The sequence below is a fragment of the Colossoma macropomum genome, unplaced genomic scaffold, assembly GCF_904425465.1.
Source record: "Colossoma macropomum unplaced genomic scaffold, Colossoma_macropomum, whole genome shotgun sequence".
Classification (NCBI taxonomy): Eukaryota; Metazoa; Chordata; class Actinopteri; order Characiformes; family Serrasalmidae; genus Colossoma; species Colossoma macropomum.
The window spans coordinates 6,083,098-6,224,899 of record NW_023494806.1 but is presented as its reverse complement, the minus strand read 5'-3'; the positions used below and the strand labels follow the sequence as shown (position 1 = coordinate 6,224,899).

The window sequence follows — 141,802 nt, the reverse complement described above, 5'->3', positions numbered from 1 at the left end:
GCTCCGGCTGCTATAGAGGGAGTTCCAAGAGGAGCTGCGGCTGTAACTGCGGTATGAAGAGCGGCTCCGGCTCCGGCTGCGGCTGCGGTTGGGACTCCTGCTGCGGCTGCGGGTCGGGCTGCGGGTCGGGCTGCGCGTTGGGCTGCGGTTCAGTGAGAACAGGCTCCAGGAGGACAGGCTGCTGCAGGACGAGGAGGAGGAGGGACTGGGCCGGTAGTAAGGAATCGGCCTCTTCCTCGCACTGCATGTAAAGAAGATATGGAGAGAGAATATGGAAGACAGCGTTAAAAAGAAAAGCTAAAAGAAAGCGGTAAATGCATTCATCCTGGCATATTATGGGTCTTATAAAAATAACTGGAGTTGTAATTTCTAACTAGGGGTGTAATGATGCAGATTTTCAGACTAAATACATTTTTTTATTCTGAGGATTCATTTTTCGATGTTGTTTTTTTATGTGCTTAAAGATTTGGATTCAACAGAGCTCTAATTCTGTGCTGCATAGATTGGCTTGGCTCAGAAAAATGTAAGTTTATTTCGAAGCCCAAAAAATATCAATCTTTTTACAAATTTCAAATAAAAAAAATAAATAATCCATTGTTTCAAGCATTTTTTTTTTCCTTTTCAATAATGTATTGGAATTCTTATATTGGTGCAATAATACCTACAGAGGGCAGTGCTGAGTAATATTTTTCTTTATTTATAATTTGAGCTTTTGCTGCGTTTACATTATTTGGCCAAAAGTTCTCCTAATTCCTATTCTAACTCCTAATTACTGAGTTTAGGTGTTTCAGCCACACCCACTGCTAACAGGTGTATGAAATCAAGCACACAGCCATGCATTCTCCTTAGACAAACACTGGCAGTAGAATGGGTTGTACTGAAGACTTTAAATGTGACACTGTCATAAGATGCCACCATTGCCACAAGTCAGTCCATGAACTTTTTGCTATGCTAGATCTGCCCTGGTCAACTGTAGGTGTGGTTATTAAAAAATTATAAACTTGAGATAAACTGTGTTGTTAATTGTAAAATGTTTTTGAAGCTTAAAAATCACTGCATCATTACCTAAGTTTGGCCTGCAGTGTCATATGTCATTTCTTAACATGCAGACGGTCAGTGTCATACTGAATCCCGAAGCCAGTCGTCATGGAAAAGACATCCTGAATGATCTTATTATCAGCTTCTATATATTCAGTACTGTACTTTCAATAGATGTGTGAAGCTGATGCTGCTATGCAGCTGCTGAAAAGACCTTGTGATTCTGCGGGCCTCGAGATGGCTGGGCGAATCTCTTCTCCTTTTCCTCATGGGTGAACAGGCTCTCCTCCTGCTACGCTTCCTGCCTCGCTTTGATTGCTTCTCGCAGGAGCTGGAGCCTCTTTTTCTCTCCCGGGTCCTTTCAGAAAGACATGAATACCACACGTGTCTCCTGTGAGATTGAGTTTAATAACTGCTTCTAATACACACTGTGTGGAAGAAGTGGAGTTTTGAATGGTTCAGTACCTGTCTGGTGTGTATCTCGAGTGTTTTGCACTCCGCCGGCTGCTCACACTACATACACTCCCCCTCCTTGAGTCCAACGAGTAACTGGATGAACGGGAGTATGACCTTCGAGCAAGTGCATAGGAATTACTGGCATGTACAACACATGTAAACAACCAGTATATCGCTGCTGACAGAGCAAAACTTTGCATCTATCAGTTTTTGTCTTAAAATATATATATATATATATATATATATATATATATATATATATATATATATATATATATATATATATATATATTTATTTATATATATATGAACAATGAAATAAATGGACAATGGATAAAGTGGAGCTGTACATATATTTGGCTCCACTTTATCCATTGTCCATTTATTTCACTGTCCACTCCAAATTATTTTGCATCTTGAGAATGTGCACATTTTCATACTGGGCTCGTGCACAGTGATATACACACTGCTACACTTGGGGATCAGTTCATTTTAAGTTTATCTTATCTTTTATCATTTTATTCTATCTTTAAGTGGGACACATTTGAATGAGTTACATCTTACAGTATAATCTACCAACCTGCGGCTGGAGGATAAGGACCTGCTCCTGGAGTAGCGCCCATAGTGGCGAGAACTTCGGGATGATCTACTTCGGCTGCGGGACCTCGTTTCCGATCGATGTCTGTTGTGAGAAGGAATCAGACTTCTAGCAGTTTGGCTTCCCAAGGGCTGCGTCCTCCGGCTTGGTTCTTCACTGCAATTACAGCAGTGAAGTTACATGATGTGTGATAAGATCACTAGATTCTTCCATGAAATAGACACATTTACACCAGCATTTGTTTTGATGATATATATATATATATATATATATATATATATATATATATATATATGTTCCAGAGCACCTCTGCTATAACAACAGAAGGAAGGCTTTTTTTTTAATACGCAAAGCAGGTGGACGTTTGGAACTCAATCCTAGCAGTCTGAAGTTTAATCCAGTAGGGGGCACTATAAGCACGCTTTAATGTTCAACCTTTGAAGAAGAAACAGCCACAGAGCTCAGCAGTATCTAACAAACACATGTTTTCATTAAGAACTTTTAAAACCAAACATGATAACGTTTATTACCAAAGGATACTGAGTTACTAAGTATCCATTAAAGATTTCAGTCTCCTTTAAAGATTTTCATTAAATCAGTTAATGCTAAAAAGCATGTAAGTTAAAGAACATGTGACACACAGCAGCAATGCCTCTAAAAGGTACATCTCAGAAAGATATTGCATGAAATTGTTGCATGTTCATGGTCTGATGTCTGAGACGTTGTTTCACAAAATGCATTTGTCCTGTAGACTTAATTACCCCTGGTTTCTATAACCACCTTTATAGAGAAATCAGAGTCAGTAAATTTCTCTACAATAAATGATTTCACATTAAACCACTCTGAATAACTTCATGTACACCCCAACCTTTGAATTACTCACAAATTTCAGTGGAACTGCTGTGCTGCAGTAACAGCCTCTACTCTTCTGGGAAGGCTTTACACAAGATGCTTGATTTGATTGCATTCTGCCACAAGAGGTCAGGTACTGATGTTGGATGATCAGCTCTAGATCACTCCAGTTCATCCCAAATGTATTGGATGGAGCTCAATCACTCCAGAGAACACTGCTCCACTGCTCCACAGCCCAATGCTGGGGGACTTTATACCCCTCTGGCCAAGGCTTGGCATTGGGCATGGTGACCTTAGGCTTCTGTGCCACTGCTCCAGAGTGTCCTCTTTTATTGGTTAATGGTTTTACAGGGAAATTATTTAAGCTGTGTACACACCTTAAAATAGGTACATTCAGTCATTAACAGGACAATCTGGATACTTTTGGACAGAGAGTGACTTCATATGACCTTCAGATCTGGAAAAATCTCAAAATTGGCTCTCACCTTTTGACCTTGTTGAAAATGGAGCTGGACAGGTTACTCTCGCTGTGTGCAGCTTTACCCAGAGAGTCATAGCTGGTCAGAGAGTTTCCAGAATCAGAAGCATTGTCCCTGTCCGTAAACCTGAGCTTCTCCGGAGACGTGATCTTTCCGTCTCCCGCAACCTTTGCTCTTGAGATGCCAGTTTTGGTAGACGGCGGAGAGGACGTGTCATTTCCTGAATCGTAATCTGCGTGTCCTTTGCCCTGATTGGACAGTGAGTCCTGGACGATGGCTGTTTTGCTTAAAGCTTCAAGCCCAGGACGCGAATGTTTGACCTGCAAGCAGACAAAGCAACGCTGTTGTTTTTCTACAGGAAAAAAAATAATTAAAAAAAATCACAGCACTCCTAATCTTCTACCTGCACGGATGCAGTGAGAGTAGTCTACAAAAAGTCACGTTATGTCCCTACGAAACACAGAGAGAAAATTAAGAAGAGCTTTTTTCAGGACAGATAACTGTGAGAGATTAAAAAATGTCATGCAAATTTGTCACATGCGAGTAATTTCAAAAGAAAAGAAGAAAAAAAGGAAGAGCAGAACTCATAAGAGAAGGGAAATTAATGGAAATACACTAAAAAAGAGGGTAAAATAAACGACTTTCCTCGATGTAATAACCATATGAAAGAAAGAAGATCAAAAAGAGGAGGAGAAAATTATAATAAATAATAAACTACTTCAAAGTCAATGAAAAGAGAACAGAAAACAGAAAGCAAAGCCCAGTTTGAAAGTTCTGTCTATTAAAGAACATTGAACAAACATCACAAAATGGGCGTGAATATATAAATATATATATATAATATATAATAAAATAAAAAGGATTGCAGACAAAGAACTACTTCCATCACTCTAACTAAAGTAAAAGCCTTCAGGAAAAAAAAAAAGAACATTTCTTTTGTGCTTAGGTCCCCTGTAGGAAGAGGTTTAAAAGTCCACCAGCGACCTATATTAAGTCCCTAAGTCTGCGGATAGCATCGACTTACCAATCAAGACTTCCTCCTTAAGTAGGTAAGGTGTAAGAAAAAGGGAAGAGCGGGTAACGTAAGTGAATCATTAGAGTGGTAAAATGCAAGAAAAAAGAACAATAACCCTCTCTTCTTCAAACCCAAACTCTATTTTTTATGCTTCCTTTGCCTTTTTTTAATGCTTTCTCCTGTGTGCTGATTGTGTGATGAGCCTGGTCTTAAACCAGTTTCCCAAATAAAACATCAGAAGTGTCAAATTATTGAGAAAATCTCTTATGTTTTATGGAAAACTACAAATCATAAAGTTTTGCTCACTTTTTGTCATTTTACAGTGATAATGATTTCTTCATCTGTCTACAGCTGACCTGTGATGCACTCATGTACGTATCTTTCTAAATGTGGGGGCGAATAGCTATCTGTATCACTGATTTGAGCACCTCCTGGGCAGTCAAACCTCTCTTAAATGGCCCATATTCAGCTGTTTATTTCTTCCCTGAGGTTCATTTAAAGCCATATTTGAGCCGGATTAGTTTTACCAGAGAAGGTCCAGTAATGAAGTTTGTGCGTGATTTGACTGGCCGAGTTGTACGGGATTAAGGATCGGTGTAATTTCTCCAAATTACCCCAAACAGCCTGGATCAAAACATCATCATACAGACATTTGCATCAGCATTATACAACAAGCTTCACACTTGCAAACAAAAACACATTGTGCGGCTAAAAGTTTAATATGGTGCCAAAAATGAATGAATAAATAAAAAGAATTAACCGCCAAATTGCAAAGCTGGATGAGGGGGGAGACTTTTACGGCTCAATCCTATTTCACACCTTGCCTCTTTCCGGTTAGCCGGTTAGAGTGTTAGGGCTACATGCCCCCCAAACTGTAAATTACAATAACCATTGTACTGTCTTCATAACAAGCTAATAGTATACTAATGTCTCGGTAGCTAGCTAGTTAAATTTCCTGTTCCACCTTAAATAGTCCAGCAGTTCTGACGCCTGAAGTGCCACAATGTAACTGCTGCTGCATTTAAGGTGGAACGGGAAAATTAGAACACAAAGCTGGCCAATGGCCACTAACTAACTTCAGCTTCATATCACTGAAGAATTAGGGGTGGGCAATAATAAATAATAATCGCAAGCCCCCTCTTTGAAGCCCAGCAGTGAGGTTGCTGAACTTTACCCTCCTCTGCCATCTCTGCAGACTGGCAGGGTCGCCTACAGAGCAGTGCTAGTACCTGTTAATGAAGTAATGCTCTTCTTTATTTGAGGGTCCCATTTCATAGGGGAAGATGTCAACCACTACCCCTTGTAACTCAGTTCCAAGGGGCAAGATGACACTCCAAAACAAGGGACAAGGGTAAAAATAAGAAATGGGACTGGACCTACATCTCATTTCAGTGTGGGGTTATCAATGGCAATTCCAAATGGAAGGGAATATGCAGTGAATTGCTGTGGATTTCAGAAGTTTTGTCACGAATTTGAAGTTAAAGTTATTTGAATTTGGTCAAATCAAGATCCATTTTAGATGTTAGCCTTGACTTCAGGTCACAAAAAAGAAAGAAAAAAAAAAACAATCTAGTTCATACTGGATTAAAATTACTGATCTTGTCGGTAATCACTCAAATTACAGCACCGCCCCAGACAAAACTAATCCAGCTCAATAGGCCTTAAGACATTTGTGTTTTTATGTACCAAAAACAGGCATAATTCATAATTCTCTAGGATTAGAATTAAGGACAAACTGAACAATAGCTCAACTGAACATCCTCTGGTTGGTTGGGGTGGGAGGGATAAAGCTATGTGATGCACTGTAACAGTCCTCATCTCAGTCAAACATGAAAAAATACCTGGGGAAAACATAGGAAACCATCACATTTCACTTGCCATTCTTTTAGTCGAGGAAAAACAGTATCAACTCAAGATGAATACCCACCTCCATCACCAAGGCCTTGTGTGAAAACAGCCATGAAAAAAACACCAAGTTTGAGCTTTATCAAATCAGAGCTGTGATCTGAGCTGTCATTTGCATGTGTTTCAAGGTCATTAACAAATCAAAAAGTGAGCTAGTTGGACACGCCATTGTATAATGATGTCCCCTTAAATGTCCCCTTAGTTTATCTTTTAGGTCTGGTCTTAGGTCTCTCACAACTCGAGATCCCCTAACACTGAGCTCATTTAAATGTTCTTATACCTTCGCTTTGCTTAAAGAAAAGTCCTGTGTCAAAGGGGAATTGCAATTTCTTTTTAATTTTTAGTTATTAATTCAAAGTTATTCATTGTTTTGATATGAAATGGTTCGGATGTCTTTATAGTGGTGGTGATAGGTACCAGAAGTCATGATGTCTACAACACAAATATGTTATTTACTCTCTAAAACCACCAGTGAACCTACACATGTCTTCTGAGTTTTATATGTAATGTTAATGGTGGTAAAATAGTGATGAATCTGAAAAAATAAGTATTTTCCAGGGACTATTTTGCTTCACAACACCTTACAGGTACTTTTTCTGTATAAAACAATGTCAGGAAACATGTTTTTGCTGTTTGAACAACAATATATCCAAACTATAACTTTACAGGAACAGAAAAAAAAAACTTTACTTTTAATAAAATTGAATGCAAAAAAAAGATGCATTCAATTCTTTGGACGTCTGGTTCCTATCACCACCACTGTGAAGAATTCTAACCTGGTAAGTTTTGCTAGAATGAAGCATTTCAAGTCAAACCACTCTGAAAGACTTTGTTTACATCTTAACTATGTAATTATGGCAAAATTTTGAAAGATCAGTGGAATTTCCCTTTAACAACTATTACATACTGATTACATGCTTGGCTCGTCATTGTTGCAACCTTAAACTACATTTGCTTTCATTTCAGTCGCAAACTCAGAGCTACAATGAAAAAAAAATGATTTACAAAATTTAAATTTAAAATTTAATGGCCAGGGAGAATTTACAGGTATTTAATGCTTCAGTACGCACATCTGGTGTTGCTGTGCATACAGAATCTGTGAATGTATGATGCAAGTTAACCCTCAGATTGTTGGAATACCATACATGGCATCCTAGTGTTTATCGCACTTGCATGGTAGTTTAACACTGTTGCAGGAGGTCACATTAGAGCTGAACGCATCATATTCTATGGAATAATTGTTGTAATAAATATAATATATTGATGATGCCAAGACTATTGTTTTTAGCAGCTTCTCTCAACATCTAAAAATACTTCTTATAAAAGCAGCCTAGTAATCTTACAACAAATTATGCAAAAGCAAAGATATTATATAAACTGGAATTCGAGTAATGGGTGTTTTCTCCCCCAGGATAAGCGCTGAGAGGGATGAAAGGTTAGATGAGAGTTAGGCCATGTATAATTATTCGAGCTGGAAAACACTTGAAAGCCACTCTCATTTAAAAGTTAATTAATGCAAATCTAAGCAGGGTGTCAAGCGTATGTGCAACATGCAGATCCGATGCAGGCCCCTCTCTAAAAAGTATCCTCACTGAAGGGCTTAATGAAATATTGGTCAGTTTCTCATGTATTCAGGGATTAAAAATATAGGACCACAAAAACACAGAGGGGTGGTCGTGTTTCTAAGTCTGCTTTGGATGAATTTTGTCCTTTTAGACTGACCAAGGGCCAGCTTTCCCAACCCAAACCCAGATTAAAGCAATAGCTCATTGGAAATCAATCATTTTTATGCAATTTTGTGGTTATGGTCTCAAATACATTGACCATAAAGGGGAATTCCACCAATTTTTCCAATTTTTCCACTAAAGATGTCTGCATAATTTAAATGTTTAGATGTAAACAATGTTGTCATTCAGAGTGGTTTGATGCGAAATGGTTAATTGTGGAGAAACTTATTGACTTAGACTTCTTTACAGTGGTGGTGATAGGAACCAGGGGTCACCATGTCTACAACACAAATACAGCCATTTTATTTACTATCCAAAACCACCAGTGAACCTACATGCATTTTTAGAGTATTTACAGTTTATGTAATGTCGATAATGGTAAAATAGTGGTAAATCTGAATTAAAAGGTCTTTAGGGCCTATTGTGCCATACAACCCCCTGCGTGTGTTTCAAAAGATACATTTTAGTTCAAACCTTATCTCAAAACTATCATAAATCAATGTCTCTGGCCTCAGGCAGAGCATTTATACCCATTTCATGTAAGAACTTTCTGTGAGGGAGCTTTTAAAGTCATTCATCCCCACCACTGTGAACGACTCTAACTCCATACGTTTCTGTAGAACTGGGTATTTCACGCCAAACCACTCCGAATGATTTCACATCCTAATGATTAAGTTATGCAGACATTGGGAGAACTCTGTGAAGTTCCCCTTTAAACCAGGTCAAGTTGACCGGATGCATTTGGGGAAAGAGTGAAATTGTGTAAATGTGATTTTGCAGGGCTGAAACTTTAACTATTACAAGACAAATCACAAAATCAACCTTGAATCAGTGTAAAAAGGCAACGTCTCCCTGATCTAGCTTGCAGTAAACGTCTCTCAGGAAGTTGATTGTGTGTATTAGTGCGGTCTGAAGTGTTCGGGACGCGTTGATGGGTGTAGAATGGCATCGGCCCTCTCTCTGCTTCCCATTAAACGGCAAAAAAGAAATCAATGGTTTTACACGGCCTTTAACAGAGTAGCAGCCTAGCGCTATTAGCGCGCCGGGCAGCAATCGGAGACACTTACTGAGCATTCAGGCAGCATAGTGCAGCACTTAGAGGGGATTTTTTTGGCTAGCTTGACTGCTGACCCCCATTCAAAACTTCTGTGGTCCCCTGAAGGACGAGTGCCATCTCCAAAGCCAGATTTGCCATGATCTTCAGATCTATTGAGACAAGACAAACACATTTTAGATTTATAGACCTGGAACAGTGTTTGTAGAGCAGTACACCACAGGTTTTTGCATTTTCCTTGATTTAACTCATGATGAACTTTGTTATTAATGAAAAGAAGGCATGGCTGAAAATAATATAGATATTATCGATTACATATTTTTGGACAGCTCAGTAGCCTGTATGCAGTGTGTTTTTTCAGATAAATAGTTTTGGGTTCATTGCAGATTCACCTCCCTCAGTCTTCACCACCACTGCTACGATATCATGTTGTCATTTTAAGCTACAACATGCAAAAATAGCCTCGGTGCCTGGAATGGTCGCAAACAATGTGCAGCAGCACTTAACCTAGCAGCTAAGTTCGCTCCTTTTCACATCATTACTAGCCAACTAAGCTTGGAACTAAGCTTGGAACTTGCTAAGGGGTGGGGGGGTCTTCTGGTTCTTTGTGAAGGAGGGAAAACTGTGCAGTCCTTCTTTTCTTAAGGGTTCACACTGTCTTTTTTTGAATGCTGCTTCTGTAGAGACATTAACATCGTAACCATTTATAAGCTATGCTAACTAGCTATCATGTCAATATTTACAGGCAGAAAGTTCCGTCGCTCACCCTTCTAGAAAGTAATCTATTGGTAACTAGCAACTGTAATGCTGTTAGTAAATGAAGCTTAACTGAAAGAGCAGTTTTGTTTATGTTGTGCAGATTATAATCCATGCAATCGTACAGTCCAGGGTACTCAGCAGCTGCAACCGTCACCAAATGCCCGGCTCCTTTTTGATCCGTAAAGCCAGTCTTTCAGTTTTATGAAGCCCACAGTGCACAGTATGAAGAAATTTAGAGTCTTTTAGAGCAGAGAACACACATTTTTGGAAGGTCATGGCTAAAAAAGGTTGGGAATCATAATATTAGAGTAGGGAAAACACACAAAAAAAAACCCAAGATGGGAGCTGAGAGGATCACTCTGGGTAAAAATACTGATCTGGTATGATAAATTCTACTAAAAAGCAAATAAAATCTATTTATCTCACTCTGCTGAATAGTTTCAGCACTCTAGCTCTGAATCCTGGGCTTGATGACTTTTCATACTCTCTAGAAATAGAGAGAATCACATCATATGACGCTAATAACTTTGCATCAGAACTGAAATAAAACCAGAGTTTGGATACAATTTCACATTATTTCCTCCTCACTTCAAATCAAAACAGCCGGGAAAGTTTCAACCAGGAAAAGTTTTTGTCTGAAGTTTGCTTTCTGGCACTACATAGCATATTGTATAAAATATAAAAAAAATAAAATAATAATAAAATAATAAAATCTATTAAAATGAAGCTAAACCAGTAATAGCAGCTATTCTGAAGCCTGAACCCCCTTTTTTGTCTATTTATATAGATTTTTACATGTTATTTAAGGTATATGTTGTCTTTGTATGTAACTGTTAGCTAGCTAATTTAGCTAATGCATGCTAACATTCAAGGTATATGATTTTTATGATTTTTTTTTCTGTTTATATGTTATACAGCGTCAGAAAACAAATCTATTTCAGATTATTTAACAAAGCAACATAGTTTGAGGCAAGTGTGTGATGATCTTAGTGAGTGAAGCTAAATAGTCCACTATAAGAATTCATTATCTGCTAGCTACATTAGTTTCTTAGCTCCAGTGCTAACGCTCAGCTGCATTTGGGGTAAACAACAAATAGTGAAAACTTGCCAAACTCTCACTTTAACTTTGCACAGCGAGACCAGCAGTAATAAAACTTTCTTGACTCATTGCTGTGAATGTAAAATTGCACAGAAATGGAAAAACAATGAACCCTGAGAGGATCTAGGCAGCTCTGTCTGCCCACGTGTGCTTCCGTAGGTCAGTGGGCCAAAAGCTGGACCTCTCTGCATGCTGGCGCACAGGAAAATGTCACCAGCTCAGAGCTAAATCTGAAAAGTGCTCCCGCTGTGCGCGTGGTTGAGGCCACGGCCCGTGGGAGAGAGTGGACTGTGTATAGGGCTCGGGCGGTCTCTAAGGAAAGCAGAATCGCAGCAGCCTTCACTTTTTTTGCTTTTTGAAGAAAGAAAAAGGCTCCAGAAGTCAAGATCAAGTGCTGAACAAGTGCCATAAGCTGAGGAGATATTCGGCTCAACGCCCGGCCTTTTATGCTCAGCATTTTGATTTATTTATACATTTTTTCCTTTTGAGAAGGTTGCTGTTGTCTGTGCACTCAAAGGCAGCCACAACACTTTTTGAACAGGTCAAAACTTTTGCTCAGACGACAGCAGTACAGACTAAACAATCTGGGAACAATGCAGCTGAAACCTCAGTCTGGAGCCTAAACCGTGCAACAGTGCATTTATTATTGTCTTTCTTTTTCAGAGGTGGAAAGTAATGAATTCCTGCTGTTCTTATAGCATATTTCTCCAGTAAAAGTACATTTTGAGTAGAGATATTGAATCATTGTTATTTTACTTAAGCATTTTATGGGGTTGTTTAAATAATTAATCACAATTAACCACAATTTTCTTTGTAGTTAATCGCAATTAATCACATTTGTCTTACTTACTGAAATGTGTTCTTAATAAAAAAAGATTTGGTTCCATTTAAAAAGTAATGCATGTAGTTACAGCTATATGAGTGGACAAATAACCGTCATTAGAATGTATTTATTACTTTCAATAATTCAATAACATTAATTTTATCAATCTAAACATGAAACATGAAAATCATAGAGTAAATCTAATTTCTAATTTTTAATCAGTGAGTGTTTGTATCATTCATATAATTTATGGGTCATTTTGTCAAATTGGTTAAAAGTCAGAGCTGAAAATGCATTTCAGACTTTTAACTGACTTGGCCTTTATACTAAAATCATTTGCTCTGAGTGACCCTATACCTTAATTATGATTACTTTTATTAAAATGAATGATTAAACAATCTATTTTGTCATTACCAAAATCATGATACTACTGAAACCTAACCAAATGTTTCAGTAGTGACTGTTTCGGTAGTGCCAATTTTAGCTAATTATGAGCAAAAATCAGAAATGCTATCTAGTACATGACTAGCAAACGCAGCTTTGTACACACATAAAGTGATGATGTTTTTCATTAAAGCCCAAAATGTTCATTTTTATGTGTTATATGTGTTTCAGAAGTGACCATTTTTAATATTCCACATTGATTTTCAGACTTTGGGACACATTTATTTAAAAATAGTGGGATCTAACTGCTCACCATGTGACCATAAGGGACAGGGATACAGTCTCACTTCCTGCTCTAAAATGCAGGGGTGGTGCTAAAATAAGGCTCCACCTATGAACTAAAACTCTGTGTTTCGAACATGAAAACGTAGGACAGCATTTTTTGAATAAAGTTTTTTCATTTTAAAAATAAAACTCATGATGAATCTAAATGTTTCCTTTACTTTAAAGCAAATCAAAATAACTTAAAAAATGTACAAAAAATGCAAAAAAATTTGGGAAGTACCTCATAAATGATGAATTTACATATATTTAGCTTATTACTATCTCTATTAATTACTTGGATTTAAATAAATAGTTACATATTCCTTGCAATTTCTATGTCAGAATACTTAATTGTTTTGTTTGTTTTTATTATTATTTTTTTTTACTGTGGGACCACAGTTTGAACTAATTCAGTAGAACAGCCCATATACAATCAATGGTTTCAACTCCTCTGTGAATGTATTCTTATATAAATAGGAATCCTTAGTATCCTTTCCACACCTGCTCTTGTTGCAGATCTAATCCAAATCAGGAATTGCTTGAGTTTTCAGAACTATAAAAGAGGCTTTCATAACATGGACAAAACACTGCTGTGATTCGTTGATAAATTAACTTGTTACTTGTACTTGAATTTATTGCACTGTTGCAAAGCAGAACATGCACTTTGTGCCTCTGTATACAGTACTTGGAAGTATAAGTTTGAGTTTCCAGCATGAAAATAAATGTAAAATTCCCTCATCACAAGTAGTTCACTGCAGCCAAAAGATCTCAGCAGTTGTGTAACTTCTTCAAGCCTCATTTCATGTGCTTTTCCAACACCCAGGATGCTCCTCTCTGGGGCGGCTGTTATAAATGGGCTAGTGCGGCTAAGTCTTCTCTCTTTTTTTTTTTAGAAAGAAGAGGCATCAAAATAAAGTTTCATTGTTGGCATCCACGTTGTTTTACTTGCTTTAAACAAATGACTAAAAGCTGATTATTTTGGACTCAGGAACAATAGCACCACCAAACAGTTGTACAAAAAAATAGAAATGGGCTATGACGGGGCTGATTTACATCTAGTCCAAGCTACAGATTCACACAGCCAACCTAAGATTCTGTGTCAAATGCATTGTGAGGTATTACATTATCAATTTGGGCTCATTTTTAAGCCCACAATGCCCAGCTCCCTCTGCTTGCAGTCTGCAGTCAGTACTATTTGTCTGCTTCATAAGATATATTAATCTGCTTTACACCACAGCAATGATGCTAATTTCCATAAAAGCATGCTATTGAATTCATAGTACTATGTAGGTGCCATGCTAACAGGGGTTCGATATCAGCAGTGCACAGACATTTGGAGCTTGTAACATGGACACTTAGACAACAACAACAGACATTCAGGAAAGACATACAACCTTGTTTCCGCTACTTACCACTAAATGTGGTTTGGCACTGTCTTGCTGAAATAAGCAAGGCCTCCCTGAAAAAGATGTAGTCTAAATGGCAGCATTTGTTGCCAAAACCTGTATATATCACTCAGCGTTAATGGTGCCTTCACAGATGCTATGTGTACTACTGCACCCCATACCGTCAAGGATTCTGCCTTTTGAATTGTGCACTGATAACAAGCCAGATGGTCTTTAGCACAGAGGACGCAGCGTGCATGATTTCCAAAAAGAATTAAAAATTTTGACTCAGTGGACCACAGGACACTTTTCCACTTCGTCTCAGTCTATCTTAAATGAGCTCGGGCCCAAAGAAGGCGGCGGTGTTTCTGGATCCTGTTTATACATGGTTTCTTCTTTGTATGTTAGAGTTTTAACTTGCTTTTGTGGATGCAGTCATGAACTGTGCTCACAGACAGTGGTTCTCAGAAGTTCCTGAGCCCATGCAGTGATTTCCACTACAGAATTGTGCCTGTTTTTTATGTAGTGCTGCTTAAGGGCCCAAAGATTACAGCCAGCCAATATTGGTTTTCAGCCTGGTCCCTTGTATACAGAGACTTCTCTGGATTTTCTGAATTTTTTATGTTATTATGTACCACAGATGATAAAATCTCCAAGATCTTTGTTACTTTATGTTCTTCTAGGTTTCTTCTGAGAACTACTGTCTGTGAAAACAGTTCGTCGCTACATCCACAAATGCAATTTAAAGCTCTAAAATGCAAAGAAGAAACCATATATAAAGAGGATCCCGGAATGCTGCCATCCAGACGACGTCTTTTTCAGGGAAGGCATTGATTATTTCAGCAAGACAATGTCAAACCACATTCTGCACATATTACAACAGCTATGCTCCATATTACAAGAGTCCGAGTGCTAGACTGACCTGCCTCCAATCCAGATCCATGATTTGCAAATCATTGCATTCTATTGTTATTTACATTCCTCACAATGTCCCACATTTTTTGGAAATGGTGTTGTACTATTGCACAACTTCACCAGTCTTTTGTTGCCTCATACCAACTTTTTTGGAACCAAGGTTGTATTTTATAATTTGTATGTTGTTGTTGAGTCCAGTAATGATTTGAACTTGTTCTGCTCATGTTGTAGTTGATAAAAAGTGCAATGCTGCTGTGAAATATGCTATGATTGTTCTGTTTACATGCTATAGCATTAGTTTTGGTACAACATCAACATTTGAACATTTAGGTGCGACCTGTAGTTAGACAGCTCATTTCATTGTTCTAGAATAGAAAGGGCTCTCAAATCTGAAGCTACAGTATGTGATCTATCGATAGGTGTTATTTTTTCAGCCCTCCCATCCAATGTTATGACCAGCCATCATTGCTTTTGAAAATAATCAAAAATGCATAAAGGCTGAGGCAAAGGGAGGCTAGTTTGCAAATCTAAATAGTAGATTTATGTGTAATTTCATAGATGGATTCACTGTTATTCTGTAATGTTTAAAATAATAGAAACTAATGCATACTACATAATACACTGTATGTGAGTGGAAGGATAAGAAAACAGCTGTCCATTTTCACTGAGCTTCTCTTTTTAACCTCAAAACTACTTTGGGAACACCATGGGCTTCAAACCAAAACCCATTATTTGATGCAGAAATGCCACAATAACAGCGTCCCAGTAGGCAGATCTTTGTAAGCATGCGTGGAGCGAATGGAGCCACCTGGGTTTTTAGGAAAGAAGCTCGCTTCTCCTGCACATCTCTCTTCAGGCCTTTTCAACACTCTGCATTCGACTTCACACTTGTCTGTTTCTATAATGATTCCTCCCTTTCAACATCCCTTTGGAAATAGCAAATAATGGAGAGATCGAGAGGGGATTTATAAGCAATCATCTCCAGCTTAAGATCATTTCAATTGGAAACCAGAGCTCTATTCTGCTGCTTTTATGAAGGAAAAGTTTGAGGCTAAAATGATGGAATGACTTTCTGAAGGGGCCGATGAAGCAATTAGTGTGTAGTGACACAGGGTTACAGGAATGTGGGTCAGAGAGCCGGCTTAAAGTAAGAATCCAAAACTCTCTGTTCTTTACAGCTGCAACTTCACAGTGTTTAGCACTTCATATCTAGACTTCAGGACAACTAACTGTCCTCACTTTACAAAGTCGCAATTATCTACATGCATTTGCCAAGTAATAGATCAATTTTAATTGCGTAGTTACAGTGTAAAGTGCCTCTTAGCATAATGAGTCGCTGTATGTGGAGCTACAGAATAGGTTAATTTGTTGTTGTGCACAATACGCAGCTGTCAAACTCGTGTGCTTTATGGATCTGGAGTGGCTACTGGACTCTATGCACTGCACATTTTTGCATTTTCCATATTTTAACTAATGAAAGGCTTAATTTTTAAGGATAATAAGTTGTATTAGAGCGAGGAAAACACAAACATTCCTGGGACTGAAACTGAGAGGATCACTCGGAGTGAAAATGCTGATCTGGGATGATGACAAGTGAGGCTTTCAGTAAGAATATTTTAAGAAATGGTATTGAAAAAGACATGATGTGCATTTTTGTATCTGTAAGAATCTATTCAACATATTGATATTTACTTCATTGCTTTTAAAATAGCAAATTCTTTTTAAACAGGATCAATTTTCAAAATTTCATATGGTGCAACCATACATTAGTTAAAATACTGCATTACAAAATATTGAGTTATGTATGTCTACTGAAAATCTGTTAACTAGCCTTTGTACTTGGACCCCCATATAAACCTGTGTCCTTGAACTCAAGTTTATACACTTATTCCCCCCAAATGAATTAATAGTATCAAAAATAGCAACAGTTTCCTGGCTTTCCTGATGTGACACTACCTGACTTGATAAAGCCATGACTCAAAAAAGAGTCAGTTTTTTAAATATTTGTCAAATAGCTACTGGACTTGGCACTGCACCATGAAGGTCATCTGGGGTCTTTTTCATGATGCAATAATCTGCCCAATTCTATAGGCGTGTTAGAATAAAATCCCTTTGGTGTTGGTTGTGCAGCATGACATTTGAGGAAATCAGAATTTATGGACAAAAGTATTTGAATACTTTTAAAGCTCTATTTTGCAACATAGTTTCAAGAAAAAAATGTCAATCATAAAATCATGGCAAAATATTTTGCTTAATTTTAATCTAAATTAGCCTTTTCATTGTTTACTTAAACTAAATATAGGACATTCTTAGACTTTGAGTGTATTGTATTTTCTTTTGCCGCACTGACAATATTTTCATATTTATGAAGGTATTGTAGAATAACGTGAATTATGTATTCATTAAATCATTTAATAGAACAATAATGGACTTGGACACAAAAAATAGCCTAAATACATCAGACAGATTACATCTAGTGGCATTACACTGTTACATATTACATAAGACTTTTGGGGAGACAATATGAAAATGTAAAATTAAGTCCTTAAATTTGTTCAGTGAACTTTATGACACTGTAAGGACCTGCAGATTCGCTGATTAAGCATTCAGTATTTTATGGTTTGGAAATTCTTGCAATTTTCCATCATAAGACTCAGCTCCCTAAAATCCACTTAGAGGGGGAGAAAAAAATACCCAGCACAGTCTTCAGCGGGTGTGGGATCTCATATTTCATTCGCAGCCGGTTCCCATTGATCCGCAGACCAAATGTTTGGCATCAGCTGTGAGGCTCTGATAAAAGCATTTCCTGTGCTCCACAGATCACACAGTCACCTCTGCCTCTATCAGTCATCTCCTCGCCAGCGCTGGACGCTCCCCATTGATAAGATAAAACGCCTGCCCAAGCAACACCAGCCACGGCTAGGCAAGAAAACACCAACATCTGAAAGTTGCCACTTGACTTTAGAGGGCTCAATGTTTTACTCTCTAAAATACAGGAAACGAATGGCAGAGTGCTGAGAATAGTCATACCTAACTGCCACAAACGATGTCACAAAGGACACCTCTCACACTGACTCTCATAGACATTACATACAAAGGCTACTAACACATACAGGCATAACATTATGACCATCTCCTTGTTTCTACGCTCATTGTCCATTTTATCAGCTCCACTTACTATATAGGTGCACTTCGTAGTTCTACAGTTACAGACTGTAGTCCATCTGTTTCTCTGCATACTTTGTTAGCCCCCTTTTACCCTGTTCTTCAGTGGTCAGGACCCCCATGGACCCTCACAGAGCAGGTACTATTTGGGTGGTGGATCATTCTCAGCACTGCAGTAACACTGACGTGGTGGTGGTGTGTTAGTGTGTGTTGCGCTGGTCTGAGTGGATCAGACACAGCAGTGCTGCTGGAGTTTTTAAACACCTTAGTGTCACTGCTGGACTGAGAATAGTCCACCAACCAAAAATATCCAGCCAACAGCGTCCTGTGACCACGGATGAAGGTCTGGAGGATGACCAACACAGACTATGCTGACACACATGAGCTGCTGTCTCTGACTTTACATCTACAAGGTGGACCAACAGGGTAAAGGAGTGGACAGTAAGTGGACACAGTGTTTAAAACCTCCAGCAGCACTGCTGTATCTGATCCACTCAGACCAGCACAACACACAGTAACACAGCACCACCACGTCAGTGTTACTGCAGTGCTGAGAATGATCCACCACCCAAATAGTTCCTGTTCTGTTGAGGGTCCATGGGGATCCTGACCACTGAAGAACAGGGTAAAAGGGGGCTAACAAAGTATGCAGAGAAACAGATGGACTACAGTCTGTAACTGTAGAACTACAAAGTGCACCTATATAGTAAGTGGAGCTGATAAAATGGACAATGAGCGTAGAAACAAGGAGGTGGTCATAATGTTATGCCTGATCGATGTATACGTGCACATATTAGCAACCACCTGCGAAATCGTAGCGATGGCTTAGCAACACCGTAGCAACCACTTGGGAGATCCTAACAATGTCCTAGCACACCTTAGCCACCACATGGTCTAGTAACACCTTAGAAACCACCTGGGAAACCATAGCATTTGCCTAGCAACACCTTAGCAACCACCTAGGATCCCATAGTTTGGGATTTTGGGGGAATGTTGAATCCATGCAGGATTGGATTAACTAGCTGTCACACTGGCTGCACTGTTGCAATAGTAGTCACAGTTTTTCATTGAAAAAAAAAAAAACAGGCCCCTAATAGGGTGAACATATCTCACCCTACTGCCATCTGTGTGTCCATACCTGTTCTCTGTGCTTGTAGATGTCCAGTCAGGACTTGGAGGCTCCACCCTCTGCAGACGCCGTCTATGGTGAGAGTCACTCCGAGACCTACAGCAAAGACAGACAACACAGTTACTTTATTTTCCCTCACTACAACAGAGAGAGAGAGAGAGAGAGAGAGAGGGAGAGGGAGAGGGAGAGAGAGAGAGAGAGAGAGAGAGAGAGAGAGAGAGAGAGAGAGAGAGAGAGAGGGAGGGAGAGAGAGAGAAAGACAGAGAGAGAGAGAGAGAGAGAGAGAGAGGGAGAGGGAGAGAGAGAGAGCAAGAGAGAGAGAAAGAGAGAGAGAATGCTTTTCTTTTGGCATGTAGTTGATCAGTGAAGTATTTGGTGGCTGATGTTTGCTTCTTCAGTTTTGCACTGGAGCTGCAAGGCTATTGTAGCTAACAAGTATTGTAAACGTATAGCCCCCAACAATCATGCTTATCACGTAGCTTAAATCAGTTGTAGCATTCGCCTTGAAGCCTGAATTTTGTCTGTACTTTTGTCCATGTTTATAGATTACAGTGTGTCATACAATGCCAGAAACCGATCTATTGAAGATTACATAACAACTGAACTATCACAAGGCTTAAAGCTACAGAACAGATCAATGTCTAAAACACTAGGAAAGAATTAAAGCAGTAGTTTCGAGATCTAGACTAATGAGCTTTTCCTCAATACCACAGAAAACATCCCTTTGTAGTATGAATATATTTGGAAGTGATGTGAAAAATTAATAGAATCATGAGTGGATAAGAAAATAAATTCCTCTTGGTGATTTACGCCCAGTGCTTACTTCTTAAACAGTCCTTGAAGAATGAATATACATCTAGAAACAAACAATTCTTCTCACATACCAGAAGACAGCTCCAGAAAATGTGATTTAAATTGAAAAAAAATGATCACATGTGGAACTGGAATGATTCTGAAATGATGTGTGGTCCATGGCTCTGTGATGTTTCACACAGGAAGGACACCCAAGCTCATTTGAGCACTGCTGAACTCTCAATAGCAGAAATGCGTTAAAATGCATGGAAGAAACTGCTGAAACATAATGAAATATACATTAAATTATATACTCACTAAAGGTGAATCCCACCAAGTTGTCACAACTTGTGCATAATAAAATTAAACATTATTACAATTTATACAAAGGTGTGATGTAAGATTCTCCGTTGTAAATTTACCAAGTCAGAATTGTTAAAAGTGGTGACACACTGACGTGGTGGTGGTGTGTTAGTGTGTGTTGTGCTGGCACGAGTGGATCAGACACAGCAGTGCTGCTGGAGTTTTTAAACACTGTGTCCACTCACTGTCCACTCTATTAGACACTCCTACCTTGACAGTCCACCTTGTAGATGTAAAGTCAGAGACGATAGCTCATCTGCTGCTGCACAGTTTGTGTTGGTCATCCTCTAGTCCTTCATCAGTGGTCACAGGACGCTGCCCACAGGACGCTGTTGGCTGGATATTTTTGGTTGGTGGACTATTCTCAGTCCAGCAGTGACACTGAGGTGTTTAAAAACTCCAGCAGCACTGCTGTGTCTGTTCCACTCGTACCAGCACAACACACACTAACACACCACCACCACATCAGTGCTGAGAATGATCCACCACTCAAATAGTACCTACTCTGTGAGGGTACATGGGGATCCTGACCACTGAAGAACAGGGTAAAAGGGGGCTAACAAAGTATGCAGAGAAACAGATGGACTACAGTCTGTAACTGTAGAACTACACAGTGCATCTATATAGTAAGTGGAGCTGATAAAATGGACAATGAGCGTAGAAACAAGGTGGTCATAATGTGATGCCTGATCGATGTATATGTATAATATACACACCCACACACATTACTGTGAGACTAGTTTAAACTAATTCTGTAGAATGGTCTATATATACATATAATGAATCTATATTCATTTAATTATGTTTTACAGCAGCTACAAGAAAATATATGCCTACAATGAAAGATGTCCAATTTTTGGCAGCCATCATCTGTCACTAGGCAGCCATATGGGGCTGAAGCAAGGAAAAAAAAAGAACAATCTAATTTCTGTCTCATGCACACAGCCCTGCTGAACCTGTGGAAGGTCAGCAGCACAGCATGCTCTCCTCCGCGAGGTTGGGATGTGTGCGGAGCGGTGCCGTGAAATTGGTTTATGTTTCTGCCTCCTAGGCTGTTTCGCTGTTTCAGACACTGCTGCTCTCTCTCACTCACTGCGGCCAGAGTTCCGTCGGTTCCCACTGAGAGAGCAGCGGGACTAACGGCCGCCGAGACTGATCTGAAAACGCCGTTCCATGCGGCCAGTGCACTGTGGCTAATCTGAGTAATGACACACTAAACCTGGCTGCTCAGAAAGGTCCAGCCTGGCTGGGTCTATATTTATTATTCCTGATCTGCTCATATGCACCGTGTAATAATCACAAGTACGCTTCCCATCAAAAGTCTGGGGACACCTTGTCTTCTTTTGAGTTTTCTTTTAATTTACCAGCAGCATTAGAATTAGCTATGCGCTTATTGTTTGGGTATATTTAGCTTTAATACTCAGCTTCATGTTCATCTAAGTGTCTTTCTTGGTATGAAGAGCAGCTTTCGCCTAATTCTGATTTGATAGTTTTACAAATTATTGTGAAACTTGAAATTATTTTTTAATTTTTTTTTGTTGTAAATTTTTTATTTTGCCTTTATTTAACTAGACATGTCATTATGATCAACTTCTTCTTAACAATGGTGGCCTGGCAAAAGACAAAGCCTCTTGAGGACGAGCAAGATTTGAGGGCTGTCATTACAGCAAGGGGGAAAAAATATGGCCTTTGGCATTTTTACAAAATGAGGACTTGACCTTCAGTCAAATGGCAGGGAAATTCCACCAAATTTTCTACATTATTCATTCACTGAGATGAAAGCAAAGTCATTCAGAGTGGTTTAATGTGCACCATTGTAAACAAACAACAACACAGATTTCTGCACAATGGTGGTGAGAGGAACCAGTGGTCACAACACAACTCTAATGTATATATTTTATTTACTATCCAAGAAACCAGTGAACCTACGTGTGTCTTCTGACTTCTCATATGTAATGTTGATGTTGGTAAATCTGCAGATCACGTTGCTTTACAACACCCTGCATGTGCCTCTCCACCATGACCAGATTTTTTAATCTCAAAACTATTGTAAAACAGTGAGCATGTTTACATGCACTTAATAATCCGATCATAATTGGATTTCTGCAGTTATCTGATTATTCAAATGGTCATGTAAACAGCATACTCCGATTTCTAGAAATCCAATTAGGAAATCTGATAAAAAGAGCTGGATTTTAGCTCAGTTGTCAGATTTCTTAGCGCATGTATACCCTTACTCTGATTTCTTTCATTTTTCTCAGTCTGCGCATGTGTGAAAATAGACCACTGTATCGGTAAATAGGTAATACAGCACCCACAAGATGCCAACAAAACACTTTTCGAGCAACACTGTAACCAAATACATGCTTGATGAAATGAAGGATTCATCTTCTAGTTGATGTATGTTCATATTTTCAGGTAAAGTGGCTCAATGTTTAAAAAAAAAAACTGGACGTTTGAGTTTTACATCACATTTACATCACACCTTCTTCTGTTAGTTTATTGGCTGGTTGTAAAGCAGAAATCCGATTACCGCCTGTCTCATGTAGACCCGGAGATTTCCTCTTTTCTGATTGCTCAAGTGCATATAAATGTATTGATTGAATTACTGACTAAATCAGATTTTCTGCAGTTATCGGATTCTTAAGTGCATGTAAATGCACTCACTGTTCAGGCGTCAGGCAGTGTATTCATCATGTAATATCTTGTTGTGACGTAGTCTCGCAGTGCCAGACAGGATCTCATAACGAGAACAAACATCTGGTGAATAAACTTCTGCACTAGATCACCAGGAAATCTTTCCCAAACAAGTGTACGCTGCCTCTAAAACCCACCCCCAAATTCCTCTAATGTGTCTACTTTTAATATATGGAGCACAATCAATAAAACAAGCAAAACAAGCTTCTGTTGGCTAATGGAACTGTTTTTCCCCCGTAAGAGACCTTGTTTACTTTTACTGCATGTAATATGTTCTCTGCACATGCCACACACATCCACAAGCCTTTGCTGAGTTTTTCCAGCTATGCTAACTTATGTTACATCCACGGGTTAACAACAGGCTTGTTGCCATTGGACAATGTTGATAGGTGCACCATCACCCCCTACTCCATCTTCATGAGGCATTGGATTGGTTTGGAAATTTCACTACCAGTTTGTTTCCACCCTAATATGTCTAAGTTTCCACCCACATCTAGCCTCAAATCTCTCATGTTTGTCCCCAGACATTATGAGATCACATGTGGCCCTCCAAGACTAACAGTGAGGGAGCTTTTAGAGACATTAACCTTTTCAACTCCTTGAGACCACCGGTGGTTCCAAAACGCACTTCGTCATATTCTTTATAACTTTCATATTTCATAAGCTACATTCAAAAGGTGGGGGTCGTATGAGAGCTGTAACTGTCTTCTTTCCAGTCAAATAGACGGGTAATGTAATTTTAAACCCTTATAATAAAAGAAGCTGAACTCACATTTGTTTTTCTACTGAAAGTCGACCCATTTTTCCACAAAGCTGGGCTATAAACTATAAACAGATAGCGTCTCTTCAGTGATCTGCACTGTAAAAATTATTTTTATAAAATAATACAAAGAGCGTCTAAGATTTTTGGCTTTCAGCAGTAAATTGTAAGCATATAGCAATATGTTTATGATCATAAAACATGTTCTGTTAATTTGAGGGGAGCTTTTACAAAAAATAAATAAACAAATAAAATAAAAATTTACATTTATTCCATGCAGTTACTGAATAATTTGCCTTACGATTTGGTCATGTAAATTCAGGTGGACAAACCAAAATATACCCTGGTCAGTAAGAGGTTAAATAATTCAGATGTCTGATTCCCATCACCACCACTGTGAACAATTTTCTCACTTCACAACAAACCTCTCTAACCATTTAATAATGCAGAAATTTTGAGAATTCCCCTTTAAACAGCTGTTGGTTTTTTATGTCGGGACAAAACCTCGTATCCCCATTTTTGGCCTTTTTCAGTTTTTGACGGAATTTGAAAATGCCTGCGGCCCTTTACGTTGTTTATGAATTTCACGATGAATTGACCAAAAGAAATGGCCAAAAATGACTTGGGAAAAAGTCTGGTTCCATTGACTAACATTAAAAGTAAAGAAGTAAAGAGGTTTTTTTCCTCTCCTGTAAAGTTGCCATTTTGGAGATACAAGGTTTTGCTCTGACAACAGCGATATGCTCTTTTATTAAGCACATTTTTCCCATACTTTTGACAGACAGTGTAAATGAAAGGAAAACTATTTGTACAGTACTTACACTTAGGAGTTATGTGTTTGCATGTGTGTTTTCAGAGCATAAATCTGAACGACCAACCTCTTTTTGTGTTTTCTGTCATCCTTCCTTTTGCGTCTGGTGCTTAAAGAGCTAAACAATGAGAAAGACATTGATTATATTATATAAAATATAAATAAATACTGAGCATTAGTTGAATAAATGATTTAGTAAGTGAAGTTTGATGCATATTAAATCAAATAATTGCTCATATTTTTTAAACAGCCAGTCCAAATAACCAGTAATCAACAATATGCACTGAAGTCCTTCTATAGATTCAAAAGGGATTTATTAGGTGTATCAAAAAAGCAGGAATTCCTGCAACTTTTGGCTCAATTTTTAATCTTTTGTGATTGAAAACCAAACACAAACGCACCTGTGTCTTCTCTTCTTGGAAGCAGACCTGAGAGAGAGACGGAGTAGAGTTTGCTTTAACAGAAGCGCTGACACGCAAGCCCTTTCTCACCGATATGATCTAGACACACAAACGTGATACGCTACCTGTGTTGCTTCCTTTTCTTCGAGCTCTTCTTCTTCTTCTTCTTCTTCCTCACGGGTGACGGACTGAAGGAGGGGGACCTGCCAGATCAAACAGCGTAGCAGCTGAGAAAACGCACCCTCAACTCTGCCGCTGACAGCTTCCAACAGCACACAGCACCAGTCAAAACTCTGGAAACACTTCACTGAATGCAGTTTTCTCATAATCCTAAAACCATTTGGATTTACAGTCTTATACAATACTTAAAGCTGCACTATGTAAGATTATTTTTGTGGAAATTAAGAGGATCTAAAAGAAGATCCAGCTCAATGTTTAGATCTCAAATGCAAAAACAACATTATACTGATGAAGATATGATGACAGTAGTAGATAATTCACTCACATCTTCATAAGACACGCCCTTTTAAGTTTTGACTGAGTTCTCTTTGAATTATCTTTCAAAGCATCAAATTATCACGTTTTTTTGGAATCCAAAACAAAAACCACATCACAAAATGTTTATCCGCATGTTGCATGCAATTACATGGTTCCACCTGAGAGGTCTCCAAATCCCCAAATCTTACATAGTGCAGCTTTAAATGCTAAGACAAATATACAGTGCTGTGCAAAATTGAATTAAAAAAATGTAATTCCTAGTCAAAATGGTCAAAAAGTTGAAATTATTCAGACATTTCTGAGGAGATTAGATATAAGATAATCCACTTGAATGAGGAAGGAGAAAGTCAAAGGAAAAAAAACTGAAACTCAGGAAAAAAATCAATCATTAAAAAATGACTATATATATATATATATATATATATATATATATATATATATATATATACGCTCTTGCATGATTTAAGTGTTCTTTGCATTGTGAAAAGATTCTTCAGATGCTGTAGATGGTTCTTTATAGAACCTTTTTGAAAAGGGTTCTTCTATAGTTACATGCTTGACATCCTAACAATAGAATAATGCTTTTGGGTGCTATATGGAACCATTTTCAAAAAGGTTCTATAAATGTGAAAAGTATCAAACTTGTTGCAATAAACAACCCTTTTGGGTTCAAAAAGGTTCTATATAGAACCATCTGTGGCACATTCATGCACATTTTGCATCAATCTGAAGAACGCTTTCATGATGCAAAGAACCCTATAGTCATGCAAAAGGTTCTTTGAGTGTTAATAATTCTATATGGAACCATTTTCTTTACTAAAGAACCCTTGAAGGATCTTCTTTTTTAAAAGTGTATATAGCACCAAAAAGGGTTCTTCTATTGTAACACGTTTAACATTGTTATCCTTTATAGAACCTTTTTGAAAATGGTTAACTTTTAGTCTAATCTAATCTAATCTAATCTAATCTAATCTAATCTAATCTAATCTAAATAGAGTCTTCTTGAAAAGGTTCTATATTGCACCAAAAAGAGTTCTGCCATTGTTATGATGCCAAGTTTGTAATAATAACCCTATTTGGTGCTATACACTCTCAAAAAAGAGGTTCTTCAAGGGTTCTTTAGTAAAGAAAATGGTTCTATACTGAACCTTGAACACTCAAGAAACCTTTTGCATGACTAAAGAGTTCTTTGCTTCATGAAAGGGTTCTATAGGTCGATGCAAAATGTGCATGGATGTACTACAAATGGTTGTATATAGAACCCTTTTTGAAAAGTGTAAAGTCTAAAAAAACAATAAATTATGAATCAATGAATCAATGAATCATCAGACTTTATGACATTCACTCCTCCGTCCCCTTAAATGCTATTACAAGCCATTCAAACACGTGAGCAATGCTTTGTTCAGTCACATTCATCTCGTCCCTTTGTTTGCAGTGCGTCATTAAATGCATTGAAAAGATCCTCAGCATGTTTTAAAAGGTTATACTGCTCATCCCTTGTGGTGTATTAAAGTCTAAAAGCTGTGTTCCAGCACTAAGTGTGTTATGAAAGAAGGCTATTATACCACTTGATTAAACGGCTTATGATGTATCAATTATTAAAGGTACTTGAGATTATAAAGCATTGTAGATAAAACTGTTCCAGAAAAATATGACCTTGACCTTTTCGGCCCAAAGCGACTTTAACAATCTTCATTTTTTCATTTTTATTTGCCTTCACCCGCACACTCATTCCTCTCATCCCTGCCTTTTCCAGTAGAAAACCTCATGAAGCTTCAGAAACCTTGCTGGAGCTTCAAGCTGAGTGTCATTTGTTTCCTCAACTGACCTTTCTCTTCTCCTCTTCCTCTCTTTCTTCTTCTTTTTCTTCCCTTTGGGTGCTGGCCGGGTAGAAAAATCAGCATCAAAAGACACACTGAAACAGAGACAAAGAAGCAGAAACAGGTTTTACATTTTTAAACACATTCTTATTATGTTATTTTGTGTTGCTGCTCATATCTCCATTTTTGTCATTTTTCAGTTTTTGACATAATTTGAAAATGCCTGCTGCTCTTTATATTGTGTGTCAATTTCACAATGAATGAACCAAAAATAACGGCTCAAAATTACTTGTAAAAAATTCTGGTTCCATTGACTTGCATTAAAAATAGAATATGTTTTTTCCTTCTCCTGTAAAGTTACCATTTTGGAGATGCGAGGTTTTGTTCTGAAAGCAGCGATATGTAATAATGAAAATGAAATAATACTTCACTCATTTTAATCACAAACAAGTTTAATAAATGCTAACGTAGACAAAATAGAGCAATACTTAACTATATATATATATATATATATATATATATATATTAAAGGGGGTTATAACATGGAAAAACATTTTAAATTGAATTGAATGTAGTACACTTTGATGGTTCTTCAAGGGTTCTTTAGTAAGAAAAATGGTTCCATATAGAACCATGAACACTCAAAGAATCCTGTGCGTGATTAAATGGTTCATGATTAAACATTCTTCAGATTGATGGAGAATGTGCTATAGATGGTTCTATATAGAAAGTTCTTGAAAATGGTTCTATATAGCACCAAAAAGCCTTCTGCTATTGTTACAATGTCAAGTTTGTAATAATAGAAGAACCCTTTTTTGTGCTAGATACACTCTTTAAAAGATGGCCCTTCATAGGTTCTTTAGTAAAAAAATGGTTCTATATAAAACCCTGAACACTCATAGAACCCTTTGCATCATGAAAGGGTTCTTTAGATTGACACAAAATGTGCATGAATGTGCTACAGATGATTCTATATAGAACCTTTTGGAAAAGTGTTCTATACAGCACCCAAAAGGGTTCTTCTATTTTTACAAGTTTGACATTGTTGTCATTTATAGAACATTTTTGAAAGTAGTTCTATGTAGCACCCAAAAGCATTTTTCAATTATTACGATGTCAAGCATGTAACAATAGAAGAACGCTTTTGGGTGCTATATAAAACCATTTTCAAAAAGGTTCTATAAAGACCCATCTACAACACATTCTCCATCAATGTAAACAACACTTTCATGATTCAACAAACCCTTCAGTCATACATGAGGTTCTTTGAGTGTCCCAGGTTCTATAACGGACCATTTTCTTTACCAAGTAACCCTTGAAGAACCATATTTTTTAAGAGTGTGGAACACTTTTTAAAAAAGTTCTATATAGAAGCATCTACAGCACATTCTCTATCCATCTGAAGGACCCTTTTACAATGCAAAGAACCCTTTAATCATGCAAAGGGTTCTTTGAGTGTTCATGGGACTACATAGAACCATTTTCTTTACTAAAGAACCCTTGAAGAACCATCATGTTTAAGTGTGTATTTAAACATTGTTAAAGTTTCCCTCAAAATGACAAACATTACTGCATAGAGATACAACTTTGCTGAAATTCCCATTTTGCCACCTCCAGTTTGAGGACTGCTGCTGTACAGAGTGGGGTTCAGACCCACTTTTGGATAGTAGTTTTAAAGGGGAATTCCACCAATTTTTCAAAATTTATGAATAAATTCATTCCTTACGATGTAAACAGTCATTCAAAGTCGTTCGATGTGAAGTGATTCATTACAGACTCTGATTTATTCACAGTGGTGGAAGTCACAATGTCCACAACACAAATATAGTCATTTCATTTACTATCCAAAACCAAGAGTGAGCCTACATGTGTCTCCTGAGTTTTTATTTGCAGTGTTCATAATGGTAAAATAGTCATAAATCTGAAAAAAAAAGAGTTTTTTGGGGGGGGAATATTTTACCTTACAACCCCTTCACCATGAATGGATTAAAATAAATGGACTAAAATACACTTTAAGCTTAAACTTAGAATAAAACTATCATAAAACAATGTGTCAAAGGCATCAGGCAGCATATATCTGACCATTTAATCATTTTTTTTCTGTTGTAGCTTTCAGAGGCATTAAACTCTTCAGATGTCTGGTTCCTATCACCACCCTCTGAGAACAATTCTGACTTTTAAGGTTTCTCAAGAACAGCATTTCACACCAAACCACTCTGAATGACTTTAATTACATCTTAACAAGGTAATAATGCGATATTTTGGAAAATCGGTGGAGTTCCCCTTTAACATTTTAGGCTGCTGTGGAAAAAACTCAACACTTTGCTTCTCTCTGAAACACAATGACACTCTGTTTCACTTGTTGTTGCAATATGCTGGAAATTAAATTTACATTGTTAAATCATGTTGTCCTGTTTTCCCCTCAAGCCCCTGCCCTCCCAAATTGTCTGTGACCAGGCCTGACATAAGCCTCTATTACTTGTTAGCTACATTAGCTTCATAGCTCTAGTGCACATCTTGCCTGATTGACCACAATCAAAAAACTGTAAATATGATTTTGTGCTGAATTATTGCTTTAATGATGGAGCTACATGGTCAACAGTATAGCCAGGCTGGGAATGAGGGTTTTTGAAGCGCTTGGAGACTTATTAACCTTTTCAGGATTGCGGTCAACTCTGTGGAAAGTCACATAATAGAGTTATTGATGATAACATCTGGTCATCATAATAGGAGACCGAAGAATTTGAGAATGTGGTGATGCTTGTGTGGGCAGGTAGACAGCTGTTTACATTAACTGACTGACTTCACTTCAGCCGTAACCCAGTGAAAATGTAAGGGATGCCCTGGGCATGTTGTATAAGGTGGGCATGTAAAGAGCATTGCTGCGGCATTGCATTAAAAGCAGTGGCTTGGTGCGGGGGTCCACAGACAGGTCAGGATTAAGGGCTTAGCTGAGACATTCGCTGCTGTACCACTAGCTGACAGACGTACACTCAGGTGGACAGAACCGGCCAGAGACTGCAAATTTATATCGTACCAGCAAGTAAATACTTGCAATTTAAAAACGTTATTAAATTCCATGATATTAAAAACCACTTTAATAGATAGACTGTATACAGTAAAACTGTAAATATGAGCTTTTAAAACAAGCTGAATGATAACTATATACACTAGCAGTAGAAGGTTTGGACAATCTTGCCTGAATGTAATATTTTTCTGATTTTAAGCCAAATGAAAGCATTAATGTTGACAACTATTGATGCCTATTTGGAATATATTTCCAAATATTTATTTATTTATTTATTTATTTAGCAGTGGCTCCCCAAATAAATAGCTTTCAGTTAGAGCTGTAGTGATATTCTGAGTTGCTTGTTGAACCACAATCATTTTGTCATTGTAACTGCTATATGTGCCTCATTGAAAGTTAATTAGTGAAATATCTGTCCTCGTTAATTTGTTTCAGCCGATCAGCTGTGCTGGTACTTCCCTCTTGAGCTCCTGCTGTAATCTGTATTTAGTCGATCATTGCCAGCCCTTCACAAACTTCACTTTAGTGGACACATGACAGCGCTGAAGATATCAGTAGCTAGCCATGTATTAATCATGAGGTCATTCAATAATTAGCAGTAATGTCTTCGTTTTACTTCGAAGGGCACATGATGGAATAATTAATTGCTAAGTAATAAGAAATAACCAAAAGGGGAAAGTTTGTGAGTGAACTTTGAGTTGGTTTGATAAAACTGTTGCTGTGAAATTCCAGGTGATTGCTAAGGTCTTGCTAAGCTATTAATATGGTATCCATGGAGATTTCTAAGGTGTTGCTATGTTGTCCCAGGTGGTTGCTAATATGTTTTTTGGCCACTAATATGGAATCTCAGGTGTTTGTTTAGGTGTTGCTAGGTTGTTGTTATAGTATCCCAGGTGGTTGCTAAGGTTTTGCTTGGCCATTGCTGTGGTATCCCAGGTGGTTTCTAAGGCCTTGCTAAGCCATTACTATGGTATCCATGGAGGTTACTAAGGTGTTGCTATGTTGCCCCAGGTGGTTGCAATATGTTCCTAGGCCATTGCTATGGAATGTCAGATGTTTGTTTAGGTGTTGCTACGCTGTTGTTGTAGTATCCCAGGTGGTTGCTAAGGTGTTGCTAGGCCATTGCTGTGTTATCCTAGATTGTTGCTAAGGTTTTGCTTGGCCATTGCTGTGTTATCCCAGGTGGTTGCTAATGTATGTTTGTTTATGTGCTAGTATGTGAGCCTGTATACAATGTATATGAGTGTCAGTGTGAGAGAAGTCATGTGTGAGATCATTTGTGGCAGTTAGAGCTGAATTTTCTCAACCTTTCACATTCATTTCCTATGGGAAAAAAATGTTGTTTGAGCGAATACTGGATGAAAACGATACATACAAGATACAAGATCACATAAGTACAATTGCACAAGCTCATATTCCATATAGGCTCTACAGTCCTGCAAAGTTTCCATGGTTCTAGCTTGAAGACTGCCACCCATCCAAAAACATGCAGTCAGGCTGATTGGACGTGCTAAATTGCCCCTAGGTGTGAGTGTTTGTGTGACTCTGTCTGTCTGTCTGCCCTGTGATGGACTGGCGACCTGTCCAGGGTGTATCCTGCCTTCCGCCCAATAGGCTCCAGCACCCCACCGCGACCCAGAAGGATAAGCGGTTTAGATGATGTATGTATGAATGGGACGAACACTTAAGTACTACTAAGATCTCATGTTACTTTGTCATATGAGTAAACACTCTTATTAGTTCAATAGCAGTGTAATAAGCATCAATTAGTACACAGTTAATGAGTAAAGTACAGTGTACGCAATTACTAATTGCAAAGTGCTAAATGAATTACTAAGTAGTAACTACTGCTTAACAAATGGTCAACTAATACATCAACAATGGGTAATCAATGACTTTATAAAGACATAATGAACTTAACTTGCCATGCTTAATGTGAAGTGTTACCAACATGACTACAATCACTTCATTCCACTTCACAGCACCAACACAGTGATGGTAATTCAGACACATTCAAAAATCATTCTCGTGCAATTCAGATGTTTTAAACGCTCAGGCGCCGATATATCAAACAAAGCAGTGAGATGAACCCAAACTCTGAAGTTAATAACCTCCTCTGAGCTAATTCAGAAGTTTAAAATCTCTAGCAGCGGAGAGAGGCGGGTTTATCTTCCATGAAAACAGAGGAATGTGAAGAAGGAAACGCTGGTCTCTCTTATTTAGGCACATCGAATAACCTCTCCATTTCCCCTTTTAATCCTCTCAACCTTAAAGAAGCTCCGCAGTGCCCATGTCTCTGTCACTCACACGCAGATAACAGCAGCAGAACGCAAACGCTGACCTCTACGCTACATCAGTCAAAGGCATATTTCTCTTTCCTGATGTTTCTGCTTATATCAAAGGGGTTATTTTTTGGCTTGCTGTATGAAGAGCTGCAGGTCATTTAAAGCAATAGTTCAAAGCAAATTTGCATCTTTTTACATTCATGCTAAATGTTGTCAGTTAGCCAAAACATGGTTGGTGTTTAGTAGGAAGCTTATTACCAGTTAACTGCTTAACTGACTCACGACTCAACTTAGACACAAGCTTAACTGACTCATGACTCAACTTAGACACACGCATAACTGACTCGCGACTCGGCCCAGACACAAGCTTAACTGACTCATAACACAACATGGACACAAGCTTAACTGACTCATGACTCAACTAAGACACGCACATAACCGATTCACAACTTGACCTAGATACAAGCTTAACTGACTCATAACACAACATGGACACAAGCTTAACTGACTCACAACTCAACTTAGACACAAGCTTAACTGACTCATGACTCAACTTAGACACAAGCTTAACTGACTCATGACTCAACTAAGACACGCACATAACCGATTCACAACTTGACCTAGATACAAGCTTAACTGACTCATAACACAACATGGACACAAGCTTAACTGACTCACAACTCAACTTAGACACAAGCTTAACTGACTCATAACTCAACTTAGACACAAGCTTAACTGACTCATGACTCAACTAAGACACGCACATAACCGATTCACAACTTGACCTAGATACAAGCTTAACTGACTCATAACACAACATGGACATGAGCTTAACTGACTCATGACTCAAATTGAACACAAGCTTAACTGACTCATGACTCAACTTAGACACAAGATTAACTGACTCCTGACTCAACTAAGACACACGCATAACCGACTCACAACTTGACCTAGATACAAGCTTGAGCTTAACTTGACATGAGCTTAACTGACTCATGACTCAACTTGGACACAAGCTTAACTGACTCATGACTCAACTTAGACACAAGCTTAACTGACTCATGACTCAACTAAGACACACGCATAACCGACTCACAACTTGACCTAGATACAAGCTTAACTGACTCATAACACAACATGGACATGATCTTAACTGACTCATGACTCAACCCAGACACAAGCTTAACTGATTAACGACTCGACCCAGACGTGAGATTAACTGACTCAAGACTCAACCCAGACACAAGCTTAACTGATTAACGACTCGACCCGGACATGAGTTTAACTAACTCACTCCTTGAATCAGACATGTGCTTTACTGACTCACGACTCGACCAGGACACAATCTGAACTGACACACAACTCAACCTGGATATGTGCCTTACGACTCAAACCAACAGCTTAAGTGATTCACTTAACTGATTCACCACTCAATTTGGACACAAGCTTAACTGATTTGACCCGGACATGAGCTTAACTGACTCACAACTGGACCCAGACGCAAGCTTAACTGACTCACGACTCGACCTGGATATGGGCTTAACTGACTCGCAAGTCAACCCAGACATGAGCTTAACTGACTCACAACTTGACCCGGATATGAGCTTAACTGACTCACTTCTCAAGCTAGACACAAGCTTAACTGACTCATAAGTTAACCTGAACACATGCTTTACTGATTCATGACTCGACCCGGACGCAAGCTTAACTGATTTATGACTGGACTTTGATACATGGTTAACTGATTCAAGCCTCAACCCAAACGTGCTTAACTGACTCACAACTCATCCCTGATACGAGCTTAACCAGCTCATGATTTGACCCGGACATGAGCTTCACCGACTCACAACTCGACTCGGACATGAGCTTAACTAATACATGACTTGACCCGGACATGTGCTTGACTGATTCATGACTCGACCTGGACACATGCTTAACTGATTCACGACTCAACTCTGACACAAATTTAACTAACTCATGACTTGACTTGGACACAAGCTTAACTGTCTGACAACTCGACCCGGACATGTGCTTAACTGATTCAGGACTTGACCCGGACATGTGCTTAAGTGATTCATGACTTGACTAAGACACAAGCATAACTGACTCATGACTCGACCTGGACACAAGCCTAACTGATTCACGACTCAACTCTGACACAAATTTAACTAACTCACAACTCAACTTGGACACAAGCTTAACTGACTGACGACTCGACTCGGACATGAGCTTAAATGACCCACGACTGAAATCATGACTTAACTCTGTACTCCACCAGGGGCAGTGTAGAGTCTGTGCCTGATGTTTTGGTCAGAGATTCTTAGCTGTTGACTCCAAAGGAAGAAGCATAGAAAGGCTACTGCAGCCGGCTAAAGGCTAACATACACCAGAGAAAGAGGCAGCTGTAGCACATGTGAAGCTTCGCAGAAAAGAACAGATAAACAAGAACCTCAATCTCTTGTTTTTTGTTTTCCATCTAAAAGGTATGAGGTGAAATGTGATGTGACTAGGCTAGTAATACTAGCTAAGTTTAGTGTTTGTTGTTGTATACTTCAAGCCACATGTTATCTGTGGATGGATTGTGATCTGGGTTTAATATAGAACAGCCAGCAATGCTGTGCACTGAATTTTTTTGCATCTATTGTGCTGTAGGTGTAACGCTCGGACAGAAAACCAGACGTGTGCGGATGTTGAACAAAGTTTTAATATACACAAAGCTGCCGTAGTCAAAAAGGGGAAAACAGAGCTCGTAGTCAAAAAACAGTCCGGAAGTCAAAACACAGATCATACACACCAGCGAAAGTACCAAAGGAATAGGCAAGAGGCAAAAACGAAATCAAACAAAGCAGAGGGTCAAAAAAACATGGTAAGCAAACAGAACAGGAAGAAAACGCTCAGTAGTCCCAGAGAAACAACACCTCGCAGTGAGTCTAACTAAAGCCCGGGCTGTTCTACTCCAAACTACCTGTCACATGATCATCAACACAGGTGAAAGCAGTCAAAACTCATGTGATTGTGAGTGCTGATAGGAGCGCCTGTGAGAGTCCGAAGTCACGTGAGATACCATGGTATCCTGGGAAATGGAGTTCTCGTCGGGGTCGGATTCCGAGTGCGGCTTCTCAGTCAGAGAATTCTGGGAGATGAAGTCCGTTTCCTCCATAGAGGGAGCCGAATGCATGACAGTAGGCTTACGATAGCCTTACAAATTCGAATATCGAAACGGCCTAAAGTGCCCATCTCTTACATGGACGCCATTCATCGCTGGTGATGATTTCACCCACGGAGTGTCAGTGTAAACATATCACTTTTGTAAGCGACATTGACAGACAGAGTGACGTCTCTTGAAGTCAAAACTAATTAAAAGCCGACAAGTACAAATTAACACACGAAGAAGCCACATTGTGCGTAATACATCCACTCTGTAACAAATGGAGAGGACAGACGAAGGCCAGAGACAGTGCAGCCAGAGTCTGCTGGAGAAACGCTGGATTTCCATCATGCCTCGGCAGACTGATAATGTTTCCCGGACTCGGGGGGGACGCTGTCCGTGACAGACGATGAATTACAGCCCGCTAAAGCTTAGCTTCAGCTACGGCCATGATTGATTCCATACCAACAGCGATAGCAGGCCTTTAGAGGGGCTCCAAACAGACAGTGGGAATGAATCTGATGTGCTAGAGGGGAGGCTGATTGGAGAAAGGCCGTTTCGGTTGATATAGGGAAGCACATGCTGCTGCCTCCTCCACATTAGCCGAGCTGGAACGCATTAGAAGCTGATTAGAGACAAAGCAAGCGCCTTTTCTGCTTAATTAGAAAGCTTTGTCACTCATTACGCTCATCGTGCAGAGACATGCACACACACTCAAGGATCCTCAGTATGGTTGGGAGACAAAGAAAGTTCATTTGCATTTTGTCACGATGGCAAATCGAGATGAATTGGCACAAAGAACTTTGCGTGAAAAGTTGCAGACAGAAGAAGTTAGTCTTGGCAGTTCTACATCTCAGAAATTATTTATTTTTTCCTCTATTTTTGCCCCATATGTTTAAAAATAAAGGTGCCAGAAAGGATTCTTTGAAGTGATGCTGTACAAGAACCACTTTTCGTTGTTGTCGGAACAAGACGTTGTATCTCCTTTTTTGTCGTTTTTCAGTTTGTGACATAATTTGAAAATGCCTGTTGCTCTTTACATTGTCTGTAAATTTAATGACGAATGGACCAACAGAAATGGCCCAGAATTACTTTGAAAAAAGTCTGGTTCCATTGACTTACATTAAAAGTAAAGTATGTTTTTTCCTTCTCCTGTAAAGTTATCATTTTGGAGATACAAGGTTTTGTTCCAACAGCAGCGTTTTGCTTCTCTAAAGAACCTTTTAATGTATGGTTTGGTAAAGAACTATATTTGTAAATGATGTGAATAATATTTTTCAAGTGGCATTCCAGCCTAAAACTAGACTTCTATATGTGTTTTGTCATGTTTTGCATTTTTCTATAGCGCAGCATTATATCGCTCATTAGACAGAATTCACAATTTTATATTGTTTTCATGTTTTCGTTCATCAGTGTTCTCTCACTACAACCCAGCATACTTTATACAAATATTCTATATAGCCAAAGGTATGTGGACATCTGACCATCACACCTGTATGAGCTTGTTGGACATCCCATTCCAAAACTATGGACATTCCAAGAGCTTCCACTCTGCTGAGAAGGCTTTCCACGGAATTTCTGGAGTGCCCTTACCCTACCCCTAAGGAGACCGCATGGCTATGTGCTTGATGTTCTGCATATGTTAGCAATGAATGTGGTTTAAACACCTGAACTCAAAAATTAAAAAGAGTGTCCGCAACTTTTGGCCATATAATGCATATCATACTGCATACTTGAAAAAGACGGTTCTTCAAGGGTTCTTTAGTTTCTCTCTGACCTATTTATAACTAGCAACAATACTTTCTCTGAGAAGACAACAAAGCACTTTTTGTAAGCCGCTCTGCATAAGAGCATCTGCTTAACGCTGTGAATGTAAATGTATAGAACCATAAACACTCAAAGAACCCTTTGCATGATTAAAAGGTTCTTTGCATCATTGAATGGTTCTTCTGAATGATGGAGAATGTGCTTTAGATGGTTCTATATTGACAAGGGTTCTAGCACCAAAACAGGTTCTTCTATTGTAACAAGCTTGACATCATAACAATAGAAGAACCATTTTTGGTGATATATAGAACTGTTTTTAAAAAGGTTCTATACGGAACCATCTATAGCACAGTCTCCATCAATCTGAAGAACGCTTTCACAATGCAAAGAACCCTTTAATCACGCAAAGGGTTCTTTGAGTGTTCATGGTTCTAAATAGAACCTTTGTCTTTGCTAAAGAACCCTTGAAGAACCAGCTTTTTTAAAAGTGTAGGCCTGGGCAATAGGACGATATAACCAGATATCGTAGCTGGTGAACGAATAACCTGATGCCGATGTGTAAAAGACGATTATCGGCATTTTGGTAAAAGAACTGAGAGAGTTTTAGTGAGGACTAATTTACCGTTAAACAGCTTGTAAATACGTTAGTGAGTTGATAGAGATGACACAAGTTTAGCACACAAGTTGCCATGAATCTATACCAGAAGAAGCTCAGGAATGGTTGATGGACCATTCACAGTCCAGCAGTGACACTTAAGTATTTAAAAATTCCAGCAGCACTGCTGTGTCGGATCCACTCGTACCAGTGCAACACACTAACACACCACCACCACAACGTCAGTCTCACTGCATTGCTGAGAATGACCCACCACCCCAATAATACCTGCTCTGTGGGGGTCCTGACCACTGAAGAACAGGGTAACAAAGTATGCAGAGAAACAGATGGACTACAGTTTGTAACTGTAAAACTACCTGTATGTTAAGTAGAGCTGAAAAAATGGGCAATAAGCGTAGAAACAAGGGGGCTTACTTAATGAAGTGGTTGGTCAGTATTTCAGTGTTTCATTTAGCCTTTCGCTTGTCGTCCTCCTCGTCTCACAAGTCATTTCTGTCGTTTGAGTAACACAATCTTTCCATTATAGCGTTGATTTGAAGATAGTTAATACAGTCATATGGCTGCAATAAGGCATTAAGCTTCTTTAAGGTAAGATTAGCTATCTGCAGACCAGTTGTAGTTCCTTCCACCTTCAAGACACATCATCCGAAGGGGTTTTCCTAGTCTTTAAACAGGAACATTTCACTCTAGACTACTGTGGCACCCACATAGAAGACACGTAAACAGAGGAAGTGATGTTTTTTTTTGGCCTGAGTGTCTTTCTAAAGTTTAAAGATTTAATACTAAATCAAGTTTTTTTTTCTAACCACATGTCCAAAAAATAACCATTTGGAAACCTTTATTTTTAAGAGTATTATGCTATTATTATGTCATTTGAAAATGCCAGCTGCCTTTTATGGAAAGTGAACATTTCATTATGAATGGACCAAAATAAATGGTGCAAAACAGCTTCTAATAATGTCTTGTTATATTAACAAACCTTAAGGTTAAGAATGTTTTTTTGCTTCTACTTTAAAGAGATGCAAGATTTTCTTAAGGCAGTAGCAATATGATCATCTTGTCTTTCCACTTATTATTTTCAGATTGCACAACTCGTAGAAATCTAATAAACTGTTATTTACACAGTCTTTTATAAATGGCACTAATTCCAACCATATGCACTTCCAAAACACCCCAAAGCTGGCTGGGATGACGGCATTGCAGGTCTTTGTCTGACATCACATTCTGCAGCTGCCTCTGAACCCACAGTGTTTAGAATCTTCAGCTTTTCAGTTTTGTGCGGAGGCTGGTTTTCTCCTATCACAACCGGCCTGCACTCTGACCTTGAGGGCATGCAGGTGACAAATGGCTCTGGAGAATAGTGAAGGTTATGGAGCTAAAAGCCTGTCAGGACCAATAATGGACGTCTAGCGGGGAGATTTAACCAGCTGTTAGGAAGTGATGGCTGTTAAGTGGCTGATGCTTTCGCAGTTTGACTCAAGGCCTTTTGCGAAACAATATAAAGCCAATTTATCACCAGAACATCGAATTATTTATTTATTATCTTGTATGTGATTTAAAGCAGCCTTTCGCTGTATAAAATTTATTGAAAGGGAAGACAATGAAAAAGATAAGGTACAATATTTGCCCTCGTATGAATACAGTGGCCATTTTATTAGAAACCTTCAAACAGACAGTGGGAATGTCTGTATGAGTGGTCAGTTTCTGACCACAGCGCTGTTCTTGGCTGGATATTTTTTGCTGGTCTGAACTCAGCAGTGACACTGACATTTGTAAAAACCCTAACAGCACCACTGTGACTAAACACTCGTATTAGCACCACACACACTACCATGTCATTGTTACTGCTGTGCTGAGAATGGACCACCATCTAAATAATATCTGTTCAACAGCGGCCCTGTGGTCAGGAACTGATCAATGATGAATTGGGTAGAGGGGGGCAGCAACAGTCTGTAATTGTACACCTATGTAGTGGGCTTGTAAGGTAGGTGGAACTCAAAATATGACTATAAGCACGGGGTACATGTTTCTAATACAGTGGCCAGTGAGTGGACATATAAGGCCAGTGAATGGAATTACAAGGTAGGGGTTTCTAATAAAGTGGCCAGTGAGTGGAAGTGCAAGGTAGGTGTTTCTAATAAAGTGGCCAGTGAATGGAATTACAAGGTTGGTGTTTCGAATAAAGTGGCCAGTGTGTGGAAGTACAAGGTAGGTGTTTCTAATAAAGTGGCCAGTGGGTGGAATTACAAGGTAGGTGTTTCTAATAAAGTGGCCAGTGAGTGGAATTACAAAGTAGGTGTTTCTAATAAAGTGGCCAGTGAGTGGAGTTAAAAGGTTGGTGTTTCTAATAAAGTGGCCAGGAAGTGGATGTAGAAGGCAGTTGTTTCTAATAAAGTGGCCAGTAAGTGGAATTACAAGGTAGGTGTTTCCAATAAAGTGGCCATTGAGTGGAACTACACAAGAGGTGTTTCTAATAAAGTGGCCAGTGAGTGGAACTACAAAATTGACCACTCTGAGACACATAAAATAAAAAAAATCAGGATGTGAACTGCTACCCTGGAAAAGTCTGCATTCCAAGTAGTTCTTTTCCCCATATTTGGCTTAACTGCTATTTGAACCATTTGAAAAACCCTCCTTGTGAAAAGCCAGGCGATGCATTTGAAACTCGTTCTTTTCTCTCTGGCAGGCGAAACCGAGCATGAACACTTTTTTATAAGTTCACCAGCCGTGTGGCAAATTCAGCTTCTGATTGAGATAAGTCTGTAGCCGATTTCTCCCCCCCGTTCCCCTGATGTTTGCTTTCTCGCACACTTTGAAGCTATCACAGGAATTACGCCTTTAGGAATTTCAGGCTGAATCGATTATTTTACTTTTTTTCACCCCAGAGAAGTTTTAATTTCAGCTGGTGTGAAGTAAGCACCAAGATGCATCCATGAAAGAGCTGTACTTCGTCTTAAAATTCCCAGCAACACCTGAGAGCTGACGCTGTAGAGGCCTGATAAGAGTGTTTGTGTTCATTTCCCTTCTGTGTTTGAAGATTTTCCTTCCCTGCATTTATGTTCTTATTGTTAGGCTGAAGCCTCCAGGTGCTGTAGCAGGTTTGGTCCGCCATATTGCCATTACTTTTATCACATGCCGCAAAAATGAGATGCAGATTAGAAGATGTGCCTGTAAGAAAGGCAGCACCAGTGTGGAGTTGCAAATGGTGTTCAAGCAGACATAGCATTTGTGAGAAAGTCAAATGAAACAGCTACTGGGGGTGTAATGGTTCACAAAATTCATAATTTGGCTCGTAACGTACAATATTGTCATGATTCAGTACATTTTTCGATATAATTAAAGGATTAAAATATAAACAAAGTCATTCAGAGTGGTTTGATGTGAAATGCTTTGTTCTACTTGCTAAGTCTAAATTGTTCCCAGTGGTGGTGATAGGAACCAGACGTCTGAAGACGTCTAATGGGGTTTAATGGCTCTGAAATCTCCCTCACAGAAAGTTATTAGATGAAATGGTTATGAATTTGCTGCTTCATCCCTAAGATGTTGTGTTTTAAGATGATAGTTTTGAAAAGGTTTTGGCCTAAAAATGATTCTTAAAGTCCATTAATGGTGAAGAGGGTGCTGTAAGACAAAACAGTCCCCAAAAAATCATATCTTTTCATGTTTACAACTATTTTATGATTATCAACATCACATATAAATGTGGAGGACATGTGTAGTTTCACTGGTCATTTTAGATAGTAAATAAAACGGCTAATGGTTCTGTATAGCACCAAAAAATGGTTCTTCCACTGTTACAGTGTTAACTTTGTTACAATGGAAGAGCCCCTTTTGGTGCTATATATAACCCTTTTCAAAAAGGTTCCATATAGAACCATATATAACACATTCTCCATCAATCTGAAGAACCATTACATGATGCAAAGAACCCTTTAATCATAAAAATGGTTCTTGTGTGTTCATGGTTCTATATAGAACCATTTTCTTTACTAACGAACCCTTACAGAACCATCTTTTTTAAGAGTGCACTGTAAAAAGGCCAGTTGATACCATTAATATGCACATGGTTAATAAGAAATGCTTGTGTTTTAATTGTCTTTACAATTATTGTGAGTGCTGTCATTTGTGGTAGATGACTTTGCTGTTGTAAGAAAACCTCATATTACTAAAACAGTAACTTTACAGAAAAAGAAACAAGTCTGTTGTTTTAACAGATAAATGCAAGAAAGAATTGGTTTAAAGTTTAAGTTTATCCGTTTGGTATGAAATTCAAATGATGTACAAATATTAAAATGGGAAAAAAAGAAATTATAAGCTTTTCAACAGCAACAAAGTTCTACTGAGTGTGATCGGGGCTCTGTTGCTGTGGCGGACCTGCGAGACCGATGGCGGCTGTGATGTTTCCGTGTGCTGCTGCGTTTGGTGCGCCGCTTCCTTTCCGTGGCCTTCAGTTGCGGTGCTGGTTCTGGTTCCGGTTCTGCTGGCAGTAGCGGGGCCACACTGCTCTTTGGCACCAACCTGTGACGACACAAGAGAAGGAGACGTCTCTTAGAACCATCTAGAATGTCTGTATAAATTTAGAAAGGTCTTCAATGATGTTCTTAATTCTAGAATGTTGCTCCAGTTCATGTTCCAGAATGTTCTAAATTTAGTACCACAGTCTAGAACATTCTGCAACTTCCTAAACACTGAGTGATGAGTGACTTTGAGATTATTATAAGATTATTATAAGATTATTTAACTTATTTTTAGATGTTTTATACTTGTTTTAAGTGATTCTGTTATGTGGAAGTATCTCACTATATTGACAGATAACTGTCTTTGTCTCAGAAATAATCTTGCAACAAGCAAAACTGTTAATAAAGTGAGATGTCAAGTTAATAAAGAGATGTCATGTCTTTTGATGTCATGATATAATGAGATTTCATGTCTTTTCAAACTGCTGCTAACCCAACATCACTGGACAGCTCAACACGCTTGGAGGAGAACACTAACTTCCAATTCTGTTGTGTCAGCTAATAGACACCCACGTTGCCTAGCATCGAGGAGGACTATCCCAGCTGCCAGCAGCCAGAAAACTGTCCTGGATTATGCTGCTCTAGAGCTGGTCTGGTTCATGTTTAGCTGGTCACCCCAGCATGGTCCTGCCAGTTGACCAGCATACCAGCATCAAAACACAAAATATGCTGGTTTTGCTGGTCACCAGCCCTCTGGTCTGTGCTGTTTTTTTTCTAGCTGTTTTTCTACCTACACACCCAGAGAGAGTGAGGACAATTATACTAATGAACATTTTGATGTCCTGATGAGAGGAACATTGCACTGACAGTTGCGCATTGACAGGCCAAATAGCCCTGGAGGTTCAGTATCAATATTCTGAGATGGGATTAAAAACAGTTCTCCAAAATGGTGAAATACCAAGGATCCAGACTGCAATGTTCCAAAACAAATGAAATCAAAAACATAGTGTATGTAAAAGCGTTTAAAGCAAAAAAAAAAAAAGAATAAATAAACAATATTTTTTTCTGATTTTATTCTTTTTATAGATACACTATTTGTGCTATTTATTTAATTTGCTATGTTATTTATTTATGTTTTTCTCTTCTTATTGTTTTTACTGTTTTATTATCTTATGTTATGAAACATCCTGAGTTTGAGCTGCACTTTATGCATGGGAGGTGCTAAATTAATAAAGTAATTATTATTATTAGCAATCTTTGTACTGTGCAATGGTACCTTAGACACCTTGTTTAAAAGCATTTATCTTGGCAATAAATGTGCTTGTTTTTCTAGAAACATCATCAATCATTAGAATAAATGCAAATAAACCTAAATACAGTAAAAAGCAATATTAATGTCTTGTCTTCAAACAAGTCGTTGATTTAAGAACAAATTTGGTTCCAGATCTCCTGGATGCCTCCAATCTTTACATGGATTTGTTCAATTCCATCATCAGCACACTTGATTTAACATAATGAAGTACTGAGTAGATAAACCAGGCATTGGCTAATAGTAGCTCATGGCTGTTTGGGACACATTGGCTTATATTAAAATCACTACTTATCGTATTAACATCATTCATATTGTTCTAATATTGGTGTTTTTCTGAGCATATTAACTCAACCAGCTTTTTACATTTTATTTTCTCAGGAACTTCAAACTTTTGTACTGCAAATCAAATATTTTAAAACATTTAAAAACATATTTAATGAAATCAGGTGTGTGCTGATCAGAGGGGAACAGCTGGAACGCTTTTTGTTTTATAATTCATGTCTGAGGCAGTTCTTGTGGCCTGCGGAACACTGCATTTCCACACGTTTTTCCCCCCTCAGTCCTTCATGAATCCAGAGGTCATCTGCTCAGCATTTAAATGAGACGTTGGCAGGAAAAAGCCTTTATTTACACGCTTCGTCTGATCTGACATTTCTGAAATGATTCCTGGATCTCAAACTTGTCAGGCGTATCGCCGGTGAGCTCCACACTCAAGCGGAAAACCCAGTAAGGTCGTCCTTCGCTGATAGTGGACAGTTTGAGCTTTGGTTCAGAGCAGCAGCCGAAACTACAATTACTCCTGTTTTCATCTTCCACTCACTCATTACTAATTACTGAACAAATCAATCTATTTCATTGTGTACAGTGTCAGTAGCTTATTAAAACAATTGATAGGAGTGATTAACGTGTTATTCCATATCATAAACTGCCCCGCTGTGCCTCTTCATAATTTCCAATTACCTGAGACCATATCTCCTTAAAATAACATTTAGTGTGAGAAAAAATGAAATAACACCTTTAGTAGGAAAACGCTATTCTCCTCATTAACACTTCGCAAAACTCCCACCACAATTTTAAAAAGCTCTCCAAGACTTTAATTTCAAATGACCGGCGTGCTACAACTAATCGGGCCGCACTCCAGCAAAGCCACTTTCTGCGTATTGCCTCGTCCAGTTATTACAAAGAACAGGATTTGCTTAATAATGATTAAAAAAGGAGAGAAACCTCGAGGGCACTTAAGAAAAGCTGAAGAAAAAGTCCATGGGAATTGGTTTAATAAGTAAACGAAGGCCGTGTCATTTGGTAGAAACTGTATTCCTTCTGCTTCCCTGCACAGACACGGTTAATGGCTGTGTGACCTGCACATTAAAGAAATCCATCTTTTTATAGATTTTTTCTTCTGTGCAATTACAGAAGAATTTTGCAAGTTGAGTATTTTAACTGTTGATTCTGGTTTGCAGCAGAAATTATGACAGTCAAATGCGATCAGAAGAGAAAATGGCAACTGTGAGGGAGAGTACCTGGCTATTTCTTGCAGTGATATAGTCAAATATGTAATAAGAAACATGGCAACTATATGATAACATTAGGTACAGCATTAATTTAGCCACAACACTGATGTCCATAACAAGCTGGGAGGACAGACGTCTATAGTTTCAAAACTTTTTGGCATGTATGATCATGAGATTCAGTGTGGAAACTGATAATGTAGGAGCTCCCTAGATTACCAAACCATCTCAAAAACTACCAAACCATACCAGGAAACTACCAAACCATCTCAAGAACTACCAAACCATTGCAAGAACAAATTATCTCAAAAACTACCAAACCTCACCAGGAAACAACCAAACCATCTCAAGAACGAACCATCTCAAAACTACCAACCCATACCAGGAAACTACCAAACCATCTCAAGAACGAACCAGCTCAAAACTACCAAAGCATACCAGGAAACTACCAAACCATCTCAAGAATGAACCATCTCAAAAACTACCAAACCATACCAGGAAACAACCAAACCATCTCAAGGACGAACCATCTCAAAAACTACCAAAGCATACCAGGAAACTACCAAACCATCTCAAGAACGAACCATCTCAAAAACTACCAAACCATACCAGGAAACAACCAAACCATCTCAAGGACGAACCATCTCAAAAACTACCAAAGCATACCAGGAAACTACCAAACCATCTCAAGAACGAACCATCTCAAAAACTACCAAACCATACCAGGAAACTACCAAACCACCTCAATAACGAACCATCTCAAAAACTATCAAACCATACCAGGAAACTACAAAACCATCTTAAGAATGAACCATCTCAAAAACTACCAAACCATACCAGGAAACTACCGAAGCACACCAAGAACTACCAAACCATCTCAAGAACTACCCAATTATACCAAGAACAACATTAGGTACAGTATTAATTTAGCCACAATACTGCTAAATATGTCTATATCAAGCTGGGAGGACACAGATGTCCAGATATCTATAGTTTCAAAACTTTTTGTCATGTTAAATAAAATCTATTAAATCTATCCCTAAACCTTACCCTAACCCTAACCCTCACCTAAGGGCAACACCTACCCCTACGCTAACCTTGACGTTATTGATAATCAACTGAGTATCATCAGAAAGTTTGTTAACAATTAAAGTACCTCTAGATCATCTACAGGGGACAATCAAAATAAAGTGTGACTTGAATTTTAGCTACATAACATATACATCTAATAAACTGTAAATATGTGTTATCGTAATCATATTATAATCTAATTATAGCTAAGAAATGTTTGTGGAGGATAAAGATGACACAATGTCATAATACAGAATTTTCTGACTTGAATTACAGGAAATACACAAAAAATGTACAAATAAAGCCATTATGTATATGAAGATAAGGAACTGTCCTGTACAGAATTATTAATGCATTTGATTGTAAGAGGAGTGCAAATCTCTGGTCTAATTTTCGGGTTTTCTCACAGACATATAGACTTAACATGCTCTAATCCTGCCATTCATTTGGGCTGTAAAGGGGATAATGCAGACTTTCTGTGAACTTCCAGGTAGTCTGCTGGTACGCAGCCATCAGGAGACTTTTCTTATTGAGTTACCGAGAAAAAAAATTCACAGCAAAACACACATGATGACATTAACAAAATGGGAAGAGTTCCAAAAAATAAGTACTACAAATAGATTTAAAATGAAAGTAACAAACAATTAATATGCAGATTTTGGTGTCAGTATCAGCCATGAAAGCGGCTCGAGTGACCCTCATTTGCACTTTTACACGCTTGCAGGTGTGTGACCTCGCAGATCCGTTGTGATGATGTTAAGCACTTCAGTGAATGTCAGAGAAAGTGGGTCCACAGGGCTGGAGTCTGGAGATTTACACTGAGCACAGGATTAGCAAGAGTTTGGCCTTGACTCGAGCTTTGACCTTTGACTTGTTGAATCATAATGAAAAGCTGTGGAACGTGACCTGAAGGCAGCACCGTCCATCAGGCAGGACGCAGTCGAGATCTTATTAGGCTTATTAGCAGTGATTCTTCTAGCGCAAAAGCTTGTATGTGTGATATTAAGTCATAATTACAGATTCTATTCCCTCCATAGGTGTTTTGTGTGTGTCTGTGTATACAAGCTGGTGTGTGTGTTTGTGCGACTCTGTCTCTGAGCGTGTGTGTGTGTGTGTGTGTGTGTGTCTGATTGTAATGAGAGGTTAATCAGTCTCTCAGATTAAAGCTTGATTGCCTGTGTCTTCCTGCCGGAGGAGGAAGCTTGTCCTCTTCCACCCCTGAATTAGCGAGGGCAGGGCAAAATCACACTAATAACAGCCTGGATCCTCAACTGCCTCCCTACGTGCACAGAAAATATGAAGACCCTGCAGCTAGGCATGATTCGCTCAATGAAAACGAGATATGTCATTATGTTGTTGATATAGTTAAATCTATTTAGACAAAAGCTAAATGTCTTTCTGGAACTGCTTTGCTTTTTGTTTGAAATGAAGGAAATTACAGGTAAATTTACAGAAAATTACCATGATACACTGAATATGTAAAAGGAGTGTATTGTTTTGTTAATTAATGGCATTTCAACATAGAAATTTGCTTTCATGCTTCAATTGCTATCATATTTGATTCACTGTTGCTGGTGAATGAAAGTTGACCAAATTAATCTTTTTTAACCCTTAAGATTCACAGTTATTATTAGCAAGAACAAAAGCAGGCTGTAATTTTATATTAATTCATTTCTTGTCGCTCATTGAAACAAGTGAATAAATTCTAAACGAGAACTACTAAACTACACCAAGTACTACCAGACCATCTTAAGAACTACCAAACTATTTAAGGAACTAATAAACTATTCCAAGAACTACCAAACCATACCAAGAAACTACCAGACCATCTTAAGAACTACCCAACCATCTCAAAAACTACCAAACTACACCAAGAACTACCAACCCATCTCAGGAACTACCAAACGATCGCAAAAACTATCAAACCATACCAAAAAAAAAACTACCAAACCATCTTAGGAACTACCAAACCTTCTCAAGAACTACCAAACCATCTCAAGAACAAATCATCTCAAAAACGACCAAACCATGCCAAGAACCACCAAACCATCTCAAAAACTACCAAACTATACCAAGAACTACCAACCCATCTCAGGAACTACCAAATGATCTCAATAACTACCAAACCATCTCAAGAAACTACCCAACCATCTCAAGAACTACTAAACCATGTAAAGAATTACTAAACCATCTCAAGAACTACCAAACCATCTACAGAGCAACCAAACCATACCAGAAACTACCAAACCATCTCAAGAACAAACCTTCTCCAAAACTACCAAACCATACCAAGAATCACTAAATGATACCAAAAACTACCAAACCATCTCAAGAACTAACAAATCAAGAATTAACAAACCATCTCAAGAACTACCACACCATACCTAGAACTACCAAACCATGCCCAGAACTATCAAACCATTCCAAGAACTACCAAATCATAACAAGAACTACCAAATCAGAAGCAATCAAAAATCTAAACATCAGTACCTGACCTCAGCTCTTGTGGTCGAATGCAATCAACTCCTCACAGCAATGTTCCAAAATCTAGCAAAAGCCTTCCCAGAAGAGTAGAGCCTGTTACTCCATCAAAGAGAGACAAACTCCCTAGTAACATCCTTGATTTCAGAAGAAACATTTCATAAGCAAACGTCTACAAACTGCTGGACAGTGTAGCTTAACTACTGAAACCTTACTTGATTTAGAAGATAGCAGTGTCACCACCGCACCACTGGGAGATGTAGTTAAACTAACACCTTTGCTACTGTGCAGTGACACTACAGCCCAACACTGTGAAAGAGAACTGCACAAAACTAATCATGATGTCTGAATCTGAGCTTCAGAGGAGCTCAGCAGGTGAGGGTAGCTGTGAGGGACGGACAGGATACACCACTCTAAAGCACAGAGAGGGTAGATTAGTCTAACTGCTGCTAAAGCTCCTTTATTAGATGAGTCACTTTCTGTAGCTCACACATTTAACGTTATGTAGTGCTCTAGTAATTCCTCACTTGTTGTCTGCTGGAGAGGTTCGATGATGAGAAGCCTAAATGAAATCGATTCCTCCCTTCCTCAGATCACTTTTCCTCCTGTCGAGCGGGTAATAAATGGGAGAACTGTTCTTCAGCTGGACACACTTATGCTTATATATGCTGCCCGTCAAAAGTTTGAGGAACACGTTGCCTTTTAATTCAAATTTTCTCGCTGTAATTTTCAAATGAAACCTGCAAATCTTTTCCAAAAACTTTAGGTACATTAGAGCTTCAAATACACTGCATGGCCAAAAGTATGTGGACACCCCTCCTAGTCATTGGGTTCAGGTGTTTCAGCCACACCCATTGATAAGTGAAAACAAGCATGCTTAGCCATGCAATCTCCATGGACAAACACTGGCAGCAGAATGTGTCGTACTGAAGAGCTCAGTGATTTTAATCGGTGTCATAAGATGCCACCTTAACCATAAGTCAGTTTGTGAAATTTCTGTCCTGCTAGATCTGCCCCTGTCAACTGTAAGTGCTATTATTGTGAAATGGAAGCATTGAGGAGCCACAACAGCACAGCCACCTTGTGGAAGACGAGAAAAGTGCTGAAGCACGTAAAGTGTTAAAAGCCGATCCTCTGTTGCATCACAAATGTGTTTCAAACTGTCTCTGGAAGAAACAACAGCACAAAAATTGTGCATTGGAAGCTTCATGAAATGGGTTTCCATGTCCAAGCAGCTGCACACAAGCCTAAGATCACTATGCAGTGCCAAGCGTAGGCTGGAGTGGTGTAAAGCACACCGTCATTGGACTCTGGAGCAGTGAAAACATTCTCTGGAGCGATAAATCACACTCTACTATCAGGCACGATGGATGATAGGGTTTGGCAGATGCCAGGAGAACACTACCTACCAGAATGCATAGTCCCAACAGTAAAGTTTGGTGGAGGAGGGGTAATGGTCTGGCACTGTTTTTCAGGGTTTGGGTCCCTTAGTTACAATGAAGAGTAATATTAATCTTAATAAAGACATGGAGGAAGTCCACACCCTTGGAGTTCTGACCTAAACCCCACTGAACACCTTTGGGATGAATTTAAATGTAGAATACAAGCCAGACCTTCTCATCCAACGTTAGCGCCTGACCTCAGAGATGCTCTATTGACTAAATGGGCACACGTTCCCACAGACACACTCCAAAATCTTGGAAGCCTTCCCAGAAGAATGGAGGCTGTTACAGCTGCAAAAGAGGGGCATCTCTGTATTAATGCTCACGGTTCTGGCATGGGATGTCCAACAAGCTCATATAGATCCCATTTTCTTGAAGTAAATGTGTTCCAGCGTCTGAAAATCAGTGTGAAACATTAAAAATTGTCACTACTGAAAGTTTTTACTGCAATTAAATATTTTTTTTTTGTTTTAATTAAAATATAATGACTTTATGTGTGTGCAACTGTTCAAAGCTGTGTTTGCTAGTCATGCACTGGTTAGCATTTTTGAGTTCAGCTCAAAATTAAATAAATAGTCACTAGTGAAACATGACTGTTTTAGTAGTAAAAAACTGGAACGTGAAATCATTTATTTTAATAAAATAAACAACATCAACGTATACAATCACTCAAAGCAAAAGGATTTTAGTCTAAAGTCCATGTCAGTGAATGAACCGAAATGAGACGCCTCCTGGTGGAGGTTTACCAGGCACGGCCTACTGGGACAAGACCCCGAAGTCGTCCTAGAACCCGCTGGAGGGATTATATCTCCAAGTTGGCCTGGGAGCGGCTGGGGGTCCCCAGGAATGAGCTGGAGGAAGCTGCAGGAGGGCAGGGACATCTGGGATTCTCTGCTCTCCCAACTGCTACTGCGATCTGGACTAAGTGGCTAACGATGATGATGATGATGATGATGATGTTGTTATGTTATTGAGAACTGATGGAAAACATGGCTGTGTGTGTTAAAATCTTTTTTAAAAACTAGGTGTCCTTTAACTTTTTACGATAATGCTACACACAACCTACTCATGGCACATATACATGGACAAACACAGCTTGCAAACCTTCCATGCATGTGAGATGGTTTTGTAATCCTAATCCATAAGTCTGAAGAGCGCAGCATTATTAAAGTCAATAAACGGGAGCATTCAGAGGCGACAATGAGGAAAAGAAACTTAAAGCAAACAATAACAGGAGGAGAGGATGAAAGCGTCTGATTTAAACCCTCTCACAGTGCACGCAGATTTACCGTAGTAGAGAATCAGTTGGGAACCGGAGCCTTCCGCATTAGCACAAATCATAAAACCGCAAATGTAGCTATAAAATAACCGTTCAGCATCAGCGCACATAATAAACAGTTTCTTTTTATGTACTTTTTTTATTTCTGCACAGTTTCATGAGTCTCTCGTCCTGCCGCTCCGACCAAAATAAAACCATTATTCAGAAGTCACTGGACTGTTATGATGCACGGCAATTGTGACTTGTTTACAAACAAAGCGAAGCTTTTAAGCAATTCTAATGGCACAAATAAATAGCAAAAGGACATAAATCATGAACGCAAACACTGTCACACTCTCCATCTCCGTCCCGCAGTGCTGTTGTGTCTGACGTTTGTTGCTTTGTGTTCCTCCCTGTGCTGTAATCTGCTCTCTGTAGTGCTGTAATATTAGATCCCTGAGTCGTGGGACTTTGTGTGTGTGTGTGTGTGTGTGTGTGTGTGTGTGTGTGTGTGTGTATTGTTGTTGTTGTGGATGAGTCATGGCTCTTGGCTCAGGCCTTCTTTGATTCTCTGTCATACAGTGCAGAGACCCTGGAGTATGGGGGGATGGAGAGAAAGAGAGAGAAAGAGAGACAGATGGTGTAGGATGCACGGAACAAACCGCAGGAGAGGAAAAGTCATGCTCACCTCACATAAAAACACAAGCTATATATATCCGATATATGGGGTTTTCTGATAAGGATGATATATATATATATATATATATATATATATATATCATCCTTTATATATTTATATCGCTGTTGTTGGAACAAAACCTCATATCTCCAAAATGATAACTTTACAGGAGAAGGGAAAAACCTACTTTACTTATAATGTGAGTCAATGGAACCAGACAAAGCCGTTCCTTTTCATCGGTTCATCACGAAATTTACAAACAATATAAAAAGCAACTGGCATTTTAAAATGATTTTTACTAGAATTTGCTTCCAACCCTTTAAGTATTTGGCTCACAATTTGATCCAATAACAGCATTATTTCTGCACTAAACACGTAAATCTGTGAAGTGCTTTTAAAATGAAGCATGCAGCTTCTGTGCTATGTGCCGGTAAGCCACGGTCTCAGCCCACAAGCAGACGGAGCATCTTATATCTCAGCTAAGCTGTCCACAGTGATCGTGATTTATTGCGGATGTCAAAAGGTTTGTGAAGTTCACAGCATAACATCTATTCTGTAATTTTAGTCGGATCACTTAATAACATGTGAGATAACATTGGATGTTAGCTGCTTCTTACCAATTTGTTTCCTACCTGCCCTTACATGTCACATTAAAGCACGTGTGTTGTTGGTTATTTTGCATGTCAAACATGCCTTTTCCATTAAAGTAGGCGGTTCTTGGACACATTAAGGCAGAAGTCTCTCTTGCATGTGAAAAGCCATGGATAACAGGTCAGATTTAGCAACAAACACTTCAGCTGAAGACAAGGCTAAGAGTTATACTGAATTTCCTATTTGTTTTGATGGATCTAACTAGGCTACATAAAAAAATAAACATCAGACTCAATTTTCACATTGCAACCAACAACTCCCACCCAAAAAGAACTACTGCCACAAAATTAATTTAAACATTTATTTGCTCAGAAAAACACGACACAAATAATCCTGATACAATAAGTCGTGATTTTATGTATGTGAGTGTGTTTGTTTAACCACTTTCAAACCTCTCCTCAAAGAAGCCCTGTATTATTTATAACCATGACCTGATACCTGATTTGGTTAATCAATACTTTTATGTTAAATCAGGTGTGCTGATGGAATTTAACAAGTCTATGTTATGATGTGCACAAGAAGTCTGGAACCAAACTTAGTTCTTCTTACTAGCTCTCAATATCTCAACTACTATTTTGACAACAAGAAATTTTTATTACCTTTTACTGTATTAATAATATATAATCAATAACACATTAAAGCACCAATCATAAGCGCATTTTCCTACACATTTTGTACCATCTGTAGTAGTGCAGGCTAAAACCCAGCCACTATTATAGCTTTTAACTGCACCTTCAGCAGACTGGACTGGACGGTGCTGAAGACGTATAGATAAATCAACAAGCACTTAATGAACAAAAGCAACAGCAAAGTTCATTTACATGCACCCAATAATCCAATCATAATCAGACTTCTGCAGTTATCTGATTATTCAAATGATCATGTAAACAGCACACTCAGATTTCTTAGATCAGAGTAAGTTCTAGAAATCCGATTAAGAAATCTGATAAAGAGAGCTGGATTTATCTCAGCAATCAGATTTCTCAGTGCATGTGAACTCTTACTCTGATTTCTTTCGGATTTCTCAGTCTGTGCATGTGCGAAACCAACAGCGGTACTGGAAATAAGTGAGCAGCGTTGCCACAAGATGCAGCAAAACATTGTTTGAGCGATGCTGAAACCGACTACATGCTTGACGAAATGAAGGATTTAATTATTCTTCTTATTTTCTAGATGATGTCTGTTCATATTTCCAGGTAAAGCGGTACAAAGTTTTTTTTTAAAAAAAAAGCTGCGACATGAAGTTTGAGTTTTACGTTATGTTTACGTCACGTCTTTATCTGTGAGTTTATTGGCTGGTTGCAAAGCAGAAATCTGATTACTGCCTGAATCATATAGATCTAGAGTTTCCCCATTATCTGATTACCCAAGTGCATGTAAACATGTTGATTGGATTAGTGACAAAATCTGAAAATAGTTATCAGATTATTAAGTGCACGTAAACACTCACTGACTGTATTTGATATATATGATATATACACTCATTGGATCCAGCCACTGTTGCTTTCATGTATTGAGCAGCTTGGTTAGTTTTATCTAATTTTATAGTAATATTTTACATCCTAAATATGCAAATTCTGGCAATTTTGTTAGCCTGTTTCTATCAAATCTTCTTAGTTGATTTGTCCAAATATGCCTAAAATACGGGAATGGAGATCTTGAGCTTAGCTCAAGGCAGTGGTGCAGGAGCTGACTATGTTTTTTCAGGTGCCGTAAGGTGAGGGGATAAAATGAGGACCAAAGCAGCTTGTTGAGGTCATTCGGGAGTACAAAAAATGGCTTTGATGATTCATCTCCATCTTGGCCGTAGCAGGAGGGAGAAGCCATCAGCATAACAGTTGGCAGGAAGAGCCTTCAGAACAATACGGCCACAGGTGGCATGAAGCAGACGGAGACTGTGCAGGGCGAAATGAACACAGGCACAAGCACGTGGGAGTTCAAATAAAGAACGCCCAGAAGAGATTAACCCTTTAGACTGCACAATATTATACAGTTATTCATCTTCAGATTTATTTTTGTAATTACAAAAAAGTAACTATTCTTCCCCCACAAGTGCATTTTTTCTCTACTGTTGTGAGGTTAGACAAACCTAAACCTAAACCTAAATCCCATTCAACCTAATGAGAAATTATTGTGCACAACTCAAAACAACTGTACCTACCATGGCATTTTAGGGCCACTGGAAAAAATAAATGAAAATAATAGACTTTGAGAATAAAGTCATAAGATTCATAATATTTAGAGGAAAAAAAAGTCATAATATTTTGAGAACAAAGTCATATTTTTTAGAATAAAATTGTAATTTTTTTTAGAATAAAGTTGTATTTTTTAGAATGAAATTGTGATACTTTGAGAATAAAGTAATAATATTTTGATAATAAAGTTGTAAAGTTACAAAAATGTACTTGCAATCTTTTGAGGATAATGTATGCTAATTGTAGGGGGCTGCCATAACGCATTGGGGCCTCGGTTGCTGCACTGGTGACGACGAAGATGCCGAGTGCGCCGGATTTCGCTGCATTTTGATGATCATTGTTATTGTCTCCTGTAAAACTACATGCCCTCTTCGAATGGCATGGCAATATAACCGCCAATAGCCTTGTAGATGAATACTGCCTGCAAAATCTCCTTCAACAGAACAGACAGTTTCCTCCGAGTCCGTCTGGTTCTTTTATTCTAAATAAACACAGTTTCTTGCTGCTGATGTGCCAGGGGTATTGAGTATGAGTATGATGTCCCTCCAACACGAGAAGGTTGCTACCTTCCTTTTGCTAACCCTTTGGCCACAATATTGCAATTATTCTTGGTATTAATGCCACTTTAATATCATAATTCTACAGCTTTATTCTCAAAATGTTGTACCACACGAATTTTTATCTCGATAAATTACCAATTTATTCTCGAAGTGTACAATTTTTAAATTTTTTAAGAGTGGCCCTCAAATGCTGTCGTATACACCCTAAAATTAGAGTGTGTTATTAATTTCAAATGATGTTTAATTTGTATACTTGTGTAAAGTTACACTACTAGGACCAGTCAAGTGTATTTTTTGTGTAATCAAATTTTTGGTAACACTTTCTATGAATGTCACCTTTGTAAGCATCTATAAACACATTTATAACAAGTTATAATGTATTCATAAGGCATTATAAACATGGTTATAAGTATTTATAAAAAAGAATTACACTTTATAGCCATGTTTATTATACATTATGAATTGTTAACATAATGCATTATAAATAGTGTTAATAACGTGTTATAATGTCAGTGCCAAAGAAGTCAGTCCAAGCTTGGAGACTGCAAAGTAAAGACAAATACCAAGCTAACGGTGGAGTACATTGACGTTCCCACACTGGGTAAAACACTGATGGCAGCACTAGTTTAAACTCTGACATTTGAAGCCTGTAATGTGCTTTATTGTGTATGTTTTAGTGTTTCAGTAAATCCTTCAGTAAATACTTCAACTTGAAGCCTCACTCTTAACACTGGAGGAGGCTTTAGTGCAGTACGCTTCACTTTACTTAGAGCGGACAAATACAACTTATGAGCTCTTATAATTTGTTATGATCAGTATTTATAATGTATTATGGTAACAATTCATAATGCTTAATAAACAGGGCTATAACGTATAATGCATTTTTATAAATATTTATAGCTATGTTTATAATGTCTTATGAAAGACATTGTTACCAAAGAAAGTGTTACCGAATTTTTTTAGTGATCTGAAAAAGCTAGGTGGAAAGCTCACTGGCTTTAAGTGTTTTACCATTGCTAGGAAGCTAACATTGTAGCCTGAACAGCCCAGCGGTGGTCTCCAACCCTGGTCCTGGAGACCTACCTTTCTGCAGAGTTTAGTACCAACCTGTATCCAATAAGTTGGTCCACCTCTCACTTAAGTCTAATACATTTGATCCAGCCAATCTGGGACAGAGGTTGATTAGCTGGAGCAGGAGTGGCAAATTGTGGTTGGAACCAGGCTTGGCTGGAAGGTACTTCTCCGGGACCAGGGTTGGAGACCACTGGTCTATAATATTGGCAGCATAACTGAAGTTAATCTAGGGGGTTTGCAGACATTCTCTCTGTCATACCTGCCGTATCAGGAGGGAAAGTGCAGATCTAAAACCGTCTGATTATATTCGAAACATCAGTAAAAGCTGGAATTTGATGTAACCATTATTTTGCAAACATCTAGGCAGAGTAGCTATGAATACAGTATAATAGCGAAATATACAGTGGAGACCAAAAGTTTGAGACCACTAATGAAAATACTTCTATTTTGCATTCTTTCCTAATATGTTTACATGAATTTCAGAATTTCAGTATTTACCCCTCTTTTGCTTTAAAGACAGGGTGCACTTGAGCTGGCACGAACTCTGGCCACTAACAGTGTCAAAAGGCTCTGATGAGTGGATCAAATTCACCTGAGATTTGTCTGAACACGAGTTTCAACAGAAGAGATAAGGCTGAAAAAAATCTGACCTTTTTGTACAAAGACCTTCACATGGTCAGTGACACAAATTCAATTCAATTTGAATAGTGCCTAGAAATAGTGCTGAACAGTGAACACTTTGAAGAAATGTACCATTTCTTCTTTATATTGTTTGAATATGGAGGCAACACAGCATGTTGTGCTGCACAACTTGTGATGTGCATCTTCTCCAACTCACTGTTAACCTACATTTTGGGCACAAACAGCAGGGGGCGATCTGACCACTCTCCTTCCCTACACCAATTACATTACATACTAAATACATTACAGCAAGAACAGAATCTGTGACAATGTGCTGCCTCAAGCTACGTCAGTGATGTTGAGCTATTTCGTGACAGTGATGGAGAGAAAGAAACCGAGGCTGTAGTTTAGTTTTGGCCTGGGAAAGGAAAAGAATTAAAGGCTTACTTTGGATTTATATCGGAACTTTAAGTCCCCCGTCTTTTGATCATATTCCATAGACTACAAGCAAAAATAACTAAATAAATAAAACCTACTCCTAATCAATCCTAACATTATATCCTATCACATACATCAAAAATAAACATTATATGAAATTAATATGACATTCTTAATGTAGGTATTTAGAGTCTCTTTAAGTTGAATAGGATTTTTGCTAACATTCTGTAAAGCTTGTCTCTCTGACCAATAGCTACTAAAGAGCACACTGTGGTCAAAGCATGCATAGGTCAATTATTGAGTAACTACTATCAATCTAATCTGTATGTTATAAAGTTCTAGTCATGAATATACAGTATGAATATTCTAGTTATGAACAGAACTGTGAATCCATAAATGAGCCTTAATACACATATTACCTCTGGGTAGAGTGACCAACATGGCAGTGAAACCGCTACAGCTCACATGCATTGGCCATTCACATCAACAGCATTTGCACTGCGGAATAGTACAGCTGGCTAACTGTCACTGCTTAAAAGTAAGATGTACAGACTTTCTTTTTCCTAATGGATAAATTGCCTAATGAGTTACGTTCTTTGCTTAATAAAAAGATAGTTGTCCTTAGTTTTCTGACATGTGATTGATTCAAGCCTGGAGGTCTACCAGGAAACGTGCATGTAGCGTGACATAGTTAACTTGTATTTCATTGGAAAACAGACATAAATCACAGAATTCCTGTTTCAGTGTTTGTATTTCTTTTTTTTTTTCATTAAGTTGCTCTCAAAAAGCTAACTTCTCATTCGTCATTTTCTTCTTTTTATTCACGGTCAATAATTTGTAAACATACACCTCCTACAGTTTTTGACCTAGAACCACAAGACTCTGCAGGATTGTAGAGCCTGTGTCCACATAGGCTGGTTCTGCTGTAGTAACCAATTGGACTTATGATGAATGTACAGCATTCATTCAAATATTTTTTCCCATTGGAATAAAATAGGAAATGCTCAACGTCATGAAACATTCCACTATATAATGCTCAGTCATGATACACTCTGTAGCTAATTCTCTTTTGTTACCATCATAAAAGAATGCTAGCAAAACCTTAGAGACCATCTGGGATACCATAGGAACAGCCTCACAACACTTCAGCAACCACCTGGGATGCAATTGCAATGGCCTAGCAACCACCTGGGACACCATAGCAACAGCCTAGCAGCACTTTAGCAACCAAATGGGATACCACCATGGATTGCATAGTAACCTCATAGCAACACCATAGCAGCTATCTGGATTTACTATATAAACCCATTTAAGTTATCAAAAACAATCAACAGTGTTCTTCAATTGCTTTAAAAGTGTAATTAGCTGGGTTTGTCAACTACCTTTCTAGTTTTCATTAATGTTCATAGAGTATTTCTTTGTGTAAACAGTCTCGTCTGTGTAAAAGTGTGATGCTTTTTCGTGCTTCACCTGGGATGCACTGCTACATTGCTCAGGCAGGCTATGCAAAAGCTCTACCCTGTTAACACAGACATCTAAGGTCATGTCACCATTTTGTATTTATATTAGAAACTCGAGATCTGGGTCAAAGCTGACTTCCCTGTAAGGAAGATGAATAGCTTTTTCCCAAAACTGGAATTGTCGCATCCTGTGTTGTAACATTTTGCCTCCGAACATCGATCCTCTAGAAGGTCGTTAAAAAGGTGTGATACGACTATTGTTGCTTAAAAACTAACACTGCTAACTGCTATGCACTATATTGACATCATAAGATTGGCACCCTCACCAAAATACCCAATGCAAATCTGTAAGCTTTGTTAAATATGGTAGTTAACTCTCTATTCCACAATGTTGCCTCAGGGCAACAAACTCATTTTCCTCGCTTCACAATAATATTATACAAATTTAAAGGCAACAACATTTGAGCAAGTCAATAAAAAGCATGTACTTAGTCATACTATCTCCCTATTGGCACAAACCTCTTTTTTAACATTCAGTATAATTTTCTTTGTTATGGGAATTTGCAGAAATGTGTTTGTTGCCTAGAAGCAACACTGTGAGACAGTGGAATGGATTAAGCCAGTCACAAGCCTGGTCTCACTACTTCAGGGAACATGGCTCTATATCATTTCTTCTCATTGTCACACACTGTTGCATCAAGGAAACATACTCCGAAAGGACGCTTGCACATATTTTAACGTTTTTGAATTTAATAATCAGGTCCATTTTATGCAAGAAAAGTCAATTGAATATATATATTTTTAATTGCTCTCATAATGTATGCAGTAGGGCAGCATGGTGGCGCAGTGGGTAGCGCTGTTGTCTCACAGCGAGAATGGCCTGGGTTTGATTCCAGGCCGGGCAACCAGGGTTGTTTCTGTGTGGAGGTTTCTTCCTACAGTCCAAAAACATGCAGTTAAGCTAACTGGACATGCTAAATTGCCCCTAGGTGTGAGTGTGTGTGTGAATGTGTATGTCTGTCTGTCTGCCCTGCGATGGACTGGCGACCTGTCCAGGGTGTATCCTGCCTTCCGCCCAATGACAGCTGGGATAGGCTCCAGCACCCCACCGTGACCCAGAAGGATAAGCGGTTTAGATGATGTATGTATGTATGTATGTATGTATGCAGTAGGGGGTTAAGTTGCCTTGGCAGTTTTAGTTTGAGTAACTGGTGTTGGTATATAACAGTGTTGAAGTTTAGTTGTGGACTTCAATGCAATGTCATTTCAGTGTGCAGGACTCTTAGCTTGCTTTTAGTGTGTATGTAGCTTTTCTGTTTTGTTTTGACTGCTGAAGAACCTTGAAATCCAGAGGAGCCAGTGACACTCGGGGGGGAAATGGACACAGGACAAATCGATCGGCTTTTAAGCGCTTTTCTTTACCACAGGTCATGACAGCATATTTTCAAAAATGCCTTTCATTTTTGAAAACTAGTTTAGACTCTGTGTTCCTATTATGACTTCAGAGGTCTATAAACGTTTAAGTAAAATAGCAATATGTTCCGTGTCGTTCGTGCCTTGCAGAGGTAGTAAAAAAAGGTCTTAGGGTTTAGAGGGTTTAAAAAAAAGGGAATCTGAAACTTTTCAAAGCTGAAATAATTACCTCCTGTGAAGTGTAATTATTTACTGTTTATCCAGTAAGTGCAGGGAGTCAGCAGAATGGCTTGCAGAGCGTTTGGTAAGGCATCATGGGAGATGGTGACAGTACTGAAAGCCTCCGCAGGGACAAAACAAAGACTGATATAGGAACAGGCTTTTAATTTCCATCCCCCACTGGCAACGTATAACATGCTGCTTCAAGCTGTTTCCATACAACAGTGATGGCACGGACACACACACACACACACACAGAGCTCATGCTGTTAAAATGCTGATCATACATTCCACACACACACACATATGAACAGATTCATTTGAAATCCTTTTCATTTTCATATCCATCTATGTAGTATTCATTTATTTACACCAATTTCAGTAAAGTCTGCTTCTTATTGGAAAGACACACTCAGCTTGTCCTTGATATTCTCTGCAGTCAGCTTGATTCAGGTCAATTCATTTCTGCATGGCTCTTTTCATAATGGACATTTCCATTAAGAGGCTCTACAGAGCAACAGAGTCAGGAAAAACAACTCCCTAAGAACATGAAGAAGAACCAAGACTCAAAAGGGAGCCCATCCTCCTCAAAGCTGCACCAGGTAATCACAGTTACAGGCAAATGAGTCATTGATTAACTGAAAATAAGCAGGATAAGAAGAATTAAAGACATTCAGATGACAGAGAGAAAAGTCAGAGTACTTAAAGGAGCACTGCTTACTATGTTAGTCACTTTAGTCACCAATCGCAATGCAGATTTAACGCCCATGGTCAAAATACGTCTCGTTGATTCTCTAAGTGAAAGTAAGTTAATATATCTTCTACAGAGAACAGATGAAATATGTCATTTTCCTGCTAATTGTAGTGACAATTTCTATTTTTTTCTGGGTTTCACCTGTTAGAAAAAGAAATAATTCATTAAATATGCCATAACTTTTCCCTCAAAATGTTAAATTCCACAAATAAACAGTAATTGTGAATTAAAATGTGCAATAAAATAAAATACAATAAAATAAAAATTAGCAAAACATGTAATTTGAGGGGTGCCCAAACGTTTGCAGACGACTACAAATTAAAGACCTAAACCCTTAAAAAGGAGTTCTCCAAGGGTTCTTTCTGTAAAGGCAGTGGTTATATTTGAATGCATAAATGGTTCTTCTCTGTGATGGAAAAAATTTTGTTTCTGGTTCTGTGAAGAACTGTTAAACCCCTTAAAATCTCAGTCTTATTACATACTAAGGTTTATTATTCAGTAACTACAGGGACTTCAATGCAAACTGTCTGAGCTATATTTAGGTTAGAAGTGTGTAATAAAACTTTGGACACCAAAAGCGTCCTGCTGTTCTTACAAGTCTTAGAACCCTTTTTGGGTGGTGCTGTGGCCAATAAATAAAAAATGCTAAAAAAAAAATATTATAATAATTAAAACTAATATTAAAACAATAAAACTTTTTTTTGCTAAGAGTGTAGATTGGAGAGCAATCTAAGTAAGTGTCTTCCATAGACTTCCATAGACTTCCATTGGTTTTCCCAGTTTTTGTCTTTCTTGAAGTTAAACTCCTATAAAACTCCTATAGAGTCCTATACCTAGAGTGGACATTCTCCTCTCTACAAGTTCTCTGAAGGAGTCTCTCAGTTTTGTTAAAGCTGTGACAAACCTACCCCACATAAAACTTGTGAATGGTGAGGACACTGCTTACATATGCACTACCCAAGATTTGCACCACCCAGTTAACGCAGAGAAAGTTCCCAGGGGCTTTAAGGCAATGGAATAATAACTTATCAAGCTTACACTCACTGGCCACTTTATTAGAAACCTCTCTCTTCTAGCTCCACCTTGTCGATGTGCAGTTTGAGACTGTAGCTCCTCTATTGATGCACAGTTTGTGTTCATCATCTTTTAGCTCTTCATCACTGGCCAGTTTCTGACCACAGAGCTGCTCTTGTCTGGATATTTTTGGGTGGCTGTCCACTCTCAGTCTAGCACTGACGTATGTCTAGCACTGACGTGTGTAAAAACCCCAGCAACACTGCATACACTCATACCAGCATCACACGCTACCATGTCAGTGTTCCTGCTGTGCTGAGAATGGAGCACCATCAAAATAATAACAGCAGCTCTGTGGTCAGAAACTGACCAAAGATGATTGGGGCAGCAGTAAATAGGGTACAGTGTGCTCCTATATAGTGGACCTATAGGGTAGGTAGAGCTCAAAATGTGTCCAGTGAGTGGAAGTACAAGATAAGAGTTCCATTAAAGAGAGTGAAGATGTGTATTGAATGCATGACCATTATTATATATATCATAGTGGCATGCAATTAGTATATTCACCAAGGACACAACCTTTTCCCTCCCTAATGCTCTATATATAACATTAACAGATGCCATATAGCAAAGAATAACAGAATTCCAGTACAGGCTGTAGGTCGAAATCAGAACATTGGTTTCTGTAATGAGGTAAACAAAATGACCAGCTACAGTGGCCAAATAAAAGCTGGACGAGGCTGTAAGAGGACAGCACACATAAAACGAGACAGTGGTGCATCACACACACATACACGCTGCAGCCACACCTGATTTACGAGCCCCTCGTCCCCCCTGCAGTTCGGGGGACCATCCAGCACTATTAGCCCTGTCATACTCACAGCTGAACAATTGATAATCGTTATCATAAAAAATGAGTGCAGGAGAGATAATGAAGAGGAGAGGAGATGACTGAGTGTGTTAATTAAAGATGGATAGTGATTATGCTCTCCTGGGCACCAGCCATTAAAAGTGGGATGATGATGAGTTTGTTTGTGTAACATTAAGGTTAGGCCAGATTTTTACATCATATTAGGAGCAATATTGGGTTCGGTATATTTATCCATGACAAGATTAGACATGGAGACAAGGCAGATAATTAGGTTTCATCTCAAAACAATGGCCTTCAAAAGAATATCAATCATTCTCTCAAAGCTTTCACAGTAAACATCTTCTATTTCTCAACTCTGTCCAGTGTTTTTAAATGGGCAGCTATGTTAAATGTAAATTGCACTGTATTATACCTCGTCTTTACTTGTAGTGAAGTAATTCATGGCCACTTTATTAGAAACACCCAGAAGCTCCTCCTTATTTGTATTTCTAACATTTCTATATCACGCTTTGGGTTTCAGCACTATTGTCATAGTTGTTGCATAAGCCCATTTGCTTTAGGCTTGTGCACTATGGTTGGTATTGCTTTGTGCTGAGGACTATAATGATGTAGTTTCCCAGCATGCTGATAATATGAGCAGCTTTGTGTTATGTAATGATGTCAGGCTTGTGGATTAATCATTCTTTTAAGCTGGTGCTTTTCAATGAATTAGTAAAACAAACTGTAACAAATTGAACAACACACAGTGTCTGTTTGTGGCGTTGGTTGAGGACTTCTATAACAACTGTACTTTTTCAAAATTGCACTTAAAATCCCTGGTCTACTATTATTATCTATAGAAAACAATGCAAACTAACTGTCTTTTTCTTATGTTGTATAAACGTGTAATAGAAGCTCAGGGTTTGAGTACTGGCCATTTAAAGGATTAACCTCATAAAATCATAATAGAAATTATTTTTAATATTAAATTTTAAATTTTAATATTAAAAATGTTCTTTGAAGTTGCTTGCATTTTCTCTTTACAGACATAATTGGTTTCTTCTTTCTCTTACATGCTTACCCTTTGACAGTCTTACTCATAGAAGTAGCTTTATCAGACTTTCTGAATATTTTTGTGGAATATTGCAACGTGGATCATATGTTTGACTAGACCACAAGCCGGGGACATGGTGCCATAACAGAGTTTGACCGGGGACTTCAAGCTGCAATAATGGAGTTTGACTAGTCCTTGAGCTGAGGACTTCAAACTGCGGAATTTAACTACACCTTGAGCCAGGAAATTTGAACCACAATAGCAGAGTTTACTAGGCCTTAAGCCGGGGACTTTGAACCACAATAGCGGAGATTGACTAGGTCTAAACACCACAATAGCGGAGTCTGACTAGGTCTTGAGCCGGGGACTTCGAACCACAATAGTGGAGTCTGACTAGGCCTTGAACTGGGGACTTCGAACCACAATAGCGGAGTCTGACTAGGTCTTGAACTGGGGACCTTGAACCACAGTAGTGGAGTCTGACTGGGCCATGAGCCAGTGATTTCGAACCACAATAGTGGAGTCTGACTGGGCCATGAGCCAGTGACTTCGAACCACAATAGCGGAGTCTGACTAGGTCTTGAGCCAGTGACTTCGAACCACAATAGCGGAGTCTGACTAGGTCTTGAACTGGGGACTTCGAACCACAATAGCGGAGTCTGACTAGGTCTTGAACTGGGGACCTTGAACCACAGTAGTGGAGTCTGACTGGGCCATGAGCCAGTGATTTCGAACCACAATAGCGGAGTCTGACTAGGCCTTGAGCCAGTGATTTCGAACCACAATAGCAAAATCTGACTAGGTCTTGAACTGGGGACCTTGAACCACAGTAGTGGAGTCTGACTGGGCCATGAGCCAGTGATTTCGAACCACAATAGCGGAGTCTGACTAGGCCTTGAGCCAGTGATTTCGAACCACAATAGCAAAATCTGACTAGGTCTTGAGCCAGTGACTTCGAACCACAATAGTGGAGTCTGACTAGGTCTTGAGCCAGTGACTTCGAACCACAATAGCGGAGTCTGACTAGGTCTTGAACTGGGGACTTCGAACCACAATAGTGGAGTCTGACTAGGTCTTGAGCCAGTGACTTCGAACCACAATAGCGGAGTCTGACTAGGTCTTAACTGGGGACTTCGAACCACAATAGTGGAGTCTGACTAGGTCTTGAACTGGGGACTTCGAACCACAATAGTGGAGTCTGACTAGGTCTTGAACTGGGGACTTCGAACCACAATAGTGGAGTCTGACTAGGTCTTGAACTGGGGACTTCGAACCACAATAGCGGAGTCTGACTAGGTCTTGAGCCAGTGACTTCGAACCACAATAGCGGAGTCTGACTAGGTCTTGAACTGGGGACTTCGAACCACAATAGCGGAGTCTGACTAGGTCTTGAACTGGGGACCTTGAACCACAGTAGTGGAGTCTGACTGGGCCATGAGCCAGTGATTTCGAACCACAATAGCGGAGTCTGACTAGGCCTTGAGCCAGTGATTTCGAACCACAATAGCGGAGTCTGACTAGGTCTTGAACTGGGGACCTTGAACCACAGTAGTGGAGTCTGACTGGGCCATGAGCCAGTGACTTCAAACCACAATAGCGGAGTCTGACTAGGCCTTGAGCCAGTGACTTCGAACCACAATAGTGGAGTCTGACTGGGCCATGAGCTGGGGACTTCGAACCACAATAGTGGAGTCTGACTAGGTCTTGAGCTGGGGACTTCGAACCACAATAGCGGAGTCTGACTAGGTCTTGAGCTGGGGACTTCGAACCACAATAGCGGAGTCTGACTAGGCTTTAACACCACAATAGCGGAGTCTGACTAGGCTTTAACACCACACTAGCGGAGTCTGACTAGGCTTTAACACCACAATAGTGAAGTCTGACTAGGTCTTGAGCCGGTGACATTGCGCCATGACAGCAAAGTTTGATTAGGCTGCGAGCTGAGAACTTCATACCGTGGCAGCGGAGTTTGACTACGTCATCAGCCTGGAACTTTGCACTGTGACAGCGGAGTTTGACAAGGCCACAAGCCATTACTGCCCTCCTCTCATGTGCATATTTAAGTGTGAGTCAACGCTAATCATCACTTTGCAATTGGGTGAGAAATTGATCGGGAATAAAACAAAGAGTGGAGGATGGGCTGCGAATTACTGAGCACTTACTGTTTCTATCTCTCTCTCTTTCCCTCTCTCTCTCTCTCTCTCTCTCTGTACCTCTCTGGAACACACGTACACACTCTTATAAGTCTTATAACAACAGCAGATGTAAAGTGAACCCCTGAGGCAGCCCACACAGGCTCCAGCAGTTTGCTCTGTTGAAGTGAAGCAAAAAAACTCATTCTTCCTTTGGAAGTTGCCCTGCTACTAGTTTTATCTGATTCTACCTTCATTTCCACTATTAGAAGAGTGAAAGACAAACTGCTCCCAGGTGAGTCCAAAAAGGTTCAGCACTAATTCTGTTTTCACAGAGAGATAATGGGCCGTCTGTTCCAAAGCACATTTCCATTTTTATGGCTTTACCTGCTGTGACAACGGAAACGTCCGACGGTGAATTTCAAGTGTCAAGTATTGTTCTAAAGGATTGTTTAGGGGATTATCATCACCAGTGATCACGTCATACAAGTTCACGCATCCCTGTGAAGCCGGGCCAACAAGGCAAACTCAGAAACTTTCCCTAATTCTCTAATTCTTTTGTCAGGCCACGATTCGCCTTTCAGTTTGATCAGCATAAAAAGATGCCACTCGTCTGCCAAAACAGGGAGAGAGAGAGAGAGAGAGAGAGAGAGAGAGAAAGCAATGGGGAGGAAGAGAGGCAGAGATTGAGTGAGAGAGAGAGAGAGAGAGAGAGAGAGGGAGAAAAAGAGAGAGAGAATGAGTGAGATAACATATGAGAGAGACAGAGAGAGAGAGAGAAAGAGAACAAGAGCAACAAAGTGAGAAAAAGAGATATATATATATGTATATATATATATATACACCTGAAACTCATCATTTATTAACCATGTGTCTAGTTCAGATGCTCGCATGCCCATTGTAGGTGCTTTTGACGGTGGACAGGAGTTAGCATGGGCACTCTGATAGATCTGCAGCTATGCAGACCCACGGCACATTCCTCTCGTAACCATCATTAAAAGTTTCTGTGACTTGTGCTACAGTAGCCCTGCTGTCCGTTCAGACCAGACCAGATAGCCTTTGTTGCCCTTGTGTATTAATGAGTCTTGGTGCCCAACGCCCTGTCACCTGTTTGTGGTTTATTCCTCATCCGACTGCTGCTGGTAGGTACTCACAACTGCCGACTGTGAGCACCCCTCAGGCCTTGCCATTCCTGAGATGCTCAGACTAAAGCCTTGGGTACACTTTTAAAGCCTGAATAGATTATAAAAAGACTGGGCATCTCACACTATCTGACTGTTTTTTGGGGCGACTGAAATATTGGGGATCACACACTAAACAATTAGGGATCACAGAACTCACTGAACTCGCGCAAACTCACGCAAACTCTTGCATTCACCCGTTACTGGGAGACCCAAATAAACAAACGTGGAGCTGCTTGCTGCTGCTGCCGTTTTCTCTGTCGTTTGTGCAGATGCAGTAAAGAAGCAGCAGGTAAACAAGTTTAAACAAGGCTCATGGTTTTAAAAATGTGGTCAAATGTGGTACTTTTAAATGTACATAAACCTGATTGTGCTCGTGCGTCAAACTCAGCTCATTAAAAAGCTTCGCTCCACACGTGAGTGACTTTACACCATTTTTCTTTATTTACTTGCTGTATTTTCTTCTTTCGTGCTCTCAGTTTTCATTGGCTGTTGCAGGAGTTAGTTCAGATCAAGTTGTTGACCAGTTTACACTAGATTTTGCTCAGAGTCGGGTCAAAAAAATCAAACGTTTGATATACTCTGACTGGCCTGAAACGTGATCGGGAGGCCAAAAATCTGAGTCTGCACCCCTCGCACACTACTCGACTCTCTCCAACTGTCAACTCCGACTGACCCAAAGATCTGCAGACTAGAGCCAACTAGCACAGATTCGGCCAGAATGAGAATCGGGGCTGAAATCAGTGTAAAAGTTGGGTTGTGTAACCCCAGCTTAAGTCGCTCGGGTCTTTATTCTGCCCATTTCTCCCACATCCTATACATTTACTACAAGAACTGACTATTTGTTTACCTTCTTATATATCCTAGATCTTGACATGTGCCATAGTTATGAGATTATCAACATTATTCTCTCCATCTGTGAGTGGCCATAAGGTTATGTTGTGCTCATCTGTATGTATATATATATATATATATATATATATATATATATATATATATATATATATATATATATATATAAAGAGAGAGAGAGAGAGAGAGGGGGAGAGAGAGAGGGGGAGAGAGAGAAAGAGAGAGGGAAAGAGGCCTCCTTAAGAAAATAACACGCATGTCATCTTGTGGGAGAAATAAAATCACAGCACCAAACCTCATTATATGGCACAGACAATGGGCCTCGCTAAATCCCAAACGAATGAGGGAAGGTAATTGATTTCTGGTGCCACCGTTGAAACACACACAGAGACAGAGAGAGAGAGAGAGAGAGAGAGAGAGAGAGAGAGAGAGATGAGGTAAATCTCCTCTGGCTGGTCGAGCCCAGTCCAGAATTGGCCGTCCTATTTCGCGCTCTGCATGAAGGCTTGGCTGAGTGATACGAGAGGACATGAAGGATTTAAGGCCAATTCAGACAGATTTAACAGCTTTATTCTCAACCTCTGATCCTCCCCCCGCCCGACCTCCTGCACGCGCTCCGATAGGCAAGAGAGCTTACATTCACTTCCCTCTATTAATCAGCGCATAAACACAGAATCAGATCAAAACTGCAGTTAATTATTATTTATTTATATAAACGGTCCGTTTCTTTATTGTTTCATGAAATGAGAATGAGCCATCAGTTTCTTATAAGCATGTTCAAATGCTTTGACAGAGTGCCTGTTGAGTTCACTGGTTTTCCCATGATGTGCTGCTCACATTCATAGTCAAAGTTGTGCAGTGAGCTGTTGCAGGTGGCAAAATTGGCGTTGAACATTTAACTGCAATGCAATTACTATAATTTAAAGTGTAATATGTTGCTACGGGAAAAAGAGACCATGTTACTATATGTGTTACTGTCTACCGTATTACTCCCAACACTGTTTCTGAGGTGTAAGTAAATGGTGAAGTTGATGCCTCTGTGTGAACTTATTACCAATTCAAAATATTCTAAAATGTGGCTCTTTTACTGCCCTGTTGTGGCTCCACAGCAGATTTCGATTTTTAGGTAAAACTAAAATGATCCTCCTTTGCAGTAAAATAAAGCTCGGCCGATCATTTACCCTTTAACCCTGAATGCTCACACACAGACTGCTGATCACATAGCAATGCAGAAAACAACCTCGCCCAGCTAGTAGCTGATGAAAAGGCAAAGAAAAAGATTTAAGACAAACATATTTTAGAGACAAATGGACTTATTTGCATTTATAAGCACTCAGGTTTCCTGATACGTTTAATCTGCAGCGAGAAACTGTCAAACACTAAAACATCACGAGGCTGAAGTCAGTTTCTCATTCGCCAGCTTCTTGCTCGAATTCTCACGTTCCACCTTAAATGGTGCCTGAGGTGCCAGAATGTAACTGCTGCACCATTTAAGGTGGAACAGGAAAATTCAAACAAGAAGCTGGCGATTGAGAAGACTTCAGCCTCATGAAAAATCAAACATTGAGAGACGTTTTTCAAGAAACTGTTCTACTTTTGTGGAAATATTTCCTGCCAGAGATGCGAGAAAAGCGGCTATTGCTGAGCTAAAGCTTAAAGCAGAGCACAGTAAGTCTGCCTTTTTGTTTATATTATATTTTTTAGCCTTTACTAGTGCATTAGCACATACTGAGACATATTTACAGCCAAGATGGCAAAATACATAAAAAAAGTTTGTGGCTCCCAAGGTAGTTTGATTTTTATTGAAAGGACAAAATGGTGCATTTTAACATTTGGGTTGCCGACCCCTGCTCTGGGGAAACCTCTGTAGTGCAGCATTGCCACCTTGCAACTCCAACCTAACACAGGCACAAATCCTGTCAATAAAGCACCAGTAATGTCTATAATGTAATCATTTTGAACAGCAACCATAATGTTGTCAGTAAAAGGCTCTAACAAGTTGCTAAACCAAGTATTTATTGTAAGAACACAGCTTTGGCTCTGTGGAGGAGCTTTTAATGAGACTACATGCTTCAAGAGGGTTATAACTTTTATAACAGTCAGCAGGGAATAATACTAACGCTCCAAAAACTGGATATTGCTGGTTTGGGGCCCTCACATTATTTTAGACTGGCTATAAAAGAGTCTAACACTACATTTGCCTTCTGCTGAAACATAATTAGACTTTCTTAGACTGTTTGATTCACGTTCATGTTGTCCTTTTCTTCTTTGAGTCCCTGCCCCCCCGTACACGGGCCTGCTTCTACGAGTGGGTCCGTCCAAACTTTTAATGGCCAAGTATTAAGCAAAGCATGAAGGAAGTTGGACAGGTAGAAAGAAATAACAAAAAAGGATAACCAGGACACCTTTGTTATCTTTTCAAAAAGAGTGGAGATGAAAGAAACTCTTTTTAGGCTGGCAGTCTCTCCTCGCTAACACCTCACGCTAGCTTTTGTTGAGAAAGATAGCCGGCGCACCATGAGCTCGAGTCGCTCGGAAGACAAGTGAGGTTGGTTTGTTCAATTATCGCAGCCTGATGATAAAATGGAGCAACATAATGGCTTGATTAATTTCCTTATCACAGCAAGCACAAAGAGTAATTATAGCCAAGTGCACTGCTTGGTGATCCTGCTATCCATCACTCTAAAGCACCCTCCACTCCCTCCAATCACTTCCACCTAAACACAACAAATTAGCTTCTCTCTCTCTCTTGCCATGACTTTCCTTGCTAGCCATGAAAATAATAATTGGTATACACACCCTCTCACCCACACACACTTCATACACACCTTCTCCCAGATTGCAAACTGGACTGCCGCAAGATTATTCACAGAAATGACACTAGTCGTAACAATAGCTAATCAGCATTGAGCCGATTTGAAAGCATGGAGATTTGTGCTAGCATCTTGATGGGGCATTAAGTAATGATGGTAAAAAATGCTAAGTGCTGGAATGAAGGTACTTAGGTACTCTTGGCTTTCTGACATCTGCTATTTACACCCTGTGGCTTTATACAATGGTGACTGATTTGGCAGGGTTTCCATGGCACTGGTGCTAAAAAGTCAGGGAAGGGCTGCAAATCTTTATTTTTTTTTCCCCCCACATCCGCCTGCACTGTAGGGAATGGTAGTTTAACTTAAAACAGGTGTTTTTTTTTGCTTTATTCAAAGTTTTTTATAAGAGCTGAATAAAACTAGTTAATTTACTTAATAACACATGAAATACTTTTTTAACAGCATGCACAGATCCACTGAAGTCGGCACCACTCTTTACAAAGCCTTTATGGAAAAGATGTAGTGCGCAGTCATTTCGGGAGGCAGGGGGTCAAGGGAAAAAGTGAAATAAACATGCATGTTGCAAAACTCATATCATGAGAGACAGTGTAATCATGTTTCAGAGAAAAATGAACATAGTTATTCCCAAGGCAGCCTAAAAAAACAGCATTACTGGCAAAAACAGGGACTTGGGCCCAATCCCATTTCACCCCTTGCCCCTACCACTTAGCCCTTGCTAGTTTTGCGTGTTTACGCCTAGGGGTAGGGTGTCCCAATTTTTGTTGGGATGGAGGGGTAGGGTGAAGTGTTAGGGTTACATGGCTCTCCAAATGGAGGTTTTTCAGAGGAACAGTCCAAACTGAGTGTTATGAGAAAAAAAGAAAAACCAGCAAGTTGAGCAAAAGAAACCCACAAATATGAGTATTTTCTCCATTTCTACAGGATTACTGTAGGAATTGTGTAAAGTTGTAACAATTTCAATACAGTATTGGAAAATTATTCAAAATAGTGTCGAAAAATTTAAAACTGTAATATAAGTGAGGCACAAGCTAAAGTGGAGTCAAATGTAACTTGGACTTTTTATGTAGTAAACATGCATCTTCTCGTATTCCCAACATCATCTGTGAATTTTCACAGCAATCATACACATATTTTATGAGATTCACCCAGATTTATTCTGTATTTTTTACAATTAGTGTTTTTTAATTATTAGGTTTTGTGTATAAATCACAGAATTCACACCTACATTATTTTAAACACCCTGTGGCTGTTAAAGCACATTTTAAAGCATGTAAACACAGTGAGAGATTTAGTTTCAACACAGTGTTTGGCTAAGCCACCCAAAGTAAACAATGAGAAAGTCTATTTTCCCCACATATAAATTCAAAGCAGTTTATTTTTGGAAGTTTTTATGCACAGGTTCTTCGAGAACGTACTACAGATGCCATATAATGGTGTTGCTGTCATTTCTTTTACTTTGCCACCAGGAATAAAGTTGATACAATCTCTTTTGACTAATCATATTTATTTTGATGCCTACATATTTGTGTATATATATATATATATATATATATATATATATATATATGTATAGGAAAGCTCATCTGGATCAAACAACATAGAACTGTCCTGAATTATTTGTCTTTGCATCAGTATACCAGACCTTTTAGTGACTGATATAACTGGCCCCACAGTCTTGTATGGGGTAAGTTGTAATGTTTGCATTCAATCATGTTTGCTGCATTGTTCACAAACAGTAGATGCTATGAAACAATGTGTATGTTTTCATTTGCAACAGAGATTAATTGGTTGTTTATACTATAAAAATTTTAATCTTGCTCAATTTTTAAAAAAATGATTTAGGAAAAAAAACTAAATGTATAAGGTCGTGCCTCACTGCCCCCTTTACCCCTCGCTCTCTTCTAAGCATCTCTTATTTGGTGTATTTACTGGAAAACACCATGTGATGAAAACTAGGCATCTGGGTGTATCCAATCAGAGCAAAGTGGGTAGAGAGGGGCGGGGCTTGTGCTATGCATGCACCCACAGTCAAATGTTTTCAACGACATGACAGCCATTGAAGTTCCACTTGAGAACTTATATTTATCTGAGCCATAGACACTTATAACATGTAAAAGAGCTGTAAGTATCAAATAACATAACAAATCTATAAAAGGCATGCTAGAATATTATAATGGCAGGGAAAACATTATGGTTTCTATTACTATAGATTATTTTGTATCTCTCTATCTCTCTCTACTTCCTCTCTCTCTCTTTTCTCCAGCACACAAATCAAATAGAGTTGTTACACTATGGCTTCTATTCTCTCTGTGCATTATATGCTGTATGGATGAAGGCAACTGGCCTTGAACCTCAGGGCACTGGAGAAGATGCTTTCTGTCTTGCTCTCTTTCTCTCTCTCTCTCTCTCTCTCTCTCTCTCTCTCGTAGGGATTAAAATTCATCCTGACTACACTTGAGCCGGGCACAGCAGATTGTAATTACATATGTTACAAAACACAGCTAAAGTGTGTGAGGGTAAGGCAGGGTCGTGAGGGAATTAGTTCAGAGAGAACGCCAGACATAGCTCCAGTCGTATCAACACCCCTGCCATTCGCTGTGTCTTAGCAACTCGCCGTCCATTTGAATCCTGTGTGTGTGTTCGAGGCTGTCATTTTAATCGCTGCCTTTTGTTGCCTTGAATTTTCAGCAAACGTGAGACCAACCGCGAGAAAGGCACGGTCATTATAGGTCAGAGAGGAGTTAAGGTAATCAAAGCGCATTTGAATTGCCGGTATTGGGATGGAAATGGACTGTGGTATTTGATTGCTACACAAAAGAATAGTCATCTTCTCTCAGTTTGACCATAGTGTTAACCAATTGTGCAGTTATTTGTAAGAGTAATGGTCACCAACCCTGCTTCTGGAGTGGAGTTTTGGCTCCAACCCAGATAGTCAGTTAGTTAGTTAAATAGATGGAGGGGTGTGTGAGTGGATGAATATATGGGTGGATGGGTGGATGGATGTATAGGTGGGTGGGTGGATGCAAAAATGGGCAGGTGGGTGGATGCATATATTGGTAGGTGGATGGATATATGGGTAGAGGGGTGGATATATGGGTGGATGGATGGGCAAGTGGATGGACAGATGGGTGGGTGGGTGTTTGGATTAGTGGATATATGGGTGGGTTGGTGGATATATGGGTGGGTGGGTTGGTGAATATATGGGTGGGTGAGTGGGCTAGTGGATGGATGGATGGATGGATGGATGGATGGGTTGATAGATTCAAATTAAAACTACTGACACTGCAGATTCATACTGAATATAAATCACTCCACATTTATTACTGTCAAACTATAAAAACTGTAGACACTGCAAATTCAAACTATATATAAATCACTTCACAATTATTACTGTCAGACTGTAAAAACTCCACACACTTCAGATTCATACTGGATTTAAATCACTCCACAATTATTACTGTCAAACTATAAAAACAGTGGACAAAGCAGGTTCATACTGGATATAAACCACTCCATAATTATTACTGTCAAACTATAAAAACAGTGGACACTGCAGGTTCATACTGGATTAAAATCACTAAACAGTAATTACTGTCCGACTGTAAAAACAACAAGCACTGCAGATTCACACTTTAAAATTATTCCATAATATTCCATAATATTTGCTGTCAGACTGTAAAAATTACACAATCTGCCAATTCATACTGGATTAAAATCACAGATCTGGCCAGTAATCAGTTAAATAAAATTAATTCCTAAGTAAAACCAATTAAGATCCAACAAGGCTTTCGCCTACATATGAGTGATTTGGTGGACATGAGGCGGGTGTGCAGGTTTGACTGTGTCTAGATTTTGTACCATGTATTTTCTGTCTATCTGTGTCAGCCCTGAGGATGGAAACCTACACCAATCTCCTTCCCACTCTCTCATTCCCTCACATACTCTTCAAATTCTGTTAGCTTTAGAGCCCGCTGTGCATTACAAACCAATTTATTTAATTTTGCCATCTCCTATCAGGATGGCTTCGTAATCGCTGCGAGAAAGGAAGTCAGGAAGAAGTCCAGTTCTGGCTCCATTTCTGAGGCAACAACAAAGGATTGGAACCCAGGGAATCACGATTTTTTTCTCCTGTACTGCTTCAAGCAAAACAATAGTTATATTATGTGGTTTAGGATTGTTTCAAGGATTACTGGAATGAAGCATGAGACTGAAACTGCTTTGGTAGCCTACTGATTTATTGGCATGCAGTTAGTCAGAAAACCTGGCTAGGCCCTATTCACTATATAGCGGGCTATTTTGGGAGTATGAAAAGTGGAAAATTTCCATAGTGGAAAATTTCCAGGGTGCTATAACAATCCCACAATGCACTCCAAAAGGTAAACAGCGTACCCTGGCAGACAAAGAACACCTATAATGCATTGGACCATTTGGTTTAAAGTGTCGTGCACAGCATCTTTGTGGACTGACGGCATGACATTTTGTGCGTTTATGTGAATGAATGTGATGACTGTGGTGAGCCATGTGCAAACTTGTGTAGTATTAGCATATCATGTTATTTTATATTAAATCTCCAACTCTTTTCCCTACAATGAAAAGGAAAAAGTGACTAAGAGAACATTTCTATTCTCATTTCATTTCTATATGGTGGCCTTTTTCCATTGTAAGATTTGAGTGAACTACACACTACTGTTCAAAAAGTGTAAATCAATACTAATAGCCTCATTAACATTATTACCAATGCTGGCATTGTGCCCACCCTCTCCTCCCCTCAAGAAGGGTTGATTTTTAGCAGAAACTGCAGCATCTTAAATTAAAATGAAAAACACTTTCATACCTTATAAATCAAGTTTGTATTGACTCGACATTCAACTAAGTGCAACTACAGAAAAAGATAAGCCTTAATTAGAGCAGCTGCCTGTGATAAGCCATTAGCGGTGAAACAGGTGACAAATTCAGAAATCAATCCTCTGTAGGTGGATCTAATGGCATCATTCCAGAAGAAAATTTTAGTGACTTTTTAACATGTAAGTTCTGTTGCATTCTCCTACACTCTGACATGAAAATTAGGCCATTAAGTTAAGCAACAATGCAAATTCAAGTCGTGTCCAAATATTGCATTGCTTTCTTTGTATTTTTGACTTATTTGTTTAAAAATCTGTTACTTATCATACCAAGTCAATTTGTAAGAAATTTGCCAGACATCTCCTTTTGAGACACATTTATAACAAATAGAGGCCATTCTAAAAACTTTGCCCCCATTTGTGTTCTACATGTCTCATTATAGCAAGAAGTGCTTGGACCCCGATGATCGCCACTTGTAATGTTACTAGAAATCAATGTGTTCTGATGACAATCCATAGAAATCAATGTGTTCTATGTCAGTTTCAGGTGAAAACTAAATGGAAGTTGATTGTCAATGATTATTTGTATATATTTATCATTGCTGTTGTGAAATCCTCATGTCCAAAATAGTAACTTTTCAGGAGAAGGACACAAACGTTCTCAACTTTGAATGGAAGTTCATGGTAAAATATTTATCCAAATGATTTCAAATTTTTTATTTTGGTCCATTCATCATGAACGGACTAAATGAAGAAGAAAAATGGAGATACAACTTTTGTTTTTGTTTTTTTTTTGTTGTTGTTTTTTTCCAACCACAGTGATGTACTCATTGTAGTGGTAATGTACTGAATAAATACAGTGACCCAATCTGAGGGCCAAAAAAGGATGTTGCCTAGCTAAAAACAGTAGTAGCAGCCACATTGAAGCCAGAATTGTATCCATTTTATAGACAACGGTGTGTCATATAGTGTCAACAACCACATAAGCAAGTCTATTTAAGATTACTCAACATCTTGGCATGGTTTAAGGCAAGCAAGCATGTTTTAGGCTACAATTTAAACAATCCATTACTTGTTAGATATATTAAAGCTGAACAACCATGTTTGGGAAGAGGATGTAGGCAAAAATGTGCACATTTTTTGCTATATTGCTCCTCTAGGAAGCTGCCTGTGCTAAGCCAAAACCTATTTTCAAGAATAGAAAAAAGAAACGTACTCATTGCAGCACAAATGAACCAAATAAACACGGAGGCCCAATCAGTAGCCAAAGGGGTGTGAGGAAGGGATGAGAAAGAGAAGAAAGGAGTCAGCTGGGTTCATCTGATTGGAGTGTGGCATTTCCGAGCGGAGCGCAAGGGGCTGCCATTAAAGCATCAGGCAGCAGATTTAGCTCCATTCAGAGGCAGGCTTTGGCAGGGGGGCCGGACGCAGGGCGATTTGATTGAAAAGCCGGGAGGTTTTGGACCAAACCCACGCTCTCCGTCTTCCACACAAAGACAAGCAGATGGCCAGGCTTGACTCAAGAACTACTTTTTATGAGATCGGGAAAAAATCATTTTTTTTTCTTAAAGTGGGATACAAATGTAGCTGCGTCTGAGAGTAGAGAGCCAATTAGTTTTGAGCATGCCGCTCTTCGGATAGCGCACTGATGAATCTACCACAACACGTGGAGTTCTAAGCAGACTGTTTCAGTAATGTTAAAGTAAGGCTGTAAAGCACTATGCAAAAAAGCAGCAATTTTCTGTTCCTTACTCACAAGTGGCGGCTATTTTAGAGTTTCTAACCGCACAGTCATGTTAAATTGCTATTATTTACCTCCCTAGCGTTTCCTGTTCTCTGTGCTTTTAACATTAATGTTTAAAATCTGATTTAGATGATGCATTTTCACAATTCAGAATGCTGTACAACACAGTTCAGCATGTTCTTGGTTATGGATAGGCAGCATCATTTAAATATTTAAATCAATTCATGGAAGATATTAGGGAGGCTGTGCATACTGGAAAAAGCCAGAAAGATGGAGAAGGTAGAGAGAGAGAGAGAGAGAGAGAGAGAGAGAGAGAGAGAGAGGGAGAGTTGAAATATCTACAGTCAGATAAGGCCACCAAATGCAAATAGAGCTTATTACATTTAAATTGCTCACACCTAAAAAAAGAAGCATGAGGTGTACCCAGAAAACCTTCACCCATTTATAGCACCGGCAGAAAATCTGGGCTCGGAACATTCCACAGCTGGAAAATACATGGTGTGAAGTATTGGTAAATGTATTTCTCTGGACAGGAAAGTACATTTCCACATATGTTTAGCTTTGCAAGAACTGTGTTAACCCCCTACTGATGATGTATCTTGAAGGTGGAAGCCAATAAAGTACTTTGGGGTGGATTTTTGAGGGCGGGCTGTTTGATTTATTATTATTATTTACTGTTTTTGCTACCTTACAAATCAAACAGAAAGTGTTAGCAATCAATTGAGGTCAGTGCTACAGCGCCAATGCTATCTAGTGTATTCATTAACCTCTAGGTCTGCAGCTAGCAGTCAGGATTTGATGAGCGCATGCTGGGAATTGTAGTGACATTGATGACTGAAAACATGAAATCAATATAAAATTGTCAATGCAGTCCAACGGTTGAGGCTAAAGAAGTCAATGCTGGACTGCAGAGTACTACATAACATAACATACAACATTAAATCCTAGTTTTAGGCTTCTACAAATACAATCTACAAATACACTCTCAGAAAAAAGGGTACATATCAGTACCTTTAGTCAGGGAACATAACTGTACAATAATCCATTGAAATTATATTTTCTAAGCTGTACTGACTCCACACACCCCGTCTCGTCTCCAGGCTTTTATTTTATTGTTCTGTTTTAAAATATTATGTTATGAAAAAGCACAAATCTGTACTTTTCACCTGGGAAAAAAATCTTTAACGTACACAATTAGACCTTAAAACCACTGCTGTACCTTTAAGGGCACATTTACATTGTTTCTACCTTGAAAAACTGCATGATACCCTTATTTCTAACAGTGTAGGTGGAATCATCTAATGTCATTTATGCAACTTTATCAAGAGTAATATTAGATGCATCGATCCTTCAAGATGATTTCACTTGTCAAGGTTGTATCTAGTGCACCGTGAGTGAGCCGTGTGGTTGTGGTTGTGTTTGGGAGCGGAGATGGTGTCAATGGGGCTGAACAGTATCGGTGTAGCATTGTTCAGCCGAGCGACACTAAGCGTCGTCTCACTGAGGCTCAAAATGGAAACCGCAATTCATTGATTGCTTCTGTCTTAACTGCCTCCATCTCTCTCTCTCTCTCTCTCTCTCTCTCTCTCTCTCTCTAAGGAGAATGTCACTGGCGTTGGCCAGAGTCCATATCATTAAGCCAAATCCCGTCAGAACAGCCCTCATTATTCCAGCATCAACAACCCCTGACTTTCCCTCAAAACGTTGATTTTGTTACAGGCAAGCCAGGGAATTAAACGCTACACGGTGGGTGCGGTAATTGAGGCAGCTGCGGTTTACAGCGCTGTGTTTGGCTGAGTCTTCTCCTCTCGCTGTAAAAGTTCTTGCAGCTCTTGAAAAGAGTTTCTCTTTCGTAACCCAGACCAAAGACGCATATGACTTTGCATCATTTTTTTTTTAAATGTCACCCGTTCATGCTGCATGACATCTTTCCTGCACTTGAGATGATGGATAATTAAAGCTGTGACGTTTTCTTCAAAGGCACTCAGCGTCTGGACCTGATCTGAGGATGTTATTCAGGGAAGACGATCATCTTGTCACTCACTTTAAAACAACATATCACCCGTTTCTGTCTCACATCAACAGGAAGATGCTGGAGCAGCAGGAAGATGTCAGGAGCAGCTGCACTCGAAAAACAGGATGTAACGGTCTGGTTGGTGTTTGTCCTTATGTTTATTGAACTTGATCAGTCAGAGCTCTTTTCCTTTAGTTCATGGATCTTTGCAGATTCTTGGAGAACTTGCAGTGGATCGGTTTGGCTTCCACCCTCCCACATTTTGGAAGTCACTCCAGATAAGATCATCTGCTAAATGAATGAATGTCCTCAACTTCCCAGCACATACACTGGTGTTCCAAAGTTTGGAATCAACTGGCATATTAGTAATTGCTGTATTTTGTTTAATTTTAGCCTATACAGTGTAGATGGAAATACAACAAGCTATTTTAAGATATGTTATTCAATATTTCAAGATTTTTTTGGGTAAACCAAAAAGTTATTAAATCATATGCTGTTTTTATCAATGAGTGCATTTATGCACAATTAATAGTCTAAATAAACTGCAGAAAATCAGATTTTATCAGTAATCCGATCAACGCGTTTACATGCACTGGAGTAATCAGATAATGGGAATCTCCGTGTCTACATGAGTCAGACAGTAATCAGATTTATGCTTTGCAACCAGCCAATAAACTCACAGAAGAAGACATGACGTGAACGTTAACATAAGCTCAAACTTCATGCTGTGTCTTTTTTTTTTTTAACTGTACCTAAAAATATGAACATACATCATCTAGAAGATGAGAAATATTTAAATCTTTCATTTCGTCAAGAATGTAGTCAGTTTCAGCGTCGCTCCAAAAGTGTTTTGCTTCGTCTCGCAGCAACGCTGCTTGCTTATTTTCTGGTACAGCAGTCTGTTGTGCACATGCGCAGACTGAGAAATCTGAAAGAAATCAGAGTAAGAGTTTACATGCACTGAGAAATCATAAAATCCAGCTCTCTTTATTGGATTTCTACGTCGGAGTATGGTGTTTACATGACCGTTTGAATAATCAGATAACTGCAGAAATCCGATTATGATTGTATAAACAACACCTTGATTATAAAACAACACCTTGTGAAAGTCAGCAGTATTAGCAACAAGCTAGCCGGCAAACATTACCGATATGAGAGGTAATTTAACATTTACGATGTATTTACTGTCTCAAACCAGTGAAATGTATGATCAATGTAATAGATTTAACTAACTACTATGTCTGTATGCTGACTGATCTAAAGCAAATACTGCTATAGTCTCATTTAAAAGTAGAAAAATACTTAATGTTAATACTACTGATGGTGTGAACAGCCAAGTTGATGTGACATCTGATGCTGGACTTGAGATTCAGGGCACCTTCCTGAATTTCCGAGCAAGAATTCCCATTTAGTGGCTCATTTTCATTGGCTTTTCCTAGTCAAAGGTTGTGAAGCATCTCATACATGTAAGTTACATTAGCCTCATAGCTCTAGTACAAAACTACAGAAGCAAACTTCAGAGACTAAACATATCTTGGCTGAAAACTATGTAAATTTGAAAATTATGTAAATTTGATTTTCGCCATTATATCCTACCACAGCTCGACTAATAATGAGTTGCCGATCCCTGCAGTACCGTGAAATCATAAACACATCAAATGCATGTCCCATTCTCACCACAGGTCAGACGCAGAGAGGGAGAAAAATCCTGTCAAGAGTCGGAAACACTAATTACCACAATGAGAAGCGGACGGGAAGCAGAAGTGGCGGACGTGTCCTCGTCCACACCCCCCCACTTGTCCAAAAAAACCTCAAACAGCTGGCCTTTGCTATGCAAATAATTCACAGAGACTGAATAATTCACGGTGCTTCACAAAAGCACACTTTCACGAGCGCCGAACATACTTCACCAGAAATCCTTCATGAAATAATGAAGCCCTGGATAAAATAGGGATATACTTTTCTCAGAGACTGTTTAAAAATGAGGAGAGGGCTTGATTTATGGTCTCATGAAAGAGAAAGAGACAATCTGGTGGAAAAGCAGCAGTAGCTTGAGGGATGTGGCATGGAACATCTGGCGCGTGGCGTGCGAGAGAAGGTTTTGTAGACATCACCTTTTTTTAAGGAATATTCAAATGACCTCCAACCACACATACATACACACTAAATGGCTGCAGAACTGATAAATAAATCACTGCTCTCTCCTTTGTTAATAATCATTGTGACTTAGGTAACCTACAAAGCTTCTCATATTTCATTAATGAGAGAAAAATGAAAGAAATTTGCATTTCATTTACGATCTCCTGCAGGTTCGGAGCTGCGATGAACCCGTTAATGGTTTCACATGAGTAATGTAATCGGCTCTTCTGAGGCCATGCTAGGTCTGAGCATGCTTTCCAGCTGAATGCCTGATGATATGAATCAGGACTCTTCACATTACAACTGAAGAATTACATTGTTAATATTATTTCAAGTATTTATACACTGGTTGCGTGTTTCTTCTGGAACTGAAAGTTACAGTAGCTTTTTAAAACGTAAATGTTTTGGCAGCTTTACAGAGTCTGACAGATTTTTTTTCCAAATCCGATCTTAAGATCATCAAATGCTGGAAACTTCTGCAGAATATTATGAGAAAAAAGTCTCCAGTTCTTATCCTACTCAGATCAGTTGGGCCCATTTTAATGGCTGTTTGATAACAGCTTAAAACACATTTATTGATTTTAACTTGCAAATAGATTTTTATTATCGCTGTTGTCGGAACAAAACCTTGTACCTCTATTTTCGTATGTTTTTCAGTTTTTGACATAATTTGAAAATGCCTGTTGTCCTTTATATTGTGTGTTAATTTCATGATGAATGGAGCAAATTAAATGCTCCAAAATTATTTGGAAAAAATTCCAGTTCCACTGACTTACATTAACAGTAAAGTAAGTTTTTTCCTTCTCCTGTAAATTGTTATATATGTATATATATATATATATATATATATATATATATATATATATATATATATATATATATATATATATATATATATATGTGTGTGTGTTATATATATATATATATATATATATATATATATATATATATATATATGTGTGTGTGTGTGTGTGTGTGTGTGTGTGTGTCTGTGTCTGTAACCAGCTTTTGTCCGGACAACAGCGCAACAGCGATATATATTTTTAGGCCACATTTTTATATCATTTTTCCAATATGTTAATTTCAGTAAATATACAAGAATTTTTCATACATTTAATATGCAGAACTGAGCTCTCTGTAGAGGACGTGTTAACCTTTTCACTTAGAAAAGCATCAAAATAACCATTGCACACAGTATAAAACCGCGCGATTTAAAATTTTTTGATATCACTGACGGTTTTTGCCTGTCGAGTGTCCTGCGGAAGCCCCATGCCGAGCTCTGCTCATTAATCCTGTCCAACAGGGATCCGCTGAGTCTCCACCACCTGTGTGCAGATACAGGGGCAGATGGAGCAGGAGTTATCTGTCTGCTCAGAGTTACACTAGCCAAACCCAGCACCCACAGGAGCTGAAATACGCAGGTATTTCAGGACTTTACAGTGATTTAGCGATATATACTTTAAAGGTGTAACCTAATTTGGTTACTTTTTTCAGGGATACCCTATCACACACAATGCTAGCAGACTGGGAGGGTGAATCCCACCCACTCAGAGAGAGAGGGGGCAGTTATAGGCTGTGGGCCAAGCCTTGAAAATGTTAATTTCATCGATTCCTGGCAAGGAGCTGTGTTCTTTTTTGTTTTTACATCTAATGTTTCAGTTAACATGGAAAAAAAAATGTTGCCAATTAAGATTTGTGCATTTTTTTTTCTAAAAATGTTTGCAGTTTTTACACACAATATGTCAGGAGAGCAATTTAAAGAGATCCAATCAGAGCTCACCAGACCAAACCTGATCCTAAAAATTATTACATGTGCAATGCTGTAAAATTATGTTTATACTCATCCTGATTTCAACAATTGCAACAGTTCCACAATAGAAGGATCAATATGAAATGTCATGATATCTGATGTTTTATATATATATATATATATATATATATATAGTCTTAACAACCAATCATTAAACAAATAGATAAAGCCACTTCATTGATGCTCAGCTTTGATGACTTCAAACGCTGACAAACACTGCCGAGCATAGGGTCTGACCAGCCCAAAACCATCAATAAAAACCATTATATTTTGGGCTTGGCATCGTTCATAAGAATTTCCCGTCATCACTTTGTACGTAATGTTTACCTGTACCTGTATAATGTATTGCTTTCTCCAAATAGGCATGTTAACCCTCTGAAAATAAACCCATGACAAGCCTAGTCTTAAGAATGAGCTATGTGTCTAACCTCTGTGCTGGCACAGATCTTCAGCCGTTCACTGATGTGGTTTACTACGCTGATGAACTCTTAAGAAAAATAGACAATGCCAGACATTTGACTGTCATTTGATTGGTCATTCTGCCTTTTTGGCTTCACAACTTCAGGTAAAAAAAACAAAAATGTGCTTGAAAAAGTTGAGAATACCAACAACTGCAGTCACAAAAAAGAAGTATATAAGAGTGAACTTTCACTTAGTACCCAGCCAGAGACCAATTAGCTCAAAAACTATAGCGAGATAGCAAGAGTTGGTCCACCACATATTATGCTCTCTAGGACTTCCAGCTATGGATGGCTGTGGCATCGCTGGGAATCGGACTCGTGATCTCCCTCCAAAATAAAACCAGCTATAATTTGGGCAACTTTCTCATAAGTTTTCATGAGCCTATTAATACTTAAAACATTTTTTTAGATTATATAATCCAGATTACATGTAGTCCATTACTACCTAACTACGATATACTACAGAAAGTGTAGCGGGTGATGTGGCTTTTACTGCTTTGAGAAATCACTTGTCACACAGCAGCAAAGGGAATCAAAGGAAACATAAAAATCAGATCAGCCGATGAATCAATCGAGTAATCGATTACAGAAATCAAGGTTAGTTGCTGTCCTACTTCAGTCTACAGCTTGGTGCTGGAGCAGGTATTCTCAGGCCGACTGGTGCTCACAGTGGCCCATGTAATAACTGGGCACCCACTCCGTTCCGGATGAGAGGAAGAACTGAGGCTGTGAAGTGCGGACGGAGCGATAAACGAAGGAGCGAAGAGCAGATTCTCACTTTATTCCTTCACCTGCTGACTCCAATTAGCCAGTTATCACTTCACATTATTCAGAAATGCACGACATAGAAAGGCACCAAACCTCAGCGTTAACCTTTTGGCTAGCCACTGGACCGGAGACTTAAGGCTTTGCTAAGGACATAATGACGACATTTTTCTCGACAGGTCATTTCAAAACATTCACACTCTATTAAGGGGCTCGGAATTCCGTTACATAATACGCACACTCCCGTGAACGGAGGACCATCGGCTAATCACTGAGCTCACTCCACCTCCCAACCTCCAGACGCTGACCTGTTTTAGCACCTGTACACACTCTGTAATTGCCATTCTCCACCTGGATGTGTTCATTAAAGAGACAGTGACCTCCCCCTTTCTTGCAGGCTGGTGCAGAGGGGCCGCTTCCAAAATGCCTAATAAATTGTCTCATTGGATGGACCTAACCTTCCCTGTTATTTAATACCGCCTTCGCTGGCAGGCTATTTCCATTTTATGCGAGGGCGGTTCATCCAATTTACGGAGTCCCAATGAGAATGTGCTCTCTCAAGGACAAGCAGATTATTCTATTACCCTTAATGTGTCAGAGGTGCAGACATCAATGGCATTTGATGCAAAGCTCTTTGTTTTACTGTGTTTCCAGATGCAGTACATTAGATCATTGTTTACCATATTGTTTGTGTATTTATGCATACAACTTCTCTCTCTCTCGCTCTATATATATATATATGGTGGCGCAGTGGGTAGGGCTGTCGCCTCACAGCAAGAAGGGCCTGGGTTCGATTCCCGGCCGGGCGGCCAGGGTTGTTTCTGTGTGGAGTTTGCATGTTCTCCCTGTGTCTGCGTGGGTTTCCTCCCACAGTCCAAAAATGTGCAGTCAGGCCAATTGGACGTGCTAAAATTGCCCCTAGGTGTGAGTGACTGTGTGAATGTGTGTGTGTATCTGTCTGTCTGTCCGCCCTGTGATGGACTGGCGACCTGTCCAGGGTGTATCCTGCCTTCCGCCCAATGACAGCTGGGATAGGCCCCACCTCCCCACCGCAACCCAGAAGGATAAGCGGTTTAGATGATGTATGTATGTATATATGATATACTGTCAGAGATGACTCTTCATTAATTGTTTTCCAGACAAAACAGGCACTAATTTCAAGTGTCCCAAAAAAAGCAGTTATTATAATATTATTATTATATTATTTTTTAAACTCCAGTTTTGAAAATTCCTGTTATTTCACTTATTTTCTATTTACTTTCTCCTTACTTATGCAAGGGGATTATCTTATATCTAATCCTCAGAAATATATCCTGGAAAAGGAATAACTTATACTTAATGGCCATAATGAAATAAACAAAGACTTTTGCACAGAATTGTAGATACACTAAATGTTTATGTGTCATGCCTGCTGACCTAACTACAGCCGACCCTGCATTTCCTAGAACCCCTTGCTCCCTCACATGACTCAGGGCCACAGCTTCAATAGAAAAGCACTGACCAATAGAATGGGACACTCTGAAGTAGCTGCACATGAGCCTAGGTTCACCATGCCCAATGCCAGGAGTGGGCTAGAAGGGTAAAAAGCCCCCAAGCATTGGGCTGTGGAGCAGTCAAACTGTGTTCTCTGGAGTGATGCAGCTCCATCCAATACCTTTGGAATGAGTTGTGGTGATCCAGAACTGACCATCCAACAACAGTCCCTGACCTCACTAATGCTCTTGTGGCTGAATTCAGCCAACTCCTCACAGCAACGTTCCAGCACCGAATGTAAAGCCTTTTCAGAGGACTTCAATTACATTAGCTGTAGTCCATGTGTTAGGCTTGCTAATCATCGAATACAAGGAACTGATTAATGAGAACTTGAATTATTTTGTTTATCTGCAGGGCAAATCAAATGAGCTAAACTTTGTAATATCTGGATTAAACTTTGTTCAATTACATCTAGACATAACTAATAGGTACTCGATTTCTTTTGCTTATGATCATACTGGCATCAATATGAGCACCCTGCAGGGCAAATCAAATGAGGCAAGCTTAGTTATATCATGATTTAACTCTGTCCACTTAATTCAATATCAGCTAGAGGAATACTGCAACAAACGCTGATGTATGTTTTAATTATATTAACTCCGAGCTAATGCGCAAAGTTTCGGATCAATAATGAGAGTTAATTGCAAATAATTAAGGGGCCCACAACTCAGAGTGATTGCCTGAACTGGAGAGGCTTCTTGGTGCAAATATAATTAGCTAAAAGGCCATTTGAGCAGAGAGAGACGGATTAAATAGACTGTGGGCTGCACTGTAAGCTCAAGACAAATATTTTGCCCTCTGAATTCAGTTCCAGGATTGCTGGGAAAGGATGTTCAGTGATCAGCCAGCCAGAACAATATAGAAGATCTCTATGACTGGACTCATTTACTATATCATTCAGTAACACTTTCTTTCAGAGTCCCTTGAGTCCTAGGTGTTAACCAGGAAAGTGTGCGGTACATACAAAGTTCTAGGTAATTATTTTGGGGAACATGATAGTAAGTTTCAAGGCATATTCACTGGGTAAGTATGTGGTATAAACTCCACAGTACTGTGTAATTAATTTGGATAAAAAATATCAAGTAGTTTTAAAAAGTTATAAAAGTTTAAAAAATTGTTCGCAAATAAATTGCACTCTTAAAACAGATGGTTCTTCAAGCGTTCTTTACAAAAGAGAATGTTTCTATTTAGATCCATGAGTTCTATACAGAACCATATCATGCTTAAATGGTTCTTCTCATGGTGAAAGCGTTCTTCAGATTGATGGAGATTGATGTTGTACATGAAAATGGTTCTATGTAGCACCAAAAAGGGTTTTACTTCTTAGCTTGTAGCTTGACATTGTCACAATAGAGGAACCCTTTGTGGTTCTGTATAGAAGCATAACAATGGTTATAAATGCTTTGTGCACGTACAAAAGGATTAATCACAGCCTGCATATGTAAACCTGGATTAATCAAAGTCTGAGCATCTAAACCTGGATTAAATCACAGGCTGAGTATCTAAACCTGGATTAGTCACAGTCTGAGTATCTAAACCTGGATTAATCACAGTCTGAGTATCTAAACCTGGATTAATCACAGGCTGAGTATCTAAATCTGGATTAACCACAGTCTGAGTATCTAATCCTGGATTCGTCACAGTCTGAGTATCTAAACTTGGATTAATCACAGTCTGAGCATCTAAACCTGGATTAGTCACAGTCTGAGCATCTAAACCTAGATTAATCACAGCCTAGGCATCTAAACCTGGATTAATCACATTCTGAGTATTTAAACCTGGAGTAATCACAGCCTGAACATCTAAATCTGGATTAGTCACAGTCTGAGTATCTAAATCTAGATTAACCACAGTCTAAATATCTAAACCTGGATTAATCACAGCCTGAGTATCTAAACCTGGATTAGTCAATCTGAGTATCTAAATCTGGATTAACCACAGTCTGAGTATCTAAACCTGGATTAGACACAGTCTGAGTATCTAAATCTGGATTAGTCAGTCTGAGTATCTAAATCTGGATTAACCACAGTCTGAGTATCTAAACCTGGATTAGACACAGTCTGAGTATCTAAATCTGGATTAAACACAGTCTGAGTATCTAAACTTGGATTAATCACAGTCCGAGTATTTAAACCCGGATTTGAAACATAATTAACCAGTTGCTCTTTTTCCCCCTCACTGCAACATCTTAACCATATCATGGTACAGTAATTACCACGGGCCTTAATTGGCTGTTTGTGTCAGTTACTAGGTAGAGCCAGCACTGATATCTAGAACTCGGATGATGAAAAAAAAAAATTGAACAAATTTTCAAAATGTAGGTTATTATTTTAGAGCAGTGGTCACTAACCCCGGTCCTATCTACCACACCTGAGACCACTCCAGCTAATGAACCTCTCAAGTCCCTGATTAGCTGGATCAGGTGCATTAGTGTTAGGTAAGGGGGAGGAGCAGATTATTAGGTATAGGTTGGAACTGAACTCTGCAGTAAAGTAGATCTCCAGTGGTTTTCATGGTAGAAAACCCTGTACTGGGGACCAAACCTCAATATTTGCATAAGTGATTAGACTTCCGTTAATTTTTTTTTCAACAAAAATTATTACAAATTTGTGCAAATTCAGCTGTCAATCAAATCAATGAAAAATAAGTTCTATGCTCCTCCTAAAAGTCATATGCTGTTTTCCACTAAAGACCGACAAAGCAAAAGAGATGGAAAGGAAAAAAGGGAAGAAAGAACATTGAAAGACTGATTCTTCATGTGTTATTACTCATATATAGAAAAAAAATTGCCATGTGCATTACAACAGTACCGAGTACCCTGTTTCAGTTCCATTATTATTACTCATGTGCAGCCATGCAATTTCATTTATTCTCCAGGCAAAACTGCGGATGTTAATCCTACCTTGCTCCATGTTTGACTGAATATGTCTGACAGTGGCACATTTTTCAGCAAATCGGACCTGAATTTGGAGAAATCGCATTGTTGAAATATGTAGGGGCGTAAATGGAAAGCCCTGAACTGAGACAGTCAGAAGAAATGGGGGGAACGCAGTTAAATAATTCAGACGCATCATCTGAGTCGCATTGAAACTGTTATTAAAATTGGGACAGTGAAGCATGCGCATCACTGCGGCGTGATCAAAGACACATCATTAAGCCTTTCCAATCGGACCGATCCAGTGTTAGCAGTGTTAGCTCTCTGAAACTGTCTTTCAGCTGACGATGAGACAGTGTTTCTCAAAAGCCTTTCTTAATTGAAACCTTAAAATAACAACTCTATTACTTAGCTATCTGCACTCCTTTCATGCTTTTTTCAGGCTTGAGGAGTCTAAGTTCTTCAATAGCGAGCAATAGAAACGGATATGTGAGAGTATGTCTACATTTATCAGTCACAAAGTGTATTTGAAGTTAACATGAAGGGAAAAAAACTTTCTTCAAGTCTAATCTTCAGTAGGAAAGTATTAAACTATTAAGCCGGAGGTTGAAGGGGTCCCTTTTCTATCCACTTTCTCCAAAGAGTTTTGTCAGTGCAGAGTGAGGCAAAGGGAAAAGCGGCTAATGAGGAAGCTATAGGAAGGAAAAGGACACTAGGAAAAAGCCTCAGAGCGAGAGAAAACATGGCCGCCTCATGGTGTGCCATGTTGGGTGGGGAAGACAGCAAACCTGTCAGCTTCACTTTTCCTAATCAGCGCTCAGCCGAATCTGTCAGTGGTAATATCCCTCACACTCGGAAACCATCGCAATTCTTACACTGAGTGAGTCTGTAACAAACCCTCCTCTTCAGTCACTTCCTATTCCGAATCACAAACGTAGCTGAATCTCCAGTTCCCTATATGGTTCGCTATAGGTGAAATCATGGCTTCCACACTAAAATAGAGCACTATATGTCCAATACTGAGACATTTAGGACACATAAAAGATAGCTGGGTTGTCATCTGTTCCAGTTTCACCAGTTGTTGTGCTCTGGAAATGCAAATTAGCCTCTAGAGCAGCTAGCCAGTCATGAAAGCTAACAATCGGCCAGCAAGAGAGCTGTTGGAATCTTCATAATGAGCTAATCTTATTTGGATAGGAAGGAGAGTGTTGGTTTTATTTTCCTTTTCTTACTCCTGACCTCGCCTGAACCTGTCATTGCGCTTAGCTCCTCCAATGGCATTCCATTTAAAGTAGCCTACATCTGTAAAATTCCCCTCAAACACTTTTACTAGACCCCTTAAACAAAACCAGCACAGTTTCTGCTTGCAAAACAAAGAACTGGGCAATACTAATCTGGTCAGAGTGGGTGTAACATGGTAGGATTTCTATATTATCAATAAAATGAAATTAAAAAATTCAAAGTAACATTCCTGACAGGGTACTGAAATGTTTGTACCCTAATGATATCCCACAGTGCAGTTGAAGTTATAAGGGACAATCTAGTGTAGCCCAGACTGTACTGCAAATCAGACCCACACTATATTGCCAAAAGTATTCTCTCACCCATCCAAATCATTGAATTCAGGTGTTCCAATCACTTCCTGCTTCTACAAACGTTTGTGAAAGAATGGGTCGCTCTCAGGAGCTCAGTGAATTCCAGCGTGGTGCTGTGATTGGATGCCACCTGTGCAACAAGTCCAGTCATGAAATTTCCTCGCTACTAAATATTATACAGTCAACTGTCAGTGGTATTATAACAAAGTGGAAGCGATTGGGAACGACAGCAACTCACCCACGGAGTGGTCGGCCACGTAAAAATGACAGAGTGGGGTCAGCGGATGCTGAGGCACATAGTGCACAGAGGTCGCCAACTTTCTGCAGAGTCAATTGCTACAGACCTACAAACTTCATGTGGCCCTCAGATTAACTCAAGAACAGCGTAGAGAGCTTCATTGAATGGCTTTCCATGGCCAAACAGCTGCATCCATTGCATGCAATGCAAAGCATCGAATGCAGTGGTGTAAAGCGCCGCCACTGGACTCTAGAGCAGTGGAGACGTGTTCTCTGGAGTGACGAATCACGCTTCTCCATCTGGCAATCCGATGGACGAGTCTGGGTTTGGCGGTTGCTGGGAGAACGGTACTTGTCTGACTGCATTGTGCCAAGTGTAAAGTTTGGTGGAGGGGGGTTTTTGGTGTGGGTTTGTTTTTCAGGAGTTGGGCTCGGCCCCTTAGTTCCAGTGAAAGGAACTCTTAATGCTTCAGCAGACCAAGAGATTTTGGACAATTTCATGCTCCCAACTTTGTGGGAACAGTTTGGGGAGTTTGGCCCCTTCCTGTTCCAACATGACTGCGCACCAGTGCACAAAGCAAGGTCAATAACGACATGGATGAGCGGGTTTGGTGTGGAAGAACTTGACTGGCCTGCACAGAGTCCTGAGCTCAACCCGATAGAACACCTTTGGGATGAATTAGAGCGGAGACTGTGAGCCAGGCCTTCTCGTCCAACGTCAGTGTCTGACCTCACAAATGTGCTTCTGGAAGAATGGTCAAATTTCCCACAAACACACTCCTAAACCTTGTGGAAAGCCTTCCCAGAAGAGTGGAAGCTGTTATAGCTGCAAAGGGTGGGCCGACATCATATTAGACCCTATGGATTAAGAATGGGATGTCATATGCGTGTGAAGGCAGGCGAGTGAATACTTTTGGCAATATAGTGTATCAACAACACATTTAATGTTTTGGCTAAATTGCCAATCACTTCAGCACTCAAATACAATTATTAGTCGTTTGCTATAGCATCTCTGTGAGCAGCCAATTAGTTAGTATTTAGCCCTCTACTATGCTATCAGTATTGGAGTTGAGCATACCACAGGTTTTTAAGTGTTAAAAATCCCAGTGTTAAGGTGAATGTAGCCTCCTTTATGACCAAGTCAAATATTTCCCAGTTCCAGTAATACAGTCCACTTGCATGGCTCAGGTTTGTGTACATGCCCATCATCTTTCTGGAGTTAAATTACACATGTTTTCATGAAAAAAATTAAACTGTGCAGTACAGGGGGACAACAGATGGGAAGTTTTCACCAGATCAGACAGTCCGTAAGTAGTACATACAGAAGTAGATGCAATTTAAACATATTACAGTGGTAAGTGAACATAGTATTGGGAGTCTTGCCCAAGGACTTGTACTGGTGTGATGTACTGTGTGCACCCAGGCAGGGACTTAAACCCCAATCTGCCATATAAAAGGCAGTGGTTTTACCCACTACACTATGCTAATTCGATGCCTCTTGGATTTCACCATTGAAATGGACAAAGGTATGTTGCAATGCTACAAAAGACAAAAGTTCAGACAAATTTTACCAGCCAATGGGAAACCCTCAGTAATAAAGATAATAATAATGATTTATGTGAAATAAAAATTGATGTCTACAATCTTTTGTTCATTTTATTAATATAACCACTATGCTTGTATGTAAACTCTTGCAAAATTATACTGCCTCTATTTCATTAGGGATTAAATCCTTGAAAACTGTCCAATCTTTTTTTGTTTTTTTTTATGTAGGTAGATACAGTCCATTGTTTAGGACATCAGGTGCTGGACTGAAGGCCTAATGCATCAGGCTTTGCACTGGATTAGTGACAGATCAGAGTAATGCCTATAATAATTAGTAACTGACAGCAGAATCAACCAATCAGATTTTACTTTTGTATGTTATTCTAAAAGCTTCTAATGTTTGTGTGTAATCTAGAATGACCAAATGGACCAATACTTGTAATTGCTATATCTCAACCAAGCCAGTACCCTATTGTAGGCTAATGGCTGAAGAATGTTAGTCATAGCTACCAATCCATTGTCAGTGTATAAATGTATAAGCAGCGATATTAGGGGTCCAATAAAAGGGACATGCTCTATGGGCTAGAAGTTACCTCACTGAACAGCTACTTCCTTCACACTATGGCCTTTTTGCCAATCATTAACATCTGCTTTGAGACCCATTTTCCACACATCAAATGAGACATTCACTGCACTGTACCACCTCTTCTCAATCCATGAATCCCGTCGCACACCCCGCAGGTATTTATAGAACAATCATCCTCGTGCAATGCCATCAGCAGGAGCCTGAAGTTACCTTAAACACGCAAAACACACACACACCTTTAACACACAAGGTAACAAATATTTTGTCTGGAGAGCTTATATTATATGCTACTAAATTTAAAATACTCATGGTCTTCCAGGGTCATTCATGCATGCTTTCTGGATGTCACCTGGATGTAAAATTGGTGCAAGACTGAACATCTGACCACACTGAAGTTGAAGCTGAGAGGAAGCATCAGCTGCAAGAAACACTTGGTCTTCACTGTCAGACACGACCTCAAAATTGAGAGGTGTTAAGAGTTGCTTTTGCTCATTATGGCTCTCCCTAGCCTGCCACGGCCACGGAAGCAGACACAGCCCAAATGAAGCATCAGTTATGCAAATAGGAGCAATTTCGCATGAGTGGCAGATCGTCTCCCCGAAATGAGGATGGGCAAGGGAGGGAAATGAGAAATGAAGGGGAGGCAGGGATGAGGAGAGCCAGTCAAGCTTGAAATGATTTAATTTAAGTGATGAAGGTTTGACTTTGATAAGTTTGCATTTTAATAATGGCCTGCGATCGCTGCAGGGGTCCAGTCGAGAGGAAAATTGCACTCCAGCACGCATGGGAAAGAACCAGGATCCAACAAGCTGACTGACAATAACCGACGACTAACACTTCAGCCTTGGCTTGAACTGAACTCGTCCCTTGTGCTCTTCTCTTGGGAGTTAAGAAACATTTTACATGTTCACTAAATGTAGTGATGTCAGTCTGGTTGGACTGCCCATAATCTCAGAAAGTAGTGCAAATTGTGCCCCTTGATGTGCAGGCACAGTGGATAATTAACTGACATTTAAATTAGGAGGGACTTTGTTTCTGCATCACATTTCTCAAAGCTTCTTTGATTTTTATCATTTGCCCACCAAAACATTTACATTTCAGTCCCGACAACAAAGTGGACTACATCTTTGAACAATGCACAAAGCCACAGATCTAATCTGTTTCAAATAGAGAAGCTGGTATTTAAGTTTGCTTTGATAAAAGGGATTCATTACATGCTTGTATCTCAGCCTTGGCCTGCCACTGGGGTGGACGACAGGATATCGGGACACCCTGCAGTATCCCAAAGTTCAAACAGTCAGTTGTGTAGCACTGGAAGAAATGACCACTACATCTATCTCTTTGGCAAAAATAGCCTGTCCCACTCAATTATTATGCTGGCAGTATGTGGTTGCTGTAACTATTTAGTTTGTCACATAAACTTTTATTACGGAAATAAAAGAAAGAGTTCTGACATACTGTTCAGGCCCCAGCCCATATAGTGCATACATGGCAGTTAAACTACAGAAGTTCTTCCTATTTAGCATACAGCACTTTATCTGCTCCCACACTGAAGTTATAAGGAGTGTTTCAGCCCTGATTGCATTGTGAATGAACCATAACTTACTGCAGCCAATTAGAATAGAGCTCATTTACATATATCAGTTATCAGCTACTTAATTCTAGCAGATTAGGATAAAAATGGTCATGTAAAAATGAATTTTGGCTGATCTTGATATGCAAAAACCATTACAAATGGCACAAGTGGGAAAAAAGGATATTGCCACATTCTAAAAACAGAAGAAGTTGTATTGTGATTTTTGGAGCATTTCTATTGGTCTGTTCATCATAAAAGCACAGCTGCTGTGTTCAAACTGTGTAAAAAAAATAAATACAAATTGATGAAAATAAAGATACATGGGTTTATTTTGGACAGCGACAACATGCATCCTTTACCTTCACAGTATAATGTGTAATGTCTGTGCAACTGTAAATAGAATAAGAGATATTTTATTATGATTAATTTAATTTTCATTATGATTGTTTTCCACAAATAGTAATAAAAAAAGTCCTTTTGTCTTTTTGTTTTCGTCCTTTTTTGACAGTGAAATAAACCAACAAACAAAGAAAGTCAATTCCGACTCAAACTTGTTAGTACATAATGTGAATACAATGCAAATGTAATTAATTACAGAAAAAACAATGCAATGTATTATATAATTACTACATTGAAACAATAATGTAAATCAAATAAGGTACAGTAGGGCTATATGAAACTGTGCAGCCCCTTTTAGAGCTGATTTTGTCTGTTCGCCAAGTATCTGGCCATTTTCTTGTTTTCTTTTCCTAACAGGCTGGTAATGCGGTGCTGGGGAGTGCTGGTGTCATTCTGTGAAGGCTTTTCTGCCTTTAGGCTTCATCAGTGAGGTTTTTTTTTTACCTCATTAGGCCTCGATAGCTGGCTCGGCCCACTGTATCCTAGAGGAAGGCACTGGGCGCAGAAATCATAAATGATCCTTTCACTCTCATGCACACAGCATGGGGAAATCGCTTATGTCCTTGAGTAAACAATCACTTAAGAGTAAGAATGCTTGAAAACATCGAGCCTTTCCACCTCACTCTCTGAGAACGATGCACTGGTGGAGCTGACATAAGGACAAAGCGCTAAACACAAAACGCAGCCGGCTTTAAGAATTTAAATGCCGCACCTCGACCTTGTGGTCTATGAGTAATGAAATAACCTTAATGCTTTGCTGGAAAGTAACTGATGACTATTTAAAGTGATAGTTCGACATTAACAATTTTCCTCTCACACCTGAGGAGACATGGTAGCTAGAAGGCTACTGTAGCTAACAACGAATGGAAGTTTATACCAGACAATTAGCATTGTGCCTAATGCAATCACACCCACTTGCTGACTTTTATATGACATTGTCAATGAAAAAGCATGATGGGTAAAAAAAAGAACTGGCTGAGCTATTCTTAGAAGTGTGTAATAAAAGTCTGGGCCCGTCAGTGCTGGCCTTTTCAGGGGTTAAAGTAGGTGCCATGGTCAATACTTAATTTGCATCCTTGTCCTATACTATCCCGCAAAAGCAGTTCCAATCTGGTCACCCTGTGTGAGACATATTATCCACAAAATAGTACATTTATTTTTGATTACAAAGTAAAAGTAAAAGAACAAATGAACTAGTTTAAACTAGTTCATATGGGGGGATGCAGACTTCTATAATTGTATATTTGGTTGTAACACTGTTAAAACTAACTCCACCATGTGGAGGCTGTACTTTGGCCTGGTTAGTTCTCACTGTGAGTTGGAAATAAGCATCAGAATGGTTCTATTTTACATGCACCAAGAGAGATTAAAATTATATCGGTATGGGTTTTGTGAGGGCATCTCACCGGCAGAGCTTTCTGAGAATTTACTGATGGTCCCTGTAAATATGTCGCTAGAGGAGTTACGGCACATGTCTGTCCATGCTGGCCAGAGTGAAACGCACCATTGTGTATAACTGGAGTGTCTCTATGTTTTCTATCACAGTACAAAATAAGCACGAGGCTCCCTTTATCGTTGGATGTACTGTGTTTTTTCAGAGTGAGCACATGAGCTCATTCAGAACACAGTTTGGATCAGTAAGCACTTATTTTTGACTGGGCTTATCAGAGTATCAGTAAAGCACACCTGGTGTGTGACTTCATATTCATCTGTTCAATTGGTCAGAAATCTCCAAAAAAAATTACAGAATTTCTGCTCTGTTTGTTCTTTGTATATCAAATGAATGCAAATACAGCACTGATAAATCATGCTTTAATGGAGAACTGCCACATTTTAAAGGGTATTTATAGGGTTAAAGGCCTAATGTTGAGCCCAACTCACACATCAGTACATTCTAGAACACGAGGCTCTGAAGCTGCATCAGATTTTTAGGTAAAAATAAAATAATCCTCCTTTGCAGTAAAATAAATCTCTGCTGATCTTTCTAATACGGTTTTAGGAATAAATGGTCTTAAACGCTGGAGTTAATGCAGCCTATAACTTCTAAATCACCCTTGCAATCTTGCCTAGCTAGTAGCTAATGAAACAGCAAAGAGAAATATTTAAGACAAACAACGATAATTTGGAAACGAATGGACTTATTTGCATTAATAAGCACTCACCTGGTTTCCTGAAACATTTAATCTGCAACGAGAAACTGTCAAACAAAAAAAGTCACAAAGCTTGTTTGAATTTTCCCGTTCCACCTTAAATGGTGTAGCAGTTACATTCTGGCACCTCAGGCACCATTTAAGATGGAACGGGAATAGTCAAACAAGGAGCTGTTGAATGAGAAGCAACTGCAGCCTCTTAAAAAGTCGAATGTTGAGGGACATTTTACAAGAAACTATTCTACATTTGCGGAAAAGTTTCCTGCTGGAGATGCGAGAAAAGTGGCTATAGCTGAGCTAAAGCTTAAAGCAGAGCAAAGTAAGTCTGTGTTTTCATTTATATTTGTTAGCCTATACTAGGACATTAACACACACTGAGACATATTTACAGCCAAGATGGTAAAATGGACATACAATGTTGTAATCACCCAAGTTGGTTACGTTTTTGTTGAAAGGACAAAATGGCTCTTCTTAACATTTGGGTTGCCGACCCCTGGGTTAAGGGCACGGCCTGACTGGTGTTACAGAATCACCATTAAAGCGAATGAAGCATCGAGGCAAAAAGTGTAACAGCCACCATTCAAATCGTTTCTAAGCATAATGCCTCTTTCGCCGCTGAAACGGAAAGAAGAAGCCGAGCGCTGTCCTGCAACTAGAGCTTTATGCCCCATGCTATAAGATTTAGTTAATATATGCAAAACTACTAAATCCTCTGACTAAAGGCAGATTTGCAGAGGAAAAGTTTAAATATTAAGACGATGTTATTCAATTAATGATCAGGTCATGATGGGTGGTTCATGAAAGCCATAAGCTAATTCATTATGGATGTTAATGGTGGCTGAGATGCATATGATCTCTTTAAATGTATGTATTCTATCTATTATTCATCTGTGAAAATGATTCCTACATAACCTGAGGTTGTGCCCTGGTTGCACTGCTTAATCTCTCTGCTTTTCCGCACTGATCCATGGGATTTAACAGTTCTTTGTAAACTGTGTGGCCTACAGCGTGCACATGGGGTGGGCCGAGAGACAGAGGTTGAGAAAGAAAGAGAGAGAGAGAGAGAGAAGAGGTTGGGGAGGGGAATAGAAATGAAACAAGAATGAGGCAATGTTTCTGTCTGTTGCCGATCAGGTGCAATTTAAAACAGGCTTCGTCAGTCCTGACTTACAATCAGAACTGTGCGCGAGAACAGGCGTTCGCACGCATAATGACGCCCATGATTGCCAGGGAACGTTCGAGAAGGGACGCCGCATCGCCATCACGCCGAGATGTCATAAATTAACTGGAGTTGATGTGGCAGTGCAGGCTCTTGTAAACACATTTATCTGCGCGCACAATTCATTCTGTTAACATGAGCGGTGTTAAATGCCAAGAGCCCAGTTTAAATGCCAGATTCCATTATTTGATTTATGCATCAGCGTTGACACTTCAGAACTCCTTCACCCCCCTCCTCGTCTTTTTCCTTTTCACCACAAGTTAAATATAGCTGTCAAGGACATGAAAATTGTTCGCAAAGAGCCCATCAAAAAGCCCGCGTTCGCTCTTAGTTGCGTCAGGCGGCCAATTATTCAAACCGATCCTGAAAAGGGAATTTCAAAGGTCGCCTTTTAACGCGCCAAGCCAGCGCCAGGATCTCTCAGCGTCCCCTCACCAAGACTACATGAGTGGTGTTAAATGCTGGGAGTTCAATACCATCTCCCCAGCACTTCACAGCTGCACTTGTCATCGCAACGCCAACGACGCTTTGGACTTACTTCCGCCTAAATAACATGCGCCCAGGCTTTGAAGACCCTTCCTCGGCTCTGGAAGCCTGCGTTGTAATGTTGCAGCGCTTAGATTACAGTGGAATTAGAGAGGAACCCTCGAGGCCTGGCAGCCATATCAGCGTTTCTGCAGCCGCTTCACTAGGAGCCAAAGCCACAGGCCTGACAGAGTCCCCACCCAACCAGCAAGACAACAGCGCTTATGGCAAAAACACAGACATGCAGAGGGGTGTCAGGAGAGTAATAACTAAAGAAGGGGATATTCCAAGTTTCTTAAAGGAACAGCAAAGCCAAAATGCTAATGTGGCTAAGAAAGCTGGGGCTGTATTTCCGATGTTTCTTCCTAAGTTAAGGTCTGACAAGGTCAAGATGAGATCTGCTCACAAATTCAGATTACAGAAGCAAATCTTCTCTTCATTTTAGGAATTGTGTCTGATCTTACTGAGTCTTGTGTTATCTCAATAATATTGATAATCAATTGTTGTGTATCGCTGCTGTCGGAACAAAACCTCGCATCTCCAAAATGGTAACTTTATAGGAGAAGGAAAAAATATACCTTACTTTTAATGTAAGTTAATGAATCCAGACTTTTTTCCCAAGTCATTTTGGGCCGTTTCTTTTGGTCCACTCATCATGAAATTTACAGACAATGTAAAGAACATCAAGCATTTTCAAATCATGTCAAAAACTTAAAAACGACAAAAATTTAGAATTTAGAAGATTTATAAAAAAGTAAAAAAAAAAATGTACTCATAAAACGCTGTCCCACGTTTTCATGTCACTGGCGAAAGTTTTAGTCCATAGATGGAGCCTTATTTTAGCCACGCTCCTGCATTTTAGAGCAAGAAGTGAGGCTGCATCCCTGTCCCTCATGGCCATGTGGTGAGCAGCAACAAAAATATGTATAACAAAATACATTGTTTCATGCTGTAAGCAATATTCCACCCACATCTCATAATCATCATTTCATCATTTACAAAATCATCTTTTTAGGCTTTATTCATTTAATTTTACAAAAAAAACGAGCACCATCTGTACTAAAGCAGTGCTGTGCTTTGTTGTTAGATTATACAAAAACCTCATCAAAAAAAGTCTGTCTTTTAGTTTTTAATTACTTTACACCATTTTAAAACAGCTGCCCTTTATGCTGTATGGACCTTTTGTGATGAAAAGACCAATAGAAATGGCAAAAGTACATTAAAAGTGAAGATTTTTTTTTAATCTCTCCTGTAAAGTACATCTCTGAAACATGAGGTCTTCTTTTGACAGTAACAATATATATTTTTTAGTTTTGTAACACTGTACTTGAAACTTTCTACACAACACTGACATAATCATGCCATAAACATGTCATAGGAGCTTCCATGACAGATTATGTCTAGTAACGTAACAGTGTCAGATTACCATTGCTGGTAATTGTCATGTCAGAATGACAAAATGTTCAACGTCATCACTGCTAACTAGATTTAGAGAAAGTGATCATGTGACATAAACTGTCATAACATCAAACATGAAGACATCTGTCATAACAATTACCAGTAATGGTATAATGACACTGCAATAGTACTAAACCAAACATCTGCCATAACATGTTTATGGAATGGTCATCATTAGGTTGCAGGATTCAAGTGGGTGTTTTTCTGTGGTCAGCATTCCGTTAAAAGCATGTTGAAGTTCCTCTTCTAATGCATCATGATTCAGGAGCATCTCCTGGTCATCTAATCCTTCTCCTCATTGTTTCTTTAATCTAACATCTGCTGGGCTAACAGGTCCCCACCGCCCCCTTTAACCTTTCCCCTGTGGGCCATCTGCTCCCTTGCAACACACACCCACACATGCTCGCCCCCGACTTTGCCCTGTATCTAAAACTCTCTGCATTTTTAATGAGGTTTGTTACTGAGTAGCTGACAGCTTGCAGGCATGCAGTGTTAGTGTGTGAGTGTGGGGCTGGACCCTCCAGCTGAAAGAAGTGAGCCCACCCCTTTGCTCCAGTCAGAGTGCACTGGGGGGTGTGGGGCTCCTAATTACACCCCCACAGGCCTCCAGCACAGCTCAGCCATGCAGATAAAGGAAAGAGGAAGAGAATAGAACAAAAGTAAAGCAGTAAAGCAGGAGGATGAATCAGGGCAACTGAGAGGGACACAATGAACAAGTAGAGGGTGCAAACACACACATCAAACACACATACACACTTGTTTTTATGCAATGTAAAATGGTCTCATAGATTATACAATACACATATACACAATATATATACATATATATATATATATATATATATATATATCACTGCTATCGGAATGAATCTGGTATCTCTAGTTGTTTCGTTTTTCAGTTTTTGACAAATTTGAAAATATCTATTGGCCTTTACATTGTCTGTCAACTTCTTGATGAATGGACCATCAGAAATGACCCAAAATTACTTGGGAAAAAAGTCTGGTTCCATTGACTTACATTACAAGTAGAGTGTGTTTTTTCCTTCTCCTGCAAAGTGCAAAGTTCTCATTTTAGAGATATGAGGTTGGGTTGGAGTATATATATGTATATATTTACTCCAACCAGCCACAACAATAAATTCACCTCCTTGTTTCTACTCTCTTCATCCGTTTTATCAGCTCCACTGACCATATAGGAGCCCTTTTGTAGTTTTACAGTTACAGGTTACAGACTGTAGTCCACCTGTTTCTCTGCATACTTTGTCACCCTGTTCGTCAATGGTCAGGACCCACACAGGACCACAGAGTAGGTATTATTTGGGTGATGGATCATCCTCAGCAGAACTTTCCAAACTTATTCATTTACCTCAGTAACAAAAAACTCTTTTAGTTTTAACAGAATTTCAAATTTCCTATTTTATTATTCTTTAGTATTTATGCTGCTTGTAACCCAAACACTGGCAATGAAAATATGCTGTTATTATGGCCAATAAAGTGCCATGAACTGAAAGAGAGAAAGAGACAGAGAGAGAGAGAGAGAGAGAGAGAGAGAGAGAGAGAGAGAGAAAGAGAGAGAGACTGGAAGACAATCGATGGGGAGATGGAGAGTGAGGAAAACAGAGGCGAAGAATAGAGACTCCAACAGCACTTGTTCTGGTTATAACTGTCCATCATCCAGTGTTTATTCTCTGAGGCTGTTTACTAAAGCCTAATGTTAGCTAATTGTCTAAGAGTGGAGCGGAGAACGAAACTGATGCGTAAAGAAAAACACTGACCACTCTAACAGCGCTTTAGTTTGTGTCCCATCAACAGGGAAAGAGCTACGGTCTGAAATGCGCTTCTCCTGCAGCAAACGCAGCAGGAAAGACCAAACTGGACGTTACTTTGGCGGTCCAGCGTTCAGTGGGATTAGCCTCGTTTATTTGTTTGTAAATGTGGGCGTCCGGCTTACATCAACATCAGTGTCACTCAGAGGCTGCAGGCAGTGCAGACTTATGAATATGTACAGAGTGTGATGGCTGAACAGAGAGAGAGAAAGAGGGAGACTAGAGGAGAATCGATGGAGAGATGGTGAATGAGAGAAAGAGAGGAAAGGAATAGAGACTACAACAGCAAAAGAGATGGAGAAAAGACAGAAAGGGATGGAAAGAGTGGCAGTAAGTGGACTGAGGAAGCACCTAATGTTAGTAAATTGAGGTGAAATATGATTTTATTTGTAAATAATGTGACACAGTCTCTTTCCTGTTCACATACACTTCTTGAATCGGTACCACTTGCCCACCCAGTGCTGAAGCAGCAGCATCAGTAGCCTCCTTTTATTGACGTTCACCCGAGTGTCCAGGGGATGGATCATGTAGTATGCAATCCATTTATCCAATATACAGAATATATGTCTGTAAACATTCCATTAACGTATTACCCATATATCTTACTCACAGTGATTTACTGTATTTGGTCAGTGTAGCATAAGGGGGTCTTGCAAAATGGCTTTAATTGCTATAGCCGTAGTGTTTGGATCTGAATAAGGAAACCCATTCTGGTCACCCATGTGTGTTATCCACTGTGATGTGACTTTAAACGACATATTAAACAAAATCTGATATTTTGTTTTTGAAACACATTGCTGCGTTTCCTTTTTATGACTCTTCAGGTTGCTGGCGTTATTAAATGAAAATGTCTTTACAGCACAGACACAAGCTGAGTCTGTTTACAAAATGTTGCTCATAGAAACCGCGAGAGAAGAAGTGAGACTAATGTTATTTGAGAAATGTGAAAATGTATTGATCTGGTGAAAGCTGTTCATGCTGATTCTGTGTATCAATGAATTCCTACACTAGGAGTGTCAGAGAAGTTCACAAGTCATTTTATGCAAGTTCGAGTCGAGTCATTGCATAGTATAAAAGTAAAGTTCTACTGAAAACCTGTGAGGCTCGACACGAGCCTTTCGTGAAAATCTTCCAGTCTGAAATGATGGAACCGAAGCGCTTCATGCAATAAATCAAGCATTTAAAGGAAAGAGCTTAACAAACTGAAACAGTTGGCTTGAATAAAGTTCGTATTTAAGGGGGAGTCAAAGTAGAGATGTGAGTTCGAGTTAAGTCATGAGTCCAGGAGCTAGCCAGATTAGGGTGAGCCCGAGTTGAGTTGTGAGCCAAGTCTGAGGCAAGTCACAAGTCAGTTGAGGGCAAATCCAAGTCGAGTCACGAGTCAGTTAATGGTGAGTTTGAGTTGAGTCACAAGTCTATTGAGGAGTCAGTGGTCTATTAAGTCTATTAAGTCAGAGTGGACATGCTGTGGACAGTTGTGAGTCAGCTAAAAGTGTGTTTGAGTTGAGCTGTGAGTCAATTAAGGGCCAGATCGAGTCATGAGTCAATCTAGGGCTAGTCAGAGTCGAGTCATGAATTGTTTAAGGGTGAGTCTGAGTTGAGATGCAAATCAGTTGAGGGTGAATCAGAGTCGAGTTGTAAGTCACTTAGGTGCAATTTAGAGTTGAATTACGAGTCAGTTAAGGAAGTTGAGCTGTGAGTTAGTTAAGGATGAATCAGAGTCAAATTGTGAATCAGTTAAGGGAGCCGAGTTGTGAGTCTGTTAAGGACGAATCTGAATCAAGTTGCAAATCAGTTCAGAGAGATAAGTTGTGAGTCAGTTAGCGGCAAGTTCAAGTTGAATCATGTGTCAGTTAAGAGAAATGAGTTGTCAGTCAGTTAAAGGTGAATCAGAGTGGAGTTGTGAGTCATTTCAGGGCGAATCCGAGTGCAGTCACGAGTCATTTATGGGAGGCATGATATGAGTCAGTTAAAGGCGAGTTTGAGTTGAGTCACAAATCAGATAAGGAAGGCAGGTTATGAGTCAATTAAGGGTGAGTTAGAGTTAAGTTGAGAGTCAGCTGAGGGTGAGTTCGAGTCACATGTCAGTTAAGGGTGAGTTTGAGTTTACTCTCGAATCAGTTAAGGGCAAATTTGAGTCGAGTTGTGAATCAGTTAAGGGCAAGTTTGAGTTGAGTCACAAGTCAGATAAAGGAGGCGGGTTATGAGTCAATTAAGGGTGAGTTAGAGTTAAGTTGAGAGTCAGCTGAGGGTGAGTTCGAGTCACATGTCAGTTAAGGGTGAGTTTGAGTCGAGTTTTGAATCAGTTCACAGCAAATTTGAGTCGAGTTGCGAGTCAGTTAAGGGCAAGTTTGAGTTGAGTCACAAGTCAGATAAAGGAGGCGGGTTATGAGTCAATTAAGGGTGAGTTAGAGTTAAGTTGAGAGTCAGCTGAGGGTGAGTTCGAGTCACATGTCAGTTAAGGGTGAGTTTAAGTCGAGTTTTGAATCAGTTCACAGTAAATTTGAGTCGAGTTGCGAGTCAGTTAAGAGTGAGTTTGAGTTGAGCCTCGAATCAGTTATGGGCAAATTTGAGTCGAGTTGTGAGTCAGTTAAGGGCAAGTTTGAGTTAAGTCACAAGTCAGATAAGGGAGGCGGGTTATGGGTAAATTAAGGGTGAGTTAGAGTTAAGTTGAGAGTCAGCGGCGGCCGAGTTCGAGTCACATGTCAGTTAAGCGTGAGTTTGAGCTGAGTCTTCAATCAGTTAACAGTGAATTTGAGTCGAGGTGTGAGTCAGTTATGGGTGAGTGTGAGTCAAATCGTGAGTTAGTTAAGGACAAGTCCAGGTTGAGTTGTGACTCAGTCAACATGTGACACTTGAGTTTGAGTCTCTATCTCTGATGGGAGGTTTTATCTTGCTGGAGGCAGCCCTGCAGAAACGGGAGCCTCTAGCGCTGGACGAACGAGTGTGGTGGTCTTGTTTGTGAAAATAAACAAGTGTGTGTGTGATAAAGGATCAAGCTTTCAGAGATGAGGACCAGCAGGAGGAGAGAAGCAGAGCAGCGGGGAATCACAAACTTCATACAGATACACAGAGCGCCTGCCGGCACCCAGAGACGGTAGTGCAGCATGTACTCACAAACACAGATACACTACCTGTCCAAAAGTTTGTGGACACCTGCTGATCTAGTGTTTCAACTGAAATGAAGGGTATTTATAGGGAATTTCTCCTCCTTTTTTTGCAGTAACAGCCTCTACCCGTCTGGGCAGGTTTACACTAGATGTTGGAACATTGCTGTGAGGATTTACTGAAACTGGATAATTAGTTGTGGGTCACAAAGACGACTCCAGCTCATCCAAAAGGTATTAGATTGAGCTCCATCACTCCCCAGAATGTGGTTCCACTGCTCCACAGCATAATGTGAAATATTTTTGCCCAATGTTAAGCAGGGGCTAGAGGAGTATAAAGCCCCCCAGCAGTGGGCTGTGTAGCAATGGAGCTGCGTTATCTGACGTGATGGAGATCCATCCAATACCTTTGGTATGAGTTGGAGTCCTTGTGTCCTCGGTGGTTCTGTCCCTGACCTCACAGTGTGACCAGTGCCATCAACCATACAGACATATGAACTCTTTATCTCTCTCCCTCATGGAAACATAAAGACATCTCGTGTCACTCTGTCCTTCAGTCAATGTGTGCGTGAATCTCCTTTTCTCTTTCATGCAAACAGGTAGACTTTCTCTCTCTATCTATCTCTCTCTCTCTCTCTCTCCTCTCATCTTTCCTTGGCTCTTTCTCTCTCTGTCCTTCACTCTCTCTGTCTTTGTCTTGTGCTCTGTTTCTGTCTCCCTCTCTCTCCCTCTCTCTCCCATCTCTCTTTGTCCCTCAGTCACTTTCTCCCCATCTCTTTCCCCCTCTCTCTGTCTCTCTGTCCCTCAGTCATTCTTTCTTTTCTCTCTCTCTCTCTTTCTGCCCTCTCTCTGTCCCACAGTCACTCTCTCTCTCTCTCCTCTCTTCTTTCTTTGCCTCTTTCTCTCTCTGTCCTTCACTCTCTCTCTGTCTTTGTCTTGTGCTCTGTTCCTGTCTCTCTCTCTCTCTTTCTCTCTCTCTCTCTCTCTCTCTCTCTCTCTCCCATCTCTTTGTCCCTCAGTCAGTCTCTCTCTTTTTCTCCCTCTCTTTCTACCCTCTCTCTCTCTCTCCATCCCTTTCTCTCCTCCTCTCTCTCGCTGTCCCCCTCTCTCGCTCTGTCTCTCTGTCCCTCACTCTCTCTCTCTCTCTCTGTTTATCTCTCTCTCTCCACGTGCACGCGCGCGCATCTCTGTTCCTCTTACACACACACACACACACTCAGTGAGCTTGTGGAACGCATCGTGTTTAAAGGACTTAAAGGTGTCGAACTCACGCGCTGCTGTGTGCTCGGCGCGCGGCGATGCTCGCGATGATGACGCTCTCAGGCCTGGGCGTGGTTACGGCTCTGCACGCGCCTTTCCACAACTTCTCCAGGAGCTGCTTCTGACCCTGCAGCACGGTGGCCATGGTAACCCCGCGCGGAGGGGGTCAAACCAGTGGGGCAAACAGAGAGAAAAAGAAAAGAAAGAAGAAAAAAAAACTGCACAGGGGAGGAGTGCAGCGAGGCTCGTGCGCGCGGGAGCTGTCCAAGTCCTGAATCCGGCAGCTCTCTGTTCTTCCGCTTCTCCTTTCGTTCTGCTGTTTATCTTTTGTTTTTGTGTTTATTTTATAGTGTAGAGAGCGCGAGGAGACTGGGGTGTAAAGCTCAGCACGCGCCGCCTCCTCAGCGTGTGTTTGAGAGAGCGTGTGTGTGTGTGTTGTTGCGAGCGCGCGCGCGAGAGAGAGTGTGTGGGAGTCCAGCTGATGGAGGCTTGTTTTGTCAGGAGGAGCCAGTGACGTAGAGGAGGAGGAGGAGGAAGAGGAGGAGGAGGAGGAGGGGGTAGAGTGGGATACATACAGACTATCTCTCTCTCTCTCTCTCTCTCTCTCTCTCTCTCTCTCTGTCTGACTCTCCCTCTCTCTCTATCTCTCTCTCTCTCTCTCTCTGTCTGACTCTCCCTCTCTCTCTCTCTCTCTCTCTCTCTCTGTCTGACTCTCTCTCTCTCTCTCTCTCTCTCTCTCTGTCTGACTCTCCCTCTCTCTCTCTCTCTCTCTCTCTCTCTCTCTCTCTCTCTCTCTCTCTCTCTATCTATCTACCTCTACACACACAAGACTGTGCAAAAGTCAGAGACAGAAAAAAGAGACCTCCCTTAATTTCTTTAGTTATTCATTTTTCAGGATATATTTATGATAAACAAGATAATTTACTTGCCTATGGAAGGAGGAAGAGTAAATAAGTGAAATAAGTGCAAAAACAGGAGTTCAGTGGACCTCCTATCAACTTGTTAGCCCACCAAACCTGCCCCCATCAGATAAACAGCACATACAGCTTTTATCTTTGAGAGAGAGGAGAAAATCAAGCTGCTTCAGATCTGAAAACATCCACAGGTGTTTCTGTCCATCCTTCCACTGTGAGAAGATGACTCAGCACTATGGGACCCCCATAGACCCTCACAGAGCAGGTACTATTTGGGTGGTGGATCATTCTCAGCACTGCAGTAACACTGACGTGGTGGTGGTGTGTTAGTGTGTGTTGTGCTGGTACGAGTGGATCAGACACAGCAGTGCTGCTGGAGTTTTTAAACACTGTGTCCACTCACTGTCCACTCTATTAGACACTCCTACCTTGTCAGTCCACCAAGTAGATGTAAAGTCAGAGACGATAGCTCATCTGCTGCTGCACAGTTTGTGTTGGTCATCCTCTAGTCCTTCATCAGTGGTCACAGGACGCTGTTGGCTGGATGTTTGTGACACTGAGGTGTTTAAAAACTCAAACAGCACTGCTGTGTCTGATCCACTCATACCAGCACAACACACAGTAACACACCACCACCATATTGTTCCAACAGCAGCGATATATAGGCTGAAAAATGCATTTGTACTGAAAGGCTGTTTCGGCTGAAAATGAAATAAATGAAATGTTTTCACCCTTTTAAACTTGGGATGAAAAATTGAAAAAAAAGTTGAAAGGTATAAAGTGTCTGTAAAACTGGCTGGACATTCAAATTCAGATGATTATAACAGGAAGAATAAAAAGGAAGGTATCTGTTTGGTCATTCACTGTCCTTCTCACAGTGTTGTATACAGAATGTTACTAATAGGAATGGTATGGAATAAGCTGTTTGAGTTACCCTTTTAAAATCCCAAGTTTGTTACATACTAAGGCTTATTATTCAGTAACTACATGGACTTCAATGCAAACTGGCTACTGGAGTTATTCTTAGGTTATAGAAGCGTGTGATAAAATGTAATAAACTGGCCATTTAGGGAGTTAAATTGGGTCACACTTTGTGTATATAGCATTTGGAAAACCTGAAAGAAGCCTTCCACGGCCACATTTTTGAAATTCCTTCAGCATAATGTGAGTGAGCAGTCAATGCCGGCTATGACTTCCAAAGATATGAAGAAAAAGTCAGTTTGATCAGAGCTGTTGATCCATAACAAATCAATATGTTATCTTTGAGCCCTGACGATGTGTTATTGCCTGCCATAACATATCTAGACACCTATAATTACCATAAATACTGCATCAGTCTACACATCTCAGAACCTAAAAGCAAAGAAATCGCTAGAATTATTAATTCCGTCTGTGGAAGAGTGAGCTGTATTCTGTCTTTACCATCAACCACACCATCAAATGATGTCATGATCGCAAAAATGAGTAATAGTGATGTATCTGTGTTGATGGAGTTCATCACTGTTTTCTTATACCAACACGAGTCCTGCTACCGTTCTGGCATTAACTGCATTCACTGTCTAGCTAAAGGGCAAGAGATCTAGACATAAACAGTTATATAGTTAGACAGCATAACACTGTTGTCGGAACAAAACCTTATATCTCCAGAATGAGACTTTAAAACATACTCTACTGTAAATCAGTCGGACCAGAATTTTTTTCCAAGTAATTTTGGATCATTTCTTTTTGTCCATTCATCATGAAACTTACATAAAATGTAAAGGACAATGTACTTTCAAGTTATGTCAAAGACAAAAATGGAGATTCAACAGAGTAACACTTTACTGTAGGGTGCTGTCCCTAAGGCTATATGACACCTACATAAGCTCATCATGACAGCTGACATAACCTTACATGAATGTTTTATTAATGTTTATAAATGCTTATTCCAACAGATGTCATCTGTCAGAAAGGCTACTTAAGCTAACTTAAATCAAAATTGGCAAATATAAACGTTATAGCGATAGACACCTGTATGAATAAGCGCTTATAAACATGTATGTAGGGTTATGTCAGCTGCCATGACAAGCTTATCGCTGTTGTCAGAGCAAAACCTTGTATGTCCATTTTTGTTGTGTTTCAGTTTTTGACATGATTTGAAAATGCCCATTACTCTTTACATTGTGGGTAAATGCCATGATGAATGGACCAAAGGGAACAGCCCAAAATGACTTGGAAAAAATTCTGGTTCCATTGGCTTACATTAACAGTAAAGCATGTTTTTTCCTTCTCCTGTAAAGTTACCATTTTGGAGATACGAGGTTTTGTTCCAACAGCAGCGATATGTAGGTGTCATGTAGTCTTATGAACAGAATATTACAGTAAAGTGTTACTGGCGACGGCAACAAGTGTGACGCAGATTGAATACTTTCTATTGTTAGTCTTATAGAGAGCATTTAAAGTTCAGATGAATCTCTGATAATTATTCTCTGTCACGGTTGGGGTTTAGTTTAGGGTTACAGTTTGATTTAGGATTAGATTTAGTAAAATCTATTAGATTCACTTACATCTTTCGCATCTAATAGATAAGTAGTTGAATGTTCGTTAAAGACAAAGTGAAAGGATTTGCTGGGAACCTACAGCGGACTCTCAAAATAAACTGTTATCAGTACATTTGAGGCATTTATGGAAACAACTTTCAAAGAATTCTTTACAATTCATCACATTTTAAGTGATCTGCCAGGAACTCCCTTTTTCTTTGGTTTTGTTCATGTTATTGATCATTCTCTCTCTCTCTCTCTCTCTCTCTCTCTCTCTCTCTCTCTCTCTCTCTCTCTCTTTCCCTCGCTCTCTTTCTTTTTTCCTCTTTCCCCTTTCCCCATCTCTACCTCCCCTCTTTCTTTTTTCTTTCTCTTCCTTTCTCACACTCTCTCTTTATGTCTTCCATTTTTTCTTTCTAGTCCTCTCTCCCCTCTATCTCTCTTTCTCTATCTCTTTTCCCCCCTTCTCTCACACACACACACTCTTTCTCTCCCTTTCTCTCCTTTCTCCCTTTCTCTCTCCTTTCCCCCTTTCTCCCTCTTCCCCTTCTTCTTTCTTTCTTTCTTTCTTTTCCCTCTACCCTTTCTCTATCTCCCCTTTTTCTTTTTTATTTCTCTTCCTCTCTCTCTCTCTCCCTCCCTCACTCTTTCTCTCTCTCTCCCTCCCCCCCCATCTTTGACAAAGCTATGTGTCCTGTTCCCTTAATCAGCATAACAATAGATCTGAGGGTGGGCAGCAGACGGAGCAGAGACCCTCCGCTGAGCTTAACACGCACTGCACCTGCACACCCCACCCCACCGCTCACCAGCACTGATCTCACTCTCACACACTTAACTTAGGTCACTCAAACACCCTGCAAAGCCTCTTCTAATATTTAGTATTAATCCATTCATGTGCAACAGCTACATTTTGAATTATAAGTAAAAATGTCCTTTTTTCTAATTGGTGTGAAGTAGTGAAACTGTATATAGTTTAATGATAGTTGTAAATGAGTATAATTGTATTAATTGTATATAGATAAATTACATATAGTTAAATGTTAGTATAGGTGAACAGTTACAGTCACTATCAAAATAATGTTTTAACATTTCTTTTATTTTTATTGCATTTAATTTGAATACACTGAAGTTTTAAGCAGTGTTTCACCTTCTGAGTGCTAATTACCTGGCAGTCAGTCTGAACAGAGCTTGTTCATATACCTCAGTCTTAAAGCCACAGCAACAAAAACAGCCTGTTTAAAACGTCCACTCACTGGCCACTTTATTAGAAACAACTACCTTGTACTTCCACTGACTGGCCACTTTATTAGAAACAACTACCTTGTATTTCCACTAACTGGCCACTTTATTAGAAACAACTACCTTGTATTTCCACTCACTGGCCACTTTATTAGAAACAACTACCTTGTACTTCCACTGACTGGCCACTTTATTAGAAACAACTACCTTGTATTTCCACTGACTGGCCACTTTATTAGAAACAACTACCTTGTACTTCCACTCACTGGCCACTTCATTAGAAACAACTACCTTGTACTTCCACTCACTGGCCACTTTTTAGAAACAACTACCTTGTATTTCCACTCACTGGCCACTTTATTAGAAACAACTACCTTGTATTTCCACTAACTGGCCACTTTATTAGAAACAACTACCTTGTACTTCCACTGACTGGCCACTTTATTAGAAACAACTACCTTGTATTTCCACTCACTGGCCACTTTATTAGAAACATCTACCCTGTACTACCACTTACTGGACATGTTATTGGAAACAACTACCTTGTACTTCCACTCACTGGCCACTTTATTAGAAACAACTACCTTGTACTTCCACTCACTGGCCACTTTATTAGAAACATCTACCCTGTACTACCACTTACTGGACATGTTATTAGAAACAACTACCTTGTACTTCCACTGACTGGCCACTTTATTAGAAACATCTTCCATGTACTTCCACTAACTGGCCACTTTATTAGAAATATCTTCCTTGTACTTCCACTGACTGGCCACTTTATTAGAAACATCTTCCATGTACTTCCACTAACTGGCCACTTTATTAGAAATATCTTCCTTGTACTTCCACTGACTGGCCACTTTATTAGAAACATCTTCCATGTACTTCCACTAACTGGCCACTTTTTTGGAAACAACTACCTTGTATTTCCACTTACTAGACATGTTGTTGGAAACAACAACCTTGTAATTCCACTCACTGGCCACTTTATTAGGATCATCTACCTTGTACTTCCACTGACTGGCCACTTTATTAGAAACAACTACCTTGTACTTCCACTGACTGGCCACTTTATTAGAAACATCTTCCTTGTACTTCCACTGACTGGCCACTTTATTAGAAACATCTTCCTTGTACTTCCACTCACTGGCCACTTTTTTGGAAACAACTACCTTGTATTTCTACTTACTAGACATGTTGTTGGAAACAACTACTTTGTACTTCAACTGACTGGCCACTTTATTAGAAACATCTACCTTGTACTTCCACTTGCTGGCCACTTTATTAGAAACATGTACCCTTTAGGTCCACTATATAGACATTCAGTAATAGAGTGTAGCCCATCTGCTGCTAAGCAATGTATTAGCCATCTCTGCTCAGTAGTACTGTAGATGTGCAGATCTGGTCTGTGTTCAAGTCTTGTTTGAATTTAACTTATAGCCAATTTTCACTTTATAGAAGTCTTAGCAATTCAGCTCTTCATGATGGAAGAGAATGTGAGAGAAGGGATTATAAAAAAAGAAATAAGTGTAATTTCTGTCATGTTATCTGTTCTTCACAGCATACACCACACGCCTGTGATCTCTGTCTCTCTCTCTCACACACACATATACACATACAAACACACACACACACACACACACACACACACACACACACATACACACACACACATTCAAATTCACATGCAGATCTAATAGGTATGCAGAGACACCCAGCTACACTCGCTGCCTTGATTAGTTATGCATATTTTAACCACTAACACGAAACTCAATGTGTAACGCCACCATCCACTTAACGCTAAGTGGAAGCCTCATCAGCGTGCTTTGAATAAAGATTAAGACCAAGCACACTCAAATTAAACCAAATGCCAACGCAAAGCATGTTCAACTAATCAACCAATATGTTTAGGTTATGCTTCAGAATACTGTACGCGCTACCTGATCCTGTTTGTATTCAGTCTGGGACGAAGCGTGAGCGCTGACAGAGTGCCGAGCCAAAGGGATTCAAAAAAAGAAGAAAATAACAAGAAAATCCATCTACAAACCATATAAGACACACATCTCTGTCGAAGCAGGTCAAAGCAGGTCCTCTCCCACATTCAACCAAATAATTATAAACTGATTTTAAAGCTCCATTATTCATTTTTAAGGCTATAAATGCTTTGGCACCTTCATCCATCACAGTGCCTGTCAAAATCAGACCTTAAGCTCATCAAATGCTGCAAATGTCTGCAGTGAAACAGAAAATGTGGTAGAGCTAAGTTTTATTTTTCATCACTCATCAGGATCTTTAAGATACACTCAAAAAATATTTATTCATTTTATTTTTGATTACTTTTTGTCTTTTAACTTCTCTGTTGGTTGTTTTGTGCTTGTTTTCTGTTCACACACACACACACACACACACACACACACATATATATATATATATATATATTATTTTCCAATATGTTAAACTTTTTTAAGTGTCATATTTAACATTAAACATAACATTAAACATATTTAAGTGTTTTCTCAGAGGATGTGGTAACTTATTTCCTCTTAGAAAATCAACAAAACATTTGACTGGTGGTGTTCGAACAAATACACTATATGAACAAAAGTATTGGGGCACCTACACATTACACCTATAGGAGCTTTTATGATATCCCATTCTAAATCCATAGGCATTAATATGGAGTTGGTCCCCCTTTGCAGCTATAACAGTTTCCACTCTTCTGGGAAGCTTTCTACAAGATTTTGGAGTGTCTGTGGGAATTTTTGCCCATTCATCCAGATGAGCATTTGTGAGGTCAGACACTCATGATGGACGAGAGGGCCTGGCTCACAGTCTCTGTTCTAGTTCATCCCAAAGGTGTTCAATGGGGTTGAGGTCAGGGCTCTGTGAGGACCAGTCAAGTTCTTCCACACCAAACTCACCCAGCGAGTCCTTTATGGACCTTGCTTTGTGCGCTGGAGCTCAGTCATGCTGGAACAGAAAAGGTTCTTGCCCAAACTGTTCCCACAAAGTTGGAGGTGTACAATGGTCCAAAATGTCTTGGTCTGCTGAAGCATTAAGATTTCCTTCACTAACTAAGGGTTCTAGGCCAAGCCTTGAAAAACAACCCCACAGCATCATCCCTCCTCCACCAAACTTTACACTTGGCACAATGCAGTCAGGCAGGTAATGTTCTACTGGCATTCACCAAACCCAGACTCATCCATCAGACTGTCAGGTAGAACAGCATATATATATATATATATATATATATATATATATATATATATATATATATATATATATATATATATATACACACACACACATTTTCTGAACTGCTTATCCTTCTGGGTCGTGGGGGCATGCTGGAGTCTATCCCAGTGGTCATTGGGCGGAAGGAAGTTTACACCCTGGACAGCATTCATACATATAGATATAGATATAGATATAGATATAGATATAGTCATATTTATAAAGGAATGAATACATTGAAATTTTCACAAACTGAAAAATGATTATTCTGTGATAGTGGAAATCGTCCACCCCAGACATTATTTAGGCACTCTCAGATGAGCGGATTTGCATTTTTCACGCAGGTGCTACACCAGGTTACATTGAGCCACTTGCAGAAAGAGACTTTAGTATTTTAAACGCACTCTCAGGGGAGCTGGAGAGACTGTGAGACAAGTTTAATGCTGTGCTCGGAGAGGAAGATAAAAAAAGCGCTCATTAGGAAGTGCTGCGTTGTGGATCTGGCAGGCTGAGGCTGTTCTGTTCCGATAACTTATAACATTTCTCTTTCTGATGCTTTAAACAAGCAGGTTTGTTGACCCACAGCCTTTTTCACACAAAATTAAGCTGCATAATCCTGCCCTGCCCGTCATCCTGTGGCATGGATATGCACCACCTGGAGGAGGTGTTGGCAATGTCACCCAAAACAGGCTTTCTAACTGAGTGTGACCTTGCAGTGGAGTGTGGATTTCTCAGTAATGGTAATTAAGGGTTATTTAAAACACATTCTTTCTTATTTTCGTCTCAAATTCTAATCAGTTCTTAGTGCAGTAGGGCTCTCTGCTATCACACCTTGTGGTGGAGAATGAAGCCTGTGAAAGTCTCCTTGACATTATTAGTTCAGCCAGAAATCAAATTTATGCAGGTAACCTCAAATGTAGTCTACTAGCCAAGGCATGTTTGATGCCTGAAGTTTGTTTGTGTTAATGTAGCTATAAAGTAATGGAAGCTGATGACCCACCAATTGGTTTCTGACACTGACAGAATTCAGGCTTCAAGATGGATGGTACTAGAAATTTTAGGTAGGTGATATTCTTTGTCCATTTTTTTAGATATGAGTATGTAAGACTGCGGCACAGTGGCGCGGTGCATGTTCTCCCCCTGTCTGCGTGGGTTTCCTCCGGGTACTCCTGTTTCCTCCCACAGTCCAAAGACAGCAGTCAGGCAAACTGGACATGCTAAATTGCCCCTGAGTGTGAGTGTGTGAGTGAAAGTGTATGTCTTTCTGTCTGCCCTGCGATGGACTGGCGACTTGTCCAGGGTGTATCCTGGCTTCTGCCCAATGACAACTGGGATAGGCTCCAGCACCCCACCGCGACCCAGAAGGATAAGCGGCTTAGATTATGTATGTATGTATGTATCATTCTCAGCACTACAGTAACACTGACGTGGTGGTGGTGTGTTAGTGTGTGTTGTGCTGGTACGAGTGGATCAGACACAGCAGTGCTGCTGGAGTTTTTAAACACTGTGTCCACTCACTGTCCACTCTATTAGACACTCCTACCTTGTCAGTCCACCTTGTAGATGTAAAGTCAGAGACGATAGCTCATCTGCTGCTGCACAGTTTGTGTTGGTCATCCTCTAGTCCTTCATCAGTGGTCACAGGTCGCTGCCCACAGGACGCTGTTGGCTGGATGTTTTTGGTTGGTGGACTATTCTCAGTCCAGCAGTGACACTGAGGTGTTTAAAAACTCCAGCAGCACTGCTGTGTCTGATCCACTCAGACCAGCACAACACACACTAACACACCACCACCATGTGAGTGTTACTACAGTGCTCAAGTGACTCAAAGCCTTAGTCTCTCCATCATGACTGTAATCATGGTAAATGTATGCATCAGTTACCACACAATTTATCAGCTCCTCTGTACCCCATTCATCATTGGTCAGTTTCTAACCACAGAACCACTACTGACCAGGGGAAGGGTTTCTATTATAGTGACCAAGGAGTGTAGTGACAAGGGAAGTTCAGTAGAGATAATGATCAACCTTTCCTGCAGTGTCAGTGTCTGTTCAAAAGATGATGTTCTTCCAGAGATATCCTACTTCAGGCTCGGCTGACTGACAAAATAGATGGAAAGAAAAAATGACACGGAAGTCAGTTATCTTCACACACCGATGGCAGACAACAGAGCTTACACTCTCTCTATCCCGCTCCTTGGTGGTGTATGGAGTTAATACAACCTGTCCCTGTCATCGCATCCCAGCCTCCTCCTCCTCCTCTTCATCCATCGCCATAGAAACCACTCTGCTTTCTCGTCAGGAGATGAAACGGAGTTGTACCCGACTGTCCAATCATGTCGCTTTTTGTGTAATTCCAACAGTCAACACGTCGGGAGGCAGCACAGAGGTTGATGTGAATGAGGGGGAGAAAAAAAGACGGCTTCAATAAATCACAGACATAAACAAAACAGCATTAAAATGTCAGTCTGAAGATGCAGACTGCGAAGAGACTGCGAAGAGTTTTTGGTCATGTTTATTTGGCACTTTTCTGTGTGTCTGCCAGTAAACGCACAGATTATTTTATACAATGGGGGGTATTTGTAGGCACGTATATGTTATAATAAGAAGTATGTCCCCTAATCCCCTAAAAATATTATATTGAAGTACTTGTAATGGGTAACACCTCTGCCTTCTATGCTGTAGACTGGGGTTCAATCCCCTGCCTGGGCAAGCACCCTACACTGGTACACTGTACCAATAAGAGTCCTTGGGCAAGACTCCTAACACTACCTTAGCCTACCTGTGTAAAATAATCAAATTTTAAGTAGCTCTGGATTAGAGTGTCTGCCAAAATGCCACAAACATACAACTCTGGTTCCATTGACTTAATTAAAATAAAGGAAGTTTTTTCATTTTCCTGTAAAGTTACCATTTTGGAGATACAAGGTTTTCTTCAGACAACAGCGATATATATATATATATATATATATATATATATATATATATATATATATATATATACACACCTATATGTTGTATGTCCCATAATACTTTAATTACCTACATGTAAGAACAATGTGAAATAACAACGTCCCATCTATATATATATACACATATAGGTGTGTGTGTGGGTGTTGTTATGGTTGTTATAACAACCTATACATGACAACATAAGAATTTTCAATAATTCTTGGCCTAAAAGAAATGGTTTTGCCCTTTCAGTTTCAAATACACACACGCACACATGCACACACACACACACACACACACACACACACACACTCATGGTGACATTTCTTTCTTTGTGAGATCACTCAAGCAGATGCACATTGACAGAATCAAAGGCTATTTTATTGGCCGTTATAGGTGCTGTAATCTGTATGTGCACATGTCTGTGCTGTCCACTTGTTAACTCATTTCTCCTTCATGAAGGATAACTTATTTGTGTATTATGTAAATCAACACTGTGTTAAATGTACTCCAGTGTAAATAGTGTTGTCAGGCCAATTTAATTTCATGCCTCACGTTGGGTCAAGATCTAACACCCCTCCCTCCCCGTTTAGGCTGCCCAAAATGCAATTAATTTGCTGAAAATTAGCCTGGATGAAACTAATTACATACATGATTAAATCAATGTGGAGAGACAGACAGAACTAGTTTGTGTCATTGCAACGTCCTTACCACCAAACCCGCTCTACTTCAGTTAAATTCCTCACCAGAGGCAAACGTCCTTCTTCCAAACGGATGCAGGAGGACGACCTATATGGGATCAATAGGCCTTATCCTCATGATTACGAGTGATCTCTATCAAAATGAACAAATTAAATCGTAGCTGAAGGCAGTTAGTTAATGAACTGTTTCATTCTTTCAGTCAGATGGGCCACTGGGTGACTGCAGTAGTCTTGCTGTTTCTGCACTGGGTGTCGTACATGACTGTGAAAAAGTATTCAACTTTACTTAAAAAGTAACCTGGCTGTCTTCAAATTTTTATTTCATTGAACTTCAAGTTGACAGAATGTAAATCACCAATTATTGTTATTTTTCACCTACTATGAGAAGCTTATTAACTCAAGGTTTTAAGACAAACAGCTTGCTTACTTTATAAGGTTAAAAAAAATAATAATAAAATGTATAATTCCAGATATAAACATGCTGGATATACACTCACCTATGACCACCTCACAACAATTGAATTCTGTTTTAATGTTTGCATGGACCGCTGAGTGTAATGATGGATGGGACCAGGCATCAGCAGTTATATGAAGTTAATGACTCAAAACAATACTAAACATGCCTTACATAAGCACCTGGTTCCGTTTCTGGTTCTGTTATTTTCTTGACCACTAGAACGTCATCTCAAACCATATTGTAATGAGACAGAGTTAGTCAGACTCGTGCAGGTAAAATGAACAAAAGAGGCTTTACTGGTTTGCATGAGATCCAAATTCATGGTCAAAAAACAGGCAAAGGTCAGATCCAAAATAAGCCACATACAACAACGAACAAACATAGCGAACGATATGTCCAGGCAAGCAAAATCCAAAAGGGAACAGGCAAAAAGGCAGAGTCGAAAAAGGACAGAAGGTCAGTCAAAAACACAGGAAGTCAGCCAGGTCATGGAAAAGAACGCTCAGTAGCTCTGTGAAAGAAGCAATATCTCACACAGAGCTAAGCTAAAGCCTGGGCTTACATACTAAACTGAACTAATCACATGATATACAGAAGCAGGTGAAACAAATCAACAGTCAGGCAAGGCAGATCTCTGATACGTGGATTGGTGTGACGTCACAGTCACATGTTCATAATCGTATGGTAACAATAGTGCACCACCGTTAGGAGCACATTCATTATCATATACATATAGTGTAGTAGTGTGCGGTTCGAGACGCAGCTCTAGACTGATCAGATAGCTGACAGGCCAGCAGGCTCCTTTTTAATATTTAGTGGCTTTGCATTTATTGAAGCATTCATTGTAGCACTTTTTTCCAGATTGTCATACCAGCACTTTGAAAAACATTATGCCTTATATCTATGGTTATGAATAAGAGGCAAACATCAGCCTCATTTAAGCAACTAATATTGATTTGCTTATATGGCTGGTAGTGTTGTAGTACTCAAGTCCAGTGTTGGTCTTGAGACGGGTCTCAGGACTGTAAATGAGTGGCCTCAATCTCGGTCTCGACATAACTTAGACTTGATCTTGTCCAGTTTTGGGGTAAAGTGGACAAGCCAAGTGTGAAGCCTCTGTAACTGAAAACTGAACTTTTTTCAGTCATTATTGAATATCAACAAAACCTTCAAGCAGAATAAACATTGCTTTTTGTACATGTTTAAATAAAATCTATTCGCCGCTGACTGAGGATCTAATTGATCGTTCTATGGTGGCTTAACTGGGTATTATTTGTTTGTTGATGTTCATTGGTTCCAAAATTCAAACATCCCCTAAGGGCAGATCAGAAAGTTATAATAACAGTGTTTTTATTTATTAATAATAATAATAATAATAATAATAATGGATGTATTTTGTTTGGTTTATATTCAGTTTGGCGTTTTGCTGGTGATTCTGAATAAGTTTTAGAGAAGAAAGACAGAGGATCACCACATTATCATTTGCTTCTAATGAGTCTAGGGACAAGGCAAATGTGGATTAAGATTATAATATAATAATTAATAATATTCCGTAATGTTTTTTCATGTAATGATATATTTTTTCAAAATATATGACACAATAAAATATTATTTATTAATATACATATCATGTATCATGTATAATGAAAAATTATAAGAGACAATGAACTACCAACAAAGTCTGTTTTTCCCTTTTCTTCTTTTTATTTTTTATATTCTAAAAAAATCTTAATCTAATCTTGGCCTTTTTCTCAGGCTCAACAGCTACCTTGGTCTTGATTAGGACTCAATGTGTCCAGGTCTCGGTCTTGACTTGGATTCGCCTTTAGTGGTCTTGACATCTTGACCACAGCAGTAGCACCTGGTGAATACTGATGCAGGTCAATATTTAGAAAGTGTTGAAATTTGTTTATTGATTGTGTTGATTCATGCATTTTACTGGTATTAAGCAAATTCAATAGTTCTCTGTGTGGCTTGTTAGCTTGATGCTAACATAACACAGGAAGAGATGTTAGCATTAATTAACATTATTGTTGAATATTTTCTGCATTAGATATTGTTGTGATATTTTCACAATTATATGAAAATCATTTTAAAATTTCATGAAACAAATACAATATACAATGATGTGCGACGGCAAGTTCTTGTTCTAATCAGAGAGCAAATCACTGAAATGCACGGCCTCTCCTGGCTTCTATTTTTAATCCTTGTGCAAACAGGATAGATTCTCAGACTCTGATTTCTTTGGCAAAGTGTTTTATTTTGGCTGTTGCTATCTCCCTAACTGCTGTCCACATCTAACAAACTGATGTACAGTTGTAATTCTACAATCGAAGACGCTGTTCTGCAGCTTAACAGCATTTTAAAACTGCTTGCAATAAGCAGTTCAAGCTCAATGCAAAGCTGGCAAAGCTTATTTGATCATATCGCTTTGCAGTGACTGAGTCAGAAATTTCCCTCGGTTCTCATGGCCGTCAGCAGCACGGGCAGTAAGATTTACACTTTGTTGTCTGTGGTCGTGCATGCAGTCATCCAATTACAAGCCATTTATTATCCCGTCTGTATGAAAGTTTCAAAATTCAATTAGAAAAGTGCTGAATCTGACGACTCTATGAATGCGCTGTAATGGATTGCTCATTGTGGTGCGTGGAGTGCTGTTTTTGTGAATTGCAAAGCGAGCATTTTTGCAAACTGGAGAATAAAAACGCTTCATTAAGGATCATTGAGTTTTAGCTGATCTGTACAACTACTGTCTTCTCAGATGATGATCAAAAGAATGCTTTACACTGACTAAGGCTATTGATGAGTAATCAAGATTATTAACCACCATTTAATGCAGCCCGAGCTCCATTTGTAGTACAGTTACTCAAAGTTCACTGAGGTTGTTCTTTCCTCTTCTGTATGTATTTGTCAAGGGATTGTGATAATAAGTAGCCTATTTTTAGTACGCAGTATCATAGCATTCAATAAATGGTATCATATGCAGCACTATTTTCTCACATTGCCAGCTGATGTAACATCTTTTGTGCACAGTGAGTGGAAACAAGTGTTCAGACACTTTTGTTGTTGTTATTAATATACTTCCAGTGCATTTATCCACTGCAAATTTGCACAGTTGACTCTTCCCTTTGTGCTTATAAATAAGAACAAAAAGGTAAGCATTTCTCAGCATAAATAAGTATTGTAAAAATCAAACTGAGAGAAGGAGAGAAATAAACAGACATTATAGTAAAATATAATATCGTTGGAACAAAACTTCATATCTCCAAAAGTTAACTTTACAGGAGAAGCAAGAATCTTACTTTAGTTTTAATGTAAGTCAATGGAACCAGACTTTTTTCCAAGTAATTTTGGGCCGTTTCTTTTGGTCCATTCATTATGAAAATTCACACACAATGTAAAGGGCCACGGGCATTTTAAACTATGTCAAAAACTGAAAAACGACCAAACTGGAGATACGAGGTTTTGTTCCAACAGCAGCGATATATAATTAAAATGTAAGCATAAAATATATATAATAAAAATAGATCATCTTCTGCATATTAATGCTGCCAAAGTATTTAAAGCTGTCAAAGTATTTCTGCAAATTTTCCCTGGGGTCAGTTATAAAAGATGTTGCCAGTAAATTAAAATGGGAGAAGACAGATAATTCAACAAGACATTGGGCCTCATTCACCAACTGTTCTTAGGAAGAAATTTCGGTGACACTTTCTATGAATGTCACCTTTGTAAGCATCTATAAACACATTTATAACATGTTATAATATATTCAAATGGCATTATTAAATATAAATATTTATAAAAAAGAATTACACTGAATTACACTTTATAGCCATGTTTATTATACATTATGAATTGTTAATATAATGCATTATAAGTAGTGTTGATAACGTGTTATACTGTCAGTGCCAAAGAAGTCAGTCCAAGCTTGGAGACTGCAAAGTAAAGACAAATACCAAGCTAACGGTGGTGTACATTACCTTTCCCACATTGGGTAAAACACTGATGGCAGCTCTAGTTTAAACTCTGACATTTGAAGCCTGTAATGTGCTTTATTGTGTATGTTTTAGTGTTTCAGTAAATCCTTCAGTAAATACTTCAACTTGAAGCCTCACTCTTAACACTGGAGGAGGCTTTAGTAAAGTATGCTTCACTTTACTTAGAGCGGATAAATACGACTTATGAGCTCTTATAATTTGTTATGATCAGTACTTATAATGTATTATGTTAACAATTCATAATGCATAATAAGCATGGCTATAACATGTAATGCATATTTATAAATATTTATAGCCATGTTTATAATGCCTTATGAATGCATTATAAACATGTTATTAATGTGTTTATAGATGCTTATAAAGGTGACATTCATAGAAAGTGTTACCGAAATTTCTTCTTAAAACCCACTTATGCAATTTTTACGAAGACTCTGACATTGACCAATGTTTTCTCATCTGGGATTTGTTCTTAGGTAAGAATTGAATCTACGCACACTCAAGAGCTCAAAGGTGTGAACAGTTCTGCGCTTTAAGAACACGTCATAAATCTGACATAGACTTTTTCTTAGCACCTTTCTCAAGAACACATTTAAGAAAAAAACTTATAGATATTGGTGAATGAGGTCCATTGACCTCAAACATGCAATCAAAATAACTCAAGACTGTTTTTTGGAAAAAGGTGCTTGCATGTCCTAGCCAATCACCCGACTTTAATCCCTTTAAAAATTTATAGAGGATTTTAAAATTGCCATCAGCAGGATCCTTGTAAGCTTAAGGAACACAAAATTAAACCACCGTGGTGTAATAACTTCTAGCTGTGTATGTCTCAAAGCTGTAATTGTAACAATGGCTTTCTAATGGCTTTGTGGTCTGAACACTTTTTTTTCCAATCAATATTGTTTTTGAACCCATTTCCAAACCTTTAGTGTGCCTAAGTGTGCATAGTTACTTGCATATTTGTTTGTGTTGTATCACTCTGGTGGTCAGGTAAGGCCTTCTGGTGCCAGAATCTGGTAAAAATGTCTTTTGTATTTGAGGTAAAAGAACATGAAACCACAGGATTATTAATAGAACATATTTAATATATTAATTGTTGAATAATGACCTGGGAGTTCCATGCAGTCAATCATCCAAATAGGCAAAATGAATTGGCTTCCTTATTTACAGAAGGGGATGTGGGCTCCACTATTTGGGCTTGTGCAAAAAGGCAGTAGGTAGAAACAGTGATACAATTATCTTTCCATTTGTGTTTGCTTGGATACACAGAGAATGGAATTCAAACTGTAGTTTGTAATATGTTGTTTGCTATTATTTACTGTTTACTCTTACACTGGAACTTTAGCCTATGCAAGGGGGATGGTAGGAAATCTCTGTGAGAGAAAGGATGAAGTGATTAAGCTGCAGGAGTCCCTGTGTGGACTGAGCTGCTTGAACTTAAAATAGGCCAGTAATGGTTTTAGTAATGGTTTAATAGAATAGGTTTGTTCAGAAATGCTGAATTTAGATGATTTTCTTGTTCCAGAATGCAGAACTGAGAACATTTCCATGCTCTAGAATGGAGAATTGAGGACATTGCTGTGTTCCTGAATGATGAATTGAGAACATTGGGCCTCAGTCACAAATACCTTCTTAAGTTTTTCTTAAAAACTGAGAAAGGTCCTGAGAAAAAATCTGCATCAGATTCATGTCGTGTTCTTAAACCGCAGAAATGTTCATGTCTTGGTACCTGAGTGTGCATAGATTCTGTTCTTACCTAATAACAAATCCCAAATAAGAAAACATGACATTAATAAATGCCAGAATCTTTGAGAAAACTATATGGAGCATTATCTTGTTCTAGAATGCTGAATTGGGAACAATGGGCCTCATAAACCAAGTATTGTTTAGAAGAAATTTCTTCTTAAAACCCACTTATGCAGTTTTCACAAAGATTCTGACATTCACCAGTGTTTTCTTATTTGGGATTTGGGTCTCATTTTATTTGGATAGTCCTCTATAGTCCTCTATAGATTATCTACAGATGTTCAAATTGTTAACAAACTAGCTGTAGATCTTGCTTCATTCTAAACAGTGGTGGGGTTAGGGTTAGAATTTGGACCAGGGTTAGGGCTACGACCAGGGTGAGGGTTGGGTTTAGGTTTTGGGTTGAGGTTAAGGTTAGGGTTAAGATTAGAGCCAGGTTTACAGTTTAAAAAAAGTCTGGTCAATTTAGTAGATATTTAGTTGAATGTAACTTGAAAGTAAATAAAGTATCTACAAAGCATCTAAAGTGGGATTTGTTTTTAGGTAAGTACAGAATCTACACACACTCAAGAGCACAAAGGTGCGAACAGTTCTGCAGTGTAAGAACACATCATGAATCTGTCGTAGACTTTTTCTTAGGACCTTTCTGAGGAACAAATTTAAGAAAAAAACTTATAAGATATTGGTGAATGAGGCCCCTTGTGCTATTCTATAATAAAGCAATAAGCCACTTGAGGTTGTGTGTTACTGCAGGGTTGTGACTTCCCTGTGATAAAATCGCAGTAGCGCACAGCCTCAAGTGGCTTATTGCTTTTATATAACAGCAGCCAACATAAAATGTGACAAAATACATAATTTTTCAGAAAACAATTCAAGTTATTATTAATAATAATCAATATGAACAAGTATTTTGCCAAGAAATGCAGTTCCTTTAGAGTATGGTATCATTGCCACGCAACCATGGCTGAGTGAGGAAAATGTTTGGTCACCCATCGCTGTATATTGCAGGCATTTCATGAATTTTACCTTTTTGTGTATAACATCTAACATATGACAACACAGCACTATTTAATACAAGAAAACATTTGCTTTATAAGAACTTTTTGGTCACCAAATTACCACCACAAGTTTTATTTAGCACCAATCCAGCGGTGCCCCTCTTCTCACACTGGGGCTGAATCTCAAATGGCTCTCTGCTCCCTACATAGTGCACTATGTAGGAATTTATATACTGGATTCTGCAGCCCAACAGAGCAAAATACAGCTAAGAAATAGTCATTTGGGATTCAGACACATCCACACTCGATAAATGCACTATTTGGCTGTTGAGGCTGGAATTTCCAAACTTTTATAGCTAGAACACCATTTAGAAATACAGAGCCGTTTGGGATTCAGCCTGGGTTTGCCGCAACTTCTGACTGAAACTCTTCTAGCGTGTAAGCAATTCAAGTGACATTTTTAGACTTTTATGCTGCCGTTTTACAGTTAATCATACCGTAAATACTTTAATTCAAGCCTGTGATGTTAATGATGGAGTTGTTTAGGCTGTTGGCTCTTTTAGCCTGTTAGCTAGCTGACCAGCCTAGTTCTAGTTAAGAACATAAGTTGTCAGCCTCTCAGTTTAAACAAAAAACAGGATCTTACCTCATCAATATAGTTGGTGGTCCATAATCTAGCAGCAAAGATTATTCCATTAACAGCACAAGGTTTTTTTTCATGACATGGCGCTGTAATATGCAATCCAGTTGTTGTGAGGCGGTCTTATGTGTGCGTACGTCGTGTATTTTATAACATCCAACAGATTTTAGGACTGGAACCTTTCTGTAATACTGATTAGAGAACATTTTCTTGTTCTAGAATGCTGAGTTGAGAACATTGTCAGGTTTAAGGATGCTGATGCCAGAAAGCTGAACTGAGAACATCGTCTTGTCCTGAAGCTGCCGTGCCGTGTCCTCTCTTGATGATGTAACAGAACAGTTCCTCCGACCGTCACAAACACAGTCACACTCAAAGAGAGCAGTCCGACAGGGCAAGGGTATGAGGGACGCTGCTATCCCCTCCGATTAGCCGCCTGTCAGTCTGCAGCGTGCCTGGGGCTTTCCAGCAGAGACTCGCAAGAATGGAGCTGATGATCCATGGCTGGAGGACAGAACATAATGTTCATCAATAATGATGGTACCCTCTCTAAGTTACGCTAATGGCTGCAGTTTACATCATCAGAAGAGACAGCGCCTCCTCGGTGGAAGGGTGAGGCTCTATTTTAGGTTGAACTTTTGCTCCTGCAGTCACTCCCTTGTCCAAGAGAGCAGGGCAAGGCCTCTCTTTCTCACTGTTTTAAGCAACAATTTACATAAAATATTCACTGTAAAGAAAGAAAGTATGAATTCTCCTCAAGTTAAACATGTATTATTTATATTCCTCTTCATTTTGTGTCAAGATAGAGCTTTAAAATGGGTTTCTTGAGCGGGTTCTTGAGGACAGCCATTTTTTTTTATTTCTGCTGCTGTTGCTGCAATCCTTTTATTTGCGATATCTTTATGCTCTTTATTTGAACTGAACATCTGAAATGTTTATTGCAGCACCTGCTGCTTCTACTGATCCGCTGAGTTTCCATATTCAACCCGGATTTCAGTATTCAGAGGCTCTCAGATGCATTGATTAGCAGTGATGAACTGATACTAGAGCTAGGCCTTCAGTTCAGGTTATAAATGCCAAAGCTCTGTCACAAATTGGGAGAAAAATGTCTTCTGTTATTATGCTTATTTCTGCAAGCACCCTTATGGGATTTCTAACAGTATGTTAGCACTAAACTGGTGAACATGAACTTTTTTGGCTGTTCTAGATTAAACATAAATATCTAAAGATGATCAAAGAAATTCCACAAGTTTTATTTGAAGCTTGCAACTGATTGCTAATTTTGTCAGTTTTTAGGTCTACTCATTGATTTTGCTGATATATCTTTTGCTTCTGGAATCGCTGTTTTGCTTCTGAAACGTTTCTTTCGCTTCTGACTTCTGGCACTTTTTAACAGGGGTGGGTCTTAGAAGAGGGCATTCACCTGCACTCTCTATTGGTCAACTGATTTGTCAGCAAATAAAACAAATAGAAACAAAAATAAGCAAAAACTGGCAAAATAAGTAATACATTTATGTGAAAATAAGTAATAATATTTTTGAAAAGTTAAGTTTGATTTAAATCTCATTATTTGTATTTAAAAAATATTTTGGACATTTTGATACTTAATATTTTGCTTGTGCCCTGTGATGGACTGGCGACCTGTCCAGGGTGTGTCCTGCTTTCTGCCCAATGACAGCTGGGATAGGCTCCAGCACCCCATCGTGACCCAGAAGGATCAGCGGTTTAGATGATGTGTGTGTGTGTGTTTTGCTTGTGGATTTTATCATTTTATTTGAAACCTTCAGCACAAAATTAACTCCATACACATGCCTCAAATCTGACACATCGAACCCATCATGCATCAAGCGGGCACTTTGGGTGGAACCGATACTTCCTATTGAAAATGAATGGGATACATTGCTGTGCATTGCCACAATGGAGAAAATGCAGCATTATACTTTCTTTGTGTACAATTCATCATAACTTTGGAAAGTGCAGATTTCCTCCAAACAGAGCAGACGTTGAATATCTATATGATCTGATTCATTCTTTTGTCCTATTGCTCTGCAGAAATAAGCTGTGCCGTGGTGCACTGCAACCTCCATAACTGATGTGTGCATTGCAGCATCTAGGCAGCAGCTTTACAGCCCCGGGTGGTGTGATCTACGAGTTTATTTTCAACATGTGACAAACTTATCTGACCGCTCTGCATCTAAACAGTCTCAATAGAGTCACATATGTCGACTGATAGTGCACTATTGCAGAAAAAGTGGTCGTGGGCAGCTTTAAATATAGCGAACCAACAAGAGGTACATTGACTGTGGTGCTAAATTAACTCTTTCGGAATTGGATTTTCTCCCACAGAGCTGAATTGGATTAGCTTTCACTCTGTAGGAGTTAATCCAATAGTGGGGACGGTGGTTTTGTCTGCTGTGTGATAGTTCACTTGCACAGCATCCCAAGCTGAGCGTATCAGACAGCTGAATGCTCTTGTATATGTGCATGTGTGTGAGGGAGGATGAGAGAGAGCTCGAGAGAGCAGCAGGGCTGATAATTGACCTCAGACGGTCTATTTATTTCAGCCAAATTGATTCTGCCGATCAGCACCTTCTCTCCTTTTCCTGCCTCGGTGTGGCCTCCCCATGTAATTGGTGCATATGTGGTCAACTCCTGGAAAACAGTGACAGTTTGTTCCTCTGACTTTCCTTCTTTCTCTATCATCAATGAAAAACAACTTTGTACCAAAACAACTCCCAGACGTGGACAGAAGACAAGAAAACATTGGCTGACTTTCCACAAAAATGGTTGTAATTCAAAAGACCTCCTCACGATGTCCAGAGTTCTTTGTGCACTGAAGTTCTGATAACTAATTCAGCTTTCTTGGCGCCGATCCACACAGCTGCTGAAGGGCCCTTGAGTTTGACCCACTGGCCGCAGCATTGCATTATGAATTCTGGTTTCTGTTTTTTTTTGGCAGGTGACAGTGGCCTGCGTCCTTGACCCTTCAACGTGTGCTATAAAAACAGTGCATATCAATTTACACACACTTGGGAATAGCACCTTTCTTCAAGCAGCTACCTTCAAAAGTAAAATCTACTACAATAATATCTACTATAATCTATAAATAGATTACGGATGATTGTAAATGATGTACAGTACTGTGCAAATGTAGGAGATCATCCTTCATGTATTGAAAATTCAGTCAAAACAGACTTTAAGTACAAGTTATGCATTGTTCAGCCAAAAAAAAACACTGTAAAAATCTGTTAAATAAATAAATCAGTAAACAATTGAGCAGTAGGGGTGCCAGACAAAACCATTTAATTAACCATAAAAGTATGATGGTTAAACCTTGCAATTATTCAATTTCTTAGAAATACTGCTTTTACTGTAACTCAAAGGTTACACTAGTTTAATTAGTTATTGAGACGTAGTATTTTTCCATTGTAGCAGTAACAACCATTAAAATATACGCCAATGCCTGAAATAGTTTGCTTTCCTAATGTTTACATCATTCATTTATTTCTGTTAATTAACAACAGTAGTTTTAAAACACAGTATATGTATGGTTTATTTACAGGCATTTAACTTTTTTTTCAAAAAACAGGTATTGACCATTTAAATTTTTTAAATTGTATATATTTAACAGATAATTACACACATGCCTCAACAACTCCATATATATATATATATATATATATATATATATATATATATATATATATATATATATATATATACATTTTTATATATATTCATTTTTATTTATATTCATTTATATTTTTCCACAACTCCAGACACATTCAATGATGTTGAGGTCTGGACTCTGAGGTGGTCAGTCCATTGTTCTGAAAACACCAGCTTCTATGTTTCATTTACATGGTCTATTTTCTTTTCCCAGTGTGGGCCTTTTAACAGCTACACATCGTTTCAGACCCATAGTGCTGAGCTGACTTCTCACAGTGGAAGGATGGACAGACACACCTGTGGATCTATCTTTTTATTATTTTTTAAACTCGACTTATGGAAACACTGAGTGTTTTTTCATTTACCTTCCTCTAAAATTTCTCTTCCTTATGTGGATTATCTCATATCTGTTGAAAAGTGAATAACTTGTTCTTAATGTTTATGTTTTTTGTTCTTTTGGACTGAAAATTAAATAAATAAAGGGTGATCTCTGACTTTTGCACAGTACTGTATGTGACCTATCTGTACCATACACTGCATACATAAGCAAGCTGTCTCTATGTAAAAACCTGAATTGTTACTATTTTAATAGAATTTGTTCGCTGAGAGGTTGTAAGCACACATGCACCCACACCCAAAAAAGAACGCTCACACTCACAAATGACGATAGCTGGCCTGAAGTCACGGGGTTAGCTGTTGTTGAGAAGTGGCTGTGGTGGAGTTGATGTTACTGAGAGGAGAAATCAATGCAGTGCTTTGGACTGAAACTGCCAGTCCATCCACTCAAGCTGGTCTCAATAAAACCTTTAATACACATGGACATGGCCACACTCACGGACACAGACACTTCAGAAAGCAATAAAACAGATCCCATCCAGAAAGGAAGGCACTACTTAGCATTTCACCCTTTTATCACTGCAACAAAGTAGATACAGAGATCTGATCCATGTTTATACCAACCACATCATGCATAACGTGCACTCACCATTCACTTTATCAATCTGTCTACCTTGTATTTCCACTAACTGGCCACTTTATTAGAAACAACTACTTTGTACTTCCTCTCGCTGGCCTCTTTATTAGAAACACCTGTCTTGTACTTTCTCTCACTGGCCACTTTATTAGAAACACCTAATTCCGCTCTCTGGACACTTTATTAGAAAACCCTACCTTGTACTTCCACTCACTGGACACTTTATTAGAAACACTTACCTTGTACGTCCTCTCACCAGCCACTTTATTGAAAACACCTATCAGGCAACACCTGCCTACTATGCTGTAGACTAGGGTTCAATCCCCTGCCTGGGTAAGCACCCTACAATATACCAATAAGAGTCCTTGGGCAAGACTCCTAACACTACCTTCGCCTGTCTGTGTAAAATCCAGTTGCTCTGGATAAGAGTGTCTGCCAAATGCCATAAATATAAATGTTAATGTATACTACAAATTCATGATTGAGGGCAGCCAACACACACTTCACTGTGAATCACAGAGGAAACTTAAGCGGACATACTGGTCAAGCCTAAAACACAGGCTGCTTATTTGAAGACGTATGTGGACAGCTGCTTTTAAAGGCATAGGAATGTAATATTTATGTATGAAATGTACATAATGACAGTGTCTGTCACACTATTATCGTTTTTCTTAAATTCTAAGGTGCCCAATGGGATTTTTTTTGGGATGATACCATGGAAATCCAATCTAGGATCCTTAAACAACCAGTCATTGGATGAGATGTGCAAGTATGAAGGACTTAACAGTAAATGTTAATTGATAATGTCTGTGTATTTTCCTCTTTACCTTAGAGGACACAAAAACAAGAGTCATGTAACTAGTGACGTCTTAATCATGAATTCATATTATAATTAGTAATGAGAAGAATCACTTTACTGTGAAGGACACAATGTGGCAATTAATTAATTACATAAAATCAGTAGATTAATTAACAGATAATTAAGGGAATTTACTGTATAAGTGCTTATTAGTTCTCATGTTACTTATTTACGCAAGTAAGCACCCTTATCAGTTTATTAGCAGTGTAATTACTGGCGGTAATTAAACTATCAGTTAACAGTCTAGTCAAAGATTAATCACTAAGTACTTAATCGACATGATGAGCCGTTAATTAATATATAAGTAATGAGTATTTAATTACTTATTAGCATATATATATCAATAAATTTGTGACTGTTAATGTAAGGTGTTGCACCAGACTCTCTTACAATAGCCCAAAGTCTGGCTTGTGTGATTACAGTTTAGATGATTTCAGCTTTCAATATATAACATTTAATTAGCAGTAGCTGAAACAGCGCTACAGAGCCCCAGGAATAGCTAACGGGGAGAATGAGAAATGTGTTGTAGTCAGGATGTTGCTGTTATCTGAAAGCTTTTGTTGATGATGTAGTAAATGCTGGCCTGCAGACTGCGGTGCTCCCCAGTTGAAAGAAGAGATGCACAGTTTTAATCATTTTCTAAGCACAGTTGTTAGAAAAATATCAAGAGCAGCATGTTGCACATGATAACATGCGGCTCTTAAGAATGAAAACGTCTTCCTCCCTCCGCTCTAAACAGCCCCAGGCACATATGGGCCTCATAGCGGGTCTGTGTAAGAAACAGGACATGGGGACTATGGAGAAGCTTTTTCTGAGTATCTCTGCACTGCCAGACATTCTTTCATCCTCTAACTGCAGATTTTCATCATCATCCATAGCACATAATGGTTTGACATTGTACAGACATACGTAAAGCCAGAAAGAGAGAGAGAGAGAAAGTAGAGACAACAGGTCTTTCAGGCGAAAGGTACAGAAATGCTTCTCTGTGCTTTTGCTCTAAAAGGCCTGTAGAGCAGCACTACTGAGCACAATCACATTTGCACATCAAATGACACTTTCAAGTGGTCTTGAACCACATGGACGGTTTTCGACATCAGGTATAACAAAATTTTCAGTGGAACAAGAATTGGCCATTGCAATGTCATTGCCATGCTGCAGTGATTTTAAATGCAAATAAATCCATTCATCTCCATATTATCGATGTTCGTCTTAAATCTATCTTTGCCATTTCATTAGCTACTAGCTAGGTGAGGTTTTCTGCGTTGCTGTGTGACCAGCAGTCTGCGCATCAATCTTCAGCGTTAAAGGTCAGTGAAATAGCAGTTATACATTAACTCCAGTGTTTAAGACCGTTTATTGTGAAAACTGTGTTAGATCTGTGTGTTAAAACGACCAGCAGAGCTTTATTTTACAGCAAAGGAGGATAGTTATTTTACCTACAAATCTAGTGCTGCTGTGTACTGTGAAAGCCAGTGTCACTTATAAGACTTTTGAGGTTAACGTAATGCTGAAGTTTAACAAAGGACTCTGAATGTCATGTCTGTACAGATCCTGCTGAAATGTTTAAATTGGGGCGGTTTTCATTTCAACAGTTGACAATTGTTTGGTTTGTATTCGGTTATTTTTGTTGATTTTTGTTAGGAAAACCTGGAATGATTGACTTTGCCTTTACTTAGTCTAAATTTTATTGGATATCACACCTTTGTTGTGTAAGTTTGATTGTTAGTTACACTTTTTGGTGATCTTTTTGTATATTTGCAGCTTTTCAATTGTATGTTTCTTTCTGGCACATGATTAAATGCAGTGTCTTGTTCACACTGTCAGCTGGGCTTGTTTGGTGCGTCAGGTGGAGATTCACAAACATTCTGACAATTACATTTTGAAAGTAGCTAAAAAGTAGCGCACTACTATTCAAAAAGTAGCTAAAAAGTAGCAGCTACATTTTCTGGAAAAGTAGCTCAATTGTAGCTAGCTACAAATGTTGGGAAAGTAGCTACAAAGTAGCTAGCTACACATTTTTCAGTAGCTATCCCAACTCTGCACACTTTGAAGTTGCTGTTAAGAACCATTTGAACTCATTGTTATACTTTACACACACATTCACAAAGCATACATTTCACACCACACCATGGCTTTACGGCCTGACCCTACACCAGGTCATAACATTTGAGAAGCTTTTAACCCAGTATGTTAAAATGGAAATACCACATGTGAAGTATAAGTTACTACACACTTATAGACATGCATCAGAAATGGGTTTTGTAAGCATGTGTGCATGAAATACACCCAAAAGTGAACTGTTGCCATTTCTTTCGGCGATCCGTGTGGTTGCTAAGGGATAAATGACATGGTAACTGCATGAGCTATAATATGATGAAAGCTTGCTGTTCTTTATAATTGCCTCTCATGCACGTCTGTACACCCTGCTGGCACGTCTAACTCTGCAGCTCATGGTTCTTTCATTAGTTTTATCCACTTTTGTGCAAGAAAGTAAGATCATAATGCACCAAATACATACAGTTAATACAAAGCAGCTGTTTAAAAAAACGAATATTAACAAATTAGTGAAATCTTTGGACATGTATAACTATGTAACAGAGATTCAGACTCAAGTCACGAATTTGATATCTTAAGACTCGACTTTGATTTGAGTACTTTGGTGTTGTAATTTAACTTTTAATCTAAATGTGAAATCATTGTTTGATTTCTGCTCTTTTAAAATGTTTTTAATCATGTTTTGGTCAGGTTTTAATTCATCTTCTACTACATCTCATTTTAAATTTAATTTTAGTTATACAACAGTTAGTTCCTGTCATGCAAGCTGATTGGTTGAGAAGCATTCTAGGTTTTTTCACAAAAACTGTATCACTCCACTGAGACGCTGAGAGTTTGACAGCTGTTGGAGACGCTCAAGGCATTTGAACGTTTTTACTTCTTACTTTGTGCAAAAAACTGAAAATGGATACTTTTAAGATCACATTTGACCGACAGCCGATTTGGTCAGACTCTGAAGATGAGGCGACACTAAATTCCCAAACTGTCAGTTGGTCTGTGTGGAGCTGGAGAACGAACTGCAGACTGTGCAGCGAGTGAGCTGAGTTCGTTACTCTGACGTAGCAACAAGCTGCTTGTTAAGCTGTTGTTGTATTTGGTGAAAGGAACTGTGAACATTAAAACATATTAAATGCCACGTTTACAGCCCAGTTTATTAATTTCTTACTTTATTCATTGGACTGTTGTGTAAAAGCAATAGAGCACTCAAGCTCGTGTTGCCACGCCCTCTCGTTCTATTGCTTAATTATTTGTCTCGTTCATTAAGCACTTTGAACGACAGCAGCGTATGAAAGGTGCTACATATATAAACTTACCTTGTCTTGTCTTGCCAATGAAGTTAGAAGCTCAATGAGTTTGATAATGGCTATCTGTGTACTATGGATTTGGAATTTATTTGCAAAAAACTTCATATATAACCATACAGTACTATCATACTGCCATCAAATGGGCTATGTCAACATTACAATCTTTTTTGGTGTTGAAATGGTATTAAATTTGCTGAAAAATGCATATTGACTTTTTAGAACTCTACTTGAGACTTGCTTGTACTGACTCAGGACTTGAGTTGAGACATGACTTCACTTTAGACCTTCTCGAAGTCTTAGATATGTCACTGACTGCAAATACGAGCTGTAGTCTAATCAGATTTCAGTCAGTTAGCTGTTAGAAATGGAAAACAGCTGCAGCAGCTTTGTGTCAGGCCTCTTTACTGAAAGAGTCACTGTAAAACTGCTACTGAGGTCACATATTTGTTGTCCTTTACAAACTTCAAATAAAACATGAACTGTCTTTTAAAAACTTCAAATGTCTGTGTTTAATCTACACTGTAAAAAATGGCTTGTCAATTCAACCTAAAAACAAACTCCATGTTGTGACAAGTAAATTAACTGGTTTTATTCAACTTAAATAAATACTTGAATTAAGGATTTTTTTCAATGTAATTTTTGAATAAAAAAAAATTCAATTGCTTTTTACCAAATGAAGTCATTTTTTTAAGTTGAACTGAATTTTATTACAGTGTAGAGCAGCAAAAACATACTACTAGAATCCCATAGGGATGCTAGCAGAAATTAGCATTATTGTGAAGGTGTGACTTTATCTTCAGATTACTTCATGTGGTAACAAGTAAATTATTATTAAACTATTTTTTTTGTAACCCAAAAAACGTTCATTGATTGAAAGAATCATTAATTTAAAATATGTATTTAGGTTGAATAAAACTAGTAAATTTACTTGTTACCATATGAAGTCATTTTTTTAGGTTGAATTAATAAGATATTTTTTACAGTGTAAGACCAAAAAGCAAAAAAAAATATCAGCAAAATAAACAAGTAGAAAAAAAAGAAAGACTAGCAAATTGAGCAGTACATTTATATCAAAATGAGTGAAAAAGAGACATAATCTTTTTAAAAAAGTTAAGTTTGATTTAACTTTCATTGTTTGAGTTTGAAACATATGTTGGATATTTTTATACGAAACATTTTGCCTGTGGATTTTATTATTTTGTTTGAATTTTCTGGCACAAAATTAACTCCGTAATGCCTGAACTGAAAGATTAACTCCAATAGTCATAATTTCTATAATAATAATTTAATACTTCTATTTCTTCCGATGTTGCTGCCCAGTTTGCAGACATGCCATAACTGCACATTAATAGTAAACATAGTTTAACAAGTATAATCATTTACGAAGGGTTAAGCTTAGTGTCTTAAAGAGGAAGCCATTCTCTCAGTTCCTACAAAGTTTTCTAAAGGTCAGATCTGATTGGGATGCAGCCCCTCAAAGGACGTGCAGTGTACTGGAACAAGTTTTTATCATCTCTCTCCCACACAATGACCGTGAGAGAAAGGCCATGCAGAGAGACAGAGAGAGTCTCCCTGAGCCTCTGTCAGACTGCAGATTCACACCCAGTTAATTTGGGGAATTCAGGTGAGAGCAGTGGACAGGGCAGTTTGGGCTGACTCCTCTTTTTCTGTTTTTTTAGGCTGACTGCTCTTGTTATTTCTCTCCACAGTGGAGCTGTGTGGTCCTGAGGGAGGGCTCAGGGGGCTGGTGGGAGAGGCTGAAGGCTGAACAGGGCATGTGGGTTTACGTTGCTCAGAGAGAACAGAATCTGCATGGCCAATTACACCAAGAGCTACAACACACGGCTTACAGTGCAGATACTGCACACTCAATAAATATTGATCCTGAAAATCTCTCTCTCTCTCTGTCTCTCTCTCTCTCTCTCTCTCTCTCTCTCTCTCTCTCTCTCTCTCTCTCTCATTCTTTCCTTTTCTCTCCCTCTCTCTCATTCTTTCCTTTTCTCTCCTTTTCCCCCTCTCTCTCTCTCTTTCTCTCTCTCATTCTTTCCTTTTTTCTCCCTTTCTTTCTCTCCTCTCTCCCTCTCCCTCTCTCATTCTTTCCTTTTCTCTCCTTTCCCCCTCTTTCTCTCTTTCTCTCTCTGTTACTCTCTCTCTCTCTCTCATTCTTTCCTTTTTTCTCCCTTTCTCTCTCTCCTCTCTCTCTCTCTCCCTCTCCCTCCCTCCCTCTCTCTCTCTCTCTCTCTCTCTCTCTCTCTCTCTAATGTCTCTTTCTCTCTATCCCTGTCCCTGTTCTCTATCTTCTCTCTGCCTTTCTTTATCTCTCACTTTCTCCTTCTGTAATCCCTCTCTCTCCTTTTCTCTCCCTTCCCTCCTTTTTCTCTCTCTCTTCTTTCCCTCTCTTCTCCAGCTCGCTCTTAATTATTCTCTTTTCCTTTTTTCTTTGTCTATCTCTATACTCTCACTCCTTTCTCTCTCACTACTCATTCTCTCTATCCCTCTCTCTGCCTTTCTTTCTTTCTTTCTTTCTTTCTTTCTTTCTTTCTTTCTTTCACTATCTCTCACTATTTTCCTCTGTTGTCTCTCTCTCTCTCCCTTTTCTCTCCTTCTAATCTCTCTCTCTCCCTCTCTCTCTCTCTCTCTCTCTCTCTCTCTCTCTCTCTCTCTTTCTTTCTCTCTCTTAAACACTTGAAAAGTTTGAGTGCTGATGTCACAACACAGGGGTAAAATAGGTAAGTTTTGGCTTTATTCCATATTTTATTACTGTTTATTATCATTATTGCTGTTGTTGTTGTTACTTCTTAAGGTATGACTTTTGAGAGGTGCTCCTTCAGTTTTGCAGCTGGGAAAGATCTCAGTAGCTTTAAATTTAATATGTTCAGTTATTGCAAAGCAACAAAGAAAACATTGTCATTTATTAAAAACATTTTGAAAAGCTTGGCACCCCCAAACCTTTGCTGGGCAGTTTATGTCTTTTGTTTGTGTAAGGTGTGGGAGTTTTAGGTGGTCTTCATTTAAGTGAAGCAACCTTACAGAAACTCAATATTGAAGCCCTGGACCTGACTTCTAACATATGCCTCCATGGCAAAGAGCTGCGCTAAGCACTGCACCAGAGGTGGAGGTAACATAACTTATGTTCTGCACAAAGTTCAACTGAAACACCAGGAAAAACTGACAGTGCTCTGAACAACATAAACTCACACAAGTCCAAAGTTATAAATATAATCCAAAAACAATCCACACAGTCTATGCAACTGAAAACATAAGGTTGGCTTTACTGGTCTGCACTTTCGGGAGACCTACCACAAAATCTTGCAGTGCGGGAGTAATTCCGTCTTGCACGAGGGAGCGGGCGGGAAACCAGCCCACTGCAGGCGGGAACGGGACAAAGCATGCAAGAGAAATCCAGCAAAATAATGAATATCATTATAAAGTAGAATGGGCAATAAATCATATATATAAATGATATAAAGTGATAAGCAATTATAATGAATGAAGTCATGCTAAAGAGTTGAGAAGCAACTGATCACATGAACAACACGCAAATTCCACATGAGCTCAGCAAAACAAAAAACGTTCTGTGGTTTCATTTCTGCTTTGTGTTTACCAGAGCAATGACTTAGAAACTTCTTAGCAACCGCCTGGGATACCAGAGCAATGACTTAGAAACATCTTAGCAACCACCTGGGATACCAGAGCAATGACTTAGAAACATCTTAGCAACCACCTGGAATACCATAGCAATGACTTAGAAACATCTTAGTACCACTTAGAATACAATGACTTAGAAACATCTTAGCACCACCAGGAATACCATTGCAATGATTTAGAAACATCTTAGCAACCACCTGGAATACCATAGCAATGACTTAGAAACATCTTAGCAACGACATGGAATACCATAGCAATGACTTAGAAACATCTTAGCACCACCTGGAATACCATAGCAATGACTTAGAAACATCTTAGCACCACCTGGAATACCATAGCAATGACTTAGAAACATCTTAGCAACCACCTGGAATACCGTAGCAATGATTTAGAAACATCTTAGCAACCACGTGGAATACCATAGCAATGATTTAGAAACATCTTAGCAACCACGTGGAATACCATAGCAATGACTTATAAACATCTTAGCAACCACCTGGAATACCATAGCAACGACTTAGAAACATCTTAGCAACCACCTGGAATACCGTAGCAATGATTTAGAAACATCTTAGCAACCACGTGGAATACCATAGCAATGACTTATAAACATCTTAGCACCCCCTGGAATACCATAGCAATGACTTAGAAACATCTTAGCAACCACCTGGAATACCATAGTAATGACTTAGAAACATCTTAGCACCATCAGGGAAACCATAGCAATGACTTAGAAACATCTTAGCACCACCAGGAATACCACAGCAATGATTTAGAAACATCTTAGCAACCACCTGGAATACCATAGCAATGACGTAGAAACATCTTAGCACCATCTGGATTACCGTAGCAATGACTTATAAACATCTTAGCAACCACCTGGAATACCATAGCAATGACTTAGAAACATCTTAGCAACCACCTGGAATACCATAACAATGACTTAGAAACATTGTAGCAACCACCTGGAATACCATAGCAATGACTTAGAAACATCTTAACAACCACCTGGAATACCATAGCAATGACTTAGAAACATCTTAACAACCACCTGGAATACCATAGCAATGACGTAGAAACATCTTAGCACCATCTGGATTACCATAGCAATGACTTATAAACATCTTAGCAACCACCTGGAATACCATAGCAATGACTTAGAAACATCTTAACAATCACCTGGAATACCATAGCAATGACTTAGAAACATCTTAGCAACCACCTGGAATACCATAGCAATGACTTAGAAACATCTTAGCAACCACCTGGAATACCATAACAATGATTTAGAAACATTGTAGCAACCACCTGGATTACCATAGCAATGACTTAGAAACATCTTAGCACCTACCTGTGATACCATAGCAATGACTTAGAAACATCTTAACAACCACCTGGAATACCATAGCAATGACTTAGAAACATCTTAACAACCACCTGGAATACCATAGCAATGACGTAGAAACATCTTAGCACCATCTGGATTACCATAGCAATGACTTATAAACATCTTAGCAACCACCTGGAATACCATAGCAATGACTTAGAAACATCTTAACAACCACCTGGAATACCATAGCAATGACTTAGAAACATCTTAGCAACCACCTGGAATACCATAGCAATGACTTAGAAACATCTTAGCAACCACCTGGAATACCATAACAATGATTTAGAAACATCTTAGCAACCACCTGGATTACCATAGCAATGACTTAGAAACATCTTAGCACCTACCTGGAATACCATAGCAGTGACTTAGAAACATCTTAGCACCTACCTGGGATACCATAGCAATGACTTAGAAATATCTTAGCAACCACCTGGAATACCATAGCAGTGACTTAGAAACATCTTAGCAACCAGTTAACCAGTCAACATAATCACTGTCTCACACTTGTATGTGTAGAGAAAGTGGCCTGTACTGCAAATGCACATCTCTTTGGCATTGCTGGTCAGTCTGGACAGTAATATCTCCCACAGTTCTCGAGTAAGCCCATTGTTCACAAGCCAAGTCTCATGTACATACACTACAGCAAGAAATAAAGACGACAACAGATGTTTTTTCATTACGCTCATTTTCTACCACCGAAAGCACAGCAAAGTAGAGTGGTGTTCTATTCAAGTGTGCTCCGGCCTCCATCTACGTTCGAAGAAAGGGAAATTGCCTTTTTATTCTTTTCTCTCAGCACAAAAGGTTTTGAGAGAGGCAGCCTTGATTCAGGATACAGCGTGCTGACCTGGACGACCACACAAAAATGCTTTATGTTGTAACATTTTCATTTCAAATGGTTTGCAGATGGGTAATTTTTCATAACAGGAAGTGTAAGAAGTTATTGTGACCCATAAAACATATTTAAAACGCAGCATCATAAGATAGATGATCGATGATCATTTATTAAAGTTTTTCAGTCAGTAAGCAATAACTCAAATATACAAAAGAGGTCTGGTATTTATTTGTTTATTTATTAATTGGACGTTATATTAAATGTACACCCTGATGACTGGCGACCTGTCCAGGGTGCATCCTGCCTTCCGCCCAATGACAGCTGGGATAGGCTCCAGCGCCCCACCGCGACCCAGAAGGATAAGCGGTTTAGATGATGTATGTATGTATGTATATATGTATGTATGTATG

At 39.2% G+C, this 141,802-nt stretch overlaps 1 protein-coding gene across 1 annotated transcript; it reads right to left on the bottom strand.

Moving 5' to 3' along the window:
- Nucleotides 1-22,932: 22,932 nt before the first annotated feature.
- On the bottom strand, nt 22,933-107,451 carry srrm4 (serine/arginine repetitive matrix 4). The gene is made up of 6 exons (XM_036599073.1): nt 107,277-107,451; nt 42,468-42,611; nt 27,258-27,344; nt 25,057-25,134; nt 24,932-24,958; nt 22,933-23,002 (listed from the first exon to the last, which is right to left on the bottom strand). Exons 1-6 carry the CDS (start codon nt 107,408-107,410, stop codon nt 22,933-22,935), a joined length of 540 nt encoding a protein of 179 aa, XP_036454966.1. The 5' UTR covers nt 107,411-107,451.
- Between the last annotated feature and the right edge of the window lie 34,351 nt (nt 107,452-141,802).

Bases quoted from the DNA above. Each gene is read 5' to 3' on its own strand.
- srrm4 (XM_036599073.1), bottom strand. From the start codon at position 107,410: ATGGCCACCGTGCTGCAGGGTCAGAAGCAGCTCCTGGAGAAGTTGTGG. The intron at 42,612-107,276 runs GTGAGTTCGACA...GTGTCGTCACAG, and splicing joins CGCCGAGCACACAGCAGCGC to GTTGGTGCCAAAGAGCAGTG. The intron at 25,135-27,257 runs GTCAGTTGAGGA...TTGATCTGGCAG, and splicing joins AGGAAGAGGAGAAGAGAAAG to GTCCCCCTCCTTCAGTCCGT.